The sequence below is a fragment of the Benincasa hispida genome, chromosome 10 (genome assembly GCF_009727055.1).
Source record: "Benincasa hispida cultivar B227 chromosome 10, ASM972705v1, whole genome shotgun sequence".
Classification (NCBI taxonomy): Eukaryota; Viridiplantae; Streptophyta; class Magnoliopsida; order Cucurbitales; family Cucurbitaceae; genus Benincasa; species Benincasa hispida.
Genome location: NC_052358.1, coordinates 19,016,414 through 19,155,521, shown reverse-complemented (window position 1 = coordinate 19,155,521; position 139,108 = coordinate 19,016,414). Strand labels below are relative to the sequence as shown.

Genomic DNA, 139,108 nt, shown 5'->3' with positions numbered 1-139,108 from the left:
TGAGCAGTGGTGGACGGAGGTCATGAAGAAGAAACTGACGCAGCGACTTTGGGCGGTGTCGGACAGGCTCACGAACGTGAGGAAGAAAAGGGTGTGGGGTTTGACTTTTTATAAAAAAAAAAAAAAACAATAATAATAATAATAATAAACAAAAAAGAAGTAAATATAATTACATTTAATTCCTTTCCATTTTATACTATTAAATTCCTTTCTGTTTCAAAAGAAAATTAATTCCTGCCATTAATTTTCTATTTGAATTTCAAATTGAATAATTTCACACCAACAATTAAATTCCCGCACTTATACTTGAAGTCAAAATTCCAAAAATGCCCTCCAACTAAATAACAATTACTGAAATTCCAAATAATAAAGTTACTGAAATTACATTATTACTAAAAAAATATGCGGGGCGTTACAAAAAAAATATGGATTTTGGCAATGTCTTTCAGGGGCTGTTTGATGGGTGGTGGGTTTGGGTAAGCCCACCCGTTATTTGATGGACGTTTTCCCTAAAACGGTTTACCTCCTCGTTTCATGCCCCAATCTTGCAGGTTTTAATTATTCTGCTTCTCTCTTCCTGTCACGTGTAAATAATCATAACTATCTCTCTCTTCTCATATTTCCCTTTTTTCGTTTGTTTCGTTTGTCTTTTTCGTTCGTCTCTTCATTTTCCTTCAACTAAATGGGTTGTATTCTCTTCACTCTTTGCTTTGATTTCTCCATATGTCTTTTTGTGTGTGTGTGTGTGTGTTTTTTTTTTTTTTTTTAAACAAAATTTCTTTGTATATCTATTCCTCTCAGACTTATTTGATTTCTTCTTAGATCGGTTACATACGAACGATTTTCTTGTAAATCTAACAATGTTTCAGTAGATTGAACCATTTTCTTGGTAGATCTAATTATTTTCTTTGAAGATTTTATAGTGGATCTAGATTTTCTTTTTTGTTCAGATCTAATTTTCTTTTTCGATTTCACATTTCAACGCCGAATATTTGTACGTTGTTCTCTTAATTTCGTTGTGCCATATTCTTCATTGAATGTTTGCTATTCTTTCTTGTATATTTGATTTTTCGATTCCAGAGTGTTTTGATTTATCTTGCTTGTTTGTGACTACCTAGGGTTTACTCCTATAATTTTTCTTCCTCTTATAATTACTGTCCATTGTTTCTTTATTGCATGTTTGATTTTCTTTCTTGCATGTTTGCTTTTTCGATTCCAGAGTGTTCTGATTTATCTTGCATGTTTGTGACTACCTAGGGTTTGCTCCTATAATTTTTTCTCTTCTTACAGTTACTATCCATTGTTGTTTCCCCTTACAATCCATCTCCGTTTTCTGCTGTTTTCCATACTTTTTTTTTTATCCAGATTTCCTCTTGTCGTTTCAATATCAAAGCATGTGTCATTCTCTTGCCGTTTTTCTTATGCTTTTCCATCAGAATTGGATGGGAGTTAATTCCTAGTAGGGGATGCTGACCGTATTATTGGAGCTTGGTGGGGGGACATTCCACCCCAATAACAGGTCTATTTTCTATTTGTTTCCGATGAAGGCCGAAGATGATTTGTTCCAAGTCTCATATTTGAGTATGATTTCTGTTTTAATTTTTTTTTTAATAATTTTTAGACTTAAAAAAGGACATGCATATCTGTTTTTGAATGTTTTTTATTTCCTTCGAATCTATTTTTCCTAATCTTTAGAGAATGTTTTCTGTTTTAGTTTTATTTCATTTCAATTTGTTTTTAATTCTAATTTCTGTATTTTTAAATTTCACTTCAATTTTAGAAATGTTGAAATTATTTATTTTCTTGGCTTGAAGTTGGATTTGTTCCAAAGAAATAGCTCTTCAAATCCTAAGGCCTCTAATCTGTATTATTACGTATTTCCATATGTGAGATAATATGTTGTATTTATGTCCATTTTTAGGTTAACCACCAAATTAATATTGACTATTTATTTTTTACTTGATTGTCTTTAATATGGGTGTATTTATTTTTCACCTCACTGTATTTAATATGGGTACTGTAATTACTCTTTGGATTTATTGAGGTTAGGTGTACTTAAGTTTTCCCAACCTTCTTCACCAACCAAGCTTATTGTATTCTCTATTTATATCCCATTCTGTCCTCATGTTTTTTTTTAGACTTCTCCACAAACTCCTTTGGTAAAGTGTGTTGGTAAGTCCCTATCCTTCCTTTTTAGTTCAACTTTCTCTTAAATCCGTTTTACTTTCTAGTATGTGTTGTCTAGCTGTTGCAATATACTTTGTTTTCTTCTTCCACCTCAAACTTCAAATTATTTCATCCATATTAGGTATGCTTCTTTCTCACCTTATAATCGAAGTAAAATCAGTCGCTAATAATTTTCTTGTTTTTGTTTTTGTTAGAACCGATTATTCTGCCCCTGTGTGGAGTGTCTCGACCTTCGCTTACTCCGAACATAAACAAAGGTATGAAGTCGTATATTTTATTACTACTTCCACCGTATTAATATATACTATTGTCTAACTACATTTCTTTTCTTCCATGTAGGGCCCAAACTAATCAAACATACCTTTTGATACTAGTTTGAGGTTCGTGAATTTTTAGTTCGGAATGCTCTTTGTTACTGTCTACTTTTTCTTGTACTTGTTGGGGAACAGACCTTTATGTATTATGGTTATGTATTTTTTGACTTGTATGTTGGACATTTTCCCACATTTTCTCACTTGTGAGAATATTGTACTACATTTTTTTTTCTTCAAGAAGATTATTATAACAAAAAATTATTATGAAAAATATTATTTTATATTGTTAAATTATGGGTTGTATCAATTTAAGTATTGATTTATCAAATGAATTAATTTAAATCATAAGTTTTGTTTGGATCAATAATACGTTTGATTTGGATCAACATAGTACCAAAATTATAGTTTGAACATTTTTCCATATTTTCTCACTATTTATTTTTCATCAACATTGTTTATTTTATTCATCTAAAAATAATTATGCTAAAAAAAGGGAAAAAGTCATAAATAAATTATTTGGCTCTTTTTTTAAAAAATTGATAAATAAATTATTTTCAATTCTAATTTAAAGAGTATTAATTAACACACTTATGCAAAGTTTAAAGTTTCAATTGATACAAATATCATTTTACGGTTTTGAATTACACAATAAAAAAATAAAAAATACTATGAGAACTAAATTTTTCCAAATTATTTATTATTAACCCACAATATTTACATTTTATTCATCTATTAGAAGAAGTCGTTCAATTATTGCAATTTATGATAAATTGATTTATAGTTTGATGTTTTTATTGATACCATATTCAAAGTTAATAGTTTTTTTAAATGTTTTTTTATATCCTTTTTAAGTATAAATTTTGAAATTAAACTACATGCATGGAATAATTTTAAATTATGCTTATAATACGTATGTCTCAACTTGTGTCCCTAGTACGTAGAGATAGTTATAATGTGTCAGCTAGAATATCTAATTGCACACTTTAGTTTTCTATAGGTAATAAAGGGTTGTATGAGGGGACCCTTATACTATAACCTGTGCATCCTAACTTCCACAAATACTGGTATTTACTATCCCTATTATGAAAATATAGGTAGATGAGAAAACACAAATTCTATGTTGTTTTCATTGGTCGTATCCCAGGGATCTATCTACCCTGGTATGAATGTCATGGACAAGTCAGTGGGTACAAGGAGGCATTATACAAGTCATATGAAACATTCAATGAAGCGGAGCACGTGTATAGGTCTTACAATACAAAGCACATTGGACAAATTAGTAACCAGGATGTACGACGATATAGTACAATTATTGCAACTGTAATAGACTTCATTTTTGGGATGATCGTAATGTATACTTGGCTTGAGATAATAGGATATGAATGATGTACTAGATTATCATGACTTGACATTTTCGGACAAGTTCAATAATTATTTTTAATTTTGTAAGTGTGTTTTAATTATTGTGTGCATGTGTTTTAATTATTTTTAATAATTGTTTTGGAGATTTGACTATTATTTTTCGGACAATATAGAAGAGAGAGAATAAAAAAATGGATTTTTTGATGGCTTATATTTATAATAATGTATTTTTCGTCTGAATAATCGGGCTGGACCGTAGACCGTGGCTGGGGTAGAATCGTAATTTTGTGTTTTGGTGGGGCGGCTTGTCCTCGTTTGGCCTTTGGGTTAGTTGACCCGTTCCATCGGTATTATTAAGTTATTAACATTGTTGAGGAATTTTAATTGGAATCTAAACTCAATATTTGGAATAAAGCACTAATATTCTTATCTGCAATTAAAGCTTCAATCTTTAATATTTTATTCAAATAACAAATTAATTCCTACGTCTAGATTTGTCTAGATTTGTCAAGTTATATCAACGTTTATCACAAACTTTTAATTTTATCGAATTGAACTTGAAACTTTCTTATCCGATAAATTTTCATTTGAAAGATCGCCAAAAGAAGTATTCTCGCATGTATTCGAAGAATTTTAAAACTGAAATGACATTTTAATTATACTTTTGTTAAAATTCATGAAACTTTCACAAATCTTTTCAATAGTTAATTTGCATATTAATCAAACTAAAATTTGCGTAATACTTGATATTATTGAAATTAGAGATCGAGTTTATAGAGATTTTGTATTACGTGATCATTTGGGTTGTGTTTGACTTGTTGGAATACAATACATTGCTAGGTCCTATGATATTAAGATCCTAGAAGCTTTGATAATCGTTGAAGGTATTTCTTGTATATCTTATTCATATACTCATTGGAAGATCTAAGTAGAATCTGATTGATTAAAGGTGATTAAACTTCTAAATAATAAGTTTACTGACCTTTCAAAGATTGAATTCTTCATTAAGATTTTTTATTATTATTATTATTATTATTATTATTATTATTATTAATCTTCACTAAGGATTGAGAGTTAAGGAGCTTTCACAGGTACTTGGACGTTGGAGAAATATCTTTTTGTCATATTGTTCGTGGCAATGGAAGATCACCAAACATACTTATTAGAAGTTGTTTCCACTTCGACTTACTATGATTTATCTCTCAAGATTTTATTATTTAAGTATGTCATTTTATTTATTTTTAAACAAAAATAGTGTGGTTAAACATTGGAATACTTAAGCCTATAATGTTAGGAATGACCCACAACTATCCAGGCTCATGAGCTAAAGCATATGTGCTTCAGAGAGATTTCTTCGTTTCATTGGAAGTTTAAGGATTGGAAAGAATGTATAAATATGATAGCTCTCCAAAGGACTAGTAAAAGTGAATGGAATGGTAGTTAAGGCTTTTCCCACTACACGTGGGTCATTATCGCTTACTGTCCGGCCAAAATGCGCTTGCACGAATAAATGAAATATATATATATATATATATATTTTTTTTTTAACTTTTAAACAACCATAGAATTGATTATGGATTTGGAATTTTAATGTGTAATAAGTTCAAATATGAACGTTTCTCATCTTTTTCTTCTGCAAAATCCTAAACAAATTTCCTCCAAATCGATCAAATTTCTTCATCTTCTTCCTCTAACTCTCTTTGATTTGTGACAATCTTTTTTTTTTTCATTGATTCCAACCATCCCTCCGACGAGTGAATGTTTGAGGTGTTAACTTTTTGGACCCTAATCTCAAATTAATTAATTTATTTACTGTTTTGATGATAACAAACATGTTTCGATTCACTAACAAATTTAGTGCTTTGAAGTGTCTATTGCATAGAGCACAAAATAAAAATTCTAATGCAATTTGAATCAGAGATCAACAGAAACGATATAGCCAAAACAAATTTAACGAAAAATATCTGAAGTGATGAAGTGGTGGCTTATTCATTAAAGTATACCCAATTGTAAGGTGACATGTGCAATGGAGGAGAGACACAAGACGAACTTTTGCTTTTTTTTTTTTTTTTTTTTTTAGGTTTTAAAAGAAAATGGTTAAAAAAATATATAAAGAAGAATACTTCTCGTCCATGAGTTTTCAAAAATATGTGTGTTTTTCTAATGTTTCAAATTGGTCATTTTAGTCTATGAGTTTTAAAGTATAGGTTTAAAAAATCCTTCAACTAATAAACCAATTGAAAGTAAACATAAAATTGAGTAAATAGATTATGTGGCAAGATGATTTGGATTTAAGAAAAATTAATTTTTGTCACATCTCTCTTCTTTCTCCCTCATCTCTCATTCTCTTTTACCCCCTCCAAATCTCGTCTTCTTTAGTTCCTCTTTCCCACTCTTTTCTCTCATTCTCTCTCATCCCCCTCCATCTCCCTTCTTCTTGGGTTCTCTTGACCACTTGGGAGATCGAACATATGAAAGTTCTCGAAGTTTAAGTATTGAAAGAAAGCTTATTATCTTCAAAGAACTTAAGTCTTCATGGATTGTATAGTCTATAATGTTGAGGTTGATGCACAAAATCTTGTGGGTCCTATAATTTGTAATTGTAATATAAAAATAATTTATTTATTTAATAAAATATGAGACATTTTATTCGACATTTAGTAGCATTGACCCACAAAACCAATAAACTAACATCACATGTTATCTTCTGTAGCATAAACATGTATGTAGAGACATATAAGTGGATCATGTTTAAGTAATAACCTAAATGGTTTGTAGTAGATGAATAAGGCTGAATACCTTATCCTAGTGATACTACGAATACGACCCGCTTTATAAATGTTACAATTGTGGTAAAATACGACCCGCTTTATAAATGTGAAGACATGTGAGTGAGGGTGTTCTATACAAAAAGGTTTGTTTAAGACCGAACCACGGAATGAATAGTCTCATTATATAACACCGTTAATAATAGAGACTTACATTTTATCAGGATGACCATAGGTGACATGATCTGAATCCTGAGTGAGTTGTGAACTCCTGTCTATGAAGGCGGTCCTTTGATTTGTATGGGTGAGAGTGGTCAGATCGTCGACTCAATAAGCCTACCATTTTGGAAATTCGTCTAATTGGGGAGTTGGGAACACGACTACACAAGATGAAATTCACCCATTCCTTAATGTCAGGGTAAGTAGATAAATTACTCTCTTAAGGATTGATTCCGGGGCTTGAACAATGTGGCGTCACATCATCTCTTGGCTCGAGAGGGGTTTGGTCATAGTTGGACTATGACTTATTATTCATTAGAGGGATCAGTGGTACTTAAGGAGTTAGATGTAACTACAGGGGAAAAAGGTAATTTTGCCCCAACTGCACTTACGAGTAATTTGTGAAGGGTCATCGCACTGTTGTCTGATTATATCCAGTGGACATAAAAATATATTTGTAGTGCAAAGAGTGTGTTGGGGATGATACCCTAAACTCTTGTGTCCTGTAGTTTATAAACACAGTTTTGTACAAATGCTTGTGATGTATAATATATGATATTTTCTTCACTACTTATCTTTGAACATTGAATGTTTTATTTGCTTTATCACAAACCAATAAACTAAAAATCCCTGGTTGTCATTACGTAACTTAAGCATGTATGTGGTGACATACAAGTGGATCATGTCTTAAGTGATAACCAAAATAGTCTGTAGTATATGGATATAGGAGGGAAACCTTATCCTCATAGCGCTACGGATGTGGCCTGCTTTGTAGAATAGTTACAATGTTGTGACTTGCTATAGATAGTATAATCCTGATCATTCAAGTGGGGACATGCAAGCGGGGGTGTCCTATACAAAGAGTTTGTATAAGACCTGACCACGAAGTCGTCTCGTTATATAACATCGTTCATGACAAAGACTTCACTTCACTAGAATGACCATAGGTAATATGACCTCAATCCTGAGTGAGTTGGGGATTTCGGCCTTTGAGGGCGGTCATTTGATTTTCATAGATGCGAGTGGCTAGGTCGCCGACTCAAACCTAGTACTTTGGGAATTCGTCTGATTTGGGAGCTGGGAACTCAGCTATACAAGATGGAATTCACTCATTCCCTGAAGCAAGGTAAGTAGATAGGTTGCTGCCTTAAGGGATGATCCCGGGGCTTGAACGATGTGGCGCCACACACCTTCTCATGGCTCGAGAAGTGTCCACACATAATAAGACTATATTGTATTGTTCATTAGAGAGATAAATGGTATTTAAGGAGTTAGATATAACTACAGAGACAAAACAGTAAATTGGCCTAGCTGTACTTACGAGCATCTGTGAAGGATTATCGTACTGTTGATTGGTTATATCCGATGGACACAAAAATATATCTGTGATAAGAAGAGTTCAGTTATCGGTCTTTAGTGGAATGCCTAACAGTTAATGGATGGTGGATCTTGTGGCTAAAGAGTTTAGTAAGCTATTCACATACCGTTGGAGCTTCGATCCATAGGTCCATAAGGCCCCCTTGGTAGCTCAATGGATTCAAGTTGAGAATTAGTTTTTAGGTCAGTTTGAAATGTTCAAATTGACAAGAGGGAGTTCGATTATATATGATATAATTGAACTGGTTAATTATATATGATATGATCGACTTTATGTATGAGATACATTAATTGGAGGAAAATGGATATAAATATGATTTTATATCTAGTGGAGGAGAAAATACTATGGTTTATATGTGATATTAAACTATGGGTTAATGAATATAATATGATTATATTTATTATTTTAATTGGACAATTATAGGATAATTGTGCTCGCCGTTTTCTCCGTAACCGTGTGATAGTGGGAAGTTTCATTCAGTTTTCGTAACCGAAGAATAAAATGAAAATCGTTTTCATTTTGCAAGATATCACATAATTTGCTCACACATAGTGTATACTGCCCATCGCTTAGCTAACCGAGAGATTATACGATAGTTCTAAGTTGCTACACGATAGTATTCGAGCATGCATCTCTCTAAACGATCGTCTACGTTTTACTAAACGACCGTCTAGCGCCCGAGCATTTACCAAACGATATCTATATGATTGCTGCTTATTTACTACACGATTATGTACTTCTTCTAACGTCAAGCATTGTCTATATAATAGACCTTGCCCTTCTCCCACTTGCTTGGTCACTGTATACGATCTTCATATCCTCCTCCCCTCTACCAAATTCCAACAGAGTCCACTATTTGGATTCTTTGATAATACAAAGGGTTCCAAGTGGTGGTGTCATCCCTATTTCTTTTGTTCGTGTGGAGGTCGTTCGTGAGTAGACGACCAGAGTCTTGGTGAACGATTGCTTGGATGTTCCAGCGAGAGCAAGAGCAGTAGTTCATTTGGAGAGAACGAGATTTCGGTGAAGAAAAATTCTTCAACTGGTACGTATTTTTGGTCTCTTGTTATTTATTATTCAAAGCATGTTGGTAATTAGTTATGCATATATGTTCTGTTTGAATGTAAATGTAGTAATTTTGTCACAATGTATTTGGAACGATCCGCTTCAACTCAGAGGTACTCTTGTATAAGAGTTCTTTCAGAATGTAGCTGTCAGTCTTTAATAGAGTGACTGGTCGTTAATAAATGTCGAGTAATTTAATTAAAGGAGTTTAATTAATTATTCAAGTACCATTGTAGTTCAATCTACAGATCTATAAGATCACATTTATAGCTCAACAGGGATCATTGAGAATAAATTTTGGATTAATTTGAATTGTTTAAATTAATTGAGGGAATTAATTATATGTGATATAATTAATTTAAATTAGTTATATGTGTGATATAATTAATATAGTTTATTTGATATATTATAAAATAAAGTTTAATAAGAGATAAATTAAATATTTGAATATGATTCAAATACTAATTATATGGATGAGATTCATATACTGATGTTTAGTATAAATGTGATTTATATTAAATACCATGCATTAATGAGAGAATTAAAAATTAAAAATTATGTGTTATATATGATATAGCATATAGTTATATACACATATAATAAGTTAGTTATTATATATATATATCAAATTAATTTTAAAGGGAGGGAAATAACTTCCCTCCTGTTAATTCTCTCCTTAATCGATTGTGGAAAAGGGAGTTGGGGGTTTTGACCTTTTTTTCTTCTCCCCAAGAGAGAACAGAACCTTCTGTAATTTTTACATAAAATCTTCCCTGAAACTTTTCCTCTCAATTTCTTCTCTCCCTCTTCCAAAAAGAAGCAGAGCCCACACCTCTAACCAATTCTCTTCCCTTACAAAGAATATAAAGGTCTCACATGTGCGGTGTCTTGGTTTTGGTACATTACAATTGCCCTTTATGATTTTTCATGTTTTGAAATTGATCAATGATAACTTTAGTATCTAACTTATCAAATAAATCATTTTCAATATAGGCTATAAGACAATCATTCATCTATTGATCTCCCATTCAATTACGCAATTGATTCTTCACAATATGCACAGTAGAAAATATTCTCTCTACAGTAGCTGTGGTGACAGATAAAATCAAGGCGAGTAATTTGTAAACTAATTGATAGACCTTGTATTTATTCGTCAGGACCATTTTTACTGCAAGATCACATATGTTTTTTAGCTCAACAAACTCGATATTTGAACACATGTCAATAATGTAATTTTGTAGCTGATCCTCAAGTATAGAGAGTTCAATAGCTACAAAGTCTCTTGGGTAAAATTGAGCAAGTTGACTAAGTTTTTTTTCCTATCAAAATAAACAAATGAATTACTCAGATTTAGACATGCCACATAGAGAAGTAATTCATTATTTGTTTAAGTAAAACGATTATTTAGCTCTTGAATTTACATATCAATGACGACATAGAAAACTTCAACATGACAATGATGTAGATTTGTAACTGGTTGAGATTTCCGCCTTTGTCTTCCTTAAATTAGAAATAGGTCATCCATTTTACGAACCTGAATATCATGACTATGACAGAAATAAAAAACCATACTCAACAACGAATGCCAATTAGACTCTCTTGTTTTTTGCAGTCTTTCTTTGCAAATTTTAACTAAATTCATTGCATTCACAATATCTTGATCTTTTCTTTGTAATGCTTGAGACAAGTCATTTGTGATTCTCAAGATAATTTTCATAAAATGTATATGAAAAACAAAGTCAAAAGATATAATTGAACTTATTAGAGTTTTTGCTTCATATTTTTATTCTGAATTTGATCCACCTTGCACAATTGTCTCAAGTACATGAATTATTGAAGAGAGCATTGTAATAAAACTCGTTAATGTGTAGTAATGTGATCCTCATCGAGTATCTCGTGCTCGTTTAATTATTATCTCCTGATTTAATCCTCGACCACTTAATATTTCACCATTATTTAAAGCTTAAAAAATTTCTATTATATGTTTTTCTTGTAGAATATCTCAATGTTTTGTTGATGCCCAAATTACATTCACCATATTTGTAACAATAAAAAAATAGACCAACAATTTATACATGATTTTTAGCAATAGCTATAAGAGCTAACTGAAGCTGGTGAGAAAAACAATGAATGTAAAAAGCACATTCATTTTCTTTTAAAATAAGTGTTTTCGATCCATTGAACTGACCTTGCATATTACTTGCTCCATCATATCCTTGTCCTCGTAAACTAGCAGTGCTTAACCCATGTTGAGAAAAAAAAAATCATCTATGGCTTTCTTAAGTGATAGAGAACTTGTATCATTGACATGTTTGATTCTAGCAAATCGTTCAATCACACGACCTTTATCCACATATCGCAATACAATTGACATTTGCTCCTTTGAAGATATATCTTTTGATTCCTCTCTCAAGATAGAAAACTATTTGTCACTCATATATTTTATAACCATATTAACAACTTATACTGCAATGGAAAACATTATATCTTTTTGAATATTGAGTGAAGTCAATTTCAAATTATTTGGGACATTTTTCAAAGTTACAGCTTCAATATCCTTATTATGGTTGCATAACCATTGTAAAAATTCAAGAAAATTACCTTGATTCTTCGAATCATCTATCTCATCATGTGCACAAAATGCAAGTCCTTGTTGTAATAAAAATCGAATACAATCAATTGATGCACCTAATCTAGTTCGATACTCAACTCGTGCTTGGTCAGACATTCTATTTAAAAAAGTCTCAATATGTTGTTTTTGTTTCAAACGAGCCTTAGATTTACCCAAAGACGTATTGCGTGCACTATTAGGACCACCAACATGAATATGCAATTTCTCTTTTTTCTTCCAATTAGAAAATCCTTCACCAACAAAAGAGTCACTATTTGACTCTTCACTTATTTTTTATTTGAATAGATAGAAACATAAATAAAATGTGGCATCCTTTGAAATGTTATATCTAAGCAATTAGAATATTCACTAAACCAAGCTGGGTTAAATCGTCTTGTCTTTGTACTAAATTTTTTAAGTGGAAAAGTATGATTTTGAGGCTGATAAGGACCTTTTAGTAAATATGCTCTACGAACTTGATCTCGATCATAATTTTGGTTCTTAGACCAGGATCTGTGAGTAGTTCTTTTAGATTAAATTATGTATAAGATCGATCAGAACCCAAACCATTTTCTTCTTTGAAGATGATATCTCTATTGTCTCTATTGTTGTTTTTCTTTTATAATATCTCTCCATAATAATTTTGAATTAACTTTACAAAAGTATTAATAATAAGAATACTACATTCTATTATATAGATTTAAAAGCATAAAAACTTAAAGTCTAAGAAAATTTTAAAACTTACTTGCCAAGTTCGTATATCCAAACGAATGACAACAAATAGTCCTCTAACTTGAACTCTGAAATTAATTTTAAAAACCTATACAGTTATGTCAATGTAAAAATAATATGGAAAGAGAAGAAAATATATAGAGAGTAATGTGAATAGAAAAATTATGTAAATAAATTAATGACACAATAAAAATATCTCCCCAAAATGAATTAGAGTTAACTCTACAAAGCATTCACAATAAAATATTAAAAACTATTATGTAGATGTAAAAATATAAGAACTAAAAAGTCAAGAATTTCAAACCTACATATCAATGATATGATATGTATAGCCTAATGAGTAACAAAGAAATTATCTTGTACAACTCTAAAACTAATATATAAAACAAAAATTACGTAGTAAAATAAAAGTAAACATTACCTATTCAAGAGAATGTTGTTGAGAATTGAGGTTAAAAATTTTCCTAAATTTTGAAGGAAAAAAACTTCCACAGAAGATAAAGAAATTGCACTGATTTTCTAATTTTTTGGAGATTGATTTGCAATTGCAACCTAAAAAGCTAAAACCTATTTTATATTTTAACTTCATATTTGGAATTAAAAAAAATCATACTTTTATTTCCATCGAGATAAACTTGACCCAGATCCCATACAACATCAGTTAACCCCTGAACCATTGAACCACAAAGGGGATTTGACAATAAATGCACATTTATTAATAATATTAGTTACTTAAAAATTTATATTAAAAATAAAAAAAAGTTATAATTTGAAGAGGACACGTGCCCTTGACCCCTTTGTGGCTTCGCCCTTATCTATCTCAACAAAGGTACGTCATACATAAACATATGGCACGTAAAATAAAAAGTCAACATTGAAAAATAGCAAGATAAATATAAAAAGTCAAATTTAAAAGTTGAAAAGGTAAGATAATGTGAGATTCAAAAAGTCAAATATAAGATTCTTTATATACATTATAAATTTTAAGGGAAATAGGATGTCCAAATTATGAACTCAAAGAATGAGGTAGATGTTGATGAGGGATATACATATTTGTTGTTTAAAATGAAATTATAATAAAGATAATGATAAAACTAACTTAAAAAATTGTATGAATTGGATAGCTAATTCATAGTTGATAATGGTTGTTTGTGATCTAAATTTATGAAATATGAAATTGAACTCGTTGATAGGTACATAGAATTATGAAATATATATATTTATCGTTTAAAATGAAATTCAAATTTAAAATTCGTATGAATGGGTTAGCAAAAATGTCTATCTAAATTATAAAATAAATTAATAAATGGCATGTGAAAGAAAAAACCAACATCCCAAAATGACAAGATAAATGTAAAAAGCCAAATTTAAAAATCGATAAGATAATGTGAGATTTGAAAAATCAAATCAAGATTTTGAAGATGCTTTATATTTGAACCTAATTTAGGTTGAAGATCCATAAAAAATAAAATAAAATAAGGAGTCCAAGTTGTGAATTTGAATAATTAATTATAGTGAAATTAAAGAAGAGAATTTTAGGATTAACAAAAGAAGGGGGTCACGTGCAAGAACAGTCGTGTTATTTAATCTTAAGATATCCGGTTTTTGCCGTATTTACAAATGAAACTATAATTAATGCTACACGATCTAATTTTCCAAAATATTCTGACCTAATTGGACAAAACCAAACCTATTCAGCCCAAAGGTCACTATGAAGACAACATGATCAAAATAAATTTGATAAAATTTATGATTTATTGAAATATCCATCGATTTCGATATTTTGAGATATATACATAGATATATCCATAAAATTGAAATGTCTCTATCGATATCACATCGATATTTTCATCCTTGGTTAGGACATACTTCAACTTCTAATTTGTCTCAAATTTAATAATCTATGACATCGTCGTCAATTTTAAAAATGACATGACAATCTGTGATAGATCACAACATCATTCAAGTTGCATTAGAAAGGCTTGTGCCCAATCAAAATTGATAATATACGGTCCTTTAAAAAAAGCCATAGAATCCACCAATTCGAAAGACAAATTTCAACGAATGTAAGGGAGTGTTCGACGCATATAGTTGAGTTGAATTGAATTGGTAATTATTATCTGGGAAGTTAGATTATCTATGGAGTTAGACTATCTGTGTTTGGGAGTTTGGTTAAGTTGAGTTGAAATGTCTGTTTGGGGTGCTGAGTTGATTTGAGTCCAAAAGTCTGTGTTTGGGGTGCTGAGTTAGTTGATTTGTGATGCAGTTTTTTTAAACGAAATTGATTTTATTTTGAATTTTCCATTTTTTTTAAAAAAAATTTACAATCACACACATATTTTCCTAAAATTTTAAAACTAAAAAATGCTTAAACACAACAAATTCCTACAAAGTAAACATATACTAAACACAAATCTTGAATTCAATTTTTGAACACTCAAATCCATAACATATATATATTTATTCTTAACCACCAAACATATTCCAAATAAATGAAAACTTTTCACAACTGCGTAACCTTCAATCATGAACAATGAAGAAGCTTAAAAATTGAACAACTTGTTTTTCCTTCCTGAAAAATGTAACATATTTTCACTATACAATTTAAACACTCAATTGCATAACAATTTTATCTACATCCCCAAAGATATGTCATATTCCAATCAAATGGATATTTTCTCTAATCTCTAACCTTCAATTTTTAATCCTCAATTAATTTTAACTCAAAATCATAAACGTTAATTAAAAAAGAAAAAAAACTAAACAAAACTAATTCTTATCTTGTTTTTTTGCCCATTTGTAAGATATGAATTGATATGAATTTCAATTTTCAAGGTTATTGATTTTTTTTTTTTTTGCAAACATTTTTTGTTCAAGCATTTTTTATGGTTAAATCTAATTTACCACTTACGAATGAAATAATAATGTCCACAAAAATTTCTATATGCATGTAAAATAATGCATAGTAATGAATAACTCTCAATACATCACAAATTATTTTCCAACAATTAAATAAATTTTGGATTATAAAAAGTAGACTCTAAACTTAAAAACTAATAAACCAACTAATTATTGGAGGAGTTGTGCAATTAGTTTGGGCCTTACAAGTAAGATAACAAACTATATTAGATTGGAATGAAGATAGATGCAAAAAAATTAAAATTAAAATTAAAATTAAAATCATACATACTACAACATACCTTCAAAGGTTCGAAATGACTTAGAACGAAATAGTACATTTAACGTAGACGAAATACTATTATTTATTTAACCAACGACTCTATAATATCTTTAACAGTTGTACAATGTATGAGTTGAACATGCACAAAAAATAGGGTTATTATTAAGACTTTATTGTTCCTTCCGGCTAGATATGTCAATTATGTTGTGAAGTGATGCAAATAGGATAAGATTCAATAATTCATGCACAAAATTAGCCCTAGTTGAGTACAATTTTCTTGAGAATGACCCCCAAGTATAAATCCAACTCAATTTCCAGTAAGTCCAGGGTCAAACGCAAGGGATTTAGTAAGAACTAATGTGAAATGACTAAATGAAATTTTTGCAGTGGACTCTTAAGTGATTAGATGTGGCATATATAAACTACACTAACTATAGCACATATGAAGGAAATAGGAGACTAGAGTAAACGTATGCGTTGGCAAGAAGAAGTATGCGTCAGAATGATATGCGTTGACTCATCAACTACAAATAGCAAGTCTTTGTTAAAACAGTGAATTAAAACAAGGTTTGGAGGAGCATCTACTAAACCGTGTATATGTGTGATGCGTTCAGGTTTTTTTCTTAACTTGATCTATTTTTAGCATCTCTCTATGTTTTGCCGCATACGTCTTATCTCTAAGATGCATGCTTATTGATAATCTAAACAAATGAACATGATGGCCAACTCTATCTCTAAAGTTACCCATTGCCCTTACTTAATAAGTTTCATGGTCACTTACTTTTTCAAGCAGTAAAATATTTCTATTTAAATCGATTGATCAAATGGATTCAAGCAACAAAATTTAAGTAAACATTAAGCAAGCTAAACTTCGTACACATGAAACTCATCAGATTAACATTTAGCTCATCCCAACCCACTATAGATTTAGTTGTTCATGGTAGATGAAAATAAGTAGGAGGATGCGCAGATGGATGAAATTATGATTAAATAAATAAATAATAAAATTTTATTTACAGAATCCCAGTTCAATCAAGTTAATAATGGAAGAAGATGAAATGTAAGGGATAAGGAAAAGTCAAGTCGTCAGGTTCAATGTCTTGATCCCTTTGGCTTGTTTTGATGCTTGATGTTTGTAACTAAGGTAGGGATATATAAGAAGTTGTCTCTCTCGAGCTCTATCTTCGGCAACACCTCCTTGATCACTGGTGGAAATGGCTATCATCACTCCCTTTCTCTCTTGCAAATGGCTGAGGATCTACTTCTAAGTATGTATAGTGAATTTCCTCTAACTATCTAACTGTGTAACTATGTATCCCCTTTCTTGGTCAGCAACATCAACTTGGCAACTTGGTTTTGACAACATTAAATTTCATACCCTACTTTGGCTACCTTTTGCTCTGATTGGATCAGGCATTGCTTGTCACATCTGCCATACTTGCAACTTATGATTTAACAATAAGTGCACTAGCGTAATGTATCTACTCTGCATTGGATGATGTTCGATGCATGACTCCATGCGTCAACTTCTCTGCAATACTTAGTGATTTTTTCTTAATTCCTGCATTATAAGATGTTAGTGGTACAATTTTATTCAAAGGAATACTTTTGTATGCGTTGAATGCATATATGCAATTTCATGTGCTTTTTTATTAGAAGGAATACATTTCTCATCATTTAATCCTAATTATTCCAACTTTAAGAGAACAATAACTTGTACTTTTATAAGTTATCACATCCCCAAATTTAGAATAATGTTTGTCCTCAAGTATTCCCACAATAGTACATTAGCACTACTCACTCGATTTTAATGCAACCAACTTAACCTCTCATCATGCCTTCTAACTTAGGAATTTTAGACCAACATATTGTAATGTAAGTTTGCTCCCTTCCTAAAGAAAAATATCCAAAATCTTCATGCAACAAGCACATTCCTCAAAATTCCCTTTGCTTTTCTAGACATTCTTATCTTTCAAAATTAGAAATGCGTTAAGAGGTTCATTCTTATAAAAGTCATTTTTTCAATCCTTTTGTTTTTAGTATTGTTTTATGCCTATCCATGCGTCGGTTCAAGTGACCTACTTTCGTTTTGGCTTGCCCCCATAAGTGTCATGCAGATAGCAAGATTCTCATTGCTGAAAAAGAACTATAAGAATACCTTAGAAAAATTTCAAAAACATGCTTGAGGTCAAACTTGAACGCATGGAAAATTAAAGACGCGTTTTAGTAGAGAAGTCCCTAAACTTATAATTCTAACTCTTATTGGTAGTATTATCATTAAGGTTACAAAGTTGAACGCAAGACAAAGAAGTAATACCAAAGGCAGAATAAAGGAATACACAAGTCAAACGAGTAGAGAAAAATGATGGTATTGCATTCATTACAGATAGAAGTTACATCAAATACATAATACGATGAATGCATACAAAAGTAGAAAAAACAAAAAGAAAGCCAACACCCTTAAATTTAGTTACGAGACGGTGCATCGTCCCTGCGTTCAGGAGCAGGGTCTTCATCAGCAAAGCGAAGAGATACGCGCATATGCGGCGGCACCGACAGAGGGGTAAACATCCCCATCAGGACTTGGTTGATGTATTTATTGGGGTTGATGCTCTAAACTCTCGTAGGGTCCTGTAGTTTGTAAACACTTGTATGAACAAACCTTGTGATGTAATAATATGACATATTTTCTTCACTGTTGTTTATGAAATATGAGATATTTTATTTGCATTTACCACAAACCAATAAACTAAGATCTCTGGTTGTCGTTTTAACTTAAGCATGTATATGGAGACATACAATTGGATCATGCCTTAAGTGATAACCTAAATCGTCTGTAGTATATGGATATAAGAGGGAAATCTTATCCTGGTGACACTATGGATACGGCATGCTTTGTAGATAGTTACAAGTGTTGTAATGTACTACAGATGGTCTGATCCTGATCATTCATGTGGAGACATGTGAGTGGGGGTGTCCTATACAAAGGAGTTTGTATAAGACTAGACCACAAAATGTTTAGTCTCATTATATAACATTGTTCATGACAGAGACTTTCATTTCACTAGGATGACCATAGGCAACATGACCTTAATCCTGAGTGAGTTGGGAACTCCTGCCTATGAAGGCGGTCCTTTGATTTGTGTGGGTACGAGTGGCTAGATTGCTGACTCAAACCTACCACTTTGGGGATTCGTCTGATTGGGGAGCTGAAAACTCAGCTACACAAGATGGAATTCACTCCTTCCCTGATGTAGGGGTAAGTATAGATTGCTCCCTTAAGGGCTGATTTTGGGGCTTGAACGATGTAGAGCCACATACCTTCTTAAGACCCGAGAGGTGTCCATTCATAGTAGAACTATGATGTATTGTTCATTAGAGGGATCAATGGTACTTAAGGAGTTAGATGTAACTATAGGGGCAAAATGGTAAATTGGCCCAACTGTACTTACGAGCGATCTGTGAAGGATTATCGTACTGTTGACTGGTTATATCCGATGGATACAAAAATATATCTATAGTGAGAAGAGTGCAGCTATCAGTCTTTAGTGGAGTGCCCGACAGTTAACGGATGGTGAATCTTGTGATTAAAGAGTTTAGTTAGTTATTTACGTACCGTTGAAGCTTCGAGCTACAAGTCCATAAGATCCCCTTGGTAGCTCAATGTATTCGAGTTGAGAATTAGTTTTTGGGTTAGTTTGAAGTATTCAAATTGACAAGAGGGAGTTTGATTATATATGATATGATTAAACTAGATCAGTTATATGTGATATAATTGATATGATGTATGAGATATATTAATTAGAGGAATTTGATATAACTATGATTTATATCAAGTAAAGAAAAAAAGGACTATGGTTTAAATGTTACATATGATGTGATATTAAAACTATAGGTTATAAATATAATATGATAAGTTAGTTATTATATTTATTTATAATTAAAACAATTATAAATAAATGTAGGCAGTTTTTCCTTTAACCGTGCGTGAAGTGGTAGGTTATATTCAGTTTTTATAATTGAAGGATAAAATGAAAAATGTTTTCATTTTGTAAAGAATCACTTCATTAAGTTCATGAGCAACCGTTTAGCTAACTAGAGACTGTACGAAAACTTTCTAATCGAGAGAGTAAACGATCGTGTAGGCGCTTTCGACTAAACAATCGTGTAAAGTTTGACTAAACGATCTTGTTTCTGTAAAATTCATAGTTCTGTAAATTTTGGGATTTGGGTCCGATCCCGTTTTCCACTCAAGAACCTTCAATTAGTATCAGAGCAGGTTTTTTTTTTGCCCAAAATTTCGGAATTATTTTTATAGATTTCTGGTGGGATTTTACATCATGTCAATCTATTCATGTGATGATTGTTTTTTTATGGATGTTTAAAATTGTTGGATAATTTCGGGATCGACACTTTGTTTAATTGCTTTGAATTTACATTTTGATTTGTAAGGGCGCATGTTTCGGGGCATTTAACTGTTATCGAGTATGTTTTTTTAAGTCCTTGAGTCATTTGTGGGTTTTTCAGTGTCGATATGGAGAAAACGAGACCAAATTCGGTGGAGAAATGATGGAGAACGATGCTGTACAGTGGAAACTGTATCACAGCATTGTAACATTTTGCCTTAACGTTGCAATGCTGCAATGAAGAACACTGTTATGTTCTTTTCATAGCGTTGCAACATTGGGCACAACGTTGCAATGCTCTGAGACGGAAAGAACAAACTAATTCTTGTCCGGTTCGGTTCATGACTCGTTTGGTTCGCTTTCGGTTAGGGTTGGTTTGAAGGCTGGATGGTTCGGTTCGAGCGGTTTAAGGCTTGATTCGCTTGTTTTGAACCGGTTTATTATTTATTTATGTAATAGTTAGATTAATTAAATTAATATAAGTGTTATATTAATTTAATTAATTGTTTAAGTGTCCAATCCCGGTCCAATAATTTTTTTGTTAATTATGCATTTGCTGTATGGTTTTTATTTAAATATATATGTCATATTGTATGTCATATAGTATTAAATCCCACCATAGGTTATGCATTTAATTTCATGCATCATTTATATTATAAGTTTTATAATATATATAATTGCATGATTTGATTAATATAACATGCTCATGCATCATATAGTATAAATGTTATAATAGATGCATGCATGCATTAATAACATATACATGCATCAATTTTATTAGAAGAGTTATAATATAGTGTATGGATGTATGTTTAAATGTATGTTATTATTTATTTCATTGATTTAGTATATAAATGTAATGAACGGAAATTGCATGAAGCATGTCACCACTTTAGAGTAATTTGTAATTGTTATATTATTACCTAAGTATGCTTTCACATGCAATGTATGGTTTTAATTAATTTCATTTTTTTTATAAAAATTATAATTAAATGAAATTAGAATTAAAATCTATAATTCAGAATTGCATGCAAGCCTTAGGTTAAAATCATCTTTTAAAACAAATTGTTTTAAAATATGATTCATATAGACCTAAGATCACTTTTCCAATGAGATTGAAAATTTAAGTTTAATCTTTTAATCGGTTTAATAGGATTAAATTGATTATTAATTAAAAGATTAAACTTGTAAAAAATATATATATAAGAAACCTTTTAGTTCTTTCTAGGCTGAGGTATTTAAGTTGACGGAAACGTAACATCCCTACCTAGGAACTTACCTGGAAAGGTGAATTAGATAGATTTGTTATAAGCATGTAATTATTAGTTAACATTTGTTAAAGTGTTTAATGAACTTGAATAAAAATTGTTTAACTATCCAAAGCAAATGTTGTTTTTGGGAAAATTAAACAATCACTTAGTTAAAATTAATAACCGGATTTTCCTAAGTTAATTAACTCTAGATGAAATGTTCAGTGGGAGAAAAATGGGGTATATGATACTTCATTTTATCCTCTTCACGTTTCTCCCTAAAAGTTCACACCGTGAGATCTATACTCAGCCTCGAGGCACCTTGAGTGTCCCCCTATGGATGACATTTATATAAATCAATATCAAGGTGAATGGAGAGAGTGTTTATAGTAAGTAGGAGCAGGACGTGTGACAACACATCCCTCAGTCTCTCTCATTAGTTTGAAGTAAAGTCTCATGCACGACCTTGTGGCACCTTGAGTGTCCCCCTATAGATGGAATTTTTGCATGACGCTTTATTCAAGCTCTATAAATGGATAAGGGTTACTTTAGTTTTTTCCCCACGGTTGACTCATTGGGGTAGAGCTCTAGAATCTAAAATGAGAGGTTACACTTACAAGAAATGTTAAGCAAGTTTAACTATTTCTGTACTGAACAATGGTGACTGATAGTTACAGTAACAAGGAGTTTTTCTATCTATTGGTTGAGATAGTCTCATTTTAGTGAAGGGGCACCTAATCACCTTACGGTGGCTTTTGTCTTGTCTCACTAAAGTATCATTGCAAAATCGATGTCACTTAGGGTACATTAGATTATCTTGAGCATCGATAACCTCTAATTTCTCCTAATAGAGGATTGTCCTCCCATTCCAGCTCCAAATGATGCTTGAAATGTTTGAGAAATATACAAGCGATGGACACATGCAAATGAGAAGGCTCGAGCATACATATGGGCAAGCCTTTCTGAAGTCTTGACCAAGTTTCATGAGCCATGCTCACTGGAAATAAATGTAAACGAGAGTTAAAAAGGAAAACCTTTTTTTTAGCAAACAATACTTTCTTACTGAGGTGTTGATCATGCCAACATTTGGTCTTTTTTTTTTTTTATAAATATTTACGTTCTCATAGGCGTTGAATCTTCATTCCTCCAATTCGTTCAACTGTAACTTTCGGGCATCGTTGGCTGTTGGAGTTGGTGCCCTAAATCTCATAGGGTCCTGTAGTTTGTAATTGTATTATACAAACATTTTATTTATTTAATAAAACATATGATGATTTATTTGGCATTTAGTTGCATTAAACCTATTAACCAATAAACTAACATCCAAGGTTATCTTGTAGCTTAAACATGTATGTAAAGACATATGGGTGGATCATGTTTAAGTGATAACATAAATGGTCTGTAGTATATGGATAAAGCTAGATACCTTATCCTGATGATAGTATGAGTACGACCCGCTTTGTAAATGTTATAGTTGTTGTAAAGTGCTACAAATGATTTGATCCTGATTACTCATGTGAAGACATGTGAGTGCGTAGGAGGGGGAGGGAGGGAGGTATTCTATACAAAGGAGTTTGTATAAGATCGGACCACGAAATGATTTGATCCTGATTACTCATGTGAAGACATGTGAGTGCGCAGGAGGGGGACTGAACTTGAAGTTTCTTTCAGGCTGCCTACGTACCCTTCATAATGATAGGGATCAAATTATAATGTAGTAAAAAGAATGTTTTTTTTATGCGCGACTAAACTGAAATTTCTCTAAGTTGTCTATGTACCCGTTATAATGACAGGGATCAAGTCGTAACGTAGTTCATACAAAGATTTTTTATTTTTTTTTTTGGAGGGGGCCGTTCACATTTTAAGCTCATGCGGGCCAGGAGCATCATGCAGTTTAGGCTCTTGCGATGAGGAGCTTCTTCATTTAAACTTCAGAAGCTCTTATTTCATCATGGTTTTGATCATCCTCTTCATTTGTAGGATTCGTCAATATGATGAGTTTTGGCTTCACTATCAAGGAGCCTTCTGTACTTATGTCAATAGAAAATTTCCTCTTAATGCGTGAAGGGACACGATTGTGAATCTTTTCGCCGTTGTTTTCTTCATGGAATGACGTCGCCTTCAAGATTTTCATCCTTCCTTTATGTTGATCGCTTATTGTCTTGAGACGATCAAAAGCAGATGCTAAATGTCGATCTTTCTTTGATGTGGATATACTTAGCCTTTTGAAGGCTGAAGTTCGAGTAGAAGTAGTTGTTGGACACTGGTCTTCTCCTCCTAATTTTAGTCATCAAGTTTTTGGTGCCTTTGTTGGGGACTTGGCAGCTAATTGTTTGTTGAGTTTGCCGTTTTTGTAGGCAACCTTTTTACCTTGGGAGTATTGTAGCTTGTGCGATCAAGTTGCAACCAATATTGAAGTGTAGGCGATGCATCGAAAGCCAGTATCGACCCCAAGATAGAAGGGTAATCAGTCGCATGAGCTGAAGGTAATTACATGTGCGTGGTGAACAACCTGCGCCTAACAATTGCCAGAAGTTCCAATGGTCAGGGCATCTTGACCTAAGCAGTTGAGAGCAATCTCCTGCATGAAAGACTCCTTGCGATGACCTCACTCCAATTTCTCTAAGGATGTCTTCTACTCTATCTTTACCTTTCTTTCTTAGTTTAGTTTATTTTTATTGTTAGTTTGGATATATGGTTGCTTCCTTGGTTATGGTGCGTTTGCTCCTTGTAGGTGCAGAAATAATTCTCCTCAGTGCGCAGTACAACAGAAGAATTCCCTCCATCTTTTAACGCATGGCTTCGATCGCACGAACTCCAAAGCATGGTCGCATGCGTTATTCTACTTAAGGTTCTTTTCTTGTTATATTTTATGCATTATCCTTTTGAAATTCTCCTTGTCTGATTGCGTTCCTTTGCGATGCATCTATGATGGTACATATAATTCACCGCAACCACTAACTAAGCATTACAAGGCTCTCCTTACTTTTAATAGCTTCTTCAAATTTTGAGAGTCTAAGTTTTATTATGTGCAAATCTTTGCTCAAACATTTGTTATCACATTCCTGTTGATTTTGTTTTTAGCTTTGTGGTGAGAACGCTGCCAACCTCTAAGTTTGGGGGTGGCAGCAATTTCGGAGAATTGTGTTCATTACATTGGGATCATTTTATATAAAAAAAAATCGGGAGTAACAACTCCACTGTCAGCGCAAGGGAAAACCCATGTTAATAAGAGTTAAATTGTGAAAGGCACTTATCCGAAGTTGGATGCCCGCATGACACCCATGGGGGCAAGCCAAAACGAAAATAAGTGGCCAAGATCAATGCATAGGCGCAACTCCTCTGTCTGGCGCAAAATCAAGCAAGACAAGAGTTGAGTTGAATATGGGACACAACCGAAGTTAGATGCCCACATGACACAATTGGGGGCAAGCCAAAACGAAAATAAGTGGCCAAGATCAATGCATAGGCGCAACTCCTCTGTCTGGCGCAAAATCAAGCAAGACAAGAGTTGAGTTGAATATGGGACACAACCGAAGTTAGATGCCCACATGACACAATTGGGGGCAAGCCAAAACGAAGAGCGTAACCAGGTTCAACGCCGCATTTTAATAAGAAATCGCAAAGCTTTGAATTATTTTGAACGAACGCATTCTCAAAAGTTGAACGCAAAGTTGTGGGGAATGAATAAAAAGCTTTTTAGCAAAGGCTTTTCGGATTTAAACTTAGAAAATATCTTTTTAAAGAAGCAGTCGAAGTGGAGGAGAGCGTTGCAACCATGGTCAGAGGTATGAGTAAATTATATTCTGAAAGGCTAGTCATCGCAAAGGAAAGCCAGAAGGTGAGTTAAGAATTTCTTGAGTGTAACGCATGATTGAGGACAAGCATGATTCTAAGTTTGGGGGTGTGATGACGAGCAGAAATGCACGTCATCTTAGGCCTTTTATTTACTATTATGAGGGTTGTTAAGTAAAATATGCGACGAATATGTTAGGAATTCATGAAAAAATGAGCTTGCGTTGATCGGCATTAAGAATCTCGGCTAACCCACTATTATGCGTTATTATGCATTCAATTGTATATCTTTGTAGCTAACGTAGGAAGCAGATGCATACGCGTAAGTCGGGCTATCGCAAAGATGATCGCATGCAGAAAATTTCTCCATCGCAGAAGCGAACGCATACGTTCGACGCATGGATGTTGTGGCCATCAACCGCATGCGTCCATCACATAGAAGTTGCAGTCGTTAAGCGAATGCGGTCATCGCATAGAAGTTGCAGTCATCAAGCGAATGTGGTCATCGCAGAAAGATTATGGCTACATGATGATAACCATAATAGAGGGATGAACGCAAGGTTGGTGGAATGCAACATGAACGCATACCTCGGAAGTATCAAAATATGGTGTTGACATTTCACCTACCACGCCGTTAGCAGCAGAGATTCAGAAAAGGACCATCGTGCCACGAATGTCAGAATCAGAGCAGGTTCATTAATGTTGTCAGCGATCCAGCTCTATAAATAGAATTTGTTGAGCATAATTTCATTTTATCCAAGTTTCTAACTTCGGGTGGATCCTTGTGATCCAGATGAACGCGTGAGAAGAAAGCTTGAGAGTTCTTCATCTCTTTCATCCATTCCGAGTGACGACCGGAGCCTTCGCTGGAGTTAAAGCTCGAGAGAGTCTGCTCCACCGCCCTTCCATGGCACCACTGGCAGCTTTGACACACATCTGCTAGAAGTAAAACATTGCTTCTAGCTAACCTTTTCCATTTCTCTTCTTTCCTTACATTGTATTGTATTACATTTTGGCTTAAGGAATTAATACATTTTGTGATCAATGCATTTCTATATTTTCTTCAATTCCATCTCCGTCTTCATTTACTTAGCATCCTTAACTTTCATTGCATCACTTAGTGAGACTGTTAAGAGTATCGCATACTTAATAATGCGACATAGAAATATGAAGCATGTAGCAAACCACCGGGAGGTGTGCATTGCATGAGTATTGTAAGAAAACCTTATTTGCTTAGTGTGAAGCTGTAGCAACGCTTGTCTATAAGCGAACGCAATGCTTGTCTATGAGTAAAGTCAGAAACAACCAACTGCCCAGGAGGGTAAATGGTTGGTCGCATTAAGCAATGTAAACAAGTGTTCACTAAAGATAGGAAGAATCTTACGCCAACCAGGCTTTTGTGGTTACCTTGTCTTATGTATGCGTCCATCACATCTTTAGAGCTATTGAGAGAGCTAAGTTAGAATCGGGTGTGTATAGCATCGAGGCTCGGGAGAGCTAGATTAAGATCGCATAAGCAAGAATGGAGACTTAGGAATAAGTTCCGTTTGCTATTACACATCACGTGCATCTGCGTCGGGTGTGTATAGCATGATCGCATTAGTTTGCATTGGCTGGGGTTGCCCTTGCGGTCAAGCTTAGGGTTGTAATGAAGACATCCTCACATTTTATCTATTTTTCCATGCGTTTAGTACACGTCAACAGTTGTCGTGTCTCTACCTCTCAATCCTGTTCTCACCGCTTAACCTGTTAGTTAGGAGTAAGAGTAGTTTGTAGCCTAAAACCCCCATCATTCTTTTATTTATCCGCCGCAAACACATCACCGCATATATTTAGCTACAAGTCCCTGAGTTCGACCTCAGATCACCCGAGAAACTTGCATTCTCGTTATACTTGGCAAGAGCGTAAGAAAACTTGTGACAGGAATGCATGGTCATTTCATATGAGATCAACGCATACATTTCATTCCAACGCATGAAAACCAACACATAACCTAAGACATGCATCGCATAATTGTGTCCTCCTAATTTTAGTTATCACGCGTGTTGCCAACTCCTCAAACGTACGAGGTTTTATCGCTTGTAAGATGTAGAGAAGTTCCAAATGCATGCCTTGAATGCGCATCTCCACTATAGATAATTCAGTGAGTCTATCTTTACGATCTAAACTCAATGCTCTCCATCGGTTGATGTAATCGATGACTATCTCCCCCTTCCTATGTTTGGTGTTCGTCAGCTCCATCGTGCTAACAGTGTGCCTTGTACTGTAGAAGTGGTTCAGAAACTCCCTTTCTAGTTGTTCCCAACTGTCAATCACTTTTGTCTTCAAATCAGTATACCAATCGAAAGCATTTCCTTTCAAGATACAGACGAACTGCTTGACTAGCTGGTCTCCTCTGGTTCCTGCATTTTTGCAGGTTTCAATGAAGTGTGCAACATGTTGTTTTGGATTGCCTTTTCCATCGAACTATTGGAACTTTGGAGGTTGATACCCTGCTGGCATTCTCAGGTTGTCGATTCTCTTGGTGTACGACTTTGAGTAAAGCAGGACTGTGATGGTCCTCCATATTGAGCCCTTATGGAGTTGTAATCATATCCTAGAGCTGTTGAATCGACAGGTTGTCGAACAAGGGATTTTCTCTAATGACGATCCTGCCTTTAGGAGATTCCATTAGCTGGTCCCAGATTTCCTCCGTGATGACAAAGCTTATGTAAGTGTTGCTTGCAACGGTAGCTTTGGATGCAGCTTTCTTTGGTTCCATTTGTAGATTTGTTGACTCGAATGACGAGAGAGAGATGAGAGGTAGAGATGTCCCACTGGACGTGCTAATTTGTTCGCACGAGATTTCAAGAGAAATTTATTTGGTGGAACTTGAACTTTGTAGTTGTATTAATTTTGTGGAAAGTGAGTACAATCTCTAATACATAATATTTTGATGCTTTCAAAATAAACTATAGTCTTTAAGCTGGTTAATCTTCTTAAATGATCGACCTTTGGGCTTAATGATCTTCTTGGATGATCGGCCTTTGAGCTTGTTTTCTTGGACGATCGGTCTTTGAGCTTGTTGTTCTTCTTAGATTATCGGCCTTTGGGTTTGATGATCTTCTTGGATGATCAACCTTTGGGTTTGATGATCTTCTCGGATGATTGACCTTTGGGCTTGTTGATCTTCTTGAACGATCAACTTTTAGGCTTGTTGATCTTCTTCGATGATCGGCCTTTAGGCTTGTTCATCTTCTTGGAGGATTAGTGTTCGCACGAGGCTTCCGGAGAAACTTATTTCGTGAAGTTGAACTTGAGGTTATGTTGACGTTGAGGTTGATTTGATGCGATGTGGTTCGATCTCTAGTACTTGATCCTCTGATTCTCTCTCAGTTAGGTGAATGTGCTTGACTTGAAGAAGAAAAACACCGTACTATAAGATTGTATCAATAGCAGGGAAAGCACAATGATCATCTAAGCATTCAAATTCACTAATTTTGGAAAAATATAAAGCATGTGTTTGTAGAAAAAGTGAGTTTCAAGACACACCTCTTGTAGAACTTCTTCAAAGCTCATTCACCAGCTGCAATCTTCTCCAAATTTTGTTGTAGACCACCTCAAGATCTTCCCCACTATTCTCTTGGTGCTCTAGATTGAGTTGTGGGACTCAAAACAAGCTTGAATCAAGGGATGAAGAAGAAAAACTCACTGCTGCAACCTTGTTGAAGAACCTTTCTTCAAACTAGTTTTTCTCTAAAAAACTCTATAGATTGTATGTCCGGTTTTCACTCCAATCTCTTCATTATATTGTAGATCAACATGCAAAGAGAAGAGTTGCATGAGTTGCAGCTCATGCTTGGAGAAGACAAAGGCAAGATTAATGCTTCATGTGTGAGCTACTTAGGTGATGGATAATGAAAAAATCCATTTTTCCATTTTGTGTTTTTGTTTTCCAATTCTCCAATTTTATTCTAAAAATAAAAATATTGATTTTAAACATCTATTTTGATTTAAAAAATGAAAATTTAATTATTTCATAAATTAATTATTAAATAAAATTTAATTAATTAAATATTAAATATTAAATTAATTTTTAACACATATCCATCCTTAATATATTTAAAAATCATATTTAAATATATAGATTCTCCTATTCCGTTTAATATAAAATTAAACATAATTATATCTCATATAATTACTAATTCCCTTAATTCTAATTTGAACGTTCAAATTAACTTATCACGCTTATCTAGAGCTAGTCTGTTACGAGCTAATAGGGGGACCTCGCGGACCTACAGATCATGGGCTCCAACGATCCGAGATTAATTGGCTAAACTCATTAGACCAAATTAATCTCCATTCGTTAACTAATGAGTCATTCCACTAAAGCTCATAGTTGCACTCCCCTCACTGTAGATATATTATGTCCACATGATTTAACCATAATCAGCAAATCGACCCTTCACAGGTTGTTCGTAATAACAGTTGGGTCAAATATTTGTTTTATCCTCGAGATTATGTCTTATTCCTCAAGTCCCTACTGATCCTCTAATGAACAACTGATTTGTGATCCAATCACCAAACCAAACTCTCTCAGCCTAGTGAGAGAGTAGGGCCCCTTATTCAAGACTTGGATTCAGTACTTGAGAGAACAACCTTTTTCCTCAAATTAATATCGATTTGAAAGTTAGAATCAGTATATTCAGTAAGGATCAGATCCTTAGGACCATACACAAGCATCTAATCTCTCGTTCTCCGTAGATACTTGAGAATGTTTTTAACAACAGTTCAATGGTTATGACAAGGATTGGACTAAAATCTGCTGACAATTCCTACGGCATAGCATATATCGAGATAAGTACACAGCATTGCATACATCAAACTCCCAACTGTAGATGCATATGGAATTCGATTCATCTTCTCAGCCTCTTGAGGTGTCTTAGAACTCTGCTCCTTAGACAAATGAATTCCATGCCTGAAAGGTAAAGATCCTTTCTTGGAATTTTGCATTTTATACCTAGACAACATCTTGTCTATACAAAATGCTTGAGATAATGCCAATGTTTTGTTCTTGCGATTCCGAACTATTTGGATTCCAAGAACATACTGTGCTTCTCCCAAATCTTTCATTTGGAATTGTAAAGCCAGCCATCTCTTAACATCAGTTAGATATTCTACCTTATTCCTAATGAATAGAATATCATCAACATACAATACCATAAAAGCGACAATTTTGTTAACGATCTTCTTGTATACACAGGGCTCATCAACATTTTGTTCAAAGCCATAAGATTTGATCGCAGCGTCAAATCTCATATTCTAGGATCTAGAAGCTTGTTTTAATCCATAAATGGATCGATTAAGCTTGCAAATTTTTTGCTCTTGACCCTGCTGTATAAACCCTTCTGGTTAAGACATATAGATACTCTCTTCAAGATAGAAATTCAGAAAAGCTGTCTTGACATCCATTTGCCATATTTCATAATCATAAAATGTGGCTATGGATAAAATTATTCTAATAGACTTTATCATAGCAACTGGAGAGAAGGTTTCTTCAAAATCTAACCCATCTCTTTGGGTAAACCCTTTTGCCATTAGTCTAGCTTTGTAGGTCTGTACCTTACTAGCTTGGTCTCATTTTCTCTTGTAGATCCATTTGCAACTGATGAGTTTTACCCTTCCGGTTGATCTATAAGATCCCAGACAAAATTGAAATACATAGATTCCATTTCAAGGTCCATGACTTTAATCCATTGGTCTTTGTCCAAATCGTTCATTGCTTGATTAAAAGATAATGGATCCTCTAAACCATTATCTGATATGATGACATGAGTTTCAGTTAAACCCATGTATCGGTCAGGCTGTTGCACAACCCTCCCACTACGACGAGGCATTCTCAACTCTTGAGAAGGATGTGAAGTATCAATTTCATCAACAACTCTCGTTGACGGAACTGCTCTATCAACAACTCTTGTTGAAGGACCTGCTCAATCAACAACTCTTATTGATACATTTCTCGTTTTTCTGGACATTTCTTCTATTACTAGGTTACTACGAGGTTGATGGTTCTTTATATAATCTTCCTCTAGGAAGGTGTCGTTTGCCGATATAAACACTTTATCTTCTTGAGGATCATAAAAGATATCACCTTTAGTTTCTTTTGGGTAGCCTACAAATAGGCATACTTTTGAATGGTGTTCCAGCTTTTTAGGATTCTGCATCAACACATGTGTTGGACAACCCCAAATCCTGAAGTGACGTAAATTTCCTTTACGTCCGATCCAGAGCTCGTAAGGCATTTCAGAAATGCTTTTCGAGGGAACTATGTCCAAAATATACACCGCAGTCTCAACTGCGTGTCCCCAAAAAGAATTGAGTAACTAAGCGTAGCTCATCATGGAATGAACTATGTCCGACAAGGTTCTATTTCTCCTTTCTGCCACGCCGTTCTGTTGAGGTGTGCTAAGGGCTGTGAGTTGAGACTAAATTCCATGTTCTATCAAATAGTTCTGGAATTCTATGTCTATATACTCACCACCTTGATCTTATCGAAGTGTTTTAATCTTTTACCTAATTGGTTCTCAACCTCAGCCTTATACTCTTTGAACTTTTCAAAAGTTTTAGACTTTTAGTGCATTAGGTAAATGTGTCCATACCTTGAATAATCATCTATAAAACTGATGAAATATTCAAACTCTCCTCTTGCTCTAACATTTAGAGGCCCACAATGAGTGAATCAGCTCTAGGGGTTCTTTGGCTCTAAGACCTTTTCCAGAAAAAAGATCTTTTTGTCAATTTACCCTCAAGACAAGACTCACATGTTGGTAATGAACTGTCTTCCAACTTATTTAGATGACCGTTCTTAACCAATCTCTCAATCCTGTTGAGATTTATATGACCCAGTCTTAAGTGCCAAAGATAGGCATTTGGAGAAATCTTCCTCTTCTTATGAGTCCCAACAGTTTTAAACATCTCTATATTCAACACTGCTTTGACCTCAGTTGGTTTTAATATGTATAAGTTATTTTCTAATTTTGCAAAGCAAATCTGTTTATTTCCTATTTTGATGAATACTTCACCATTTTCGAAATAAACTTTATAATTTTGTTTTAGCAAACAAGAGACAGATATTAGATTCCTTTTCATAGAAGGAATATAATATACATTTTTTAAATAGATGTACTTATCTCCTATAAATAACTTCATATCTCTCACTGCTTTGGTCGAAACAATCTCCCCGGTCCTTACCTTAAAAATTGTTTCACCATCTATCAACTGTCTCTAGGAACTTGTTTCCTATGAGATGGTACATACATGATTAGCAGCACCTGAACCAATTATCCAGATTTTATCGTTTTCCACTAAACATGCTTCAATAACAAGTAAATCATATTTATCTTGTTGTTCGAATTCAGCATCTGCATCTACATAATTCATAATTTTAGATGAGTTGGGAGATAGAGAACAGTCCTCTGTTAAAACTCTGTTGGTATAATTAACCACTAGTAATTTGTTTGTCGATTTAATTTTATTGTTATGTACATCGGAAGTGAGTATACTAGAATTCAACATGCTGATAAAATTCAAATAAATTCTAATTAGTAAATTGTAACTAAATCCAAAGTCAAGTTTTAGCAAAAAATAATAAAGTACCAAAAACCATTATTTATTTGCAACGATATTTTAGTGAGTCATAATATGCGCTACCGTGGGGCAGTCAGATACTCCTTCACTAAAACAAACAATTTTGCCCAAACACTATCCCTGGAATAACTCTTATTCTTATAGTCGTTTAGTTATCGTTTTTGGTCAAGATCTTTACTAACAACTTAGTAATTCTTGTAAGTGTGACCCGCCATTTTCAGATCTTATAGAACGGTATAAACTTGCCTCCAAACTAGAAGATAATATCTAAAACGGAACTATAAAACTCTATTTGTTTTATTGAAGCCTGGGTTGTTCCGAATCCTATGTTACAACCCTCCGTGGGGATAGCCATCGTTAAACGACTAGCAAAGGGCCGCTTAAAGCTAACCAGCAAGCGCAACATAGGAATCTCACGATTTAGACTAATGAAGGAAACCCTAAGATATATTGACACATATCCTTCACCCACTTACTATGAACTACTTCCTCCGTTTACCTTGATATTGACTCATACAAAACACTTTCCGTAGGGAGGTCACTCCCAGGGTGACACGAAGTGCCATATGAATCTCACGATATAAACTATATAGAGACGTAGCAGTTGAAATCTATTTATCGTATAATAGACTTATATTTTAACAACTTCCAGTTATTCACCGAAATCTAAATTTAAGCTAAAAAAATACTCTCCGTATTGAGGTCACTCCCAAGGTGACACGAAGTACCGCTTAAATCTGGATTGTGAACTCTTAGAGACGTGAGAGCTAAAAATAACATATCGTATATGTTACTAATCTCCCATTGAAGTTTTCTAATAACCCTATCATATAGAAGTTATTAAACTGCCACTGAAGTGTTCTATTTTCGGCTAATAAAATAACCCTCAGTCTATGTGGTTTATCCAAGTATAACTCTTATAATTGAATTTTAACCTATGATGTCTAGGTGATAAACCATTTTATTACCTCACATTACTCACGTATGCTCATAAAACCGTTTACCAACGCTCAATCATTCGGCCATAATCCCTAGGTAGAAGGTGTTCCGTAACCCGTCAACTTAAGTACCGCCAGCCTTAGACAGGATTATATACCGATTGAGTTTGTAACATTGGTTTTATAAGTTTTAATAATTAAAACAGGTGGTCAACCTACGTGAGCATGCAGCTGTTATTTATGGATTTTAAATGTTTAACCCAATTTTATAACAACTTATAAAACTTTAGACATGCTAAGCATCCACAACATACATGAGGTATTCAACATTTAATATAACATTTATATTAAATACGAGAAACCCTAACATGCATACTATATATTATAACAATTATAACATATTTTCAATGCATATAACATGCTTCCTATGGTGGGATTTTAAATCTAAATGGCATACTATATGCACATACAAGATTTATTTAATTATAACATACATCAAATGCATAAATAATTAAACACAGACTGATATGGTTTTAGTTTTGACAAAAAAAAAAAAGCAAACAAAACCTAATTATTACAAAACAGCTTCGGAACGCTCCAAAACGAACTCAAGTAGCTTGAACCGGACCCGCCAAGAACAATTTGAAGCTGAACCAAACCAGACCACAAGAAAACCGGTCGAACTGGCAACCCTTGCACATGTTCAATATCTCGCGAAGTCTCATCGTTTAGCACTGACGACCATCGTCTAGCATTTTTCCAGATCGTTTAGTAAATGCTTGATCGTTTAGCACACGCAAAAGGTAAACGATCTTTTAATGCCATCGCATAGCATTCAACGCATCGCCCAGCTGCAGCACAAAGGTATGCAATCGCGTAGAGCTATCGCATAGCAACTCAACGCATCACTTAGCTCCCGCATAGAGGTAAACGATCATGTAGTACTATCGCATAACAACTCAACGCATCGTTTAACTCTCGACCAAAGATAAACTATCGTAGTAAGCGATCGCTCAGGGTTATTGTATAGCTCTTCATAACTATTGCTTAGTTCTATCGTATAGAACCAAACGATTGCTTAACACCATCATCTAGCGTTGCATGTCATCGTTCAGTATCCGCCGTGTAGCTAAACGATCGCTTAGCTCCATCGTATAGAATATCATCGCATCGTTCAGCATCGTAGGTAAGCGATTTGTTTAGTTCCATCACATAGAAATTTCAACGCATCACTTAGCACTTCGTCTATATGATCGCTTAGCTCCGTATCTAAACGATCGCTCAGCGCTATCGCGTAGCACTTCATTGCATCGCTTAGAATACATCGTTGCTAAATGATCGCTTAGTACCATCCTATAGTAAATTCAACGCATAGTTTAGTTCTCATGCTAAAGCTAAACGATCGCTTAATGATATCGTATAGCAAATTGATCGCATCATTTAGCTCCCGCAGGTACACGATTGTCTAGCATTCAACATCACAACGACCAGCACCCATTACTGTACGATTTTCTAGCTTTTCTTCACATCGTGTAGTGTCTGGAGCTAGATGATCGTTTAGCAACTGGAACCTCGGCAACGATAAGAACAGAGGCTGATTTTCTGGAATTTCAATTCAACCTTTTCGTTTGTTTCTTCGATTTACATCTTAATTTCAACTCTAATGACTCCAAATAAATTACAGACTCTTGGGAACACATTAAAGCTCACCAAGCAAGAGCCAATTACAAATTTAAATGAGAAATTAAAGAGAATTAAACAACCAAAACTCATAAAACCATATAAGTGCACCAGTTTCATATTTCTCATATAAAACACCCACCAAACCAAAATTAAACCGAATTGAATGTTTATTTGATGCTCTGATATCAAATGTAGGATTGTATCAATAGCAGGGGAAGCACAAGAATCATCTAAACATTCAAATTCACTGATTTTGAAAAAATATAAAGCATGTGTTTGCAGAAAAAGTGAGTTTCAAGACATACCTCTTGTAGAATTTCTTCAAAGCTCCTTCACCAACTGCAATCTTCTCCAAGTCTTGTTATAGACCACCTCAAGATCTTCCCCACTATTCTCTTGGTGTTCTAGATTGAGTTGTGGGACTAAAAACAAGCTTGAATCAAGGGATGAAGAAGAAAAGCTCACAGCTGCAACCTTGTTGAAGAACCTTTCTTCAAACTAGTTTTTCTCTCAAAAACTCTATAGATTGTATGTCCCGTTTTCACTCCAATCTCTTCATTATATTGTAGATCAACATGCAAAGAGAAGAGTTGCATGAGTTGCAGCTCATGCTTGGAGAAGACAAAGGCAAGATAATACTTCATTGTGAACTACTTAGGTTGATGGATAGTGGAAAAAATCCATTTTTCTATTTTGTGTTTTTGTTTTCCAATTTTTTCAATTTTATCTAAAAATAAAAATTTGATTTTAAACATCTATTTTGATTTTTAAAAATGAAAATTAATTAATTTCATAAATTAATTATTAAATAAAACTTAATTAATTAAATATTAAATATTAAATTAATTTTAACACATATCCATCTTTATATTTAAATCATATTTAAATATATAGATTCTCTTATTCCGTTTAATTATAAAATTAAACTAATTATATCTCATATAATTACTAATTCCCTTAATTCTAATTTGAACGTTTCAAATTAACTTATCACTATATTCTAGAACTAGTCCGTTACGAGCTAATAAGGGACCTCGCAGACCTACAGATCATGAGCTCCAACGATTCGAGATTAATTGGCTGAACTCATTAGACCAAAATTAATCTCCATTCGTTAGCTAATGGTCATTCCACTAAAGCTCATAGTTGCACTCCCCTCACTGTAGATATATATGATGTCCATATAATTTAACCATAATCAGCAAGTCGACCCTTCACAGGTTGTTCGTAATAACAGTTGGGTCAAATATCTGTTTTACCCCGAGATTACGTCTTATTCCTCAAGTCCCTATTGATCCTCTAATGAACAATTGATTTGTGATCCAATCACCAAACCAAACTCTCTCAACATAGTGAGAGGGTGGGCCCCTGTTCAAGACCTGGATTCAGTACTTGAGAGAACAACCTTTCTCCTATCCCTAAATCGGGTAGGCGTGAACTCCGTCTTGCACCCTATGTCCCCAGCTATCTAATCCGGTCTGACCCCTGAAATGGGAGTCTTATTGAGCCGGCGCTATTGAGCCAACCCTCAACTATGCAAATCTAAGGCAAGTCCCGAATAAACAGGAGTTCATAGTTAGCTCAGGATTAAGATTGAGTTACCTAAGTCATCTAGGTGAAATAGTCAGTCTTAAACAGTAAACAACATTATAAAGTAAGAGTGATTTATTTCTTGGTCCTGATCTTATGCAAACTCATTGCATAGGACGCCACCACTTCTCATGTCATAACATGTACGAATTAGGATCATATCGTATGTAGCACTTTACAACTCTTTGTAACAACTACAGAGTAGGCTGCATCCAATTGTGTTACCAGAATAAGGTACCCAACTTCATTCATGTACCATAAATCATTTTGACTATTTACTCGAACCCGGTCCACTCTTATGTCCCCACATAAAGTTCAAGTACTTATACAATAGTCATGGGTCTTAGTTTATTGGATTTAGACTTTCATACAATTTATGAGATCAATAACAAGTATATTGATAATAAAAAATGTTTATCATTTTACAAACTGCAAGTTTTAAGATATAAAACCCAATAATACTCCCACTTGGACTAAAACTCCAGTGGATCAATATATACAAATATATTCATTTCCAATTATTAACTTGAATTGAAAATAGGCCATTAAAGCAAGGCCACATCAGCATTAGTTCTATGAAGTGTGCATTCTCTTTTTTTTTTTTTCTTTCTTTTTTCTTTTTTTAAAGCATGAGCTAGTTTGATTCCCTTAGTCCACATAAGATTGAAGTAAAAAGAAAAAAGGTTAATAAAAAAAAAACATGAACTATGAGGCTAGTTTTAATTATAAACCTAATTTTGAAAATCTAACCCTCCAAGATTGTTTCAAAACAACACTCTGAGGCTCTAATTATTAAGTTCATCGACAAAAAAGTTGTGTCTGCTTATGTATTGTTTATGTGAACAAATTTAAACACATATAGGAAATGAATTTAGAGTCGGAAAAAATCATAAACAAGAAAACTAAAAAATTAGGCTCAATTTGGTAATCATTTCGCTTTTAGTTTTTGTTTTTGAAAATTAAGTCTATTCCTCTCCATTGGTTACCGTGATTTGTATCTTTTCTAAGTACAATGGTTGAATTCTTAGCCAAATTTTAAAAACAAAAATAAATTTTTGTTTTTAAATTTTGACTTGGTTTTTTAAACCATTGGTAAAAGGTATATACAAATGAAAAAAAAAAATTACAGGTGGAAGTAGTGTTTGTAGACTTAATTTTCAAAAACAAAAACAAAAAACGAAATAATTATCAAAAGATGCCTTAAAGTTTGGAGCTTAAAAGAGAAAGATGACAACATGTACAGTTTATAGATGTCACACGTTTTTACTTTTTTTTCTTTGTAAGTGTTCAAATTTGTTCTCATAGTCAAATACAGTATTTTCGCCGATAAATTTTAGGTCAGATTTATGCAGTCATAATGTATCAATCAATGGGAATAAGAAAATTAACTGAGATTGAAGGTGTTTATCAAAGTATTTAATGGGAATCAAAGTGTGACCCCCTCTCTCGAATATTGTTTTGATGAGTTTAAGGGGAGATTTTGGTTTTGGAAGTTTTGTGAGATCTCATGGGATTTTAAAGTTTTGGTTTATATTTTGTTGTGAGAAAATTGGTGTATGAATTAGACAAATAGGAGAAAAAGAGAGAGCATATATATATATATAAAGGATATTTATATAATTTATTTTAAAATTGGTCTTTCTACATAAAAGAGCTTAAGAATATGTTAATGTCTTAAACATTCCATTTTTTAAAAAATATATATTGGCTTTCCTATTTTCACCAATATCAGTGGTTATTTACCATTAAGCCTTCATCCACTAGAGATTTGTGTATCCATGTACGATGGCTTATCCCTCTCCCTTCTCCACTCTTCTCTCTCATCCCTATCTCTTTCTTCATCTGCTTATCCATCAAATTTCTCCCATCCTTTCAAACCCACTTCTCTCTGTTCCCTTTTCATTCTCCTCTACCAATTTTTCTCTTCGCCTCGTTCATCACACACTCAATCTTCGTCGTTATTGTGCCGAAGAAAGTTGTAGAAATTGGATGATGCGGCCATCGCCGTCAAGGAGGAAATGGAGTCGGACAAGCTTGGCAAACGATGATGGGACTCATATGAAATTGGGGAAAATGGAGTCGTGGACACGCGACGGCTGTGTGATGGACAGTCAAACGACAGCAAGGGATTCACTTTTCCTCTTCTATTTTTTAACCCTAAAAATACATATATGTGATATACATACACGTTTATTTGATATAAACAATGATGGGTTTTTTTTTTTTATTTAGACTACTTGTCTCATATTATATACTGTGATATATATTTTTTATTTGAAATTTGATATATATACATGTCTATTTGATATAAATGATGGTGTTTTTTTTTTTATTTACACTACTTATTTTATTATATGCATTGTGGTATTTGGCATACTATTGAACGTTATATTGCTAATATAAGAAATATACTGGTAAATATATTTGATATATACTCATACAATTGGTTTCAAGGCAATTGGTTGGTTTTCCTGGCGGATTCATGGTTATTTTTAAATATATCTTAAAACATTGTATTAGATATTTGCAAATATCCTAACCAATATATAAAATATACGGGTATATATATTTGAAATGTACTCAAAATAGATGGTTGTACCATTCGAGAATTTTGCAAGTAATATGATTTTTTTTTTTTTATTTTCACGTATGAGATTTTATTCGTTATTCTGACGAATTTGTGGTTATTTTTAAATATACCATTAAACATTGTGTTAGATTTTTGCCAATATTCTAACCAATATATGAAATATACTAATATATCATAAATTTCATTAAAGTACTCAAAATTCAAATAAATCACAACTTAAAAATAGCTCCTTCACAATAGTAAAAAATTCCAATACATAATTAATTTTCAAATAAACATACCACATTTCAGAGCTCACAAATTTTGTTTGTTATTTTTAAAATAATTTGATCTAATTTGTAGTATATAATATGGGATATATAATTCCAAAATAACTAAATATACATGGATAGATATGAAAAATATACACAATATATAGCTTAATATAAATAAGACTAATTAATTCTACTATTGGATGAAGAAGAATTTATATATGACAAAATATGTGGAATATATATATTTGAAATAACTTGGGGAATATTTGAAATACTATTGTATATATTTGAAATGAGCCTTGTATACATACATACAAAAGGAAAAACGTATTTTTGAAATTAAAACCCTAAAATAAAATCATATTAAATACATTTTCTCCCTCAAATTGAGAAAGGAAAAAAATTATATTTAATGTATTTTATCTCTCCTGAAAATGGGAAAAAAAAACATATTAAATGTTGTCTCCTTTCCTAATAAATGTATTTTCTCTCTCCAACATTAAATGAACTTCCTAAATAGAAAAATATATACAAAAACGGATATAAATGAAAAAAAGGTATTGTCTAAAATTAACACTAAAGGCCTTCTTTGAAAAAATTCAAATTTAATGACATTTATAAAATATATGGTTGAAAGATGATTTTTTTTAATGTAAAAATCTCTTTAAAATTAGTTCATTTTCAAACTCGAGAAGATTTAAAAAAAACACTTGCTATACCAATTGTAAGAACATTTTAAAACCTTTTGAAATGAATATTAAAGGGACGTTTGGGGCAATGAGTTGGTTATTATAATCCTAGGTTATCATAGTTGGGTTATAATGGTTTGTGTTTAGGGTGTAGATTATTTTGGTTTGGGTTATAATAGTATGTGTTTAAGGTGTAAACTATTTTAATTTGAGAAGGAAATAGTAAACACTGTAGCAAATAATAAAAAATTGATGAATGTAAAATAGTAAAAACGATAGTAAATACAGTAGCAAATGAAAGTTTTGAAATATACAAAATAGTATTTATTGTAACAAGAGATGGTTATTATAGTATTAGGATAGTCCTTGTCCCAAACACATCCTAAGAATTTTGGTTGTAGGACTAAGAGTATTAGTACAATATTTAAAAGTCAATGATGTTTATGAAATGAATATTAGGAGTCTTGGTTTGTGTTCATATACTATGCTAATAGTAAAGACATTTTTAAGTTTAATGGTATATTTGAAACTTTTGAAATTTTAGAGATATTTCTATGTTAAAATATTAACGGTGTCCATCCAAAGTTAATGGTAAGAATATTTTTTAAAGTTTAAAGGGATTTTTGAAACTTTTGAAAATTCAATCATATTTTTATGCAAATTTAGCTTATTCCATATTAAAGTACATTTTTTTTAATCTAAAAAAATACATTTTTTTTTAAAATAATCCATGTTTAATTGGGCCTTTTTTCATTCTAAAAGCATCTTGGAAAAGAAATTGCAACCAAAATGAAATTTGAATTATATCGTTAAATTTAAGACAATCACTATTTTATTACTTAAAACATTACACGTATTGTAAAATTGAAGAGCACGACGAAAATACGAAGATGAATAAAGTATAGTATAATAATAAAATAATAAAATAAAATTAGAAAAGTAACTAAAATTTTGAAAATATAATAATATGAAAATTCAAAGTGGAATTTTGAAGTGGATTTTCTCACCAATGTGTGTATATTTTCAAGATTCATCAAATGTCGTTAATTATAGGCAAAGTGACAAGGAGGATGTAATCTTATACGAATATCCAAGCATGAATAACTACAACGCACATGGACAATATGAAGATTGATATATGACTTTTAGGACACTAAGCATTGGACATCTATTATTATAATATTTATAGTAACACATTTTATTTTAATTTAAGTATTAAAACTTTAAAAATATAAAAAGGCATTCTTAATGAGTAAATAAAAATAAAAATTTGAATAGGTATGGAAAAAAAGGCACACTCTTTATTTAATACCTTTTAATCCATTAAAAATATAAAATGATATTTTATTAATTATTTATATTTTAGGGTAATTGTTTCAGATGACATAACAGTTAGAAATATTTTCAAATATATCAAAATGTCATTTCTTTTATACTGATAGATGTCTATAAATATATAATGACATTTTGTTATATTTATAAATAAGTTAACTCATTTTCCTATATTTGATAACAATTCTATATTTTATTACAAAGAAAAATAAACAACATCAATGAAATTCTGATTCTGACTATAACTTATTTATAATAAACACATCAAAAAATTCTCATTTCCGATTCAATTATGATCGAATTAGATTTTGATTACGGGTGGATAAATGTGATTGTAGCAATAGCCTGCAAAACTAGTAACGAAACAAGCTTGGAACTCCAAGGTTTAAATCGGAACTCTTATAATTGGAAAAAAAAAAAACAAAGAAAATTTGGAACTCTTACTCCCGTATCTATATCTATAATCTATAAATTATATAAATATACAAATGAGGAAGAAATTTTTTTTAACAAGTTTATCCTTGTATACTTTCCCAATACCTAAATTAATCCTTCAATACTTTCTCTCATTTCAGCCTCACTCTCTCCATTCCATGTTTCTCTCTCTCTCAATCACTTCTCTCATTAACCACATTCTCTCTCCACCTCACCAAATTCCACTCTTATCTCTCTATATTGTGGGCTATTTTTTTTTTTTTTAATTACTTCTCTAATTAGCCACCTTTTTGCCACCTATTTACATTCCTCTCTCAAATTTATCTCTCACACCATTCACATTAACCCTTCCCTCTCTCTCCTAGCTCATGAATTCTTCTCTCTAAATTATTTAGTATAAATTGTTGGGATGTATGCTTTAAAGCTTTGTAATTATATATTATTTGAACCAATGGTTTATTAGTTTTATATGCAATAATTCATTATACAAAGATCCAAGATTATTTAGTGTGACTTAACATGTATGTGGAGACATACAAGTGGATCATGTTTAAGTGATAATCTAAATGGTATGTAGTATATGGATAAGGTTGGATGTCTTATCCTAGTAAAACTATCGATATGACTCGTTTTGTAGTTGTCACAATTCTTGTAAAGTGCTACAAATGATTTGATCTTGATCATTCACATGAAGATATGTGAGTCAGGGTATCCTACACAAAAAGTTTGTATAAGACCGGACAACGAAATGCATAGTCTCTATTTATAACGTTATTGTTAGAAGAGACTTACATTTCACCAAGATCACCATAGGTGACTTGACATGAATCTTGAGTGAGTTGTAAACCTGCCTACGAGGGCAGTTCTGGCCCAATTCGTCGGCTCAACATTTTGGGGATGTAAGAGTTAGGAACACAGTTACACGAGAAAGAATTCATTCATTCCCTATTGTTAGGGTAAATATATAAATTGCTCCCTTAAGAGTTGATTCTGGGACTTAAACAATAAGCGTTTCATCCTCTCCTGACTCGAGATGGGTTCAGTTAAATTTGGACTATGACTAGTTGTTCATTAAAGAGATCAGTGGTACTTAAGGAGTTAGTTGTAACTACAGGGTAAAACGGTAATTTTGACCCATCTGTACTTACTGTCAATTTGTAAAGAGTCAACGTACTATTGATTGGTTATATCCAATGAACATAGAAATATATCTATAGTGCGAATAGTACAACTGTTGTTCTTTAGTGGAATGATCGGTAGCTAATGAATCAAGTATCATTTGAGTTTCAATTTATAGATTCTTAAGGTCCCCTCGTTAACTCAATAAGGACTAAAGAGAATCAAATTAATCTTGGTTTAATTTGAATTGTTTAAATTAATTAAAGAAAATTAATTGTATAAGATGTAATTAAATGATGTATATGTTAGGGTTGATGCCCTAAAATCTCGTGTCCTGTAGTTTGTAAACAATATATATGAACACCAGTGATTTTAATATATGATATTTACTTCACATCTTGTTGTTTTGCTCGGTTATTTGTTTTATTTACTTTACCACAAACCAATAAACATAAAATCCCTAGTTATTTGTATGTGACTCAAGCATGTATGTGGTGACATACAAATGGATCATGTCTTGAGTGATAACCAAAATGGTCTATAGTATATGGATATAGGAAGGAAACCTTATCCTGATAATGCTACGGACGCGGCCACTTTGTGGAATAGTCACAAGTGTTGTGACTTGCCACAAATGGTCTGATCCTGATCATTCGTGTTAGGGACATGCGAGCGGGGGCGTCCTATACAAAGAGTTTGTATAAGACCTGACCACGAAGTGTTAATGTCTCGTTATATAACACTGTTCATGACAGAGACTTCACTTCACTAGGATGACCATAGGATACATTACCTCAATCCTTGAGTGAGTTGGAACTCCTACAATTGAGGGCGGTCCTTTTGATTTATGTATGGTGTGAGTTGGCCAAGGTTGCCGATTTAAACCTACCATTGGGGGATTTGTCTGATTTGGGAGTTGGGAACCTCAGCTACACAAGAATGAAATTCACTTCCTTCCTCGAGGCAGGGTAAGTAGAATAAATGGCTCTTCTTAAGTGCTGATTCCGGGTGCTGAACGATTTTGCGTTCACCCCACAACATTCTCTTTGGCCGATGGGTGTTCACACATAGTGACTTATGTTGTATTGTTCATTAGAGGAATTAGTGTACTTAAAGAGTGAGAGATAGTAACTATGGGGGCCAAAACGGTAAATTGGTCCAGCTGACTTACGAGCATCTGTGAAGGGTCATCGTACTATGATTGGTTATATCTAATGACACATAAATATATCTATGGTAAGAAAGAGTTCACAGCTGCTTGGTCTTTAGTGGAATCAACTAACAGTAACGATAGTGAATCTCGTGGCTAAAGAGTTTAGTCAGCGTATTCACGTACCGTTGGAGCTTTCGAGCCAGAGGTCCATTTAGGTCATCTGGGTTAGCTTAGATAAAGTCGAGAACCAGTATTTGGGTTAATTTGAAATGTTTCAAATTGACAGAGGAAGTTCAATTAATATTATGATTATAATTGGACTGGTTAATTATATATTTAATATAATGGGCTAAATATATGAGATACATTATTTTGGAGAAAAATTAGATTAATATGATTTATATCAAGTAGAGGAGAAAACACTATAGTATATATGTGATACAAACGTATAGGATATAAATATAAATATGATATATTTTATTTAATTAAATTAATTGATTAATTTATTTTTTGAATAATTAACCTATTAATCAACGTTCCGGACGTGGAAGTGGGGCTTACGGAAGGTTTATTGGTAATCGATGAGTTAAAGCTATGAAAAATTTGTTTCATATTTTTTTTTTCCCAGTCGTCATTCGTATCGCCCGCGGTCTAGAAAGAAAATCCATGAAAGAGCGATCGCGAGAGGCCTATACGATAGAAGCTCGTTTCATCTATAACGATCGGCCTAGTTCACGCGTTCTCTTAAAAGATCGTAATAAAACTTTCCTTAAACGATCGTTCAGTTTTTCCTCAAACGATTGTGTAAAAGCTCTACTATACGATTGAGCATTCCCTATACGATAGCAAGTTCATCTCCACTTGCTTATCGTCCTACACGACGGTCTTCTCTTTCGTCTCTAGCAAACTCACCTGAGCCCACTCTTTGGGTTTTTAACGCCGAGGATACCCGAGTTTCCCATATGGTGGTATCGTCCCCACGACATTGTTCATGTACGTTTAGATCGTGTTGTTGTAGTCGACAAACTCATCGGGTGCTAGTAGATCAGTGGGAAGTTTTCCTCTGCTGAGGGTTTAGACATACGAAGACAGTCTTCATCTGGTATGAATCCTTTCCTTGTGTTTTATTGTATTCTAAGCATGCTGATTATGAGTTAATTATGCATAACTGTTTGTATGGAATGTATATCGTTTATGTTCACTATGAAATTGGAGCGATCTAAGCCCGCTCATGGAACTCTCGGTATGAGATCCTTCAATTAGTATTAGAGTCAGGTTTTTTATACTCCGATTTCATTTGTTGTAATGAAATAACGTATATATTCATGGTGGGTGCATTTTATGTTGTTTTAAATGTTAATACTGTTGTGGATGTGCCGGATTAATGGATATTTTCGGGATGAATTGCCTCGGTTTGTTTAATTCCTTTTACATTTGCGGTTGTTTGTAAAGGCCCCTGCATTTTTTGGCATAAATAATCGTAATTGAGTCTATATTCAAAGTGTTTGGAGTTTTTAGTCGTTCATCAAAGTTATAGGCAAAGATTGCGGCTCTTCGAGGAAGAAGATGATCTAGGGTTGATAGCATCGTGTAGAAGACGTTCTATGCAATCACTGTCCATCGCATCGTGAAGATGAAGGACTATATGATCGTGTTTGAATGCATCAGTTGAACGATGGGGCATATGATCAAGAGTTGGTCGTATCGGGTTGACAATCGGGCATGCGATCGCTGAGTATTGTTTAATGCGCGCGCGAGCTAGACGGTTGTTTAGGTCAGCAAGCTTCATCGCTTAGCAATTGACTAAACGATCGCTTGGCATCGCAAGGTAAATCGTTTACCAAGTTACACGCATCGGTTAGACGATCAGATGCTTGCGTATCGTTTAAAGCGCACTAGATGATCATTTAGGTCAACAAGCTTCATCGCTTAGTAACTAAAGGTAAATCGTTTACCTGTCGTCGAGCTACACGATCGTTTGGACGATCAGGCTTCACAGCCTCGTCATCGTCTATGCGTAAATTTTCTATCGTCTAGTGCGCGCTGAATGATCGTCTACCTGCTGGAGTTTGCTACACGATGTCCTGGCGGTTCAAGACCTGGTTCGTCTGTAAACCGATTTGCTCGATGAAAAATGTAATAGATAGGGTTTTTCATTCTTTTTTTTTTTTTTTTTTTTTTTAAAGGCTCATCCTGGTCCATTAATCTATTTGTTTAATACATGCGATGTATGTTTTATATGTCATATGGTATGCACATATAGTAAATCCACCTTAGGTTATGCATTGATCATGCATCATCTCTTTATAGTAATTGTTATAATTTAGAGAAGCATGATCTTAATTATGTAAGAGCATGCTCATGCATCATATAATATAAGAGTTATATTTATGCATGCATAAAAAGCATTGGCATGCATCATCTTTATATTATAATTGTTATAATATAAGGGTGAATGATGGCATGTTTGCTTGGTTATTACGCGTTATATAAAAGTTATATAGTAATGACCGGATATTGCATGAAGCGTGACACATAGGTTACTTTATAATTGTTATAAACGCCTCGTTATACACAATGTTTTTTAGTTGTTTCTTTTTAAGAGTTAAAGAGAAATTAGAACTAAAAGAAATAAGAAAGACATGCATGTTAACTTGGGTTTTAATTCATGTTTTATAATGTTTAAAACCTGGATCACATAGACCTAAGATCACGACTCTAATATGATTAGCAACCCTATGGCTTTAATCTTTTAATCAGCTTGATAGGATTAAATTGGCTAATAAATTATTAAAGTGTAGCAAATCTATCTATAAAGGACCTTTTGTCTAAGGCGGATTCTGTCTAGGCTGGGGTATTTAAGTTGACAGAAACGTAACACCCCTACCTGGGAACTTACCTGAAAAGGTGAATTAGATAGATTTGATGCATGCATGCAAGTTAAGGACAGTTCATTAAAGTGTTCAAATGTGACTACTTGAACTTGTTTATATTTCATAAACAAACGTTGTTTATGATCAGGCTTTAAAAAGACCACTTAGACTAAAATCAATAGCCGGATTGTCTAGGTTAATGAATACCTAGGTAGAACATTCAGTGGAAGGTACTTGGGGCATAAGATGCTTCACTTAATCCTTTCACTTTTCTCCTAAAGTCCACACCGTGAGATCTATTCTCGGCCTCGCGGCACCTTTGGCGTATCCCCCAAACGGATGGCATTTGGGTAGGTCAATATCGAGGTGGATGGAGAGAATGTTCATAGTAAGTGGGAGCAGGAAATGCGACAGCATATCCCTCGATCTCCCTCGTTTGGTTGAATAAAGTACTGCGTATCGCCTCGAGGCACCCTGGGAGTGTCCCCCTAAAGGATGACAGTTTTAAACAGTTCTTTATTTGATCTCCTGTAAGAGGATAAGGTAACTTAGTCTCTTGTCCTAATCTATCTTTTCCCTACAGTAAGCGCATTAGGGCAGGACTCTGACACCGAAAACGAGGGGTTACACTTACACGGAATAGTTAAAGGTTAACGATTCTGGACCGAAAAATGGTGGCTGTTAGGTTCAGTTCCAAGAGTTGGTTTTGCCTAACAGTTGAGAATGTTTCATCCCAGTGAAAGGGCAACTGATCACCCCACTGGTGGCATTGGTCCTGACTTACTGGGCATCATTGCAAAATAGAAGTCTATAACTTAGGGTACTTGAAACTGTTTTGCAAAACTGATTAGTTTAAAAGTGGTTTAGCAAAATCTAATCAAGATTTGTTCAAATTTTCATCAACTTTTTCAAATGGCTATAGCCACCTTATCGTTGTTAAGCGCCCAAAAATTAACTGGCGACAATTTTTCAACATGGAAACATATGATCACGACGATCTTAATCATCGAGGATCTCATGTTCGCTCTCACGGAGGCTTGTCCTCCTATTCCAGCTCCCAATGCTGCTCGAAATGTTCGGAAGGCATACGAATGATGGACAAGGGCGAATGAGAAGGCCTGAGCCTATATCTTAGAAGGTCTTTCTGACGTCTTGGCCAAGAAGCATGAGCCTATGGTCTCAGCCCATGAGATCATAGAGTCCCTACGGGGGATGTTTGGACAACCATCTGAACAGCTTATACATGAGGCTCTTAAACACATATTCAACTCCAAAATGCAAGAAGGCACCTCTGTTTGTGAACATGTGCTAAACATGATGGTCCACTTCAATGTGGCAGAGTTGAATGGGTCTACTATCGATGAGGGTAGCTAAGTTAGCATAATCATGCATTCTTTGTCGGAGCTTCCTGCACTTTGTTAGCAATGTGATTCATAAAAAAGTGAAATATAACCTTACAACTCTCCTCAACGAGTTGCAGACATACCAATATTTACTGAAAAGTAAGGAGAGGACGAATGGTAAGGCAAATGTTGCCTCATCCTCAAGGACGTTCCATAGAGGTTCGACCTCAGAAACGAAGTCTGCACCTTCTACTTCTAACTCTACAAAGGGGAAGAAGAAGAATGGTGGTAAGGGAAAAGGGAAGGCACCTGCTAACCCACCGCTTGTCGCCCTGAGGAGGCGTCCACCAGTTGCTAAAGGAAAGTGTTTCCATTGCAACCAAGATGGACATTGGAAGAGGAACTGTCCTTGGTATCTGAAGAAGAAGAAAGTAGCCAAGGCTAAGGCTAAGGCGGATAAAGGTAAATGCGATTTACTAGTGCTCGAAACTTGTTTAGTGGAGAATGATGATTCTGCCTAGATAATTGATTCAGGCGCCACTAACCATGTTTGTTCTTCTTTTCAGGGGATTAGATTTTGCGGCAACTGTAGGCTGGTGAGATGATGATACGAGTGAACACCAGCCACGTCGTCTCAGCTGTGACAGTGGGAGAAATCCAGTTGACTTTACAAAATAGGTTTCTAATTTTAAATGATATATATATTGTTCCTGAACTAAAAAGGAACCTTATTTCTGTAAAGTGCTTATTGCAATATAAATACACTATTTCTTTTAATTTGAGTAAAACGTTTATTCATAAAGATGGTGTTTTTATTTGCACAGCAAATTTGGAATGGAATTTATATGTGCTAAGGCCGTTAGCCATTAATTCCCTCCATAATATTGAAATGTTCAGAACTGTCGTAACTCAATCAAAACGTCAATGAATTTCTCCAAAATAAAACGTCCAACTTTGGCATTTACGTTTAGGGCACATCAAGCTCAATAGGATTGAGAGATTGGTGAAGAATAGATTTCTAAGCGAGTTAGAAGAAAATTCTTTACTTGTGTGCGAATCTTGCCTTGAAGGTAAGATGACTAAACGACCTTTTACTGGAAAAGGTTTTAGAGCCAAGGAGCCTCTTGAGTTAGTACATTCTGACCTTTGTGGTCCTATGAATGTGCGAGCTCGAAGTGGCTATGAGTATTTTATCAGTTTTACTGATGATTACTTCAGGTACGGGTATGTTTATCTTTTGCAACGGAAGTCTGAATTTTTTGAAAAGTTAAAAGAGTTTAAGGTTGAAGTTGAAAACGCATTGGATAGACGGATTAAAACACTTCGATCAGATCGAGGTGGAGAGTTTTTGGACTCCGCATTCCACGACTATTTGATAGAACATGGAACTATTTCCTAACTCTCAGCGTCGGGTATACCTCAGCAGAATGGTGTAGCGGAGAGGAGAAATAGGACCTTGTTGGACATGGTTCGTTCGATGATGAGTTACGCTTCCTTACCGGACTTGTTTTGGGGTTTCGCAGTGAAGACTACGGTGTACATACTCAACTGTGTTCCCTTCAAGAGTGTTACAAGAACACCTCTGGAATTATGGAACGAGTGTAAAGCTAGTTTACGTCATTTTTTGCATTTAGGGTTGCCCTGCACATGTGCTTGAGGCTAATCCCAATAAGTTGGAATCACGGTCGAGGTTATGCCTCTTTGTAGGCTACCCAAAGGCACCCGAGGAGGTTGTTTTTATGATCCAATGGAAAATAGGGTGTTTGTTTCAACAAACACTACTTTCCTAGAAGAGGATCATATAAGGGAACACAGTCCATAGAGCAAAATCGTATTGCGTAAGCTTTCCAATGAAACTACTGAAACTTCAACAAGAGTTGTTGAAGAGCCTGCTACATCAACAAGAGTTGTTGATGGGAGTTCATCCAGTAGGTCGGTTCCACCTCAAGAGTTGAGGAACCTCAATGTAGTGGAAGGGTTGCGAACACACCCATTCGCTATCTGGGTTTCACGGAAATCCTTGCTATGGTAGCAGATGGTGACATTGAGGATCCGTTATCTTACAAAAAGGCAATGAAAGATGTTGACCGGGATGAATAGGTTAAGACCATGGATCTCGAGATGGAGTCGATGTACTTCAACTCAGTATAGGATCTTGTAGATCAGCCTGATGGGGTTCGCCCTATAGGTTGTAAATGGATCTACAAGCGCAAACGGGGTACTGATGGGAAGGTACAAACCTTCAAGGCTCGACTTGTGGCAAAGGGTTATACCAAGGTAAAGGGAGTCGACTATGAGGAGACTTTCTTGCCCGTTGCCATGTTAAAGTTGATCTGCATCCTCCTGTCCATTGCAACTTATTATAATCATAAGATCTGGCAAATGAACGTCAAGATGGCCTTTCAGAATGGCAATCTTGAGAAGACCATTTATATGGTGCAGCCCGAGGGATTCATAGCCCAAGGTCAAGAGCAAAAGGTTTGCAAACTAAATTGGTCCATTTATGGACTGAAACAGGCGTCTCGATCTTGGAACATACGATTTGATGTTGCGATCAAGTCGTATGGCTTTGACCAAAATGTTGATGAACCTTGTGTCTACAAGAAGATCATCAAAGCTTCAGTAGTTTTCTTAGTGTTGTATATAGACGATATCCTACTCATTGGGAATGATGTAGGTCTACTGACTGCAGTTAAGAACTGACTAGCGACCCAATTTCAAATGAAAGATTTGAGAGAGACTCAGTTTGTTCTAGGTATCCAGATCTTTCGGGATCATAAGAACAAAGTGCTAGCACTGTCTCAGGCATCGTAGATTGATAAGATGTTGCTTAAGTACTCGATGCAGGACTCCAAGAAGGGCCTACTGCCGTTCGGACATGGAGTCACTTTGTCTAAGGAAATGTGTCTTAAGATGCCTCAAGAGGTTGAGGAGATGAGAAGGGTCCCATATGCATCTGCCGTTGGAAGTTNGAGTCACTTTGTCTAAGGAAATGTGTCTTAAGATGCCTCAAGAGGTTGAGGAGATGAGAAGGGTCCCATATGCATCTGCCGTTGGAAGTTTGTTGTATGTGATGCTTTGTACTCGTCCGAACATCTGCTATGTTGTGGGCATAGTTCGTAGGTATCAGTCTAACTCAGGCCATGGTCACTAGACCACAATGAAGAACATCCTAAAGTATCTTCGGAGAATGAGGGACTACATGCTCGTATATGGTTCGAGGAATTTGATCCTTACAGGATACACGGATTCTGAATTTCAGACTGATAGGGACTCTCGTAAGTCCACATCAGGGTCAGTCTTTACTTTTAACGAATGAGTTGTAGTGTGGCGAAGCACTAAGCAAGGGTGCATCACCGACTCCACTATGGAGGTGGAGTACGTAGCGGCTTGCGAAGCTGCTAAGGAGGTCGTCTGGCGCAGGAAGTTCTTGACAGACCTGGAAGTTGTTCCAGATATGTCTAGGCCTATTACCCTCTATTATGATAAACCTACCATTTTGAGGATTCGTCTGATTTGGGAGTTGGGAACTCAACTGCACAAGATGGAATTCACTTCTTCCCCTAGGCAGTGGTAAGTAGATAAATGGCTCTCTTAAGGGCTAATTTCGAGGCTTGAACGATTTTGCGCTACACACCAACTCTTGACCCGAGAGGTGTTCACACATAGTTGAACTATGTTGTATTGTTCATTAGAGGAATCAATGGTACTTAAGGAAAGAGATGTAACTATAGGGGCAAAACGGTAAATTGGCTCAGCTATACTTACAAGCATCTGTGAAGGGTCATCGTAATCATGATTGATTATATCTGATGGACACAGAAATATATCTATGGTAAGAATAGTTCAGCTGTTGGTCTTTAGTGGAATCACTAACAGTTAACAGATGGTGAATCTCGTGGCTAAAGAGTTTAGTCAACTATTCACGTACCGTTGGAGCTTCGAGCCACAGGTCCATTAGGTCACCTGGGTAGCTGGATAAAGTCGAGAACCAGTGTTTGGGTTAATTGAAATGTTTCAAATTGACAAGAGGAAATTCAATTATATATGATATAATTGTTAAATGTATAGAATAATTATTTTTGAGGAAATTAGATATAATATGATTTATATCAAGTAGAAAAGAAAATACTATAGTAGATATACGATATCCAAACTATAGGATATAATATAATATGATTATATTTATTAATTAAATTAATTGATTAATATTTATATTTAATATAACCGATTAATCCACGTTCGGATGTGGGAAGTGGGGCTGTGAAGGTTATGGTAACCGACGGGTTAAAGCTATGAAAATCGTTTTCATCTATTTTTTATTAGTCTTGCATTCGTATCTCCGCGCCTAAAATGAACCGTGAAAGAGCGATCGCGAGAGCCTATACGACAGAAGCTCGTTCGTCTAAACGATAATCTAGTTCACGCGTTTTCTAAACGATCGTATACATCTTTCCTAAACGATCGTTCAGTTTTTCCTAAACGATCGTGTAGCTCTACTATACGATAAGCATTTCCGCTATACAATAGCAGAGTTCATCTCCCACTTACTTATCGCCTACACGACTTTTTCTCCTTCGTCATCTACCAAACTCATCAAAGCCCACTCTTTGGGTTTTTTTACGCCGAGGATACCCGGGTTTCTCTTGTGGTGGTGTCGTCCCTGCGGCATTGTTCGTGTACGTTTGGATCGTGTTGTTGCAGTCAACAGACTCACCGACTGCTGGTAGATCGGTTGGAAGCTTTCTGCTGCTGAGGGTTCAGACATACGAAGACAGTCTTCATCTGGTATGAACCTTTTCCTTGTGTTTTATTGTATTTTGAGTGCCGATTATGAGTTTAATATGCATAACTGTTTGTATGGAATGTATATCGTTTATGTTTCGGTCAATGTGAAATCGGAGCGATCTAAGCCCACTCATGAAACTCTCGGTATGAGATCCTTCAGTATATTGATACATTATATATTTCTATGAGAGACATAAGTAATTGAATATGATTCAAGTATTTACTACATGAATGAGATTCATATAAAAACTATATGTTAGATTTAATATGAATATGTTTCATATTAAATCTATGTAATTTATGAGAAAAATAAATATTTGAATATGATTCACATAGATATTAATTGTTAAAATTTATGTGAATATGTGATAGTATCGAAATTGTGCTATTTCTTTCTTATTAATTCTAGGTCGTTATTATGTTTAATGTGTTTATTTGATGATTTTTTAGGTAGAATCGATTGGTACGAGCTATTTGGTGTTAATTTGGAGCAATTATGAGCTAATTTGAGCAACCAGGCTTCAAAGGAACGTGAACGGACGAAAAAACCCCGAACGAAGTGTTGCGCAACGCTATAAGGCAGAAGCTATCTATTTTTGGGGAAATAGGGTAGCGTTGCAACGCTGAATGTAGCATTGCAACGCTACGAACATTATGACGCGCGTAAGGCAGCGTTGCGACGCTGCGACCAACCCTTATATATATGTCACTTCCCTTTATGTCATAAAGATTCACCCACCTTCGGCCTTCAGCCGAATTTCCCCTCTCTTTTTCTCTTCCACTTTGTATTTTGGATGTTTCTTTAGTAATTTATCGAGTAATTCCAGATTATAGCTTCTCATCCTCCACGGGAAGGTAAGATTTTGGTTTCTTAGCTTAGGGATTTGAAGGAACTCAATGTAATTTTGTGAGATTTCAATTTATTGATATATGCAACTTGTCTATGGGTTTTAATCCGAATTTATATTTATGAATTGCATGATTTTAATTGTTGATTTCAATTTTTTGATGTATACAACTTGTCTATGGGTTTTAATTTGAATTTATATTTGTGAATTGCATGATTTTAATTGTTGTGTGATTTAAATGCTTTGTGATTACCTTGTAATATTTGACACATATTTATAAGTTAATCCCATTGGAAGCAATAGGTTAGTTGGGTAAAAAAGACAGCTCCTAGCAACCTAGAGAAAAACCATATTGATTGTTTAATTAGACTTTGAAAGTTAAACATTCATCTTAGCGTAATCCTTAGAACTTAATGCGATTTGTTAATTTGTATGAAGTGAATTCGTTTTCTGTGCATTTTGATTAATTAGATAATTAGGACCATTGGTTGGGATTTCAATCAATTGAGCTAAGCATAAGCAAGTGTTCTATATGTAAGTCTCTATTATGAATGGTGTTATATAATGAGATTACACATTTCGTGGTCCGATCTTATACAAACTCCTTTGTATAGAGTATCCCGCTCGCATGTCCAATACATGAATGATCAGGATCAGATCATTTGTAGCATTTTACAACAATTGTAACTACAAAGCGGCCATACTCGTAGTGTCACCAGGATAAGGAACCCAGCTTATCCATCTACTACAGACTATTTAGGTTATCACTTAAACATGATCCATTTGTATGTCTCCACATACATATTTAAGTTACAACGATAGCCTTGGATGTTAGTCTATTGGTTTGTGGTTAATGCAACTAAAATATCACATATTTTATAGACAGAGTGAATAAAATATCATAAATTATTAATCACATAAGAGTTTGTTCGTACAATGTTTATAAACTATAGAACCCTACGAGATTTAGGGCATCAACCCCAACAAATTAAGTATGACAAGATTTTCGAATCAATATTCGACGTCCAAATATTAAGTTGCAAATTTTGATGATGAGGTAAGTGGCCTTCCTCACGAGCTTACTTAGTTGACTTCCTTGGTTGGCCACTTGGTGAAAAGGAAAACGCAACAAGTAGAGGTGTGCAGAAGTTGCCTACTCGAGGGGCATCCTATGCATGCATGCCCGAGGTTACAGTGGATGCTAACACTATATGGATTCGTCGAGGAGGGGTATTATGGTTCTTGGGACTACGAGCTTCACCATTCTTGGTGAGGGGAGTCCTTTGACCATGGATACTCAGGATGGCAACAGAGATTTGGCAACTAAGATTCCTCACAGCACCACACTAGTTGACTCATGCTCAGTCTTCAGGATCAGGTATGTCTTTAGAGGCTTTGGTTATGGAGATTGCTGACAGAGCTTTTAAGTTTGAGTAGGACAATCTCCATAGGCAGTAAGAGTTTGAGCGCATTTAGCAGGAGAGTCTTCACCCTAAGGTAGAGGCTAGAACTGACTTGCAAGGTCTGAGTGACCTTGTTGCTCAATTTACAACTTCAGTTGGGAGGCCAGATGAGCCGTTGTCAGACCATTCCTTCGATTTTCCAGAGGCCTAGAGGTATGAGATAGTCCATGTCGACACGCTGGAGGAACAGGAACCACTTCCTGGAGATTCGTGTCCAGGTATGACATTGAAGTTTTCAATTTATGAACTTGCTAATGGTACTTTTCAGTCTCAGCAGAATCTTCAAGCTCGACTGCAAGGATTGATCACTCATGTTGCCCAGCTAACCGAGGCCACGTAGGGACTGGAGAGTACAATAGAGCAGCGCATCGTCCGTACTTCGGAGGTCGGGTTCCTTGAAAAATGTTACTACTCTAGTGATGATGAGGATGTCACTCCATGCTCGCCAGTTTGTGAGATTAAGGAGAATGTTAAGCCTAAATCTGACGAGATCTAAGTGATAGAGTTAGAGATCAAAAGACCTCGCCCTATTCTGACTCTTGGTATTTCGTATATATTTGAGTTTTGTTCCCTTAGTTCTCACGAGTCTGTTGAATCTTCTATTTGTTTCAACTCTTTTGGGTCATTTGATTCTTTTGATTCTTTCTTTTTATCTTTTTTACTATATTCTAAAAAACTAAAATTCGACCTGTCTGGTTCTCTTCGGAAGATGAGAAACCTTATAGCCTTACCAGGATATATTGACTCATTTAAGAAAGGACTAAAGAAATACGAGATTTTTTTTGTACCTTGATAGAGGACAAGTCACGTCGAGCAATCGATAAAAATTTTCCCTTCCTGGAGGGAGTTAGGTGATAAAATTTATTGCTTTTCTTTACTGCTTTCTAATTTAACTTCTTGTTTTTCTTTTATAGGTTCTTTCCCTCTAACCTAAAGAAGAAGATCAATTTAAGGCAACCCTCTTACCACCATCCCATGTGCAAAAACGTCATCAGGGGAGGTTTTTTGTTCCCTTGACTATTTTATTTTATTAAGCTTTATTTGAAAATATATTAGGGACAAGATATTATTTTAAGTTGGGGGTGGGGTATGTGGTGGTTGTTGGGGTCCTTGAGCGTTGTGCTCGGACGATGTTTGTGTGCTTAATTTGTTTTCTTGCTTCTTGCTTGGTTTGTTATGATGAAGTAGTTGATGACATACCCTTTTTATGGTTACCTTTATATGAAACTATGTTTAAAGAGCATGATCATGATTTTTAGCCCATTTAAAAAAAAATTCTTCTCTCATGCATCTTTAAGTTCCTTGTCAACAAAATTAGGACTTGCTTGCTTGAGTCGTATTATGGGCTTATATTTTTGTTGTGACCTGAAAGGCCTAGGTGATATGCGTTAAGTGATTGAAAGCTCAATCTAGTAATGCATGTCAAAGTTTTTGCCAAACTCTTGTTTTGTATTGTAAAAACCAAGTGTAGAGTATGTAAAAGCAGTTTGTAAAAGGTAGAGTGTATTGTAAAGTAAAAATAAGTGTGTATGTTATTTTTTAAGGGGACTACTCCTCTTTCTTAGGTTATGATTAACCTGGGGTGACTATGACACCCATAGTTTCTCTTTGAGCTAAAGTACCCCGAGGAATGAGTAAGTTTCGACACCTTGTTAGGAGACATTGCTCGTAGTTGGATGACTCACATGATACCCGGTGGGTAAGCCAAAACGAAAGTGATGCATTTAAATAAGGTTTCCTTTTAATTGTTAAAAAAATAATAATAAAATAGAAGAAGATAAAATAAAAGTTTGGTTTCCTTAAGTATGCCATTACAAAGTTCAGTCTAGGAAGCTTGGCTCTTGAACCTTCGAGTCAGTGTAGGAAAAAACAAATTGAGGGCCCTATAAAACCATTTTGGTTTTACGAGCTTAATTAGTAGGGCTTTTGACTCACTCGTGCATGAAACGTTTATAATCATTTTTTTAAAACGTGCTTCATTGATTGATTGTAATTTGATCATATTTTTTATTGTAAATTTCATTCTTATAGACTGTTGAGACTAGAGTAACGACCTGTGTGATGGAGCAAGCATAATTTTCTATGTGAATGTGTGATTCTATCTTGCTCGAGGATGATCAAGAATTAAGTTGAGGGTATTTGATAGAACCGAAAAAGTGCTATTTTTCTCTTCTTAATTATAGGTCATTACTATGTTTAATGTGTTTATTTGATGATTTTGTAGGTATTGAGCATCTTGAAGGTAGAATTGGTTGTTACGAGCTATTTGGGGTTAATTTGGAGCAATTAGGAGCTAATTTGAGCAACCAGGCTTCAAAGGGATGTGAACGGACGAAAACATCCCCAGACGAAGCGTTGCAACGCTATAAAGCAGAAGTTGTCTATTTTGGGCAAAACAAGGTAGCGTTGCAACGCTACGAACATTATGACGAATGTGCGCGCAAGGCAGCGTTGCAACGCTGTGACCAACCCCTATATATATCTCTCTTCCCTTTAAGTTAGAAAGATTCGCCCACCTTCAGCCTCCAACTGAATTTCCCCTCTCTTTTCTCTTCCACTTTGTATTTTGGGTATTTCTTCGTAATTTATCGAGTAGTGCCGAATTTTAGCTTCTCATCGCCCATGGGAATGTAAGATTTTGGTTTCTTAGCTTAGGGATTTGGAGGAACTCGATGTAATTTTCTGAGATTTCAATTTATTGATATATACAACTTGTCTAGAATCCGAATTTATATTTATGAATTGCATGATTTTAATTGTTGATTGACACCCAATAATTTTGTTGTGTGATTCAAATGCTTTGTGACTACCTTGTAATATTTTATACATATTTATACGTTAATCCAATTGGAAGCAATAGGTTAGTTAGGCAAAAATGACAGCTCCTAACAACCTAGAGAAAAACCATATTGATTGTTTAATTAGACGTTGGAAGTTAAACACTCATCTTAGCGTAATCCCTAGAACTTAATGCGATTTGTTAATTTGTATGGAGCGGATTCGTTTTCTGTGCATTTTGATTAATTAGATAACTAGGACTATTGGTTGGGATTCCAATCAATTGGGTTAAGCATAAACAATAAGTTTAAGTCATAAATTGGGTCAACGATCTAAATTACATTGGGTAAATCTATTCCTCTAAGCTAAGATATCTCAGTTAATTGTGCTTCTATCTTTTATTTTCTTGCACTTTATTTTACGCAATTTCAATTATCAATCCAAACCAACCCCCCCCCCCCTTTCAATTTATCACTTTAACTGAAAACGAGCTTCGATGAACTAATCTTCTACGCTTCCCTCAGGTTCGACCCCAGACTTGCCACTTGTACTACCAGTTAGTATAAGTAGTTAGTTCGGTGATTTATAAATATTATTAGCGTAGGCGCGGGTTTACGGACGAGGTAAACCTACCAATATGATTCATATTAAGTCTATATAGTTTGATATTTGAATGTTATTCAAAAATTAATTTATATGAATATGATTCATATAAAACTATATGTTATGTTATATGTGATATAATATAAATTATAGGTTATATGTTATATGTGATATAACACAGTTTAATATTTTTATAGTTATATAGTTTAATAATTTGAGTTATATATATATATACACAAACACATATATATACATATATAATCAAATTATTTGAATTTGAATTTTGAATTAATGGGGAGGGAGTTATGACTCCTTCAACCTCTTAACTCTTCATCTCACGTACGAGAAATAGGAGAGAGAGAAATAGGTTCTCTCAACTTATTTTTCTTCCTTTAGATTCTCTCTGTGTTCAAGTGGAAATTCTCCCATAACTCTCAATCTCTCATACTCCTTCCCTATTGCCAAAATTGAGTACAAGCCCGCAACTTTGCACGAATCTCATCCCTGAGAATAACGGAGAGGATCTCTTGGTGGTTTCCTCTCCTGTATGATGTTTATGGGTGCCAGTTTCGTGAGTTTGAGAAAAGCTAATATGTTATGGAGAGGAAGCGAGAAGACGATTTATCTTCAAGGGTATGTGATGCTCCTATATGTATTAATCATAGTAGACGACATACTGTTAGAATATGTTTATCGTACGTTTTCGTTGCTCTGTATGTTTGGTTGTTCTGTAAAACGAAATTAGAAACAATAGCATCCAATTGCTTCTGTTGCGAGGTATTCAGATTTCCTTCATAAATATCTCCTCATATTTCCCATTTCATGCTCACATCTCCTCCTTAAGGGGAAAAAACCATAGTTATGGCAAAAGTAGTTTTGAAAACCTTCCATTTAAAAAATAGTGAAATAATCATCATTATTGGATTAAAGGGAAGATTAGGAGGAATGGTGGTGAAAGATACATAAAGCTGAAAAAATATCTTCAAATTGATGATTTGCGTTTTATTTTCTTGCGAAATTGAAACATATGTTATCTAGATGGCTTAGAGAAGATATGTTTTTTTTTTTTTTAATAAAACATTGATAGTATAAACGATATATTTTTTTTAAATATAAATATCGATAAATAGTAAATATAATTTTTTGTTTCATTATTATCATTTATTTTATTTTCTTTGCATTTATCGGTTCTCTCAATGCTACCTTCAAGATTTTACATTTCTCTATCTTGAAATACTACATCTCAATTCTTCTAAAGAACACAATAGTTTTAATAATAAAAATATTTATTATAAAAATTATAGTTAAATTTAAGTTTTCCCCCTTTTATTCTTATTGATCTTCTTCATTGTTTTTATACTTTTCTCTATTTGTTGAGCTAAAGTTCTCAATTAGTGTAGTATATCACTAACCATTGCAATTTTAAAAGCTGTATTTAATTTATTTTTAAAAAGTTACATTATACACAAACCATAAATTTGTTTTAATATATATTAAAGCATAACAAAAATAAATCATGCTTAAATCTCTCTCATTCCATTTTTTATCAATAGTTAGTTGAATTTAATAACTAATTTACTAGAGTCATTTCTCAATTATATTTTTAAAAAATCATACATAAATTTAAAAAAGGAAAAAAAATCAAGTATAGCAAAAAAAATCAAGTATAGCACATGTGGAAAAAGGGGAAAAAAACTAATTAAATGAAAAAAAAGGTGAAATACTTCACATCCGTACTCGCATACTCATCTTTAACATAAACATAATTTAAAAAAAAACCAGTAATAACATTTTTTTAATCATAATTACATTTTTAAACTATTAAAATCATGTCACCTTTCTTTTTAAGTTACGAAACGATAAATATAATATAGTTTAGTTTTTTAAATTAAGGGGACACTATTTAAATTTTAAAAACTTTTCTCACACTTATTAATTAAAAACTACTAATAAATACTTTTTATATTCTTAAATATAATTATGATTATTTATAATTAAGAAAGAAAAAAAAAAGTAAAATGATAGAATATGAATCATTTTTTTAACACTTATTAAATTGTCTTTATTGTTTAAAGTAGTTTGCATAACCGTTCACATGAGATTTCAATAGAAATTTATTTCGTGGAACTTGAACTATGTATTTATATTAATTTTATGGAAAGTGAGCAATTTTTCTTGGATGATCGGCCTTTTGGGCTTATTGATCTTCTTGGACGATCGGCCGACTTGATGATCTTCTTAAACGATCGACCTTTGGGCCTAATGATCTTTTTTGGACGATCGGCTTTTGGGCATGATGATCTTCTTGGACGATCGGCTTTTGGGCCTGATGATCTTCTTGGACGATTGGTCTTTGGGTCTGATCATCTTGAATGTGCTTGACTTAAAAGAAGAAAAACATCGAACTTTCTTGAAATAGAAGTCTTTAAAGAGTATTTGTGTCTTCAAGGGTCTTCTGTCTTCTAGTATTGCACCTTCATGAGTTTTTGGAGTCTACCTGGCCTTTGGGCCCAATTAGTTGGATTTGGGTTTGATTTGACACATGACCTTTTTTTTTTTTGCTACTTTAATCTTATATGATTCAACGGTCAATTTGGGACACATGGCGACTTCTAATTAGTCCAAAATTCAATTATTTAGAATTTTGTCATTAATTTAGTAAATAATGTGACAATTTGTTATTGGTCCAAAATTTCTCGTTCAACAATAACAATAAAAAAATTCAGATATTTTTTTTCAGAAAACACACAAATTAAAAAAAAAAAAAAAAAAAGTTCTTAATACACTAGCAACATTAATTAAAATTTATTTATGAGCATTTGTTGGGACTTAAATACATTTATAATCATTTATGAATAAATGAAAAATAAAAAGATATAATATCAACAATCTTTTATTCTACTCATTCTAAAGAAACTAATCATACTTCATATAACTTAACATATAGGATTTGATGTAAAAGTTTGTAATTATTAATTTCCTACTACTGATATAATATATTATAAAAGTTTAATTTTAAAAAGGAAAAAATCAAGTGCAACACATGTGAAAAAAGGGGGGAAAATACTAATTAAATTAAAAAAGGGTGAAAAACTGTACACACATACACTAAATATAATATAGTTCAGTTTTTTAAATTAAAAGGACACTATTTAATTTTAAAAACCCTTATCACACTTATTAATTAAAAACTACTAATAAGTACTTTTTGTATTCTTAAATACAATTATGATCCATAAAGGAAGAAAAAAAGTAAAATGATAGGATACGAATCATTTTATATATATATATTTATTAGATTATCTTTATTGTTTAAAGTAGTTGCATAACAATAAAAAAAATAAAAAAAAATAAAAAAAAAAAGAAAGAAGTTCTTTATACACTAACAACATTAATTAAAAATTATTTATGAGCATTTTATAAGACTTAGATACATTTATAATCATGAATCGAAAAATAAAATGGTATAATAAGAACAATCTTTTATTGTATTTATTTTAAAGAAACTAATGATGCTTCACAAAATTTAATATATAGAGTTTGACATAAAAATTCGTAACTCCTGATTTCATACTACTATTAGAAAATATTCATTTTTCATATATTGGATTACAAGAACATCGTTTTTTTTTTCTTTTTTTTTTAACAATTTTAAGGTATTTCTCATTTCTATTATTATTTTTCTTGGTTATTTTATAATTAATACTTTTAAAAAATAGCAAATGAGACCTCTCCACCGAAGAGATTGACAACTAAAAAAAGGTAGGTTTTCCATTACAAATGTATAAAATAATAATAAAAATAATAATATTAACGTGTGTAAAGAAGTTTTTTTTTTTTTTTTTTTTTTTTTTTTTTTTTTTTTAATATTGTGATTAGGAAAACAATTTAGGAAAATGTAGTGGTTCTGAAACTATTTAGAAATCTATGGTTGTTTTGGAGTTTTCGAGGCGAGGATTTTGTTTAAAATATTTTGTCAAGGGTTCAACGCTCGACCTGTCGAAAATTAAAGAAGAGATCGAGGGTTTGACCCTCGACCTAAATGAAATTGAGAAGAGGACGAGGGTTCAACCCTAGACTTATCGAAAATTAAATAAGAGGTTAAGTGTATAAGAGAAAATTTGAAGAAGAGGTCGAGGGTTCAACCCTTGACCTTTGGGAAATTAAAGAAGAAACCTTCGACCTAAAGGAAATTAAAGAATCATTTAGTAATTATACACGATCGCACATCGTTTAGTAGTTTAGTAGATTATTGTTTAGTAAAATTACTATCCGATCGTTTAGTAATTCTTTATTAACGTAACAATAGGTGCAAACTTTCAGAAAGAACAAGTGAACGATAAACAACTTCTTTATTAGACGATAGGAATCAAACAAGATTAATCGGTCGCTTAGAGACGCTAAACGATCGTTTACAATCTCTCCACGATCGCTCAGTATGACTAAACGATTGATTACTAAATCCTCAGCGATCGGCCACAAACTCTTACACGATCGCTTAACTATTACTATTACACGGTCGCCTTCTCATAACCTATACAATCACATACCTTTTTCTATACGATCGCATACTAAGTGCTACACGATTGCTGAGTTTTACTATACGATCGCCTAGTGGAAGTAGACGACGAGCAGCACGCTACGATGGCCTCTCCGCGACAGCGTCTTTCGAACTCCCACTCTCGAGAGCTCTCTTTCCTCGCTACACGATATCCCACAAACTTCTACACAATCGCTTAGCTATTATAATTAGACGATCGCCTTCTCAAAACCTATACAATTGCCTACCTTTTACTATACAATCGTGTACCAAGTGCTACATGATTGCTAAGTTTTATTACACGATCGCCTAGTGGAAGTACACGATGAACGACATGATGTGATGGCCTCTCGAGAGCTCTCTTTCCTCACTACACGATCGCCCATAAACTCCTACAAAATCGCTTAGCTATTACAATTAGACGATCGCCTTCTCGAAACCTATACGATCGCATACCTTTTACTATACGATCGTGTACCAAGTGCTACACGATTGCTAAGTTTTACTATACGATCGCCTAATGGAAGTACACGATGAGTGACACACTGCGATGGCCTCTCGAAAGCTCTCTTTTCTCACTACACGATTGCCCGCAAAATCCTACACGATCGCTTAGCTATTACAATTAGACGATCGCCTTCTCAAAACCTAAATGATTGCATACTTTTTACTATACAATCGTGTACCAAAGTGCTACACGATTATTAAGCTTTCCTACACGATCGCCTAGTGGAAGTACACGATGAGCGGCACACTACGATGGCCTCTCGAGAGCTCTCTTTCCTCACTACACGATCGGCCACAAACTCCTACACAATCGCTTAGCTATTACAATTAGACGATCGTCTTCTTAAAACCTATACGATCGCCTACATTTTACTATACGATCATGTACCAAATGCTACACAAATCGCTAAGCTTTACTACATGATCGCCTAGTGGAAGTACACGATGAGCGGCATTCTGCGATGGCCTCTCGATAGCTCTCTTTCCTCACTACACGATCGTCCAGAAACTCCCAAGTGATCGCATAGCTAAGAATCCGAATCTCAGCAGCGCGCGTCAGAGTGATTTGAATCATCGACCTCTTTTAAAACGAATCTAAATCTCTGCAGTGTGTCAGCGTCTCGTCCCATCCCATCTATATTATTTTCCTAACGCCGAACCAAAACTCGACCTTTAAGCTTATAACCCCCACTCTCTCTTCTCATTTTCTCACTGTTTTCGTTATCTCATTCTCACTGCCTTCAGCCTCTCATTTTCTCCTCACTGCCTTCGTTCTCTCATTCTCACTGCCTTCAACTTCTCATTTTCTCGCATTTTCTCATTGCCTTCAGCAAATCTTTTTATTCTTCTACATTCGTCCATTAAATTGTGAGGTTTGTACCTTTATTATACAAAATTTCAATTTTTAAAACAATTATACATTTTGTTCCTATTATCATACTATTATATATATATATATATATTAGTTCTTGTTGTTGTTTGGGAAACAAAGAACAATAAAGGTAAGTTCAATTTGTGAGTTTACTATTTATTTATTACTAGTTTTATTATATTTAGTAGATCTATCATGTTGAATTCAATAATATTTACATATTAATGTTAGTAGTTCTTTCTCTATTAGTGTTAATCTTAGTAATTGTTATTAGTGTCAATCTTATGGTCGGGATGTTATACCAACATACTAATCTTATTTATATTTTGTTTGTATTTAAGTATAGTTTATTATTATGTTTCTTATGACAACATTCGTCCATTAAATTTTGAGGTTTGTACCTTTAATATTTTTAGTTTAATAAAAAATTATCATGATTTTTTTATATAAATTTCTTATGATATTTGAAAAGTTTAATTTGTTGTCATGGTTAAAAATGGTTATAAAAAGTTTAATTTATTGCTATGTTTAAAAAGTTGATGTTCATAAAACTTAAAAAGTCGATGTTTATAAATTAAAAAGTTTGATAGTTTTAGTTTGATGCAAAATTATTGTGTTTTTTTAATATACTTCTTATCATATTTTATTTTATTTTATTTTGTACTAAATTTAAAAAAATAGTTTAAAAAAGTTTACTCATTATAATGTTTAAAAAGTTGATGTTTATAGTTTAAAAACTTTAATATTTTTAGTTTAATATAAAATTATTGTGATTTTTTTAATATACTTCTTATAAAAAGTATAATACAAAATTATTGTGATTTTTTAAAAAAGTTTAATATTTTTAGTTTAATACAAAGTTTAATATTTTTTTACCCACAAACTTCTTATATTTCCTATATATATTTCTTATTATGGTTTGAACAATTTATTGAAATGGTTAGGATGTCACTTAGGGTAAATATGAGAAGAATTCAGTTAGAAATAATATATAGACATTCTAACCTAAAACCATCAAGATCAATAAGGTTTATGTCACTCCCTATTTCAAATGCACAAGCTATGAACTTGATGTTTTCAATCGCAATGCCACTGTCGAATTTAATGCATTTGTATGTAAATGTAAATAGGATAGGGGTGGATATAAACTTGAATACATCATTTAGTCAGTTTGAAGATCCAACTGAATGTATTGATCCTAATCCGGAGTCAGTTGCATCGCCATATGATAATAAAGATATAGTGGCTAATAAACTGTATAGAGATTTCGGAACTGAAACGGACGATGAATGACGCTCGGTTAGCTATACGACCAACTGGTTATGCATACTTTGCCCAATTTCTATACGAATGGTCAAAACACATGGTAGACGATGAGTCCTCTCATATGTTTTCACATTGGTGAGTGACATTTTCCTGACAGGGTGATGAGACAATTCGATTTTCAGCAGGATGTCTCATCGCCTTGTAATACTGAACCCTCATGATATCAACTTAAAACTATAAATTGATCCAAAAAAATTGCACATTTGATGGTGCGATGACATTATCGTGCAAGGTTTATTGCAGTGGGGGTTTCTATTGAACAGTTTAACAATGATGTCACTCAATACTATATTCATTGGTATAATAATATCACAAGGCGCTACGTCACTCGTCCGTGAGCAGCTGCGGGTCATCTGGTAAATGAATGAATATTATCTAATTATTTTTAATTCAAAATTATTTTAAATATTATATAATTGTTTAATAATTCACAAAGATCGAACAACAGTAGATTTCGTGATATTGCGAATGATCCGAACCAGATTCTTGCTATATGTAGTGACAACCAAATCTATATGGAGGAGATATATTATATGTACGATATACCTATTGTTCCTCCACCAGTTCCCAGACGTAGAGGATCTGTACGGGAAGAGGATGAGTTTGATAAGGTTGCCCATAATGTGGAAGAGTTACACCTGAGATGCAGACTCTCAAACTGATTATGTTAGTTCGATGATGATGATGTTAGCATTTGGTTCAGGACATTATGACTCAGAGACGGGTCCTTCGTCTTCATACGTGCATGGACATGGTCGGGGTCGTGGACAGCATAATGAATAGTTATATCATGAAACGCCTGCAGAGGTACCATAAAGAAGAACCAAAGCAACATCAAGAAGAACCAGAGCAACCTTAAGTTCGAAATTGACGACGACAACCAGCTCGAAATCGACAACGTCCATCTTGTGGGACACATTGATTTTTATATAAATGAGATATTTTAATTATTTTTATTTTTATTTTTATGAGATATTAGTTTTTTTTTTAATTTGTTATTTTTAGAGCTTAAATAAAATAATGAAATAATAAAATATTTTTAGAAATTGTTTTCATAAAATGGAAAAAAAAACAAAGATCGAATGTTGAAAATTCGACATGGGTAGGTTGAATTTTCAACACTCGACGTATTGGAAAATTATTAAAAAAAAAAAGGAAAGATCGAATGTTGAAAATTCGATCCAGGTTGGTTGAATTTCTAATCTTCGACCTATTAAAAAAACAATAATATTTTTGTAAATAATTTCAAAACTACTGTATTTTTATAAATTGTTTTCAAAACTACCTATTTTAATCTTCCTCGTGTGTAAAACTAGTTTAACAAAAATGGAAAAAAAAGGAAAAAAAGCAAAGAGGAGGTGGAATGTTTTTAAAGATTTTATTAATCCAAATTCCAAAGAACCTGCGCAGTCACTGATGACTGATTTAAAAACGTTGAAAAATCTTTCCCAGAACATGGTGTACATCAGTTGGACAGATGTTGAGTGGAGAAGACGAGTATTAATTTGTTAATTGCTGCAGCCATTTTTGAACTCCAAAGAGGAAGAAGAAGAAACATCAGAGATCGACAATGACTATGACGGTCGCTGCAAGAGTAATCGCAACAGCTCGATCAGTGGTTCGATCGAGCAGGCTTCCTCTTCTATCTCAATCTTCTTCGCAGAAATCTCACTCCCACACTCTTCTCATTCGTCAGGTAATCATTTCACCCTCCCTATTTATTTTTTAAACTAGTTATTTGGATTCGGAAATCGAGTTCCTGGATGTGGAGTTTATGCCAATATGCTTGAATGTTTGAGGGTTTTCAGGAGTTTGTACTTGTTCCTCAAGATAGTTGTTTGTTTTTCGATTGTGGAGAAGGATCCTTTTTTGTGGTTTGCTGGATGAGTGATTTGATATGTGATGTTCTCGGTGGTGCGGAGAGGGACCCAAATGATGTTTGATCTTTTTGTCGAGGTTACATCTTTGGCTTTCTATTTGCAACATTTTTTATAGTTGGGATAACTTTCTTTAATGGGGACTTTGTGGGGTTACTTTTTTTTTGTTTGTTTTGTTCTGTATCTCCTTAGATCTTTTAAACTTGTTGCTTCTATTCAAGAAAAAAATATCAAGAAAATTATGCTTGGATGTCAGATGAGCTCGGAGGCGCAGAGCATTGCTACTCGTCTTCACAGTTCTGGATTGTTACGAAGCCAAGGCCTCATTGGAGGGAAGTGGATTGATGCTTATGATGGGAAGACCATTAAGGTATGGCCGAAAGGATTTTACGTTTTCTGATGCTCCCAATGAAGAGAGGGTTTAGTTTTCAATAAGTCGAGTGATGACCTTTTTTGCTCTTTGCTATAAAATTTATCCTGGATCCCTTGAACTTTTGTTTTTTTCCTTTATTATTTTATTGGTTTGAGAGAGAATTTGTATATTTTGTGCGTTATGTTAGAAATGGGCCGATTAGTTTTTTCTATACAGAGGTGTGGGTAACCATTACTTTCACATTTGTTAAATTTTGTTCCCTTATATTTGCTCACAATTGAGCTTGCAGACTATGGAAAAAAGAATTCTTCTTTGTGTTATTGCAGGTTCACAATCCAGCTAATGGTGAAGTTATAACCAATGTTCCGCTCATGGGTAAAAAGGAGACTGATGATGCTATTTCTTCAGCTTATGATGCTTTTAAGTGTAAGTTTCTAAGATTAGTCCCGACAAAAGCTTATATGTTTAGGCGATTAGTTACAACGTCAGGTTGAAGTGTTGAACTAGGATGTCGTTTCTGCATCACTATATTATTGATGCTGTATTCCGCTACCTTTTTTTGTGGTGCAAACTCTACAAACTTTTTGGTTACTATGGCTCAAACACTATTTTTGCCAATTCGAAGTGTTTTTCTGTGACTTTCATGGCTTTGGTTGTGGCTTACCTCCTGCGTTTTTTGTCATTTAATTTGTTTATCGGCAGCTGTTTCTTGTAAAAAAGATTTACTTGCTAACTTCAGCTAACTGCCATATTTTGCCTTGAAGCTTGGAGCAAGCTTACTGCAGCTGATCGGAGTAATCGCTTACGCAAATGGTATCAAACATTTATATTTATTATTTTCTAAATTTGTTTATTTATTATCATTATTATTACTTCTCCTTTTATCTCCAGTTGGATGGTAAGAGAAAATGAATTATTTTCATCCATTATTTGGATTTCTTTTTACCTCATCCTTTTAAGATATTAGTATGAGAGTAACAAGTCTTTTTATGCCAAGATAAATTCATGGAAATTTAGGCATGCAAAAGGTAGCAGAGGCATTAAAATTGAGCACTTTTGATACTGAACCATTTCAACATCCAGTGTTGCCTAGTTCCTTTGAATAGTATTGCATTGGTTACCTGTCATACTTAGGATGTTTCTTCATTCTCCTGTATTTTGAAGGTATGAGCTCCTAATGGCCCACAAAGAAGAGATTGGACAGCTGATAACCTTAGAGCAAGGCAAACCCTTAAAGGAAGCTGTGGGTGAGGTATAGTATAATTCACTTTAGCAGTCATCAGGGTTTGATCTGTTATCTGTAAGATACCTCATTAGGGATATTAGCATGTTATCAGTGAGGAGCATAAGAGTAATTAGATAGGGAGTTAGGTAGTGTATCTTGTTTAAATAGGAGGGTGAGGGAGGGAGGGTAGACAATTGTTGGGTGTTCTAGTGCTTGGGTTAGCATACTCAAGAGGGAGGTTTCAAGTGTCTTTATACTTGGGTTATCTTGTGGTTATTCCTTTATATTTCAATATATTCTAGATCTTAATTCTAGCTAGGAGGTATCCGAACATTATTATTTTGTTCTTTTTTAACATACACTTTCCAACTAATTATGCAGACTAACTATGGAGCTAGCTTTATTGAGTTCTTTTCCGAGGAAGCAAAACGAGTATATGGTGACATAATCCAGCCAACTATAGCTGATCGTCGAATTTTGGTCTTGAAGCAGGTCAATTGACAGTTTTATGCTATTTGTTTGTTTGTTTGTTTTGAAGAATTACACGAATGCCATATGCGTCAGTATGTGTGCACTTGAGGAAACTATTCAAATTTAATCATCCAACCTACACAATTTCACTGAAATTTTAATATGCGGATTCATGGAATATTTATATATTGTACCCAAGCATTAGTATCCAGGTCTGTTATGAGCTTAAGTGCACAAGATGCTAAGCGACCAGGTAATAAATTTATGTAATTCTATCTGGTGGTTCCTCAAGACGTTGCTGTGTTATTGTTGAAATTGAACTGACCATGTAATGCTTAGGTTTGAGAAACTGGATCTGAAGGGAGTCACCCTTTCATCTCACTGCACCCTTTTTCTCTTACTCTTGTAATGTTGTACATGCTGCATTTTGTTTGTTAGAGAGCGTAAGGAGGATTTGCTAAATTTAGATTTTGGGAATTTGGGAAGTTTTACGCTATTGGAAATTCTGCATACTTTATATCGATATTCATGTTTATTCTCATGCAAAATATTGAAACCGTTTACAATGTTCTGTACCATAGTGTTTCATAAACATTTTCTTCTGCAGCCAGTTGGAGTTGTTGGTGTTATTACCCCTTGGAACTTTCCGTTGGCTATGATTACACGGAAGGTTGGTCCCTTTCATCAGCATTTGTGTTTAATTGTTTACCGTGCTGTACATTTTACTTTAATGAGAACATGACCTTTCCAATTAATATAAGCTGCTATTGAAGAAACCTTGTTTTCTGTTACCCTTGCGTTTCAGGTTGGGCCTGCTCTTGCATGTGGTTGTACAGTGGTCATAAAACCCTCTGAGCTTACCCCCTTGACAGCTTTAGCAGCAGCTGATCTCTCACTTCAAGCTGGAATACCCCCAGTAATTACCTATGAGAATGCCGTGCTTTTAATTAACTTTGAAAATTTTTGTTTCCGAAGATTTTTGTTTTTCTGAAAGTTATCTTTGTACATATATATTGCCAACATCAATAGAATTGGACTTTGTTCTTGTTTTTCTGATAGTCTAGGTATTTGCTTGCTTTTTGCTTGAATTGCTTTTTGTAGGTTATGTTCGTCATTAACTGCTAATGAAAAGCAAGAAGATTTGTAGGCCATTAGTTAGTCATGAATGACTTCGCTTAGTTCTCTTTGTTTTACATATTTGTTCAGCCTTATCTGAAAGCATCTTTGTTAATCTGCCTTGTGTTATCGGAACATTGTAATTGCATTTATCTCTGTAATCCTCAGTTTGCAGCTGAGTGTTGGGTGCCCTTTTCAGTTCCTCATATATGAGTAATGGTTTAAATTTTTAATGTGTAGGGTGTTGTGAATGTGGTTATGGGAGATGCTCCTGCTATTGGGGATGCTATACTTGCAAGTTCTCAGGTTCCTTTTAATCATTAATAGAATGATTATTTTTGCAGTATGGTGCTGCTGCTTTAATCTTACTGGTCTATCTAATGTATGCAGGTAAGAAAGATCACTTTTACTGGCTCAACAGCAGTTGGAAAAAAGTTGATGGCAGGTGCTGCTGGAACTGTTAAAAGGGTAACTCACAATTCAGAATATTAAAGCATTTTTTCAGGATAGAGTTTTGAAAAACCTAATGTGGCTTATGGTACCTTTTTCTCTTCTCTAGGTGTCCTTTGAACTTGGTGGTAATGCCCCTTGCATAATATTTGATGATGCAGATGTGGATGTTGCAGTAAAAGGAGCTGTAAGTGAAATTATTAATTCTTAATGTTATATGTGTGAATACTTATTTTTTTTTTCCTTCCAGCATTTGGAACTCAATGTAGATTTATGGTAAAATATTGATGCAGCCAAGTGGGGAGAGAAACAAACTTTGAGAAAATCCTTCAGTTGTCTCATTAAAGGATACGGCTTGGTAACCTATTAGAAAATACAACCAGTCCTTAAACAAAGAACTTAAACACCGGATCATAACTTGAAACATCCTAAGTAAAACTTAATAGAAACTTATGGAAGCTGAAGCACTACATTAAATATTGTGGACGGGGTCTGACATTTTTTTTTTGTAATAATAATTTGTGCAGTAAACAAAAAAAAACTGCAATTGTAGTGCTTACAAATATGGATCTGTAGTTTGTAGCTTTTTAGAGGTAAACGAATGCCTAGACAGGATTATGGCTTAGAAACAATCCTGGTCATGCATGGTTAATGTAATTAGCACTTACCATTATGATTCTCTCTCTAATTACTTTCTCACATACTACCTAGTGATGTGTGTTGTCTATTCAACCATAACTCTTCCTGAAGAAAACTGGGGATGCAGCCTGTTTTTTTTGAGGAACGTGCTTTGATTTTTCATCTTTCAGAGCTTATAATTCATTTAATCTGAAATTACTCTTCTATTTGTCCTTATAAGTACGTTCTACTTGCAGTTTTGATAGTGTTAGTTCGTCTTTTCTGTTTGTTTGGTAAACTCAAGAAAGTTTAACTATTTTCTAGAAGTGTAATGTAATCTTGCTTTACAGAATTCAGCAGGATCATTACTATTTTTATTATAAGTACAGGCATCTTTGGAAAATTAAGTAATGAAACCTTATTTCATCTTTCAGATTGCAGCAAAGTTCCGGAATAGTGGACAGACTTGTGTTTGTGCCAATAGAATTCTTGTTCAAGAAGGTATTGACAGATGTATACTTTAGTTCTGAAAGTTGCTTCTTCTGCTCATTCAATAAACGGCTTACTGGTATTAATACTTTTTGCTTAGAGAATCTTCTGAATGCTTTTGATAGTAATAGCAGTGATAGACTTGGGTTTTTCTTTGTTGTTTGCTCTTTATGCTCTTTGTATAAATCTCTTGTACTTTGGAGCATTAGTCTCTTCCTATATTGCAATAATAAAGAGACCCGTATCCTTTTCAAAAAAAAGTAATAGCAGTGAAATCTCATGTTTAATAGCTGACTTTAATATCTTGAATTGGATTAACGACTATGGACATTCACTTGTCCATTTAGGTTTTGTTTAAGTTCTAAGAAATGATTGTATAATAGACGAACTAATTCTAAAGAGTTGAAAGCTACTGATGTAAAACCCTATTACTGGAATGCCAATGGGTTAGGCTGTTAGGGTGATGTGGTCAAAGTGAAATCTTTGAAATTCATTTTACCATTTTATTTGGGTAGTGTTTCTTCATTTTCGAATCTCGTAAGTAGTACTTTATGTGGAAACTGGAATTGATGGAGAAATTGAAGTGCTTTAATGAGAAGTGTAGAGACTATAAAGAGATGCTAAATTTGGTTGTAAAGCAGCTTCTTGTTGCTTGCTAAATATTTTTGCAATTGCAACTGCCCCCGATTTGTGATTTACACCTGTTGATGTTTTTTTTTTTTTTTTTGTAACTTTAACAATTTTCCTTGGATGGATTCTTGTATTCCCTCCCATCATTTTGTATCCTTATTTTAGCCAAAAATAGACATACTTTTTAATCCTGAAAAAAAAAAAAAAAAACAAACCATGTAAACCTTTAGGAAGGACAAGGAACAGATGATGGTCACATTGGGGGAAACCATGTAATGCTATATGTTGTAATATCACTTTCTTATTTGATTTTTTATTTCGTTCAAGGAGATGAGTATCTTTTTTCGGATAGTACACTAGTTTCATTTGATCCTAAATCAATTCTTGAATTCATTTAATACTATTAGCTTTGACTGGATGAATCACGTTCTTTTCTTTCAATTTGAACTAAACTCTAGCTTTCAGGAATATACGAGAAATTTACAAATGCTTTCTCAAAAGCCGTGCAAAATCTGCAAGTTGGTGATGGGTTTGGTGAAGGTGTAGCTCAGGTAGTTGCTATGCCTTTAATCCATTATTCAGTTGTGATTGATAGTCTTTTCTTTATAAAATTATCTTCCAAGGTAATTTAATTTTATTGAGTGCCAATGTTATGTTTGCTCTCCTTTAATCTTCCACATTTTATTATCCCTTCCGACTGTGCATAATCTTTCATATCAAATGTCATGTCATCAACCTTCCGAATATTAAACCAAGATCAATGGATACAAGCAACTAAGGTTCTTTTTTGGAAAAGTTAGTTAAAAAAAACCGGGATTTTGTAGTTATTTGTTAATGTTTTTTTTATTGGACATATGAATATTAGCCTTTGGAGTTAGTTTGCTTTGTTGCTTATTTTCGGATTTCCTATCTGAATATTAATGCCCTCCCTTTTACATTAGTTTGAATTGGATAGTTTGTTTGTTTGTTTATTTGGTTTTTTTTTTTTTTTTTAATTTTTTTTTTTTATTGGCCATCAGTTTGGGAATATGTCTCCTCTTTTCTTCTGTTCTCTGAATTTGCTCTTAAATGATATCGTATGTTTTTTTTTTTTTTTTAATCTGAAAAATAGAATGACGGTTGTTCTAACAAGGACATTATGTTATAGTTACTTTACAATAAACTTATCATTAGTTGAACTTGAGGTTTCTTTAGAACACTTCTAAGATCCGTAATTTAATTCTCACTTCATTTGTTCAGGGTCCTTTAATTAATGAAGCTGCCGTGCAGAAGGTTTGTTTTGTTTCCATCAAGTTTCCATAAAATCTGCAGTCTTGCGTCATTTAATTTGAGCAGTTTCCGTATTTATTGATGCATGTGGGCTTTTCTGTGATAGGTTGAGAAATTTCTTCAAGATGCCACCACAAAGGTTTGTTTCTGACCTAGTATTTTAGAATTATTAAGTACTCTCATGGCAATGATTCAAAGAGGCTATGGCTTATTACTTAAATGGTGTTTGGTCTTGCTATCACCAGTCAGTTCCAAAAGTTAAATAATAATAATTTCTGGAATTTTAAATCATGCAATGTACGTGGATGTCTAGCTTTCCTGAAGGAAGTATGCTTATTGATTTGTGATTTGCTAATTGCATTTACAGAGGACTTTATATATAAATATATATATATATATATATATATATATATATCAAAGTTTGAATGTGGAATAAACTTTTTTTAGACAAGTTTACCCTTGAGTATATTGATAATGCCTACTTTAACCTTAAAAGTAAAATCCACACACTAATTAAAAATCATATGGAAGATGTAAAAAGGAGTTACACACACAAATTAGTTCATTTCTCTCTCTTCTCTATCTCACGCTGGAGTGATCTTTTTCATTTTTTTTCTTTTTTTAAGGAATAGGGCTTTTAGTTTTTGAAGAAAAAAGTTAATTAAAACCCTCCCACTACTTAAGTCCACTCAAAAGACATTAAAACTCACACACTCATGTTATTAGTTTTAGAAAAAAGATTTTCTCACAATAAAGTTAGTTATGACTGACAATATTTAAGATCCAAAAGTGTAATATACAATAGGCTTCAATTTATTTTCTTAAATAGAAATTTTAAAAAATGGTATAATTTTAATAAGCTTTAAGTATTAGATCTATTATACTCAAGAAAAAGAAAAAAAAAGAAAAAACTAACAAATGGATCAAAATAAATCCAACTAAAAAAAGCGTTAGCTATGAAAAATTTAAAAAAATTGCGTATTATGATACATAAATATTTTGTTATTTTTAAAACTATGAACGATAATATTTAATACGTACTCATTTTTTTAAAATATAATTTAATATTTGATAAATAAAATTGAAATAGACGTGCAAGGCACGTGGTAAAAGCTAGTGTGTGTGTGTAATATATATATACACTCACCCATCAACTTAAGCTTTTGGGTCAACTGGTGATGTAACGTGATATTAGAGTAGGTGATCCAGGAGGTCCTGCGTTCAATCCGCAACACTGTTATTTCCTCTCAATCAATATTGATTTCTGCTTGTTGAGTCTTTTACATATTTCAAATCCACAATTGAGAGGGAATGTTAGATGATATAATATTAAATTTACCTTCACCCATCATCTTAAGCTTTTGGATCAATCGGTAATTTAACAATAATTATTATTTTTAATGTAATTCGTGGGCTTTGGTTCTTCTTTTTTAGGGATCTTTGGTCTTAGGATTAATAGAGCAAATGTTTTGTGTTTGGCATTGGTTGTGATCATGAGAACTTGAGAAGTTGGGTGGTGAGTTCATATATCTCGGTTTTTAGTTTCCCCATTGTTATCTTGGTTGTATGAGATAGTTAAAGAGTTGTCTTATTGTTTCCCTGCTATTTATCCATTCACAGACATTTTACCATTTGTTACTATGGATACTGGTTTTGTCAGATGAGTTTTGCAAGTTATGGGCCTAATGCCTTAGTGCATCTCTTTGTATCTGAAAAGGTTGTTGTATGGTAAAATTTCTGATTGAGTTTGTTTTTAAACTTCCGGCTGCATTATCATGCTAAGGGCATGAAGTTGAGGTCATTTTTCATAGTCAATTGCTGCCAATCTGGCAGGGAAAATGTATCGTAATTCTAATCAATTGGATAAAAGATTCTTTTTATAGGGGAGGCAGATCCATGTTGATTTTGTCGCTGCTTTATTTAACTAGCTTTAATCAACAGTACCTAGGTTCATTACTTGTAGGATTGACAGATGGACTGGAAACTTTCTTTTGAAAACTATTGCATGCATTTTTTTAGCATTATGAAGGCTGGTGACTGCTGGAATAGAGTTTCATTTACCATCTCTTGTAATGGCAAACGAGTTTATGAATATTTGTCACCTGTTTCATTCATTGAAGAGGTGGCCTTCTCATTTGAGGCTTTCTTTTCTTGTTGATGCTTTGTTATAATAATTTTTAGCCTTGAACCAATCCTCTTTTTTGATGTTTCTTAAGCCCTATATAATAATTGTTTGATTTTTGGTTATTTGCTTTTGGACATTAAGCTTACAAACACTACTCCCACCAATGGGTTTCTTTGTTATTTATATACCTTTTAGTAACGTTCTCAAAATCTAAGCCAAGTTTTGAAATCTAAAAAAAAAAATAGTTTTAAAAAATTTGTTATTGTTTTTGGAATTTGGCTAAGGATTTAAATGCTTCATTTGGAAAGATGAAAACTATTATAAGAAAGTTGTGAGAAAAGAACCATAATTTTCGAGAAACCTAAATCTAAAAACTAAATAGTTATCAGACTTAGTTATTGATAAAAAATTCTATATTTACCTTCAACTTTTCATTCTTATCTACGATACCTTGAATAACTGACATGCTAAATATTGAGATACATATGCTTATGAAGGGTAGAAGGGTCCTTGGAAGATATTGAAGTGTTGCTAGAGTTAATCTCGTTTAGGCTTTTGTCACCTTGAATTTTTGTTGTCAATTTGGTTTTATTAGGTTACATTGGTGTCTTCCTGTAAGGTTCTGTTTGTAGTCCTTTTGTTGGATTTTTATTAATAATATTATTTTTTTTAAAAAAAATCTTTTAATGTCTTTGTACATCCATACAATGGAAGCTTGGCTTCTCATTAAAAAAAAATAAAAATGGAAAGCTTTCCAAAATTTAGGGGGTGTTTAAGTTTACCCATCTATTTCCAATTTATGCCACCAATAAATCTATTTCCAATTTATGCCACCAATAAATCATTTGAAGTTCACTCAGTTCTCTTTCCCTCTCTCTCCTTCCTACTTTTCTTTTGAAGGGAGCCAAAGTTCTTCTTGGTGGTAAAAGACACAGACTTGGGATGACATTTTTTGAGCCAACAGTTCTTGCTGACGTAAATAGTGACATGCTTGTATCCAGGTATCAATGTTGCGTTACCTCTCCTTAATAATCTTCAGAACTTGGTTTAATTAATTATTGACATGCACGTGGATGCCTTGTATTTCGAGGTTTTTAATGTCGTTCATATTTTGGAGCAATTTTTGTTGCAATGACAATATTCTCTCTTTGTTATAAGATCTTAAATTAGAAATTTCTTTGATCCTAGAGACTTCTCTTGATTGTCTTCTTTGGATCATCTTGACTGGAATTGTATTAGGATGGAATGAGGAATACCATTAGGGTATTAAAGGTATATTAATAATTGATTAGAGAAGTGGTTATGGTAATTTGTTATGAGTGAGTTAGGGGAAAAGGGTGAAGGTAGACATTGGTTTAGTTGGTTTAGGCTTGAGTGATCTCAAGAGAGGGGGTCGAATTACCTCAATTGCATAGTTTATCATGTAGTTTTATTGTCTTTTATAATTTTGTATATTTGGTTCTATCACATCTCAACCAACCTAGAGACTAACATCTTGGAATGATATTTATTTGTTGCTATCTGAGGGTGGGTCAAAGAAATCCCTTTCATTAGAAAAGAGAAAGGAAGCAAAAGAGGGAAAAGTACAAAGTACCCGGTCAATAACTTGTTAACAATTTTTTAATCAGTTTGACTTGGATATGGAAAGATTCCTTTTGTCACTTAATGCATGTAATGTTCTTGTGACATATGCAAGATTTCTAAAAAGCATGACACCTATACTTGGTTAGGCACTGGGCTCTCCTTCGATCCGATGCCCAATTGTGCTTCATGGCTTTATATCTTTGAACTGGCTCTATTTTACATCAGGGAGGAAGTATTTGGTCCCGTGGCACCCTTGCTGCCATTCAAAACAGAGGAGGAAGCAATTGCTCTCGCTAATGACACCAATGCAGGTTCTGCCCTAGCCATGATATTCTACCTCATTTATCACCATTGATAAATTGTTTTTCTTAGTATTTTTTAGGCGATTAATTCACTAAATTTTAATTAATCTCTGATGTCTTATAGGATTAGCTGCTTACATATTCACAAACAATATTCAACGTTCATGGAGAGTGACTGAAGCTCTTGAATATGGAATGGTTGGTGTTAATGAAGGTCTAATTTCTACAGAGGTAAGGCATCCTGCCATCTTTTAATTCTGATATAATTGAAGATTATGGTGAAGTGAATCTACACCAAAGCTTTGTTCTAATATTTCTCTTGTTTATTTTCATTCAAAGCCTCAACGGTCCCAAGAAGTAGCCGTTAATATATGCCATAAACTTTTACTTCTTCATAACTATTCGTTTTTCAAATATCTCCTCATAATGGTCTGCTTAGCTTGGAATAACCTAAATATGATAAGCAGTCCTTCATTAGTGATTAGCAAACTTTATATTTGTTGGAGAATGATAACTTGCTATCCATCTTTCAAAAGAATATGGAAGTTGGAGCCCGCCTGGTCACTAGAATGTCTCCTTCCCAGTTCCTGAGGAGAAAGGTGGTATGGAATTTGGTAGTCATTGCCAAAAGAATTTGATTTTGTTCTCTAAATGGCTATGGCACTTTCCTTTTGAGTTGGAGCTCCTTGTGATATATAGTGGGTGGTCCAAAGTAAATATGGCCTTTCTTTTTCTTGGTGTGGGTGGATTTTGAGCCACCTAGGTTTCGGGATTGGTAGACGTTCATGGAAGATTATTTTGAGTTTAATTAACCTTATGGATAATACGTCCCGTTTTATTGTAGGTGATGGTCCCTCCCTTGAATTTTGGAAAGAACGGGGATGGGTTTCTCTTACTTCCACCTCCTTCCTAAGTACGCTCTTTGCTGTTTGTGACAGTAAGGGGCATTAGTTGGCAGTTAGATGCAAATTTTCTTCTCAATAGTGGATTATCCACCTGAAGAGCAGCGAAAGCTTAACAACTTGGACAGTAGACACACACACTATTAATCGATCTCACTCTTGTTGTATCAGCTTTGTGCAAGAGGGGATGAATGCCGTGGTAATTAAAAAATGAATATATGAAATACTTGTGATTTTGTAGTTTTTCTCTAGTTCCCCTAAAATTTTAGGATTGAAAGATTATATATAAACAGTTACCATGTGAAGTTTTGTCCTTAAGAAATTTGGCTTGTTCCCCTCGATGCTTGGCTGAGGAAATTGGATGGTGGTTCTAGGGACGCACTGTCAACTTACATGTCCAAGGTATTTTGGAGTCCTATTATCCAAAGGAGGTTAAAATTTTTTCTTGTGGAGCTTCGCTTTTGGTGGTCTAGTACTCAGTTTAAGGTTCAAATAAGATTTCCTTATATAGATATCTTTTTTATAAGAAACTATTTCATTGCTGGGATGAAATACCCAAAAGACTACAAAAAGGATTTCATAGGAAATACAACAGAAAATACTAGTAATGTTTCCAATTTACAATAAGGAAAGAAAAACTACGACTTGTAATGGCCTGTAAATCTTTACACCAAAAGAATGCATTAAAAATAGATGAATCTAAGACATCCTCAGAGGATTCGGGTTTCCTTCGTTATATTTTAATTATAGCTTTTGTTTATGTTGTTCTCATGATTGGCAAGGCATTTTTGGTAACATATGCTTTAAGCATGTTTGATCAGAACCTTATCTTCCTCACTTCTATTCAATATTTCTCATTTACCATGTTTATGAGGCCACTCTCTTAAAGTGAGTGGCTTTTACATGCACTCCTGTCGGTTAGTAAGAACTAAGAACTAAGAAAGGAGAATATTTCAAAACAAGCGAAGGGTGGAGATACAATACATTAGAACACTGTTTCTGTATCCTCATCTTGGTCGTACTTGCACAGTTTCTTCTGTAAATGAAGTTTCTATGGTTCTACCACGTGGAGGGAATTTTTCTTACTCCTCCAGATTTTTATGTTATGCCTTGTAAATTTCATTTATCAGTGAAATAGTTTCATATCTAAAAACTTCTCCTACTTCTTACCAACCCAAAAAAGAAAAAGAAAATCTTAAAGAACTTCTCTAATAAACAAATGTGAAAATTCTATGGGGACGTCTAGTTGTGTACTGCCTAAATTTCGTTCAGTTGATATTATATTTGCCTACTATGCCTTTTATACTCAAAAGTTTGAATGTTATTGGTGAACATTAATTTTCTTGTAAAACACGAGCATAGTGCGATTCAGGCATGTATCCTCAACTAAGAGCTTTGAATTCCTCCTAACCCCTTATGTTGGGCTCAAACATTATTTCACTCTTAGGGGACGATAAATTCTTGATATAATTTGTTTTACTTTCTAGACTGGTCGTCGTCCAATTCTTCTAATATAACACAAAATTGAGCATGGGCGGCCCTTGGGAACTATATTTGCAGCACAATCTTCAATTTTCACCATAGTCCCTAGTAAATGAAAAATGGCTTTTCACATCCCCTGATATCTTTCTTATTGCAGGTGGCTCCATTTGGTGGCGTTAAACAGTCGGGCCTTGGAAGGGAAGGGTCAAAATATGGGATGGACGAATATCTTGAGGTATTACTCAACCCTTTTGATGCACTTTAGAAGGCCAATTCTTTACCAAGTTTCAACTTTCTTGCACAATGTTTTTGTACCATCTCCAAGCTTCTTTGGGTCGTTTAGTTTGTTTAACTCCTTTAATGTCTTTTTAAGAACTTAAAAACACATTTCTTTTTGGGCGAACCAAAATATTTACAAATATAATAAAATGTCACTATCTATTAGTGATAGACACTGATAGACTACTATCATCTATCACTGATAGGTAGTGATATTTTGCTATATTTGAAAATATTTTCAGTAATTTTATCATTTAAAAGGATTTTTTTCGACTTAAAAACTAATTATTTAGAAAAACTATAGGAAGTAGCATTAAAAAAAATTAATCTTTCCACCCATAGAACTCTTTCTAGCCAATTACTTTTAATGGATCATAATCTTTCCACCAATAGAACTCTTTCTATCCAATTGCTTTCAATGGCTCATACCAATGCATCTTGACCATGATTGATACTGAGACCAAAACAAAAATGTAGCTTCTTCTAAGAAAGTATTCAAATGATCGTTTTTTTTTCTCGGTGGAATCTTGGCTAGAACGAATGTCATGACTTTTATTTTGTACATATTCCTAAATATTATGTTTGTAATTTTTCCAAATACTATGAAGGTATTTTTTTTTTCCCATTTTCCTTATTTCAATCTCCATTTTAATCTAATCAAATGACGAAAATTTTCAAATTTCTTATTTCAATATCCATTCAAATCTGATCTAATCCGATTGAAGAAATAAAAAAGGCTTGAATGAATACTGAAATAGGATTTAGGGAAAGATTACGTAAAAGTAATAGTTCAGTCTTCATCCTGTGAAGTCCTAAAAAATTGTTGGTTTAGATCCTTCATTAAAGGAAGTTAAATTTTTATTTTGGTCTCAGTATTGATCTGACCGAGATGTATTGGGATAAACCATTAGAATAATCGACAGAGTGTTATTTGTTAAAGATGATAATTTTTTATACGATTTCTGACTATTTATCAATTGTTTAAGTACTTAGAAAGTCGTTTTAAACGTTAGTTTTAAATGTATCAATCAAACCTTTGCAGCTGAAATATGTTTGCTTGGGGAATATGGACCGCCCCTGATGAGCAAGGAACCTATCTGTCAGGGAATAATGGGCTTGGGCTTCTTCTTGGGCCCAGTGACCAAAATAAAAACATGGAGGCCCATAAGTCAAAATTCGTTTCCGTTTTTTCCCCTTCATTGTAAAAGAATAATAATGCAAGCTCGTTTGAGGAAATAAATAATATTTTGATGTTATTGAGTGTTTCCTCCTCACTTTTCATTTTATTACTTTGAACATTGACCAAGTTTACCAAGCAACCTTAAAATACAGAAAGTTAAGTGGAAAAAATGAACCATCACTTGGACCAACTCAATTTAAGAAATATTCTCGAAACTAGATCTCTCGACGAGCTTTTTGCAATACGCTCGAAGAAGATAGATTCTCGAGTTTCATTGCTGGTCCGTTACCCCGACCTTGAACTCAACAGTAGTTTCTTAACACTTAAGTAATGAGAAAAATGGGGTTGGGGGAAGCTGTTGAATAGCTTGATGGATAAAGGTATTATTTAGTTAAGACTTGAGACTTTGAAATGTCTTGGACAAGTAAATTGTATACTCTACTGAGGGTAATTAGGACCTAAAAATATTCTTAGAACAAAGATTTTGATGATTAATAAGGCCGTACATGACAAATCTAGAGAAGCTGGATAAAAAGCTATAGGTCTTAAAGGTTCAAATTCGAAGGAATATATTCATTTTAAAAGAGTATGAGAATAATTCTCCTGAAAAAGATGCTTAAAATTCAAGCAAAAATGTTCTCCACACTAAACGAACCCACTTTTTTTTTTTTTTTCCCCTCTTTTTCTTCTAGGGAGGTTTATGGTATTTTGAAGAATTTAATAGGCTAAAAGGTGAAAGCCTAACTTTGCTTGAATATGTTTCAAAATTTGGATATTTGCATTAGTTTCATTGTATTATTATTATTATTATTAGGGCAAATTGCATATTCCCACTCCTAAAATATGGTGGTAGTTGCAATTATACCTTCAAACTTTCAATCGTAAAAATTGATCTCTCAAACTTACATAATTGTATAAATTATAACAGTTGTATAAGTTTGAGGGCTCAAGTTTTATCATTTGGGGTCTAATTTTAACTCTGATATAAGTTTCAAGGTTCAATTTTTACAATTGAAAGTTTAGCACTGTAATTGTAACTACTACTACCATACTTTATGGGTAATCTTTGCAATTTGCCCTTACTGAACATGAGTTCAATTTGATTGAAAATGCTCCTTTTTATTTCTCTCTCTCTTTTTTTTTTTTCTTTTAAATTTATTATTATCATTATTTTTTAAATATTGAACATGGGTGAAGATGTGCTTGTCAAAAAATAGAGTGATGAACCAAAAGAAGAAACAATTAAAAGAAGAAGAGGGCCAGGGAGTGTTCATTGAAATTTTATTCTTTTAATAACCATTATTTTAAACTGGAGTGAGCTGTATTTTATTAAGGATGGGAATAAAGATTCACATCAATTTAAAAGCATAGAGATAACTCACAGGACTTGAGCTTTTAACGAAAGATAGCAGATTTACGAGGAAAGACCAACATTTTAATTTTGTAAGGAATATTTGGAATAGCACCAAAGATAAATTCATGCAAACAATTTCATTTCACATCATAGGTTAAACAATCCATCAATCCATTTAATGAAATATATTGAATTCATGGCTATATATTTGAATTTAATCACTAAGATTACACCCCAAAAACTATTTTGGTCAAACAATCCTTAACAAGTGGAGAATATTGCATATCATGAAAATTCAAAAAAAAAAAAAAAAAAGGCTTAAATTGATTAAATATGGAGGACACTATAGAGCCCTCAATGCGTTCATACATAAGCATTGGTAAAGGAATATCTTCTTTTGATTGTCAAAGAAGGAAGCATGGATTCCCTATTCTAGTTTATTTCAATGGTTTCTTTCCATTTTTTTTTTGCTCATTAAATTTCATTAACAATCCATTTTAAAGCATTAAGAGAAATAAACGTCAAAGAAACAAACGAAAAGATGTGAAAAATTAACATTCTTTTTACAATTATGGTTGTTTGACCTCGGCTAGCTTCAATTGATTTGTTGCTTTCAATTTTTTTTAAAGTTAAACAACTCTTTTAACTTTTAGGTCCGTGTCTATGTTGGTTTCAGAACTTTTAAAAGTGTCTAATAAGTTCAGAACTTTCGATTCTATATCCAATAATTTTCATGAATTTTCAAAATTGTGTTTAATAAATCTTTGAACCATTAATATATATANATTTTAAAGTCATTTTATAGGGTAAATTGTAAAATCATCCCTAAAGTATTGTGGTTGTTGTAATTACACTCTCAAACTTTCAATTGTAAAAATTGAGCTCTCAAACTTATGTAAGTGTTAAAAATTAGACCCTTAAACTTACATAGGTTTAAAAATTAAACCCTCAAACTTATATATAAGTAAAATTGGGCCTCCAAAGTTGTAAATTTGTACAAATTTGACCCTCCCAAATAGGAAATCTTGGGCCTATTTGATAATGTTTTCGTTTCTTGTTTGCTTTTCCTATTTTTCATTTTTTTAAAAACTGACTTGTTTGATAACTTTTCTCGTTTCTTGTTTCTAAAATTTGATAAACGTTTCTTAAAATATGACTGAAATTTGATAAACTACAAAAAGTAGTTTCTCCTTATTTTATTTTTATTTTATTTCAATATAATAAAAAAAATCGGGGTTGGCGAGTTGGTAGATAGGTCCACCACAGGTGATGTGAGGTTTCACAGACCAGGGTTTTGAATCTTACGTACGAAAATTCATTTATTTTCATTATTTTCTACATTAATTTTTCTATTTTATTTTTCTTTATATTATTTTTTTATATTCATATGTTACTTTAATTTTGAATTTCAAATTTTCAATATATATATATTTAAATAATTTGCAGATCTTTTAGAAATCAAATTGAAAATCTTGGGGTCTTACTGGACATAAAATATATTAAATAAATTAGTTAGTTTAAAAAAAAATCTGGATTTCTCAAGAACCTATTAGACATAAAATTGAAATATCGAAACCTTATTAGACATTTTTAAAGGTTAGAGACTTCTTATACACAAAACGAGAGATTTGAAGACTCATTAGGCACTTTTTAAACTTAAAGGATCAAATATAAAAAAAAAGGAAGATAATTACAATGGGTAATACTTTTAGAGTTAATAATTAAGTATATAACAATATTGTTAAAGAATTGCAAATATAACACATAGACTCTATCGTTGATAGATTCTCATAAGCTATATAGTCTATCACTGCTAAATTTCAAGATCTGGATCTAAATTTTACTATATTTACAATTTTTTTTGTATTGTGTTATATCTGTTGATACTGAATGCCATATTTATAAAACCCTAGACAAGCGTAAAAGCTCAAGTTCTAAACTAGTAATTTAACCACTTTTTTTTTTTTGCCTTGTGTGTGCAAAAAAATGCATGCAAATTGTGAGAAGGACACAATGTCATTATCTTTTAGAACCCCCATTAAAGTGGATGAATTGAAGGGAGATAAAATTTTTGATTCCCAACAAGAAAACTTTAGAACATATAGTAGAAAAAGAAAAGCAAATGAAAGTAGGTCCATGATTATGTGTATGTATGTGCTTGTTGATGGGCCTTCCATGGCTGATAAAAAGCTTAAAGAAATAGACCCCCTTTTAATGTTTTAGAAGCCTCAATGTATATTTTTTTGTTCTCTCATCTCCCACATGAACCAAACTCAAAGTGAAGCTTAAAAGATAAATGGAATTTGTTCTCTCATTCATATATATTTGCACTTTGCTTTTGTTTTTTTGGAGCTTTCAATCTCATCCATCCAAATATGACCCCAAGAATCTGTTCTTTCTTCTTCCTTTCTCAATTTCTACTTCTACAATATTGAATCTTCAAACCCCTTTTGAATTTTAGTTCATAGTATAAACTAATGTAAGTGTTAATGTTAACAAACTTACCCAAATTCCACGAGAAAAAAAAAGTAATTGAATTTAGGTTAGTTTGTAAATTTGGTCCATGTGGTTTGGAGAATATTAGAATTTAGTCCTTATTATTTGACAAAATCTCGTATCTAGTTTGATAAAATCCCCATAAATAGTCTCTATCGACTATTTATGAGGGTTTATCAAATCATAAAGATTAAATTTTAACTTTCTCAAAACCATAGGAACGAAGTTTATAGTTTAACCTTTGTTATGAAATTGACAAATAAAGAAAACAAGAAAATATAAACAGTAAAGATTGACACAAGGATTATTTACTTGGTTCACTAATTATTGTTGAGATAGCGAGACCTCATGTTTGATCATTTGGGAGTGTCAAGTAACATATTTAAAGTATTTCAACAACTTTAAATTTTGTCAACTCAAACTTTTGAGAGGAACAGTAATTTAACATGACACGAGAGATTGTTACTAAAATTCATCGATTTAACCTCAACTGTGACGAAAAGTTAAGACAATGACAATTCGTATTTTTTAGAATATAGTATGTGTGTGTGTATATATATATATATATATGGTTTTGTTTTTGGTTCAAAATGATGATGGGAAAGTGCTTTTGTGAGGGGTGGGACTGGAAAATGGTGATGAGATTATGGGTTTCAACTTTCAGTGATGGTAAATAGTTAACCTAAAAAGTGAGTCGTGGCACGAAAAAACACAAACACCAAAAGCATTAATCATATGGGGAAGTGCTTATTAAAATTATGATATATAAATTATATATATAAAAAAATACTTTACTATATTTGGGATATTGTTTTCTTTTCAATTCATTTAATTGTCTAACTACAATTTATCACGTGATTTTTTTTCTTTTTTCTTTTTAAATATAATTTTAAGTTTATTCTATTGTATAATTGAAGGGGATCCCAAAAAAAAAAAAAAAACAACGACGAGGAACAAACAAATAGGTGTTTGGAGCACTAAATTGAGTTATGAATTAGTTTGAGTCGTTGGGGGCACGAAGTTGGTTGTTATAGTCCTAGGTTATTATAGTTGGATTATAATAGTTTGTGTTTGAGGTGTAGATTATTTTAGTTGGGTTATAACAGTATGTGTTTGGGGTGTATATTATTTTAGTTTGAGAAGGAAACAATAAACACTGTAGTAAAAAAAAAAGTAAAATAGTAAAAACTGTAACAAATAGTAAATACTATAGTAAATGGATGTTTTAAAATAATGTTGATGACTGTAACTAATTTGGAATTTTGAAATAGTATTTACTGTAGCAAGAGGTGGTTATTATAATTTTAAGATAATCCTTGCTCTAAACACCCCCTTTGGAGTTAATATGTTGGAGTTAGGAAATATGTATTTAGACGATAGAGTTGTAAGATAGAGTTTTCGATAAACGTACATAAAATAGAGAAAGAGGGAAAGATTAAGATTTTTCGATATATGTGTACACTTCAATAGTGTTTACTATTGAAATTGAGTTATTTAACACCAACTTATGAAGTTGGTAGACCAAACACCCCTTTAATATATGTGTGGCGATGAAAGTATTTTGAATCCCGTCATGCACGTTCTTTTTTTCCTTTAACAAATTTGGAGTTAGAGAAGGACACTTGTTGGTAGTACACATAATATTTATTACTTTTATTCATCATTCTTGCATTTTTTTTTCATACTATAGTAGTAGTATAAAATTTTTCCCATAGAAAAATAGATCGTCTATATTGAAAAATGTAATAAATATCTTGTTAAAGAGATTATGTTTAATTTTTTTTCAACTCGATAAATAAGACACATTACATTTTTTTTAATATAGACCTTGAATTATGTATGGATTCACTATTTATTAATTTGGATGTTTAAATATTTGTGATGAAATAAATGAAGCTATGGTGTATCTATATCCAAGTTTTTTTTTTCTTTCCTTTTTTGCTAAGTGATTTATAAAAGGAATGGATAGTTTTATTTGGGGAATGTTAAGTTAGGGATCTAACAAATTCTGAAATTTCTTAGAACCAAAATGAAAAAATAAAAATACAAAAGCTTGAATATCAAGATAGAATATACATTTAGTTTTTTTTTTCTTTTAATTTTTTTAATATAATGTACTATTTTGTACTCACATACTTTGTCTTCGGTTAAATTACATGCTTAGTTTACGAACTTTTATGTTTAATAAATCTTTGACCTTTAGAAAATGTTTTGAATAGTGATTTTAAATTTAAAGATATCTAAACTTTATCTTAAAAAGAATTTCTAATAAATTCTTTACTTCTTAATTTTGTCTATAATTAGATATTTTATAAATTCACAAAGTGAAATGCCAAGAATTCTATTAGACAAAATGTGAAAATTCATAAATTCATTTAACATTGGATGACTAATTTAATTACACACAATAATAATAAAAGTTTAGATTTAACATAAAATTTTGATCATAGTTTCCATTCTTCTTAAAATTTTATATGATGAATAGTTATCTTCAATACAAAATTCACAAAGTTATGATGATGAAACTTTATATTAATTTCTTGTTACATTAAAGTTAACTTCCCATTAAAGTAAACCCCATTTTCTATTGACAAAGACTGTCAATAAAAGCCAAATTTAAACACAATTAAAACTTAATTAAAACTTAAAAGGCATTCTTTACCTCGTTCTAGAAGATTGTTAATTCAAACGTTCACCACATGTAACATTCTAAGAAATAAAATAGAATAAAACATGCCCCATTGACAAAATTTAACATTATAAAAAATCAAAATAAAAATATAGATGAGTCCAAGGTGAGTTTAGTCCGACGGTAATTGATATATACTCTCTCTTTTAAAGTCAGAGATTCAGTCGTTTATCCTTACACTTGTTGTACTCGCGGTATTAAATTTTCATTCATCAATATGTCCACATTTTCATTAGGTTCAATATCGACATGATATGATGAATCAATTTTTTCATTATATCGTAAAAAAATCTAATGGAATATGAAAAATAACAAACAAAATGCAACTAATGTGATTATAATATAGATAATAAACATTTTAATTTGTTTAGAAATAAAAAAAATATTTATTTATTAATTAATTTAAATATGTTTTTGGTTTTTTTGTTATTTTTAGAAATATTTATGAACAATCGACATTTTCATAAAACTAAGATCTCAACTGGTCTATCTCAAGTCCAATAATTATGAGAGAAGTTTCAGATTGGATCACATAAAATTGAGATCTTGATATTTTCATCGATATCAACTTTTTCTTTTGAACAAGACACAAGAGGAAAGAGATCAAAGAGCACTATGACATCTCAACAAGGTTGACACATCCTAAGGATCCTCATCATACTCCCACGCCAAAAGATGATACAATGTTCGATATTTTAATCCTTGCTTGTATTAAAATTACACAATATTAAATTTTCCTTCACCTATGAGCTTAAACTTTTAGGTCAATCGGTGATTTTAAATAGTACCAGAGCAAGTTGTCCAGGAGGTCTTATTAAATTTATCGTCACTTAGGAGTTTAAGCTTTTGGGTTAATAGGTGATTTTGAAAGTCTGTATTAAAACCATAATAATAAAGAAATCGAAATGAAATGAAATTCAAATGAGAGAGAAAGAGAAGATTCCTTTTGCAAAGTAAAGATTGAAAAAAAAAAAAATAATAACAAAGTAATTTTGATAGTCTCTCTTGTTATTTCTCTTGTAAGAAAAAAATAAAAGAAATAAAAGAAATAAAAAGGCACCTTATTCCTGTCTCTCCCTATTTCCTATCTTGCATTTGTTCTTGAATCTCTTCAGAGTATTCCCACAGAGAGAGATCTCTCAGCCTCAGCCTTCTCAGAGAGAATTAGACACCAAAAACCAAAGAGAGAAAAAATTATTCAGAATGTTCCATGCCACCAAGAAACCTTCCTCTATGACTTCTCATGACAGGCCAATGTGTGTCCAAGGCGATTCCGGTCTTGTCCTCACCACCGACCCCAAACCCCGTCTCCGTTGGACCGTCGAGCTCCACGAGCGCTTCGTCGATGCCGTCACTCAACTCGGAGGCCCTGATAGTACACACACTTTTTCTTCTTCTTCTTCTTTCTTCATCCTCTTTCTCGTCCTCTTAGGACTCATATTTTTATCCCATGTTTCTTTAAACAGAAGCCACCCCCAAGACCATCATGAGGGTCATGGGCGTCAAGGGTCTCACTCTCTACCATCTCAAAAGTCACCTCCAGGTTAACTCATCGATTTAAACTTTTGAATTTTAACCCTATTACGTTAATTTCTTGATAATTATTTGTTGGGTTTTGCCCTAATTTAAATACGATTTAAAATATATATTTACATACTATAACTCATCGAATTAAGTTTTTGGATTTAGTGGTAATTTAACATCCTTTTCGAGTTTAGAAATTCAGACTTGGAAAGCAACCCCATAAGGAATTCAATGATCAATCAATAAAAGATGGTATAAGAGGTGAATTTCAAACATAATTCTCTTCTATTTTCCAACCTTTTCAATCATAATCTTAAGGAATTAAAAACATTGCTTTAGAAATTATTATTTTTCTTTGTGATTATGATATTAATTAATTATTCTTGCAGCTTCAGCCTTGGAACTTCAGAGAAACAGTGGATCTTCTTCCAGTTTAATGGACCGTAGTATGAACGAGTATGTCCATTTATTATTTATCATCAAATATTCCAAGTTTTTCTTTTCCTTTTTTCAAAGATTTATGGGGTTTTTTTTTTCTACTTTATTTTTGACTTTATTTTTATTTTTTATTTTTGGTTGGAGAAGGCTGTTGGGGTTTAGAGGGAACACTTTATTTTGTGTGTTTCTTGTATGACAAGTGCTGTCTCATAATTTTAATTTAACACATTTAACAGCTTATTGAAAAAAAAAGGTCTTTTATACAAAATAAATAAATAAAATAATATATATATTTTTCTGCTAGAATGCAAATGATGGAGGTCCAGAGACGACTGCATGAACAAATTGAGGTTAGTACATTATTATTTCTCTTCAAGAATTTAATTCACGATTGTGTAATTTTAGATTAAATTATTGATCGATCCAAAAAAATTTAATAAATATTGATTTTTTTTTCTTTTAAAGTTAGGACAAATTTAAAATTTTGATGTTAGATATATGATTGAATAATCGACTTTTTAAATGGTTAATGGATAGCACGAAACGACTGTTATTAGACCAAAATGATTTTTTTTAAATTTTATTTTTAATTTGGGGTTCTTTGGCCCTCATTCTTAGGGTAAGGTTCAATTTTAATTTTTGATTCATGAGCCAAACACGTGGGCTATTGATGTGGAAAAAGAAAAAAAAATGTAATAATTATATATAGCTGAAGATATGAATTTAGGTTAATATATATAAGAGGTATATATGAACTTAGGTTCATGTTATTGTTAAATAAATCGAGGTTAAAATATTATTTAGGTTTTTGTATATTGAAATTTGTTTAATCTTCGTTCATGTGTTTAATTTCAAATAACTAAATTTATTCTTTGTATTTAAAATAAATATTTAACATAATTTTTAATATTAGTTTATTGTTAATTTTTTTTTTAAAAAATCTTAATGCTCTATAAAAATTGAAAAAAAATATTTTATTTATAGAAATTATTATAATTAATTAATCAATTTTTTTAAAAAAAAATAACTTCAAATACGAGATTAATTTGGATATTTGAAAGTATAGAAATTTAAAAATTAGAATGATATTTTAAGTAGAGAGATGCATTTTTATTTTAACCAATAATCAGTAACACCATTGAAAAGTTTATGGTAAATTTCATCATTTTTTTTTGTTTAAAATTCTTACGTTAGAAACTTCACAACAATATGTTAACATTTTACATGAATAGAAATGTACTCTTAATTCTTAATCTATATCATGCATAGTAATTTCAACGTGTTTTTGGATTGATTTTTTTTTTTCTAAATGTTTTTAAATAATTTAAAAAATATTTTAATAAATGATATTTATATTAAAGGATGAAATTAATTATTAATTTGTAGGTACAAAGACACCTTCAATTAAGAATTGAGGCTCAAGGCAAATACATGCAAAGTATATTAGAGAAAGCTTGCCAAACCCTCGCCGGTGAAAACATGGCCGCCGCCAGCGCCGCCGCTGGACCTTTCAAAACCACTTCCAACAATATGGGAACAACCACCAATCTTGTCTCCGACGCCGCCATCAAAGACTTCATTTCACCTCCCCCACCTCACCACGCCTTCCCTCCTTTTCAAGACATGAACAGCCTATTTAACTCCGAACCGCCACCGCCTCCGCCGCCTCTCATTGACTGCCTCAAGAAGCCCAGCCCCTTCATCTCCGGCGCCGGTAAGACCCCCATTTTCTGGCCGGACGATCTCCGACTCCAAGACTTAGGAACCCCTTCAGCCACCTTAGCACCAGCGCCACCTTCCATCGGCGGCCCACCCGACTTGGACCCCCTACAATTGGAAATGTATGAATCTAAACCACCACCGCCACCGTCACTACTTGCCGTTGGCAACAACACGATGAATGAGAAGAAGTTCGACGTGACGTTAAAGCTCGAGAGGCCGTCACCACCGCGGTCGGGGCATTCCGACGAAAGGGTGAATAATAATGGTATGCCTAGTAATAGCAACCCTACAATGTCACAGCCACAGGGAAGAAATTCTTCATTTGGTTAATTAATTGATGTGTTATATGTGTAATAATTAGTGACTTGAATTTGAATGTAATTAACTAAATATAGATTAGGGGTTAGATCTTAACATAAATGCTTATACTGACTATTGTGTTTGGAAGGAACAAAGAATAATAATAAAAAAAAAAGACAACTAATAAGTGAAGAGTTTAGCTCTCTTGATCTTGAGTTGATATGTTGTATATTTTCCATCCATTTTGTTATGAGAAATTGTATGTTACATACAATGACATAATAATACAAAAAAAATGGGTCCATCTTCCCGACATCAAATTTTAGGTTCTGTTTAGTAGAGAATTTGAAAATAGAAATTTGAAAACAAGGAATTAAATGAAAACAAAGTTGTATTTCGTGTTTTCAAATATGTATTTGGTAGTAGCATTCAAAAATTGTATTCTAATTTAAACAATTGCAAACTGGTTGTAGTTATCCACTAAATATTAGTCAATAATAAATTATTATTAATTTATTTATGAACATGTTTTATGTTGAAAACATTGTATAATAATTGTTTTGTAATATTATATAATTTATAGAAAAAAAATGAAATTCTTGTCCCTATGGTTTGGAATAAGTTAAAATTTAGGTCTTATGGTTTATAATTAGAATTTACCCCTATGGTTTGATAAAAGTTTCATAGTTAATAGTCCTTATAGTAGGGACTATTTGAGTTGATTTAACAAACCATAGAGACTATATATGAAATTAATTTTTAAGTTTTAACTTTATCCAAATCATATGACAATACTTAGAGTTTAACCTAATTTAATATATTATTCATTACATAATGTATATTTAATTTTTTTTAAAAATTAAATTGAGTTTATAACATGAAATATTATATTTTCAAATGTTTATATCCATATTTAATATAATTATGTATTTAAAATTTTAAAATTCAAATTTTGGATACAAAGAAAATATAAAAATGTTGTTTTCAAAATTTACACCATTTAGATCACATAATTAGAAAATAGTTTTTAGAAACAGAATGCGGGTTGTCTATCAAATATATATTCACTAAACTCAGTGAATCTGAAAACATAAAACAAAATCTAGATTGTGAATCAAACAAACCATTAATTTCTTTTTTTTCAAATGTATTCTAGAAGGCTTTTTAAGAACATATCAATAAATTAGTCCCATACATCGAGTTGTTTAATGCCGTAAATAAACGCAAACACAATTATCTGTGGGTAAACTAAATAAGAAGAAGGGGGTTGTTGAACGTAAGAGAGAGATTAGGTTAGATAAAAAAATGAAAACAATTACAATACTACGATTTCATTTCTTGTCCATCATAAAAAAAAAATATTTAAAAATTATGTAAAGTCATTATAAAATGAAATAATATATATTTAATAATGTTGGTGTTCAGATCTCACCTGCATTGGGTTTTGTTGTAGGTTTCTGGTGACTTTGACCTCTAACCTGCTTCTCCCTAATTTGGTCTTGAGATGCTTCAAGCTTATTTGTGTAAGAGATCCTTGTACCAGTGTGGTGTCGAGTCTACTGCACTCCAATGCCTAAGTACAAGATGCATAGGTAGACAGAAAGCTAAAAGAGGAATGAAAAAGCAGAGGCAGGCACTGATATGGCCGAGGAAGGTAATTTTTCTTCTTCCTTTTCTTTTCAATATATTGATTGCTTTCTTCTTCTTTTTTAATACATGTTGTACAGAATGAATGAATGGTATTTGTACATCAAATGGGTATAGAAAACGACAAAGGGGAGGAATTTATTATCAATAATTTTTGTCCTTTAGGTGTGCAAGTGAAAGAGTAGGCAACCGTTGTACTAGAATTGCTTGAGGAGAGAGAGATGCCACGGTGGTTGCCACGTCAGCTCCACATTGGCTGGTTCCACCTGCTGTTGAAGCCAATGTGTCATCCTTGTCATCCCCTCTCAAGCGAAAGGTTAACTATGTTAGGCCGAGCTTGCTTCGAAAATATGAAAAGGTGTGAATTAGAAGAGCTTTGGTGAGGCAATCAGCAAGCTGCTCTATGGAAGGAACATACCGCACATGGAGTTGGTCACTTAGGACAAGATCTCGAATGAAATGCACATCAATTTCGATGTGCTTAGTCCGAGCATGGAAGACAGGATTGGGGGCCAATGCACCTGCACCCATATTATCGCACCAAAGAACAGGGATGCCGGTTGGGGAGAAGCCAATTTCAATGAGAAGGTTGCACACCCATATGATCTCAGTGGCAACATGAGCAAGGGCTCTGCACTCTGATTCTGTGCTTGAGCGTGCCACAGTTGCTTGTTTCTTAGAGGACCAAGATATGAGGGTGGAACCAAGGTAAATGCGGTAGGCTGCTGTGGACTTTCGATCATCAAGGCTTGAGGCTCAATCAGCATTAGAATAATGCTGAGATGTTAAGGTGTGGATCAGAATTGATGGTTAGACCAAGTTGAGTTGTTCCAGTTAGGTAGCGAAGAACTCGTTTGATAGCTGACCAATGCACATTAGTGGGGGCTTGGAGAAATTGGCTTAACTTGTTGACAATGAAGGCTATGTATGGTCGGGTATTGGTAAGGTACTGAAGAGCACCAACTGTGCTTCGATAGAGAAAAGGGTCAGGAAGGGGTTTGCCTATATTGAGTGACAATAGAGTCCCAGAAGCAGCAAGGGTTGGACAAGGCTTCACATGTTGAAGGTTTAGCTTGGCTAACAGATCAGTGATGTACTGAGCCTGATGGAGGTGAAGACCAAATGACGTATAATGTATTTGAATACCAAGGAATTTATTGAGTATGTCGAGGTCTTTAAGGGAGAATTGTTTATTGAAGAATGATACAAGATAATCAATGTGAGCCGGATCACTACCTACAAGAATCAGATCATCCACATAGACAAGGAGCATGGTAATTGTCGATGAGGTGCGCATATAGTATAGAGAAGTGTCAAGTGAACTTACTTTGAAGCCGGTTCGACAGAGGAAGCCTTTGAGTTCATCATTCCAAGCTCGATGAGCTTTTTAAGGCCGTAGATAGCTCGATTGTGCTTACAAACATAGTGAGGGTGAGTTGTACTTTCAAAACTAGGAGGTTGAGACATGTAGACAGTCTTCTTTAGTGTTCCATTGAGGAAGGCATTGTTAAAGTCTATTTGACGAAGTGGCCAACGATTTGATACTGCCAGCGTGAGGACAATTCCGATAGTAGAGGCCTTGACAACAGGGTTGAAAGTGTCGAAGTAATCAAATCTAAGGTGCTGGTGAAAGGCCTTGGCAACAAGGCATGCTTTGTACCGCTGAATAGACCCTTGTACATCACGTTTTAAACGGTAAACCCATTTGCATCCAACAACAGTGGTAGCAGAGGTATGTGGGACTAATGTCCAAGTGTTTGTGCGCTGCAGGGCTGCAAGTTCTTCAACCATCGCTGCTCTCCATTGTGGAACTGACAGGGCTTGAGAGACAGTGCACGGTTCAGTTTGAGTAAGGTCAGTGACAAGCTCAGCAGTCCAGGCCTTTGGCTTAAAGACACCAGCCTTCCCTCTAGTGATCATAGGGTGATTGCCTATTAAGGGCTGAGTAGGAGGTGGTAAGTGTTGTAATGGGGACGGTGGGGAAGGATTTGTTGGAGATGAGTCTGTAGGAGGACTAGGAGAATAATGTAAAGACCGAGGTGATAATATTGGGGGAGAGCTTGAATGAGGTAAGCAAGGACTGAAGTGTGGAGTAGTTGAAGTCAACAAAGGATCAGGGTAGTTATGTGAGGTCTGAGATGGACAAGGAGAGTTGGTGATAGGTGAATGATAGGATGAGGGAAAATTTATAGAAGGCTGGGTAAACCAAGTAGTGATTGGGGGAGCTAGGGTGGAAGGGCTTGGGGACTGGTCATTTGCAAAGCCAGTTTGAAAGGGAAAGTCTTCTTCATTGAATATCACATGATGGGAGATGATAACTTTCCCATCATCAGTGAGATAGCGGTAGCCTTTGTGCATTGGTGAGGGACCAAGATACACACATTTTTTGTTGTGGAAGTCAAATTTGTGAGACTGATAGGGTCGGAGATGAGGGTAGTAGGCGCAACAAAAAACTCTGATGGATGACAGGTCCAATTGGCTACCAAGTAGTGCTTCCATTGGGCTGATGTCCTGAAGAATAGAAGAAGGAAAGGCATTAATAAGTAAGACAGTAGTTTGAAAAGTATACCACCATAGATGTAGGGGCTTCCTAGCTTGAGCAAAGAGAGTTAAGCCCGTCTCAACAATGTGCCGGTGTTTATGCTCAGCACGACCATTTTGAGCTGATGTATAGGGACAAGACATTCATATTTGAATTCCCAGCTGATTGCACATGTGAGCAACGGGTTTATATTCACCTCCTCCATCCATTTGTAAAGTCCTAAGGGTTTTATTGAACTGAGTGTGAACAAGAGCTTGAAAGTTCTAGAAAGCAGCAGTAGTATCACTCTTTTGTTTTAGAGGGTAGAGCCAACTGAACCTACTAAAGTCATCCACAAATATTACATAATATCTATATCCATCTGCTAATAATATTGGGGCCGATCCCTAAAGATCAGTATGAACCAAGTCAAACGGTTGCTTAGCACGAGATAGAGAATCAGAGAATGGCAAATTGTGTGACTTCCCAAATTGACAGGCTTCACAAAAAAACTTTTCATTAACAACATTTTTTCAGATTACATCCACTAATCAGTTTAGACAAAATTTTAGGGGATGGATAGCCTAATCGCCTGTGGAAAAGTGACTTGGAGACAGTTGTGCTAGTTGCAAAGGCAGAGTTTGAAGAAGGCTGATTGGACCAAGTTGTCAAGCGAGCACCTAAAGATCCTGATGTAGAGGGTGCATTATTTATCAGCTGGTTGACAGTGTCCAATTGGTAGAGTCCATCTTTAAGCCGGCTGGTCAGAAGTGCCACTCCCGAGTCCTTGTCCTTAACCACACAGAAATCAACATGAAATTCAACCACAATATTATTATCATTGGCTAATTTGGATACACTGACTAGATTTTTGGCAATATCAGGCACATATAGTATGTTTAGTAAGGAGAGGATACCATTCTTAGTATGTAGATTGGAGTGTCCAGACCGAGATATAGTGAGAGAAGTACCATTGCCAACAACAACTTTATCAGTACCTGTGTAGCTGGGAGAGGATTGGAGGAAGGTGGGGCTGCTGGTTACATGAGTTGAAGCGCCGCTATCAACATACCAGTTGGGGTCAGTTACCGTTTCAGGGGAGGCAGCTGTCGAGTGAGCAAGTAAAGCAGACGTAGGCTATTCTTGATGTCTGTTTGATGGAAGCTGTGTGGATTCAGCTCGAGTGTGTGTCTATCGAAGGTTGTTGAACTCCTTATTATACCTGAAGTAGAAAATGTCAGGAGTGTGGCTTATTTTTCCACAAGTTTGGCAAGTAGGCCTGGTTGTAGAGGCACTGCTCCATCGGCCACGCCCTCTGTTTCTTCCTCCTCCACCCCTGTAGTTTGAGGACTAGTTGTTCCCATATGGATTTCGATAGGGATTTGATGAAGTGTTAGGACTATTCTACACGACATTGACTGAGGGTGAACTGAAAAAGATGGACACGTTTGTCATTCCAGTAATACCAGTTTTGATGGCAAGTTGATACTCAAGTCTCTTCTCATAGGACAAAAAATCAGATTGAAGATCAGACCACTGAGTTGTCTCTTTGCTTTGCACTGCTACAACAACCGGATTATACTCTTCATCAAGACCAGCCAACACTTGGGATATGAGATTAGGAGGAGACACTGGTGAACCTGCAAGAGCAAGACCATCAGCATACTTTTTCATTGATATTAGGTACTCACTCATCTTTAAGGCGCCCTTACGAGTTTGTTGGAACATCCTCTTAAGGTAATCAGTTTCAGCCCTTGACTGAACTCCAACAATTCTTTGACAGCTTCCCATAGTTCCCTGGCAGTTTGGTGTCCCATTACCTGTGTGGCAATCTCTTGGTTCATCGAATTATAGAGCCAACCTAGGATTAATTGGTCGACAACTATCCAGGCTTCATAAGCTGGATTGGGTTGTAGTTCAGCCTCTGTTCAGGTTGCAGGGCTTGGATCAACACTCGAGCTTTCACCAGAATGCTCATTCGTTTGTCTGATGATGAATCGACTGGGGTAGGGGTTTTCTTCGGTTAGGAAACCTTCCAATTGATAGCTTCTGAGTATCGGCCAGACTAAATTTTGCCAGAGGAGAAAATTAGACCTATCCATTTTTATGGATGTCACCTGGTTTAGTAATTGGTTTAAGGGTGGACCTGTGATATTTCCATTATTGATGATTCCAGGAATGGCAGGCAATGAGGTAGCTGGTGGGTTTGCCATTTTTAGATCATTTTTAGCTTGTTAAAAGCTGAAGGTCTCTGATACCAAGACAAAAAGCTAAAAGAGGAATGAAGAAGCAGAGGCAGGTACTGATATGGCTGAGGAAGGTAATTTTTCTTCTTCCTTTTCTTTTCAATATATTGATTGCTTTCTTCTTCTTTTTCAATACATATTGTACAGAATGAATGAATGGTATTTGTACATTAAATAAGTATAGAAAACGACAAAGGGGAGGAATCTGTTATCAACAATTTTTGTCCTTTTGGTGTGCAGGTGAAGGAGCAGGTGACCGTTGTACCAGAATTGGTTGGGGAGAGAGAGACGCCACGGTGGCTGCTACGTCAGCTCCACGTTGGCTGGTTCCACCTGCTGTTGAAGCCAATGTGTCATCCTTGTCATGGGTTAATTCAATTAAGTACAAAAGAAGTAAAATCAGATCTCTCCTTTAGAAATTACTTAATTAATCTCCACATTTTGGAGTCAAATAGGATTATTATAAGTTTGTCCTTTGATACATTCCTATGGTTACGTGTGACAACAGGAATATGATGGACGTTTCTAGCACTCGAGGTTGCAAGGTGTCAGTCCAGATCCAGCTTGATTATTTCGTTTATATTCACTAGCTTGATTGGTCAACCCAAACTTTGAGGCATTGCCATTTACTTTTTGGGACATGCGTTTCCTATACCTCCTCTCGATACTATGTGGATTTAGGCCCACTTGTGAGTTTTAGGTCTTACTTTGGACAATCTTAACAAATAACATGTCAAACATTATCATTCAATGACATGTCAAATATTAATATTAGATGATATAATATTAAATTAACTTTCATCAATCAATTTAAATTTTAAATCAATCAATGATTCAACATGGATATCAAAATTATATTTTTCTGTTCAATTAATATTAATTTTCCTATGGTGAATTAACATAAAGAAAAAGAGGTTGAATCGAATATTCTAATACTATATATATATATATATTGAGATAAAACACAAAAAGAGTAAAGGGAAATGAAAAACAAAAACAACGCACTTCAAGGAATACAAAAATCGAGGAAGGTTCTTTGTTTGTAGTTAAGTTAGTGTGTTGTGGTTTGCATTAAAAGTTGCAGACACACATCACAAGATTCTTTTTAGGGAAAAATAAGTTTTTTTTTTTCCCCTTTTTTCTACATTTTGATTTTAGTTTTTATTTCTCGTTAAATTTTAAAACACTACCATTTAATCTAAAATTTTGATATTGATTTTAGTTTAGTTTTAAAAATATTACAATTTTAAATTTTATTTTAATTTAGTTTCTAAATTTTTTATTCACATTTTTAATCTTTATTTTTTCACTATATATTCACTTCATTCAATTAAAAAACTTAAAAATATATATAATTAATTAAGTTTCACTATTTTTTATGTCATTATTAAAATTAGTTCTAAAATTTTACTTAATAATTATTTAAAATTAATTAATAAATATTAACGCCAAAATTGAAAGTGAATATCTAGTAAAAAAATCAAGATTAAAAATATAAATCTTGAAATCTAAGAACCAAATTTGAAATAAAACTCAAAATTTTTAAGGATTAAAACATTTTAAAACTCAAGAGTTAAACTGAAATCAAACTAAAAATTTAAAAAACTAAAATATAACATTTTAAAATTTAGATACCACTGACCCTATTTGTAATATAACATATTGAGTTATAATGATTTTACCTTTCAACTTCTAGAATAATACAAAATTTCAGTGCATTATTCCAAATTGTAATTATTTATGTGCATTTCTATTAGAATCACATAGAAAATATTAAAAATATTTTAAAAAATAAATAAGAAGAAGTATGATTAGATAATAGGGTACAATGAAAAAAAATAGTATTATCTATTATGCATTTAAATATTTTTTAGACTTTATAGAGAAATATATATATCAATTATAGTTGAGTTATAACTCAATTTTCTAGATAAGATAAATTTTATTTTCATGGCTCACGTTAAGTAGGACAAATTGCAAAAACCACTCCTAAAATATGGAGGTAGTTGCAATTACACTCTCAAACTTTTAATAGAAAAAATTAGGCTTCTAAACTTCTATAAATATTAAAACTGGACCTTCAAGCTTACAATAGTTATAGAAATTAGACCCACAAATGAGAAAAATTGAACTCTTAAACTTATTCAAATGTTACAATTTATACAATTATGTAAGTTTGAAGGTTCCCTTCGACCCAATTTTAATATTTATATATAATTTTAAGGGTTCAATTTTTAAAATGGAAAGTTTAAGGGTATAATTGTAATTACAATCATATTTTAAGAGTGATTTTTGCAATTTTTCATGTATATTTCTTTATTCATTACTCTCTCCTCCTTTCAATTCTCATGTTTTTATTCACTTTTTAGTTTTCCACAAAATTTCTCTTTTCCTATGGCATCTAAAAAGCCATTTTCTATGACAAAACATGAGTTCTCACCTTCTCTCTCCCTCTAGAGTCCTAGTGTTGTTGGGCCTTGGGAATGTGTCCAAATTAATGGACCAAAACCCATAGTTTAGAGTTTATTAAGATAATTAATTAATCCTCCAATATATTAATTAATTTTTAAGAATTCTCAATTAGGATGACAAATTAAGACTTCTCAATTAGGATGACACCTCTTTAGCATTTTCGTTATATTTCTAAATACTCCAAATACCTTAATGTAATTATATTATTAAGAACCCTTAAGATATTATTAATTGTTATTTTCAATTGTTAATTAGTTTGCTTCCTTATGTGGCATGTGTAATTGTGTAGCAACTCAAACTTCACCTGGCTGCACAATTTTTTTTCTTTTAATGTTTGATAATTTAATTTGTTCTTGCCTAATATAGCATAAGCTAATTCTTTATGATTCATTATTGGACTTCCCAAAGGTTCTAGAAAACAATTTATATCATCTCATTCCTTTATTGGTGTGAATATACATTAGCATGCACATGCAAGACATAAATACTTTTCACCCGCTCATTTTTATTATGATTGAAAGGATAACGTCAAAGGGAGTTTAGCTTAATGGTAATCGTCACACATTTTCTTTCTTTAAAATCGACAGTTTGATTTATGTTCTAGATTATTTTGGATTAAGAGTCATCGAGCTCAAGAAAGCGGAACGTTGGAGATAAAATCGGAAGAATAATAGTTACCTTTCACAGAGACCCACGGTTTTAACCTCTATGGTCGGCCCGAATTGACATCTCAAAGTTCTTTTCGAATTAGGAATATTAAGAATCACCCCTCTATAAATAAGATATCATAGCTCCACACAAGGTAAATTCTCCTCTTACTTCTAGATTGATCTGATTTTTTGCTAAATACTGACTTAAGTATCAAAGGTTTTATGTGGCATACACCATATTGGTGCTTCTTCTTATTTATTTTGCAAGTAGTCTTCCTTCTCGGAAATTATAAATTTACTGTTGAAGGCATGTGAAGGTCAGGTGAGTCTTTCTATCCAAACTTTGTCATCAACAATTTCAATCCCTACAATTATTGTATACTCAACGAAAAATTATGAAATTATCATTAATGTACAAAACTTTTTGTGAAAATAGATGCCTTTTTTCGAAACCAACATCATAGTGTCGATCTGTTATTGTTTATAAAATCCCAACTGACATCTAAAGCTAAAATTGTTCTAGTGAATGTTGGCTATATGTGGTCGTCATTAATGCCAAAAAAAAGTGTAAGATTTTCATTTAGACCATCTTGCACTGGAGCTTCAACACTTTGGATAAGTATCAAGCTCTTAATCCCTTTCTATATCTTAATCCTAATTGACGTGTTTTATGCAGGAAACATTCTGTCATGGTAGATCAGATGTTCATTGATATTGTAGATACTCTTCGTCGATTTGGTATCGTCACAATGAAATGGTTATTGTTGCCCCTTCCTTAATCATTGAACTCTCTTGTCGATTATCTGATCATACATCTCACCATGAGCACTAAATCTAAAATCCTTTCGATCAATCTCATATAACTGCCTCGTTATGGTGCATATGGTTGGAGAGAAACAAAATAAGCTTTCAAAATATCGAGAAGTCATCTAACCATTTGTAGGTTTGGCAAGGGGATGGGACAAGATCGGGGATGTACTCCCCATCCTCGTTCTTATAGAGATTTTTATCTCCGTCTTCGTCCCATTCCCCGTTTTGAGGAGTCGGGATCGGAGAATTCCATGGAAATTTTTTTTGTCTTTTTTTGTCTTCTTATTTTTTTTTTTATTTAAAATCAATATATTTTTATTTTATATTTATATTGAAATGGACTTTTAGGTAACAAAGTTGATATTATTATTGTTTTATTTATTAAAATTAATAATAAAAAATATTTTAACATTTCTTTATTTTAAAATTTAATAAAAAGTTAAAACTAATTATATTATGAAATGAAATTAAAAAAAGTTAAAAAAAAAAACAAAAACAGCAGTTAGCTACTGTTTTATATATGTGTGGTGTTAAATATATATATATATATATATTTAAAAATATCCAAGGGGAAATACTCTCTCCATTCCTGCCCCATCCTCGGTTTAGGAACCTGTTTTGGGTCCTCGGTTTGACCCCCCTGGTCAAATTGAGAATTCCCACTCCCGGGGACCCAACTTCGTTTGGAATTTTGCCAATCCTAACCATTTGTAGAATGGGATCATCTAATTTGCCACTATCAGGAGCATAGAATTTGTCAATTTTTTGAAATTATGATGCCTCTACCATAGCACTAAATTGGAAGGCCTTTCTCTAGGCTTTATCAATTGTTCTTTTGTCTTTGAACTCTCCTCTAGCTCTCTGTGGACATATTGACCTTTTATCCTTGATTTTGATGAATGCATCGCTAGTAATTTCGAGGTATGATAAGGATGGTATGGATGTGTCAACCTACTTGCGATATCTTGGAATTTGATCTCTCCTTCCTCCCGTACAATTATTCAAAAAAGAATATAGCAAACTACGATTGAACGATTAAATAGGATGCACAAATATGGATGTAGCCTATACTACACCAAAGCCTTTTTCAAATGAATGATAATAATTATAAACAAGTAAATGTAACGATTAAGACATGAGTAATCCTTTTCAAATTCTCACATCCACAACATTGGAATCCAAAATTAATCAACAAAAAATAATGCAAATGAGAGAGCTAGAGAGAGAGATTAAAAGGTAGAGATTTGAAAATAAATGAAGGTATAATTGCTTCCTTAATTTGGACAAACAAACATCACTCTATTACACATGTAAATGTGCCTAAAAAAAACCCATTACATGGAATCCCCTTATAGTAAGCTTTAATTTAAATATTATGATTGGTCAGCTCTCTCTCAACATGCAAAAATAAAATCTCTCTCTCTCTCTCTGCATAATATTTTGGAGATTGATGATTTTTACTTGGTGTAAAATTGAATTGTTGTCGGTAAATTTATAATGTACAGTAAACGTAAGTAATAATTTTTGGAAATTGAATTTGTGTTTTTTACGTTACTGTAATAAGGAAGAGTGTTGTTGGAGATTATGATTATCATCTTGCATATTGGGAAGACTACACAGAGACAAAATCTCCTCTAAACTTCCATTCATGGAGTCTCGAAACTTATCGAACGACTTCATGTACTCGTCAATGCACTCGGGCTTCATTAACGACTTTGTTTCCCCCATTATATTCAGCTGAGGGAAGTCCTCGAGCTCTAATGGCGGATAGTATGGATGTTGATACTGAAGATTCTCATGGTCGATGAAATTGCTCGGAATCTACAAAATATGCATATGAGAAATATATCTTAGATAAAATTATGTATATGATAATCGGCATGAGTATAATTTAACTGATTAAGATATATATCTTTAACTAACTAAAATGTTAGATATTCGAATTTTTCACTGTATGTAATCAAAATGGTTGGTTGGTTTATTGATATTATTGTTTTTGCTTCAAACTTGCATTTATTTATTACTTATTTTCTTTTTGTTCCATGACAGAGTTTAAAATGTTCATGATATTATGAAACTCTATTTAACTAAGGTCTCGTTTCATAATTATTTAATTTTTTTAATTTTAGTATTTGAAAAATAAATTGATAGAAACACCTATTTCTATCCATGTTTTGTTATCCGCTTTCTATTAATATATTTATAAAAAAAAAAAAAAAAAGAATCTTGAAAAATATTTATAAAAAATTCAAAAAAAAATCTTTAAGAATTCAAGTATTTCTTTTTTAGATAGATGAAAATCATAATAGAGAAATCGAGATAAAATAAGTATAAATATAAAAAACTGAAAACTAAAAACAATTATCAGAGAGTAAGATAATTTCATTTGTGGTTTTAATGGTTTTGTGAATTTATAAAAAAGTTTTTCACCAATCTAAGAGGTTTAAAAGTTCTAGTCCAAGTAGTTTGAAAGAACAAACAATTTGGAAATTTAAGATCATAAACATAAACTTAATTATATACTAAATAGTTGGGGTATGATTTTTTCCAACATAGGGGTCTCACACATCCAATCTAACTACCAATTGAGCACACATTTTCTCAAAGGTTAAAAATAAACAAATAAAGAAGTAACTTTTAAATGCTTTTTAGGGTCAATAAGTTATTAGTGTTGTTAATATATTTAATTATATAGTAATATATATTAGAAAAACTTTAGAGGAAAATGAGGGAAGAAAAGATGAGTAGAAGGGTTTGGTCAAAAGAGGGTAATATGGAGGATAGTGAAAAGAGAGACATTTTTGAGTCAATCTAAGAGATAAAAATTAAGATTTGGAGAAGCTTTTGAAAAAGATATTATGTGAGTATAGTCATTTCCATTTACTTCAAACTTTTTTTTTAAAGAAAAAAAAAACTTTAAAGATAAAAAGACAACTCAAAGGGCTTGTGAATGTGGGCCATTCTTTTTTTTTAAACAAAATAATAAAATTAACTAGATCGGTAGATGCACCGAGTCATCTCAACTAGGTTAACACAACCTTAACTCTCTCATCATTCATCGAGTCAGCTCAACTCGGTGAGTCATATTCAAAATTATATATATGCAATGTGCTCTCTCTTAGTGTGCATGAATGTGACCACCATGCATGATTAGTATAACATTTAATATCTTGATTATAGTAATAATTATAATTAGTTTTGATTTTTTTAAAAAAAAAAGGAAAAGAAAAAAGAGTAAATTAGACTACTTTAGACTATGTATAATAACGGCTAAATTCTTATTAAAAAAAATACATAAATAATAACGGCTAAATGATTCAAAATGTTCTAAATGTGATGTTGATTTCGATTTTTTAACCTTTTAACTTTTTAATTTTTTATTCTAATCTCAATCTTAATTTTTTAATTTGTCTTTTAACCCTTGTAGTTTGTTTCGTTTTTAGTTTTACTCTTTTATATTCTAAAAATTTAAATTCTATCAAGATATAGTTTTCTAAAACACAAATAAATAAAAACAAGAGATTCAAAGTAAAATAAGTTAACTCTAAAAACATTTAAAATTGAAATTAATTACATAGATAGGAGTGCATAGTAATATAATTAGCCAGTTGTTATTGTTAATCACAAATGCTTAATGAAGTTCATCAAATAACTGGGAGAGGGAACTTGGTAATGATTGTCTCAGAAAAATTCTTTAAAATAAAACATTTTCACTTTAGATAAGTTTTTGAAATAAAGTTGATTTACTCATGAACTTTCTATTTAAGTTCACTTGAAAAAACTGAATTCTTTTTTGTTTATATATCTCAAATATTGAAAGGAAAATTAAAATTTAGGATTAAAATGTCATTTTGGTCTTTATATTTTGAAGTTTGTTTAATTTTGATCCATATATTTTCAATTGTTTAATTTTAGTACCGTACAATGCTAGTTTATTGTTGATTGGTTTAACAACTTTTTGTTATATATAGGGTTCTTATTATAAATTTTGAAAATATATCACATATTCTATTTTCTTACATGAAAATTATTGTTATTATTAAATCAATTTCGGTAAATTTCATTTTGAGAAACTAAGTTTAAGATTTATTGAAAATATGTGAACTAAAATTTGACAATGGAAAGTATATGAACTAAAACTGAACGAACTTCATAGTATAGAGACCAAAATGAATATTTTAACCTAAAAATTATAAACTCAAAAGGATTAATGAAAAATTAATCTATAAGAATTTTAAAAAATAATGGTTTCATACACCAAAATTCAAATGAATAAAACCCTTCCAAAATATTTTAAAACCCTAACAAACAAGTTACCTTACTTGAACACGATAAAAATGAAAATTATATAAAATAAAATAAAATAAAATAAGGATTGAAGATGATATACGGTTTAAAATGTACGTGTGAAATGTGCATGCATGAAACTATAAATAATACTGAATAATAAATCTTAAAAAGAAAACAATTAACTGTTTAATTTCATAGTATTATATGAACTATATAATTGATAAAAGTTTAGAAGTACCTGCATAAAGTTTGAAGGGCAGTCCATGTGAATTGGATACAGATTATTAGCTGAACTATTGGCTTCATTATCGGAGGCCACTGGCACCGGAAAGTCGTCGGCGACATTCCCTTGTGTGAGATCGGAGGACGAGTTTTCAGAGCTGAAGATTTTAGGGTTACATTCATAAAGGAAGTGATCAAAACTATCACCATCTTCATTGCTTTCTATCCCTCCTCTCGAACTTTCTGGCGCACCACCGTCGTCAACCTGCATATCTTGCTCGTCCGCCATTTGCCACACCGGTGCTTTGTTGTCGACTCCATTTGCCTTTTCCCCGATGGATTTCGGTACTATAGTTGCCTTCTTGAATACACGACATAATGCATAGGAGTCCTGCATCAACGTGAAAATATTAGATTTTTGCATAAGCAATCTTATTTAGGTTTACGTTTAGGGATAAGTTCAGATGTGTTAACTTAGTTAATATATTCAGATGCACCTCCTGATCCCTTTTTATTCTCTAGTATCTTGTTAAAAAAAAGTGATAATTTTGGATAATTTTGAGTGTTGTGTTAATATTTGAACTGACTTATACATGAAGGAAGTGTATAAACATTGAATTTCTATCCTAAATTTAAGCTTAATCATTGTTTAGAGAGATTATTCAAAAAGAGAGGGTTGTTTTTCAACTAATTGGTAGGTTTTTCAATGATGAAAGGTAGAAATTTGAGAGAAACAAGTTTTAACAAAAAGGAAAGGGATATATATAGTTATGTAGGGTAAAGGGTTAAAGCCTAAGAAAAGAAATAGAAATTAAGTACACACATCTATCTAAAGTTATGACCAAAGAGTCTTTCATAAACCCTTCTTGATGTTTGTTCTTTTTCTTTTTGGTTTAGTTCAAGATGGGGGAAAAAAAGAACCAAAAAGGAAAGCACTTAGAGATATTTCTTCTTCCTTTTCTTTAGGGTTCTTTTTTTTTTTTTTTTTCCCCTTCTATCTCTTTTTTCCCTTTTTAGGTAGTGTGAGGTTGATTGTTCTTCATTCTTCTTCCTTCCACACACTTTTATTATTTACAATGGAAAAGAAAAAAAAGCACTTAGAGATATTTCTTCTTCCTTTTTTTTAGGGTCTTTTTTTTTTTTTTTTTTCCCCTTCTATCTCTTTTTTCCCTTTTTAGGTAGTGTGAGGTTGATTGTTCTTCATTCTTCTTCCTTCCACACACTTTTATTATTTACAATGGAAAAGAAAAAAAAGAAAATCAAACCCTAATCCAAAACTGAAGATGAAAAAGAAAAAACCTTCGTCGAAGGAGATGATGATGTTGCTGTGGCGAGTTGAGAATGGAGAAGACGATATTCATGCATAACCCAATTGGTTCTAACCCCATGAGGAGCTCTTCCTTTGTAATACACCAAAGTCTTCTTCATCCCAACCGCTCGTTTCTGCGACTGAACCACCCGGTCTTTCCCGGTGGCCTTCCAATATCCGCCCTTCGTTGCCCGATTCGTTCTCGACCCATTCGGGTACTTCCGATCCCGAGGGCTATAGAAGTACCACTCCATATCTTTGCTCGGCAAAAACGACTTATCTAAAAAAACTAAAATCATTCAGAAAAAAAAAAAAGAAGCATGAACAAAACGAAGACGAAGAAAGAAACATTACCAGGTAATTCCCAGGGTTCGCACTTATAAAGATCGATCTCGGGAATGATCTCGAGCTCGATGGAGCGGCCATTGATCTTTCTATCCAAATAGTAAGCAACAAGCTCTTCATCTGTTGGGTGAAAGCGAAACCCTGGAGGGAGGGTCATGGGCGCCATTGAAATAATAATAATAATAATAATAGAAGCTCTCAAAATTTGAATTTTTGTTGTAACTCTAAAGAGAGAGAGAGAAAGAAGAAGACATGAAGAGGACTGAATTGTACTAGATTGAACTATATAAGGAAGGAGTTTGTGAGGCCAAAAAATAATAATAATAATAATAATAATAATAATATGGAACTGAAAAGTAAGATTATATTACAGAGTGGAGATTGCTTTTTATTTTATTTATTATTCTTATATATATATATATATAATCTGACAGCTGAAGGGATTATATGGCTTTGTTCTTTGGGTGATTTGATCAGCTAAGTGAAACCACTTTTGTCATGTGATTCTCTTAAGTTTTTGTTTTTATTTAAACCCTTTTTGTCATTTTTAGCAAACAGATTTTATAATTCCCTTTTTAGTCAGTCAAAAAAAAATTATCATGTTATAATTTTGTTCTAAATTAACTTTCACTAAGAATAAAAAAAATATATATTATGTTTCTATAGTTAGTTGGATAATGATTTCGTTTCTAAGATTAGGTTAGTTTACCTATAATATTTGTCAGACAAAAAATAAAACCATTATAAACCCATAATTCTACCACTTAAAGCTTCAATATATTTTTTTTTTCATAACATAATTTGTATTTTCTTTTTTCTAAAAAAAAATTACAAGCTGTGGGTTGAACTCGTGACCTGCAAGAGATCTAACATCATTTGTATTTTCAATGTGCTAAAGAGATTTAAAAATTTAACAAAAGGTAAATTTTAATCTTTTGATCTTTTAACAGTTTAACTTGTATGTTAATTAATACCTAGAAAATAATAATAAGAATAATAATCATAATAATAATAATAAGTGGGTAAGAATTTGAACTCAAAGTATTTTATTCTAATCCTATATTAAATCAAGGTTGGCAATTGAAGGGTATATGTGTAAATTTGTATGATAGAGAGAGAGATGGTCTTTACGGCTTTAAAGGAAGATTCTATGAGTAAAATAGGAAGGGGCATAGTGTGAAAACGAGGCATGCATGCATACATGTATATGTATACATTTTTATAATAATAATAATAATATATAATATATAGATTAAAATATTATTTTACTTTCTGATATTTCGGGACTTGTTCGATTTGTGTTCCGACTCTCAAATGTCTAATTAGTCTATAAATTTTCAATAAGGGCAGTTTGCTAATATAACAATTAGATCAAAGATATTAGCAAATATAGTACAATGCAAAAAAAAAAAAAGTGTAAATATACAAAATTTAAATCCAGCTCTTAAAGTCTAGTTGTGATAAACCTTATCACTAGCTAATAAGAGTCAATCAACAATAGATCCTATCGTTAAAAATTTTTGCTGTATTTTCAATTATTTAAACATGTTGTAAGACACGCCCATTGTAATTACCCTTTCACTAACTCTTAAATTCAGTCCTCAGCTACTACTTCACTGTAATCTTTGAAAACATATTCATATATTATATTTTATTGTAGGAAAATTCTCATTATTATTCAACCAATTTCAATAAAAATTAATTAAAAAGACTAAGACTAGGATTGAATATTTAAAAGTATAGGGATTAAAATTGAATAAATCCCAAAGTACAAGGACTAAAAAGATAATTTAAACTAATATACAATACATTTATATTATATAGCTATAGAGAGAGAGAGAGAGAGGATATATGATTAAGAAGCTTCGTCTGCAGAAAGCTTTTGTCTGCCCACAAACTAACAAAAATAATACAAACGCATCGAAAGCCTCAACTTGGGACCAAAAAACAACTCAAACCGACCAACTCCATTACAAGCAATTCTCCTATTCTGTTCATATTCCAAAATCATTTAAATTTTAATTTTTTAATACTACTCTAATACATACTCTTTACAATACCTACTCTCTTTGGTCACATTATGAATTTTTCTATACAAAAAAGTTCGTTAGACAACCCACGTCATTTTTAGTTTAACAATATGTAAGTATACAGATCTACATCTTTGATCTCAAGGAAAGAAAGTCGGTACCTTAACCATAAGAAAATTTTTAATACTATGGAAGTATCTTACTCTTTCGCTCTCTTAATTCACAATTTGACACATCATTAAGTGATATTTTGTTTTAGATTAAACCACAAATAATATCCATGAACTTTGCCTTTTGTTTCGAGAACACTTCTATTCATTCAAAAGTTACAATATAATAGCTCTTGATATTTCATAAATGTTTCAATGTTGTTCTTGGAGAGGAAATCCCTTCAAATACTCATCCCAAGTGTATTAGTGGTTTGGGACGATGAGACAATGTTCGAGTCCCATTGCCACACCATTCTAAACTCCAATTTTCATCCAACAATCTATTGAATTTCTACTCCAATGATAGTTTTGAAATGTTTATATGAAAGAAGTAATATTATTACTTTTGTGAAAGAATAAGGGTTTTTTTCTTTACACAAAAGGTAAAGTTCATTGGATATTTTTATAATTCAACTGTTATTTTAACTATTTAATAGATATCACATTATTCTTGAATAATACATTATTATGGCAAACAATGAATTGAGGTTATATAGAAATTTTTCTTTGTTTATCTCCATAGTACTAAAAAAATTGTCAACATTTATCTATGTATTGTATGTTGCAAGTAGTACTCATATTACCATAGTATAGAAAATTTCTCACTTACCTAGAATTTAATATCCTATAAGTTTTCTTGACACTCAAATATTGTAGGGTCAAGTAAGTTATCTTGTGAGATTAGTCGAGATGTAAATAAACTCGAACCATCGCAGTTAGAAAAATCATCACGAGAGAGAGAGAGAGTAGCAATATTAAAGACCAACTTTTTTGGATGTACAATAGGGACCCCCAACAATCTACCTGTCACACTCTTACACTGTTTGCTTTTGCTTTCTCCACCATCCATTTTTTTTTCTTCTTTCTTTTCTTTTGCAATCCAAAACCAAAACCCTTCCTACTTCTTCCTATTCCTATGCCCTTGTCCTAGCTTTGTTTTGCTTTGCCCTTTTTCTTTTTCTCTCTGTTTCTGTTTTTTTTTTCCACCCATTATTTAATCCCCCAGCCTCCCACTTTAACTTTCCTTTCCTTCCCTTAAAATATCATTTTCATTTCGACAAAGATCCACTCCCCACTTTAATGATTACTGCGCACAATCTTTGACTGGTTTTTCTCTCTCTATCTCTATCTAAGAAATGATACCCAGAAATGACAGTTTTCATTGCACTGAGTTGAATGAAAGAAGAAGAAGAAGAAATAATATATGGATGATGAGTTGAATATAAGTACAGTTACGCATGCTTTCATATCCATGTTATTGTACCTTTTTGGTGTTGTCATTTTGAATATAACTACCATACAATGACGAAAGAGAAATACTTATTAGGTGTATCTTGAACTGTACCTATCTTTTAACAGCTCATTCGAACTATACAATAAATAAATATTTAAAAGTATTTAAGAGGAGAGAAGTTCGTTACCAGACGAACTATGGTTGGATAACTGAGTGGACAATAAAAGATAGGTATAGTCAAAGATATACCTAAATAAAGACAGACCAAAAATAAATAAATAAATAAGCGGGGCTTGTTTTTGGACAAGGATTTTTGAAAATTTTAAATCTTGGAACTCTAATCATATAATATCATGAGACTCACATTTGCAATAAAGGGGTTCTCCTCTTTTTCATAATAGTTATCTATCATGAAAAACATGTTTCAATATCCCTTTTTTATCATTTAAAATTATTTTGTCACTGTTTATGTTCTGTAAAATGATCATGAATTCTTGAAAAGATAGGCTTGTCTACGTAGTATTTCAATGATATATAATTGGGAAATGGACTATGCATATATAAATACAACATTTTTCCAAAAACGTACATATTTTGATGATTGAATGTCAAAGTTCTCATTATAATTCATATAGTTCAAATATCTTCACCCCACTTCTTTTCCAACCTTTGTACAGAAAGAAAACAACAATCACAAGATAAATGTTTAAAAATTGTGAGACTCGGAAGGAGAGGGTAGAGGGCAGAGGCTATTAATTTAACAATAAAAGTGATGCTCCAACTACAGGTAAGATAGAGAAAAAACAGAGTATATTCAACTACAAGTTACTACCTTTAGTTTATATCACTTTATAGTTTTTACACCTCAAAAGCATCATCATCATACACTTACTTCTGCAAAACCAATTATTTGATATATAGAAAGAGAAAGAGAAAGAAGAGAGAGAGAGATTACCAACTTCACTCTTAGCTCTTTTGCCGAAAGACCCTTTTATTCCTTTTTATCTCGGGCCTTGCCTTGGCTTATGTTTTGGTCGAGTGAACCTGAAATGATACTTTAATCTGATGAAGGATGATATCAGCCAAAGTTTAAAAAAGAGATTCCAAACTCATCCATTTCACCAATCGAAGTATTAATATTTACACAGAGGCATCAGAAGAAAAAAAATGTTTTGACTCTTCCTTGAAGTGTGTGTGTTTGTGTATATTATTTGACCAAACTTAGCCTATTAATGGGTGTGAATAAGAAGTATAAAAGGTGGGTTTTTTTGTTGTGTTATTTTAGTGTTATCTCTTCTTTAATTTAAAGCAGGACACTTCACATTCATAAACAGAAACATGTGATGATGTGTGCTGTCCAGTCAAGGAAGTCGAGTTTTTATTCTACAGTTCAAGGTTTTTCAATTGAATATTCACTTAATGTAGCTAAAGATGATTATGTTCCCATCTACTTTTTAACATGTTGAGTGTAACATGCCAGGGTCGATATCATCATCATCATCATCAGTTCTAACATGTAGATAATTATAATGAAATGAGAAGAAAATAGCAGGGCACATAATATCTAAACTCGAGAATACTTACTAATATCATGTGAAATTATCTTGCCTAATCATAAATTAAAACCACAGTTGTACAATCTAAAAGAACAGATCTTGTTCAAGTAAGATCGTAATGGCATGTGAAATTTTAATAGTAAGGTCATAATTATCATAGAGTAAATTTCATTATATGATGCATTTAACAAGATATTGGATATTGATGGAGAAATGTTGTAATGAATAGAGTGTCTAAAGTGATGCAACCTTTCAGACAATCTGAAGTAAAAATAAATAAACAAAGGGAAAGTAAAAGCAAAGCGAGGGGCTAAAGCTTAGGTTGAAGAGGAGTGAGTTGGGGAAGGAGCATGCTCAGATTCTCCATCAGCTGATCCGATTTAATCATTTTAATGTGCCTGGCAACACAAAAGACAAATGTTCTGATTCTTCCTTTATTTTGGCATTGTTTTTTTAACTCATCTCAGATTTTAATTGTAGCTTTCATGTGAGTTCTCCTCACTCTTCATGGGGACAATGTGTGGGGCTTGCTGATTATACCTTTCCCTTTTCTTTTTCTTCTTCTTCTTTCTTTCTTTTTTCTTTTCTTCTTTTCTTCTTTTCTTTTTTCTTTTAATATGATCAGTTTTAGGGATATATTCACATTCTTCATCTTCGTATTTTATGATATCGCTTATTTTCAAAGAGCAAGGCTAATTCTATAATTTCAATCTAAAGAAGCTCATTAGTCTGTGTTTTATGAGAGGTTAGTCAAAAAGTTTCTGTTTCTATCACTATGGAAGACTATTTAGTACAACTATCCCACAACTTCTTGATAAATGGCTGGCCCATCTTCTTACACCTACTAATTCGATGTAAACAGTGTGTTCTTTTCTTCATCTTCTTTTCTGATGCATATTCATTTTAATCATTTGAAACTAACATTTGAAAAAGAGGAGGAAAAAAGTTGGCAGTCCTGGTTGGAAATGGCTAACATACCATTTAGGAGTTTCAAGGTCCTTATCTTAGTCAATGGCCCTCTAATACCCCACCATTTAAATTGTCTTTCCAAGAAAAATCAATGCTAATCAACCAAAAGGGGCACAGTAACATGTCTGGAAAAAAAACATTGTGTTAAATCAAATGCATGGCACACTTACAGAGAGTTTAAATTTTTGGATGACCAGCTGTCGGCATTTTAGTAGAGACATTGCTACCATGTTGGCAAAGTGCTATAACTAAAATATATATATAAGAAACCTGATATACAAACATACAAATGAACCTATACTTGAAATAGTATCGATATTAATACAGTTGATAACTCTATTTAATATGATTGACAAACAGGGGAAGGGAAATATCCCTAACCCCAACCAAATTCCACTGGGTACATGCATTCAAGAACCAGGGTATATACTTTTTCATTATTTTGCTCACAGGGTAGTATACCACCATATACTACGAACTATCAAAATTCCAGTCCAAACTGAGAATGCCAAAGGATAAGAAAAGGACTACACCAGCTTAAGTCCCTGTTAGCACCGAATATACTAGCATCATCTAAAACTTTCTGTGTAGATTGGAAGATGTCAATAGTTGCGTAACATATACCTCACAAAATAAATATACACATCCTACCATTAAGTAGAGGGAGAGAAAGAGAGAGAGATCACTGATGAAATAAGGGGAAAATTCCCCATTGGTGAAGAAACCCCTCTCCAGTTGTGACTTCTAGGACCAGCAAGACAAGTACAGCCAGCATTGCTGCTCTCCCATTCCAGGTTTCAGCACTTTTCGTCCAACCCCATTCCCACACAGTTACAGGTGGCGGTAGCTGTCTACGTTGTGAATCGTATGCTGCTAACAACTCTTCCACGCTACCAAGGGGAACCAAGGGCTGAAAAGGGGAAAAGGAGAGAAGTATTAATAATTAATCATAAAAGAAACAAGCTTCTCACTGCTGATAACTAAAATAAAAGGTTCCAATACAATAAGATTAAAAAAAACAAATATAAACAAGGGATAAGAAACATATTTTCTCTATACTAAATTAGCTTCATACAGAAAAGAAATATGATTAGTACATAGTCTGACAGATATGTCAAACGTAGAATAACAGCCAGTAGTGCATTTCTTTCACCCAAAGATATCCCTTTCCAAATCCATTGATACAGTTCTTTTGTGAAGGGTTTTTATGCTTTAATGAAAATGGAATAAATCTGACAATGAGTTTAGTAACCCACTCGAGTATGAACTACAAATTTCTCAAACTAAATACCAGGAGATGGAATCTGAATCATTCATTAAGGTAGATGGACAATTAACCATGATGCAGTACGTATGTAGTATAATACCAAAAGGGCAGGCTGCAGCAATCTAGTACCAATCCAGACTTTACAATGCATAATGTGAAGGAAAGAGAAAACAAAGCGATGAATTCCACATTTGAAACGACCAACTACAAAAACTTTGACTAAACTAAGAAAATAAAATAAATGATGCAGTCATTGACAGTGAGATTCATGTGGTCCATTGGCATCCTTCCGGTCCAGAATTGAGTTTCAAAGGATCCGGGTGCACCACAAAAGTGCCCACCATCGTTCACACACCTAAACAGCTAAATATGCAGGATTATATCTAGTTGCTCAAGTTAGGACCTTCCAACTAATTGCCTAGATTAGATCTCATCTGTATATACAATTTGTAGTTTATATCTTAAATTTAGTATCCATAAAATATTGGAACATAGAGACCTGGATCGATTTTGTACAATCTTTTAATCGTGTTTCACTTCAATAGCTTCTATAATGCAATAGTGTTGCTTTTCTCCTTTTTTTTTTACAAGAAACATATAATTTCATTGATGATATGAAATTACAAAAGCGCAACAAGTGCGGTGTGGGATTACATAATTTCATTAGTTGCCTTTTTTTAGTTAGTGTCGGTCTCTAGTATATTTATATTTCAATATAGTTACAACACTAACTATATATAAATAAAATTCCATTCTATTATTCTACTTTTTCAATGAAAGTTCATTTTCTTACCAAAAATTAATAATGATACCTAATTGCATTGCATCTAGGAAGCACAGATACTTCTAATTGTGCAGAGAATCGGTATCAAATAAGGATACGATACGGATATGTCCAGATACGTGGCAGATACGTGTCTGATACGTGATTTGAAGTATCTGATTTATTTATTTTTATTTTAAATTTTCAGATACGCGTATCTGCTTCCAAATACGTGAAGGGGATACGTGGGTCAATTTTTTGTTTCAAATTTAAGCTCAACCATTTAAAAAGCCCAACCTACAACCCATTTTATTTTAGTGCATGTTTAGGAGTGATTTTAAAATTATCAAAAATCACTTTTTTCATTTTTAAAATCACTCGAAAACACAATTTTAATTACTCAAAATTAATTTAATTTTCAATTTTACACTTTTAAATGCAATTTTCATATCATCAAAATTAGTTTTGAAAAATTAAACATGTTTCACGGTGATTTTGAAAATGACAAAAGTGATTTCAACCATTTTAAAATTACTTCCAAACATAAAAGCCACTTAAATTGAGCAATCCAAAACAAATAAATTAAAAATGTTAAAACATAAAAAATTAAAAAAAAAAAATCCGAAACGTAATTAAATCTTCATTCTTCCATTTCTCTCTCACTATTTAAATCATGATTCACACCTTCTTCATCCTCAACTTCATTATTCAATCTTCATCTTCTACTTCTTTTCCTACCGTCTACTCTAGTCACTCAACAATCACTCGACGTTACTGGATTTTTTTTTAAAGTTTTCACTCTCTTCTTGAATCTATTATAATCTAACTTAAAATATGTATTATAGCAATTAATTAGAACAATTATATATATATATATATAATACGTATCTTCAACGTATCCGTATCTTAGTTTTTTAGAAATTAACGTATCGCCGTATCGTATCGTATGCGTATCATGTATCCGTATCTGTGTCTGTGCTTTTTAGCATTGCATAGAGTGGTGCATTTTCATTGGCGTACAATTATATATAATTTATAAAATAGTTACAGAACTAACTAATATGATGGTATGTGCATTTAACAATCTAAACTAAGGTCTTGGTTGTAAAAATAATATTCCCTCATTCCATAAATATCAACATGAATTTATCTATTGAGATTTTAGAAATATAGGTTAAGCTTATTTCCATGTAAATGGTGATATAGTACCTGCCGAGCTTCAAGATTTGAGACAGCCATGGCCCCCACATACGGAAGACTCTCAATTACGGCATCAGCCAAATCTGTTATGAAAGTAGGCTCACATCCTAACGCAGGAACACGTCCCCATTTTTCTATCCCAGATTTTAAAGCCAGTTCTTTATATTCCACGTCAATTTCTTCCAAAGTTTCGATGTGCTCACTTACAAAGCTGCCAATGAAGCATTGCATAAAATTTTAATGAATTGAATATGAAATTTATTTTTAAACTAAATAATCTGAATGCAGCCAATATGCAAAAAGTATCATCAAATCATATGTAGGAACTTACTGGTTCTTGATAGATATTGAGTTTTACTCAATCACGTTATGAATAATTATTGAAACACATTGCCAATGATACATGTCAAATAATTACAGTCAAATCATTTTTTTTTATAAGAAACAATTTCGTTGATGTGTGAACTGTGTCAAATTATTAAAACATCATTGCAATTAGATTGTTTATGTAATTCTTGACAGGAAAAAAAAAAAGTTTTGTACAAGATGAGTGGTACAAGATATTCATACCAAATAGAAAGCAAACTAATCCTAATCCTAATTAATAAAAGAAACTAATCCTAATCCTAATAGACCAAGGAAACCAATCCTAATCAAATATAGTCTACTGAATAACATCCAATGATTTTAAGTACTAAATTTGTAAAGAATCAAAGCAAATGTTACTTGAGAATCAAATTTCATTGTTTATTATAATTTCCGTTATAACAAATCATTGGTCACAAAAGTGTTGAATGTTGAAAGACACATACCTAATGGGTACAGCCAACAAGCTTTTAACTCCTTTTTGGCCAAGCTCTATTATTGTCTCATCTGTGTAAGGTTTTAACCACTCCACCGGCCCAACTCTACTCTGTAGAACAAGTCAGAAAACCCACTTAAGATTGTAGTTTGTACACGATAAAAAAAAATAATAATAACCCTACTAGTTGTAGGTTGATGAACTACAAAGCGCAAAATATTTTCCTATCCGCCAGAACTAAAAGCTTCAGCCTTCAGAATGTGATTTTTCCTCTGAGAGGATAAAAACTTTTTACCGAAACTATCAGGAGTAGAAAATTCAAAATGCCATGGCGTCAAATATTCCAAATGTTACAAAATAGTGTTCCATTTCAAGATCATTTTTTTTAAAAAAAGCTACAGTTACAAACTTACAAAAGACATTAAAGAGAATACCAAGTAGAAGGTAAAAATCTAACTAGAACCCACGCTTCACTCCAATCTCAACATATTGAAAACTCTTGATCCCATTCCAAAATTTGACTTGCATTCATCTAGAGAATCTTACGCTTCCCTTTAAGAGTAAAACCACACAGAATCTTGCCCTTCCCTTTAAAACTGTAATATTAATTCTCCAACAAACCTTGACCCATTAGGATAATAATGACGCCTATTATTAGCAGTTTGGATTTTCTCAGCCTGTATCATGGCTCATTGATCAGTCCTCGCCTGCCTTATTTTAGGTAAAAGCAACCTAGCGGAGGGTTAGTATTGTGAGAGGTTCATGCTAAAGGATGAAAATAACTTCAAGGTCAAATATAATTGGCTAAATCTCTCAATATACATACATACATAGGTACATATATATATTATAATTGGCTACGTCGATCGTAAAAGGTCCAATTTCTATTATGAGTATAGCATCTTGAGAACATTGGATCAAGCAAAAAAGTGTTTGCATACTAGTCAAATTCTACTCTTTCACCTTCTTCCTCACTCTCTCTCCCTCCTCTCGTCCCTTTCATTCCTCACTCCTCAGATCTTTCCCTCCTACCATCAGCCATTCTTAATTTTTTTTTTTTTTTTTTTACAAGAAACATCCGAAAGACTTCACTCCTCCATAAAAAGAAAAGAAAAGAAAAGAAAAAACTTGAAGAGAACCTAAAGGGCCGGGGAACCAGGAGCCCCCTCCCCAAAATAGGGATTACAAGAGGACATTTCAATCTAGGTTGATAGACTGGCGTAATTACAAAAAACAAAATGTGTTGGCTACTCAAATTAGGAACAGTAAACTGTACAAGATCACAAAAATGCTCAAAACAATTAAACTTATCTGAAAATACTCCATTCTTTGTCCCCCTTTCATTTTCCTCAGCTTATCTTCTTTTTTCTTTTCTTTTCTTTTTTAATTTTTATTTTATTTTATTATTATTATTATTTTTTTTACATTTTATGTTCCTCAGCCTATCTCTCCATGTCTCTCCATTTTCCCTCTATATATCTCTCCTTTCTTTTGCACTTCTACATCCTGAGCCAACAAGTTGTGAATACTAGATCTTTTCTGGTGCCAGTATGTTCCATGGAAGGAGAGACAAGACTAGCTAATAAAATAATTGCCGCACCAAGTTGCACACATAATCCTAAAAGATACTATATCTTTTCTATTTTTCCCTTCTCCATCACGAGCCAATAAGTTCTGAAGCATGTATGGTCCATTAAACATGAGATATTAGTTAGCTATGAAAATATTTGCCTCACTAAGTTCAACACATAGTCCAAGAGGGGTAAAGAACAATAAGGCAAAAAATACAAACAATTGAATGTATATATTGAACGTTTTGAAAAGAAAGAAAAAATATGTAATTTAAAAATTGCATTTTAAAATTTTTACAGAAGAGATGGCCATATGCCAAAGATATCCAAAATATTTCAAAGGACCTTCCAGAAGCAATTTACATGATCGACGATAAAGCATTCTGTGATACCAGTCAAAGTACAGCTCACTCGCTCCCCCCAGGTTGATATGAAATGATTGAAAGGCACATACCTGATAAGCAAGGGTGTAGCTATTTGTTATCCTTCTCTTTTCTAATTCTTCCATGATCAAATCCACACATTCCTCCATCTCTGCTTTGTACGGGTCACCAGCTTCTTCCACATATGCAAGGGGGACACCATGTGCACTAAAAAATATCATTACCTGTTATGTACATATTTAAGTTACACTTTAATGCCAAGGCATGAATGGTAACACTTATGAACCAGAAAGTTCAATTGGCATTTGGCTATAATCAACAACATTTTGTGAACAATATATGTTCGAGCATGGAAACATATACCTGCTCTGGAAAGTCAAAACTTTTTAATTCCTTCTCAATCAAATCTGCCATGGCCTTTATATATCCTTCACGCTGGTACCAGGAAGGTATTACCGTATGTTGCATGTTAACAAGATATTCATCCTCCCTAACAAAAAGAAGATTTTATAGTTATTTAAACCAACCCAGGATGTCAGAATATTATATGAACATGCCAGATCTTGTCTTTACCGGAAGATACCCTCCAAGAGCCGTAGGCTTGAACCACTAGTGGATATTGAAAATTGGGGATAAAGAGGAAGAACGACAAGCTTTGATATCCTGTCTTTTTTTATCTACAAGGAAAAAGAAAAGATTTGGAGGATGCATCAATAAACAAATACAATTATTTTGTAAATGTACCAAATTTCGGAGTTTGTAAGCTCCATAAGATGCAGCTGTTCCTCTTATAACAGAATGGAGACTTACAATACAAGGCTAAGAAAGTTGGAATTAAATATGAAGGGGGGGACCAAAAAAAACAAAAATTTCTGACAGCCTACAAAAGAGAACAATGAGAGAGTATGACCGCGACAATTTATGTTGCCTTAATGTGTTTTTTATGTCAAAAAAAGCTAATAATAATATATATATATATACATGTTTTTCATGCAATACCATTTTTTCTTGAAACAAGAGACAAACTTTTAATTGATATAGAGTAAACCCTGAATATATATTCAGGGTTTACTCTATATCAATTATTCAGGGTTTACTCTATATCAATTAAAAGTTTGTCTCTTAGCTAGAAACTTATAGGTTTAGTAAACTATAAGGCCTGTTGGATTTTAGCCCCCCCGCCCCCCGCAAAAAAACTGACTAACTAACTAACTAAATCTTCCCATTTTCTTTCCTTATTTACAAAAATTCTTTAATTCCTTTCCGACCATAATTTTTTACATATATTTTTCCAAACAATTTTCAGCTGCCTCTCCCTCCCAAAAGACTCCATCCTTCCATTTTCTGTAAATTGCTCGTAACCAAACTGGAAAAAACCTATCCAGCATTTAGGAGGTAAAGAGTTATATGGCAGTATTTGTACTAAGATCTCAATGGGACGAAGTGAGGTTTTGCCATTTTGGTTTTTTCCCTTAGTTACTTTACTACACACAAGCATTGAAAAACAAATTCTCCTTGTATAGCTTCTGCCTCTACAAAGAGCTTCCCTCATAATTACAAGGCCCAAAATACCACGCCTAAAAAATTGGTATTGGAGCTAAGGACTTGGGTCTCTAAATTATCATTCAAAATAATGGGTGGGTGTGATGGAGAAAAACCTATTTCCAGTACTAGGAATTCAAGCTGAGTTAACTTAGCCAAAGTATCTGGCGGAACCCGATATTCGAATTTCATGCTTGAATGAGCAACAAAAGCCTGCCTACAGTTTGAACTATTTCTCAAGCTACATGCAGTAACATATTTTGCCACAACTGAAACAGTGGAAACAAGAAGACGTTCAAAAAACACCACCTGATTTCATACATATATAAAAAAAAAAATGTCTACCTGTTCAATTGCTTCTTCAGTGAACGGATGCCAGTAACGCATACCAACATACACTTCAGTTGGAACATCTTTTTTCCATAAGGCCTTCTTCAACTCTTCAGCCTGAACAATGCAGATATACAGATTACAACAAAAATAATTGAACAAGAAGATGCCAAAACCGTGTGAACTTTATTAAATTGCATGTTCTCTATCTCAAAAAAAATAATAAAAATAAAATAAAATAAACCAAAATTGCATGTTCCCACATCACTGAGAGGTTCAATAACCATTAAGCTGAACAAACATTTTTTTACCAACTCTTACTCCTCTAAAACGTTGATAATCAACCAGGTTTCTTAGATTGTATAAACAAAATTCATAAATTTCAAGAAGCACCGTATCTAACTTGAATTCCTATGTGCTCTCACACGGAGAATTCAGAAGGGGAAAAAATGTTACTTTGTCACAGATCTTTTAAGTTTTGGCAAACATGAAGTTGTAAATTATAAAAGGAAACAAAAAAATAAGTGTGCTCTTTCTTTATGATAAGTTTCTGATTAAAAACACTTATGCCGCTCTCTGATGTGGGAAGGAATTATTCTGAAAAGGATGAAATTTTTCTGTGGACAGCAGCTTATGACAGCATCAATGCCATGGATAAAGTTCAAAAGAGGAATTCTTCTCCTCAGATTTCCCCTCATATTTGTGCGGTGTAAAAGAAATAATGTATCACTTTCCCACCAGCCTCTTCACTGTAATTTTGTTGACAGAGTGCGGAACCATTTTAGCAATATCTTTGGACTGCAATGAAGTAAACCTCAGGCTCTACACATATGGTTGTCCGAATGTCTCAATGGTTGGTGTTTGAAAGACAGGGCAAAGATGCTGTGGGTCAATGTCTTTGATGTAAGGAAAATTAAGGAAATAATGTTCAATATTGACTAATGCCATGGTTAATCCTTTTTAGTTTCTTATTTGGATCTTAATTCTTTTTAGTTTTCTTTTAGGATTTTATTCTCTATATATAAGAGTGGAGTCCCCTCTTATGTAGTCTTTCCACTTTGAATTATCTCCTTCCAACTACTAAGGCTACATCACAAATCATACATTAAACACACCTACTGATCCTTTGGTTTCTTGCTTGGTTCTTTGTATTCACCTTTATTATCAAAGTACTCATCTCTTGTACTAATTTTATTGATTAATAAAGGCTGTTTCCTTTTTTTTAAAAAAAAAAAAAAAATCATGCATTGAACAAGTCATTCTTAGAGGAATACTAAGAATGCAAACAGTATTCTTAGTATTTCTCTAATCTTTTCTCATAATCTCAATTGTCAAAGAACCATTGTTGTGTACATGCTCAGACACACATGAAATATTAAAATAAACAACAGCGACAACAACAACAACAAGAATTTCTTGCCTGTGCATCAGTTATCTTTCGCAAAGGAGAACCACCACCAATTGAGGCATAGCCTTCTCTACTCTTGGGTGATCTTAGAACAGAAATCAAGTGTGCCAACGGTCTTTGGAGGAAACGGAACAATCGTGGCAACCGTATTATATCCTATTAAAGAGAGTAAATTATAGTTAAAATTGTGTATATCCAATTTTCAGAGAAGACCTAGAAGTTATAACAATACAAGACAAAGTAATAATCCATGCAAATTAAGTACACATTTATTCCATTGTATAGCACTTTGCGGAACCGTCAAAATAAAACCTAGTATATGTCGCATTCAAATTCCATGAACTGCTAAACGCATTCAAGAATTTCATTCGTCGAGCAGTTCTTTTTACTTGTCAAAATCCAATGGGCATTGAAGATATTTATTAATTAAAAAAGAAAGATGAAATTTGAAGATTGATAATGATGATATCAAATCTGTTCATTCATGAATACCCATAAATATGCCAAGTCACAATTACAAAATCCGGCCAATCATCGATTACCTGTATTTCAAAATTATTGAATTTCCATTGACATGAAAACCGTATGTCAAACACTCCACTATTGAGATCAAATTATCATCTGAGACTCAAAAAGGACACTTAGGATGCGAAGTTGGAAAAAGTGAAGAAGAACATGTGAGGTAGATCTTCATTGTCAGAAACTTTTAACATAATTGATGAAAGGCAAGTAGATAAAACAAACTTCTTAAAGTTTCACCTCATCTACTAAAGAAGATTAAATAATTCAAACTTCATATTAATAAATACAAAAAGGCGAAATAAATTTGTTAGGGCATGATACCGGGTCAGCAAAGAGGTTAAACAAGAAAGGTTGCACATCATCGAGAGTCTCTGGACCTCCAAGGTTCAGCAACAACACCCCAACCTTTTCGTCTCCGATTAAAGGTGCAGCCGAAGTATTTTGAGTGTTTGAAGCAACCAATGCTCTCAGAGGCAGAAAATACTTGTTGATTGATTGCTTAGAGAATATGGATTGTGAATCAGGCCATTCTGAAGAGTATTTGGAAACTACGTGACTTTTTGTAGGACAAGCATCCATATGAAGCCTGAAGGTGCGATGCATTCTTTTAGAGGAACCCATGACTCTGGAAGTTGGCCTGCGCAGGGGAAAAAATACAAATTCTCACTGCTATACTGAATCAATTCATGTGAAACCATGTAGTGAATAGTTCTTCAATCCTAACAATACACTGATATACAAAGATGATATAAAGCTCTTATAAATGAAAATCTCGCATAACAAATTATAGACTATTTTTCGTTTTATGAGAAATCGAGCTTTTGTTGAGAAAAAATAAATGAATTACAGGCGAATACAAGAAAACAAACCATCAAAAAGGAGCAATGAAAGCTAGACTCCAATCCAACACAATAAGACCTAGCTGACAATTACAAAAGATCATAGCAATCCCTAAAGAGGCATTAAAATCTAGCAACATCGCAAAACTCTTCCCAAAGAAAAAGGCCCCAACTCGGTGCCTCTGAAATTGTACTTGAGGTTTCTTGGCGTACTTTAGCATTCATAGTAGCTATTATTTTTGTCCCCATCCAACAATGGCAATGGCATCACATCTCACACATAGACAATTTCAGTCAACAGCACCAGTAGGGTCAAAGGAAGGAAGATCATAACAACCATCGCAGACCTTAGAGAAGTGCGTGAAATTTCTTCTTTGCACAAACTATTTTAAACTTGATCCCCTTAAGCATAGAGAGAGCGAGAAAGTTCCAGGAAGAAAATTGTGAGAAACAATCTTGAGGCAGAATATGTGGTTTTACCGAGATATCCTGTTGAAGGTTAAGGAAAGACACCACAGGGAAATTTAAGAAGTATAATCAGGAAGAAGACAGTGAATGTGGATGCAACTAAGTTCTAGAACCAGGTGATCTGAACACATAGGTAGCCCGTCCAGCATAGCTTATTCCTGACTACTAACTTGCTAATAATACCAATCAATTGGGAGGCAGATCTTCACTAGTTTTCTTTTGAGGGAGGGAGTTTTTCACCCCTCCGCCTCCAGGTAGTACTCCTTTTGTGATTAATCAATACATTTTCTTTGTTTCTTATCCCAAAAAAAAGAACAAAAAGAAAAAGCTGATAATATCAATTAGTTGTTTGCTCCCCATGGCATAAGAATGCAATATTTAAAACCAGCATATGTTAACCCATGGAAAATGGTTCATGAGTATGTCCCATCATGAATAATTCAAACAGAAAGAGACAATACAGAGTACTTAACTTCATCCAATGATTTTCGACGAACTGAGAAACTAATGTTAAAACAAGACTAACAAGGGGTAATAGAAGACATATTACCCCAGAAGAGGTAGAAACTCTCGGCAAGGATATACATAAGATATATTTCCACCTGGGAGTTTTTCATTCTATTTGCCTTAAGAATTAACTAACTATGGGTACATCAGTTTCCCTAGATCATAACTGAAGTGCAAGGGATGATAAGTTGGGGAAAGGCAACCAAACGCATTTTGGGACATTGCCTGACAATCTCCTTCCCAAGAACCACTCTACACTACCTCTTGGTCGAGCTACTTCACGGCTCTGATGCCACCTGTAACCTGATCATGTAAGCCCATTCTTGCCCATTACAAAGAAGAGGGCAATCTCAGACCTGTGTGAATCAGAAACCCTACTGTTGGGATGTAGCCGGAATTTGACCAGCTCACTTTGGCTTTCAAGCAACACGAGTGGACTGAAATCAAAAACCTTCACTGTCAATAAAACACCATGAATGCTAATTCCAATAACCCCAGATTACATTTGCCAAAAAAATGCATCTGCTAAGTAAATAAGTCCTCAACTCCCTAAGAATCTGAATAACAATGAGGGACAAATAGGATTTCCTACTACGAATAAGCGCTTTTAAAGTACAAAAGAAGACAATCCGTGCAAACAACTTCAGTATTTCACAAAACATTATTTAATGAAATCCCATAAAATAAAAACAGCTACAGCACAAACAGATAGCTTACAATGGGAGCTTGCAGTTCTGAGAAGCGGAGGTGAGACATGGACTACGAAATGCAGAAGACGAAGCCGGAGAAGGTGAAGCCTGAATTGCAGAGTCCATAGCTTAACAACTACCCCAGAAACACTAATCCCCAAAGCTCTTCAAACCCAGAACACAATCAACCAGAAAAAACCCAATAGTTAGGTAGCAGAAAAATAACAATCGAAATAATGGGCAGAACAGAGATAACAGGAAAGAAAATGATTACTTGGGTAATTAACAAATCGATAGAAATGTTGAGAAATTGAAGTGTCAGTCAAATCAAGATGGTGTAGAAGCTTCTTCCCATCAATAGCTTCCTGTTCTGTATAGAATCGTTAATATATGCAGCGTACGATAGGACGAATGGCCGTATGAAGAAGAGAGAGAAGAACTGAGAATGGACCAGCCAACGCCACTTCTAATTCAGCGCTTTATCCAATTGGGTTCCGAAAAAAATTACCACCCATCATTTTTCCCCCATCTTTTTGATAAAATGTTGTGATTGTAAACAAATTTTCTGGGCTAATTTTCCCTGGAAACAAACAGATCGCATATGTTATTTTCAAGGATGTGTCCCACTCATTAAAACCATTCTGCAACAGCGACAATTCTGGATAGAATCGGAGTCCATTGGCTGGGATTTCTTTCCGTTCTCAATTTTTATATTACAATTATTGTTCTATGTTTATTATGCGTGTTTTCAGTTGACTGGTAAAACACCAGTGATTTTTAGTTTTGACGGATAAACCTTCAATATCAATGTGGTAATCAATCCTTTAATTCAAGATTAGAATGATGTAACATCTGAGTTTCGTCTACACTATTCCACAAAATATCTCCTTCTTTCCCCTTTGTTGAGAGTTGAAACATTGTCTTTCTTATGCATAATGCTTAAAACAGAAAATATCCTGATGGAAAATATTTTTTTTTTTTTTAATTTCAATGAAAGGAAAAGATTTTCGTGATTAAAACAATTAAAATTGCATGAAGGAGAGATCTGTACATGGGTACGATGTTTGTCGCATAAGCTGATACTTAAGCAAGATGTACAATGTTTGTCACATAGGTTGATACTTAAGTAAGTAGATATAACGTGTAGCAACTAGAGAGTTTGAGTAATATAATAGAATACTCCCTTTAGAATTTTCGAGTTGTTTAAGTTTATCACTTATTGGGCTAGGGCGTCTGAGGGGCATGTCTTGTTTGACATTTTACTAAGGCTGGTCTTAGCTAAGGTCGAAACCGAGCACAACAACTTGGGCTAAGCCAAAACCAACCTCTTCTTCTAGGCACATTTGGTCATAAGTTGTTACCTTTGATTCGAATCATGCTATCTTCTCAACCTTGTTGCTCACGTTCTTGCTAGATGTCGTTTATGCCTTTTGGTCCAAAATCACCCATAACAAAAACTTATATTGTTATTATTATTATTTAGTTCAACATTAATACTAGGTGGAGTCCAAATCCTTACTTTTCACTACTACAGAAATTAGATTACTTGACATTGTTCTAATATCAAGTAAAGGGTATACCTGACGCTTATAAAAACGTCGATTATTCTACTACCAAGATAGTGTGATAACTTGACTCCGAAAAAACGTCAAGACAAATGTTTCTCGATACAATTTTCGTGTCAAGAAAGATAATACACTTGACATTGATGGTATGTCAAGTTTATTGATTCTTAACATTAATTACATATCATATATGATAAGTCTTGATGTTTTTTATTTGTCAAGTATATGTATTTTTTTTTTCCAAATTAAATACCCTAATTGATATTCTCATTTTTTGTCTTGTATTCCAACAATACAATTACATCAACTAAATAAACATTATACATTTAAGATCTATCAACTCATTATATTCACTAAAATTTTCATATGTTCAACTATGACCTTTCATATGAACACTCCTCACAAATTACAACAATATTTCTCTTTCACATGTACATACACAAAATAAAATCTCAACTATTGCTTTTATATACAAACTCAACTTTCACCAAACACAAAAGTGACAAATTGTTTAATAAATAACCTCTCAATAAAATACATTATTTAATCTATACATTGAGTTTTGAAGTCTAAAGATTGAGAATTAAAGATCAGACAAGCCATGTTTAAGCAAGTCAACCTACAAAATAGAATAAATGGTAATAACATCAAATTTCAAAGTATAGAAATAAGTGCTAAGATACAACAATGACAAAAAGCCATGCACGAGGAAAAATGTACATGATTGGCTTACTTTATGCAATGGAAAAATATCATATTTGAAACTTAAAAAATATCTACAACTTAAAGTTAGGGACTTACTAAGATTTCATTCATTCTCTTTTAACCATATCCAACCTTAGGAGGAACAATTACCTTTGACTGCAAAACAAAGAAAGGTGGGAGAGATTTGAGAAAATATAATAAAGTGGAAGAAGATTATCAACAAATCAAATATATGCTAAAATTTAAAATAGAAGAATGCAGATACCTTTCCCCCAACTTTCACAATAAAAAATAGAGAATATTGGAAGCCCAATCTTATACTACAACAAATATGACTTATTATAGCTCTTGGACATAGCCTTTTTAAAAATAGGCTATAGAAACTCTTAAAAAAAGAAAAAAAATGTTAAAAATCAAATTTTAGGGGTGCACTCAAAATTTCGTAGTTATCTGCCCAAACACGCAAAATTTTGGAGGTCACGCGTTTCACCACTTCTTCAAACACACAAAACTCATATTTCCTTTTTCTCTATTTCTCTTCTTTCCTTTCTTCGTCTCTCCACACAAAATCCCAATCTTCTTTCTCTCAAATCTAACATTTATTTTCTCAAATTTTCAGCACTTGAAACTCATATCATTTTCATTCCTCTCTTCATCATTCTCAACTTCGCACAATGCTCTAAAATGTGCGCCCGCATTCCACCGTCGACGACTGATTTTCCATCATCTCCGTCGGTTGTAACAACTTTGGTGAATGTGATTTTCCTCTCTTTACTCATCCTTAGATCCATTTTCATTTCCTTTTTTTTATTTGATTTTGGATTTTCCTTTTTACGTTTTCCATTGCCAATTGATTACCATTTGTGTTTGGTTGTTGTTCGATTATAGTTTCTACACTTGAAGGAAATTGAGCTAGCTAAATGGAATGTAATTATGTATTGGGTTTTGTTTCCTCTGATGGTTGATGATTCTGTAACTCTAGTCTAAAAATTTTATGTTATAACTCGATTCTCGATCTATCCAAAACTCAATCCTCGATCCCCACTGTCAATAACTCGTCCACACTGTGAAGAACTCGATCCTCGATCCGGTCCAAAACTCGATACTTGATCCCCATTGTGAAGAACTCAATATGTTCTAGAACTCGATCCTCGATCGAACTCAATCCAAGTCTTGATCCGGTCCTCGATCTGGTCCAGAATTCTCCCATTGTGAAGAACTCGATCTGCTGCAAAACAAAACCCACTCGATGCTCGCCCAATTCAAACAGGAGAGACTTTTAAAGCGAGTAATACATACAAATGCTCAAATTTCAGTTTAAAACATCTTTTAGAACATTTTGAATTATGGCTTTCTTATTCTTTTGATAACAATTTCTTTTTTTCTCTCTTGTTCTACACTATTTCTCTTCTCACCTTCAATTGTTTCTTGTTCTATTATTACCATGAATATTATTTGTAGGTTCGTGGCTATAGACAAGATTGGAATCCTTTTGTCAATGAAACGCAAGTGGAAAAGTATTATTTTAGCATGTTTATCATGCCTATTTTTTGCTTTTTTTTTTCTTAATGGGTAAACAAGTTACATTTTAGTCTATTATTGATTTTAGAATTGTAAAACATCTCCATATTTTACATATTGTTTGAATTTTTTTTAACATATTTATTCATTGTGACTTTGTTTCTATTTTATTACTATTTTCATATGTTTAGATTTCATGACCATTGCTTGTATTTGACAATTATGTACTTTTTATATAGTTTTGACATTCAATTGTGATTTTGGGAACCAATTTGATGTTAATTCACTTTTTATGTAGGTAGATGAAGATCCAGGATGGAAGCTCAATTCCATGATGCTACAATCCTCAAAACTTGATGAATTTTGTATTTTGTGAGCCTTGTACGGTTGAAAATTACATTTGATGTATTTTTTATATTATTGGATAATTTTTTTAGTTTCTAATGTAAATTGATTACTAAATTTCAATAATGAAAGGAAATCATTGTATTTAATACATAGATTGTGAATTATTCCATATGTTAAAACAAGTGTGTAATGTAAATGGACATAATTTCAATGTTGTTTGTTATAACATAAGATTAAAACTATATATATGATATAATAGCCTTAAAAAAACGTTATTATATGTCAAATAAAACATTAAGAAAATGCTATTATATAATAAAGATAGCATTGAGAGCAAGCTATTCTATGTTAAATATAGCTTTAATGACTAATGCTATTGAATATTTTCATAGCCATGTATACATACTATATCTTCATACTCTATTATACCATCCATTATAGTTGTACAAAAAGGCTATAAAAAGTCTCTGACTTTTAATAACGTGGGTTGTCATGACCTTCAAAAAAGACTATTAAAGTCTTTTATAGCATTTTTTTGTTAGCTATTGTATCAATTATTCTTCAAAAATTCATTCACCAAAATAACCAAAAAAATAACCAATTAACTCTAAAAAGATTACCCAAAGTGTGGCTTGATTCAAATGCCACTTCAAAACTACAACAAAGTAATCCAACCTACGAAAAGTTCAATAATAATGGTTACAACAGATTCTAATAACTATGTAACAATTCCAAAAGAGTTTCAAGACCTTAATACCTATCAAAACGTCCAAACATAGTTAACATTGCTGGATAGTTGCTCCAATCCCTTGAAATCTTTGAATTAAACATCAAAAATTGAAAATAACTCAATTATTAGACAAATACTTCAATGGGTAACAAAGAACTATTAACACTAACCTCCAAACTTACCAAAACCTTGCCAAGATCGCTCTCAAACCTATTGGATAGCAACTCAACTCCTTCCAACACTTCAAAATAAATCTCATCATCAAATATTCAAAAAGTAAATCATTACAGAAGATGCTACATTATAGCCCAAATCACAAATTCATACCAATACATCCAAAACACTTATCCGAAGTGTTTGCTCAAATCGACCCTTCACTCGAGCCTTGACCAACTTGCCTGAAAAGAAAAACAAAAGAGGAACAAGAACACTTGTAAAACTATGCCACAGGAAGAGGATAGAGAAGTGATGAGAAGATATCTTTTCTTTAAGATGGATTTTCATGAATATGATAAATCCTCCTAAAGTGTTTTAGAAAGCATTAGAGCAATGAAATTACGACAATAGAACAAGGGCAACGTGGCGACAGTAGAACTGACCACAAGAAGAGGACTATGGAGGACTAGGCTATGGAGAACTGAACATAGGGGCAGCCCGATTTACAGCATCAACAATCAATATAATCATCCTTGAAAAATACTTATAATTTTAAATATTTACCAAAAACATCGAAAATTGATCCTTAATGTTGCTGGACAACGACTCCAAAGGCTCCAAACCTTCAATCAAAAACTAAAATCACAGTGGATACAACCAAATGAGGGCAAGAGTTGATGGGTAACAAAGATTTTCAAGGAACCCACAAAACTTACACAAAAAAGAAAAAAAAAAATCTTTACCCAAATCTAAGGTATCAGCAAATAAGCGACAACTACTAGACGAGTTAAACACCAGTTTGATGATGGCTCAGTCATCTACAAGTGCGAAATGGCGGGACTGACAGAGTTGGAAAAAAAGAGAAAAAAATTGGCGATCAGCCGTCTGGGCGACGACTGAGCGCAACTGGTGAGAACGACGGTGGATTTGCAGGGCTGATAAACTCTGGTGGCTGATGCGTAGGGCAAGCGACACAAAACGAGCGATTGAGTCTCGATGGTTTGTCGAATGGTGCTGGCGTCTGACGGCTTGAACGACTGTGGGTGGCACGGACTAGAGCGGCGGTGAACCTCGTCGTGCGTGCGGCTGCGATCCAGCGTGAACAGAGGTTGGCTGTACGGCTGTTAGCAGTGGGGAAAGGGAGAGTCAACTGGGCTAGTGGGGTGCTGCGAAGAGAGGGTTTTAGAAGGGGAATTTGCGAAAGAGAGAACGAGGAATGAGGGAAAGTTTTTTTTACTATGGCACATTTAAACCTTTTACTTATTTAAAATAATAAGTTAATTATTTTTTTATATTTTATTTGATAATTTTGGTATGAGAAAAACCAAATTTGAGAGGAAAATGAAAATGGGGAGGGAAGAAAACAAAAAATAAAGATTAAAAAATATTATTTTTTATATTTTGCTTGACACGAAAAATATGTCAAGAAAGAGCTTCTTATACTTGACACGAAAACGTGTTAAGCAAGACCTTATATTACTTGACACGAAAAACGTTTCAAGTAATGGTTCGCGTGAAAAATATCTGAAACATTCTGTCAATCTCCGTTTTTTATCCTTTTACTTGACATTCTCTTTTCTAAAAGGTAATTATTGGACGGTTTTTTCTAAAGAAACGTCAAGTAATTAAACTACAGGTGTCAAATAATGTAGATTTTGTAGTAGTATTTTTAGGATAGTAAATAATGTTATTTTTTTAGTGATATTCCATTAACGAGTATGAATGGTTACTAGATTACTATATTATATTCTCAAATAAAATGATGATGGACAAAATGGCAATCACATCAAGAAATATATTTTCCTTTATATAGTGTAGTTGATTAACAATATTTTAGCATGTTAAATTTTTATCAAATAATTCTTACCCATGGTTTGCAGTCAAACACTTGTCTTAATGGTTTGACTATAAATTAGTAGTTAATTGTTTCTTAAACTTTTAGTTTTCGTGGTATAATAAATTATCCTATTTTAAGTGTTTAGACTAATAAATTTGTAATTGTTGTCGTAATATATCATTTTTTAAATTGTCATATTTTTCAAATTTGGAGTTATGAGTTTTAGTGTCATAATAGACTTACTTCTTCCTATCTATTATGATATATTTATAGGTATAATTTACTCAAATCATCCCTAATAGGATTTTGGAGTTGCATTAAACCTTCTCATTGGGCCCATTTTGGATCTAGGGTGACCCTTTAGGTTGGGAGTTGCATTAAACCTTCTCATCGGGCCCATTTTGGATCTAGGGTGACCCTTTAGGTTGGGTTATGCTCCAAGGCTTAACCTAACCTCCTCTCGTATGCCCTGTTTTAGTCCTATGTTTTTTTTTTCTTTTAAATGTTGTCATTTTCTTGGCTTTTTCTTTATATTCTCCTTTGATGTCGATTATGCACTTCAGTTCAAAATCACCTGTAACAATATCTGTTAGTTATAAAATGTTATTACATATTTATTAAGCTGTTAATTATTTAAAATATCAAATAAGTCATTGACATATTAAACACGGTTGGAATTTCATAAACTCATTGTAGGCCCATTCTAAAGTTGAAATTCAACAATACCTTATAAAATTCAATTATTCTTTTGTTAGTTTTAAAGTTCAGACACCTATTAGACATCATAGATGCAAGGGAACTGAACTCTCATTTTACATTATTTTTTATAGTATGTTTGGCTCACCAACATGAGTTGAGTTGAGTTGGTATTGTTGGGATGTGTGCCCGAAAGCCTCGTGGTTATATGTTATTTAAAATAATGGTTGACTATTTTTTATATGCAATAATCCATTAAGGAAAGATCCAAAGTTATTTTATGTAACTTAAACATGTATGTGGTTGACATACATATAGATCATGTTTAAGTAATAACCTAAATGATTTGTAGTATATGGGTAAGGTTGGGTGTCTTATTTTGGTAACACTATGGATACAAGCCATTTTGTAATTATTACAATAGTTACAAAGTGTTACAAACGATTTGATCTTAATCGTTCATGTGGAAACATGCTAGTGGAGGAATCCTATACAAAGAGTTTGTATAACACTGTTGATTGAAGAGATTAACATTTCATAAGACGACCGTAGGTAATTCGACCTCAATCTTGAATGAGTTATGAACTCCTGTCTATGAGGACAGTTCTTTGATATGTATGGGTGAGAATGACTAGATTCGTCGACTAAATAAGTTTACCATTTTGGGGATTTATCCGAGTAAGAAGTTGGGAAAATAGCTATACAAAATGAAATTCACTCATTCTCATCTTTAAGGTAAGTAGATGAATTGCTCCCTTAAATGCTAACTCCGTATCTTAAATAATGTGGCCCCTTCCTCTCATTGGCCCAATAGGGTTTTATTTATGATAGGACCACAAAAGAGGATTTGTGAGACTTAATGAGCTAAATGTAATTACAGTGGTAAAATGATAATTTGACCAAATTGTAAATACAAGTGATTCTTGAAGCATCGACTTATCGTTGATTGATCATATCCATTGACATATAAAATATCTACAGTACAAAGAGTGCAACTGTGGATCTTTAGTGGAATGATCTGCAGTTAATGAATATTGATTAATTCAATCAAAGAGTTTAAGTAATTGATATCGTATCATTGAAGCTTATGATTTGTAGGTCCGTATGGTCCTCTTGCTAGCTCACTAAAGGCAAAAACAAGAATCAATTAATTTTGGATTAATTTGTATCATTCAAATTAATTAAGGGGATTAATTGTATAAGATACAATTAATATAATGTATATGGATACATTATAATATGAAGTTTGATTCAAAATTATACTTTATTATATGAGAGAGAAATATTTGAATAAGATTCAAATATTATTTATATAAATATGATTCATATTAAAACTATAAGTTAAAATACTATGAATGTTATTCATATTAAACTATGGGGTTGTTCAGGGTACTGAGATGATATAGGATGTCAGGAGTTATGATGTTTGGGGAGTTCTAATATCTGGAAAGTTCTGATGTGTATGTTTGAGGTACAGAGTTATGTTGTCTGAATTCATATGTCTGTGTTTGGGTGTGCAAAGTTGTTATGTCTGAGTTTATATATCTGCATTTGGATGTGCAGAGTTTATATGTTAGTGCTATCTGGTTAGCTTTTTGTACTCTAAATTAATTTGCCTGTATGAACACCATTTTTTTAATCTTATAATTCAATTATTGTATCCATCCTATTTGGAATAAGACATTGATTGCATTTTTTTTTTTATTCTTTCCAATCTCAAGATATGGTATACAGTTCAATTTTGTATTATTCATTCCAAACTTCTCGTTAAAGAAAGCCAAATGATTTTACAAAATAGTGTTAGTTTAGACCGGATATGAAATTCATTAAATTCATTCCCCTCTATAGATTTTATATAATTTGACGGCCTTATACATTGCCATTTTAGAACTTGCTTAAAAAAATTGCATCCAAATCTAAGGACCACATGCCACGGGTCGTTTGTACATGTTGCAAAAAAATCAACAAATATATGATACCTATACAATAAGGGACTAGGGGAAGTTACAAAAAATAACAACAAAGCAACTTGCAAACACCGAGAGCGTTATTAGTTAGTTTTGCCCAACAAACACAAGCAATACCTTCTTCTTAATGGTGGTGGAATGGCTAGAAAACCATATGTTCATTGAATATCATTCACTAACAGATCTATGAGGGTCAACTGATCATCTTCCTTTAAACCCTCTACTTGGTAGATCTGTTCGATGACCCCCTGACGTCTTTTAAGCTCCAATTCATATTTCTCTTTCTACCATTGGACAAGTTTCTCCATTTTACTTTCCTGCACGTCCATTGTCGTGCATACAATGTCAAGAATTTCAGATTTAGAAGGGAGTCTTCTTGTGTTTTGTTCCTCTCGTATCGTTACTTGATCCAGTATGCCTACAAATGGGTGTATCTGAGAAAATATCATCCATGCCATCAATTATCGATATGTTCATGTTAGGTATACTTTCTTGTTGCTCATTAACCTATGATCCCAATCGAATATCCTCCAAATGTTCATCTGTTGTAGATGATTGATCGTACAGGGTTTCACTGCCTTCACCAGTGGCCTTATCTTTTCCAAAGACGATTGAAAGCTCACCATAGTGGTGGAATGGTCTATGTCTCGAACCGTTCGGGTTGGGATGGGACTACAAACAGGAACATATATTATGTTAGAACATAATATTATATTATAAAGAGTTCACTATTGTAAGATAATAATATTTTAATGTGTTTTCTTACCCGAACCCATACATCGAACCTCTTTTTCTACTTCCACACATTTGACTCGTCATTCCAACCAAATCCGTTGCATGCATTACTTAATATCTCAGTGATTGCATAATATTGTTGCTTTAAAAATCTAACCTTGCACTCTATTGTTGATAGCCCGATAGAATAGCTAGGAATCTTTTCGTTAAGTGGAAGTTGTAGCTGTTGTAGATAGCCATGCTTGAATGTTCCATCATCAGCTTGCCAACCCATTTCCACCAATTTCAATAGTGACTCCACTAACCGTGCATCTTCAACCTTTGTCCAAATGTGTTTTTTTATTTTCTCACATCCTGCCATTTAGCTACATACATACATACGTATAACTTAATAAAATAAACTGGGCATAGTTAGATAAACAAACTTTGAAGTACGAATAGTGTAAAACATTCCATTATTCACATGAACCAATTAACACAACCTAAATTAAGATAATTCAATACAGTAGATTGTTTGAACCGAAAGATAACATAA

The 139,108-nt window shown here is 33.2% G+C and overlaps 5 protein-coding genes and 1 long non-coding RNA gene across 15 annotated transcripts; 3 read left to right on the top strand and 3 right to left on the bottom strand.

Annotated features, from left to right (window-relative positions):
* The first annotated feature begins 68,015 nt into the window (after positions 1 to 68,015).
* On the top strand, positions 68,016 to 83,083 carry LOC120088315 (succinate-semialdehyde dehydrogenase, mitochondrial). The gene is made up of 20 exons (XM_039045529.1): positions 68,016 to 68,313; positions 68,751 to 68,864; positions 69,194 to 69,293; positions 69,632 to 69,680; positions 70,032 to 70,119; positions 70,474 to 70,584; positions 71,171 to 71,233; positions 71,369 to 71,479; positions 71,920 to 71,985; positions 72,070 to 72,147; positions 72,239 to 72,316; positions 73,182 to 73,248; positions 74,332 to 74,417; positions 75,106 to 75,138; positions 75,242 to 75,274; positions 78,161 to 78,261; positions 79,070 to 79,155; positions 79,271 to 79,377; positions 81,688 to 81,765; positions 82,852 to 83,083. Exons 1-20 carry the CDS (start codon positions 68,188 to 68,190, stop codon positions 82,888 to 82,890), a joined length of 1,614 nt encoding a protein of 537 aa, XP_038901457.1. The 5' UTR covers positions 68,016 to 68,187; the 3' UTR covers positions 82,891 to 83,083.
* Positions 83,084 to 90,591: 7,508 nt separating this feature from the next.
* On the top strand, positions 90,592 to 93,718 carry LOC120087620 (myb family transcription factor IPN2-like). Its single transcript, XM_039044450.1, has 6 exons — positions 90,592 to 90,903; positions 90,995 to 91,071; positions 91,247 to 91,313; positions 91,442 to 91,508; positions 91,795 to 91,840; positions 92,877 to 93,718. The coding sequence occupies exons 1-6, from the start codon at positions 90,732 to 90,734 to the stop codon at positions 93,540 to 93,542; spliced, it is 1,095 nt and encodes a 364-aa protein (XP_038900378.1). The 5' UTR covers positions 90,592 to 90,731; the 3' UTR covers positions 93,543 to 93,718.
* A 1,132-nt stretch (positions 93,719 to 94,850) lies between these two features.
* LOC120088030 lies at positions 94,851 to 100,631 on the top strand. Its single transcript, XM_039045054.1, has 3 exons — positions 94,851 to 95,166; positions 100,167 to 100,319; positions 100,435 to 100,631. Exons 1-3 carry the CDS (start codon positions 95,017 to 95,019, stop codon positions 100,453 to 100,455), a joined length of 324 nt encoding a protein of 107 aa, XP_038900982.1. The 5' UTR covers positions 94,851 to 95,016; the 3' UTR covers positions 100,456 to 100,631.
* Positions 100,632 to 105,141: 4,510 nt separating this feature from the next.
* On the bottom strand, positions 105,142 to 110,241 carry LOC120089189 (NAC domain-containing protein 96). The gene is made up of 4 exons (XM_039046601.1): positions 110,034 to 110,241; positions 109,670 to 109,959; positions 108,387 to 108,761; positions 105,142 to 105,679 (listed from the first exon to the last, which is right to left on the bottom strand). Exons 1-4 carry the CDS (start codon positions 110,188 to 110,190, stop codon positions 105,410 to 105,412), a joined length of 1,092 nt encoding a protein of 363 aa, XP_038902529.1. The 5' UTR covers positions 110,191 to 110,241; the 3' UTR covers positions 105,142 to 105,409.
* Positions 110,242 to 116,298: 6,057 nt separating this feature from the next.
* Positions 116,299 to 128,891, bottom strand: LOC120088220 (ferrochelatase-2, chloroplastic). Of its 2 annotated transcripts, none has more exons than XM_039045362.1 (11): positions 128,588 to 128,891; positions 128,342 to 128,478; positions 126,132 to 126,447; positions 125,301 to 125,444; positions 123,896 to 123,997; positions 122,582 to 122,685; positions 122,372 to 122,498; positions 122,080 to 122,232; positions 120,065 to 120,165; positions 119,262 to 119,463; positions 116,299 to 116,932 (listed from the first exon to the last, which is right to left on the bottom strand). In XM_039045362.1, the coding sequence occupies exons 2-11, from the start codon at positions 128,437 to 128,439 to the stop codon at positions 116,705 to 116,707; spliced, it is 1,575 nt and encodes a 524-aa protein (XP_038901290.1). In that variant the 5' UTR covers positions 128,440 to 128,478; positions 128,588 to 128,891; the 3' UTR covers positions 116,299 to 116,704. The 2 variants fall into 2 exon arrangements, with proteins under 2 accessions (XP_038901290.1, XP_038901291.1); XM_039045363.1 differs by lacking the exon at positions 128,588 to 128,891 and adding an exon at positions 127,886 to 128,061 and having other exon boundaries at positions 128,342 to 128,483.
* Positions 128,892 to 130,263: 1,372 nt separating this feature from the next.
* LOC120088221 lies at positions 130,264 to 134,555 on the bottom strand. 9 transcript variants are annotated; one of them, XR_005484879.1, is made up of 6 exons: positions 134,082 to 134,555; positions 133,903 to 133,961; positions 133,210 to 133,580; positions 133,073 to 133,127; positions 130,680 to 131,811; positions 130,264 to 130,497 (listed from the first exon to the last, which is right to left on the bottom strand). It is a non-coding gene; the product is annotated as an uncharacterized LOC120088221 (long non-coding RNA). The 9 variants fall into 9 exon arrangements; XR_005484880.1 differs by having other exon boundaries at positions 130,680 to 131,808; XR_005484881.1 differs by having other exon boundaries at positions 130,680 to 130,739.
* Between the last annotated feature and the right edge of the window lie 4,553 nt (positions 134,556 to 139,108).

Bases quoted from the DNA above. Each gene is read 5' to 3' on its own strand.
- LOC120088315 (XM_039045529.1), top strand. From the start codon at position 68,188: ATGACTATGACGGTCGCTGCAAGAGTAATCGCAACAGCTCGATCAGTG. The intron at 69,681-70,031 runs GTATCAAACATT...TGTATTTTGAAG, and splicing joins AGTAATCGCTTACGCAAATG to GTATGAGCTCCTAATGGCCC. The intron at 71,480-71,919 runs GTAATTACCTAT...TTTAATGTGTAG, and splicing joins TTCAAGCTGGAATACCCCCA to GGTGTTGTGAATGTGGTTAT.
- LOC120087620 (XM_039044450.1), top strand. From the start codon at position 90,732: ATGTTCCATGCCACCAAGAAACCTTCCTCTATGACTTCTCATGACAGG. The intron at 91,314-91,441 runs GTGAATTTCAAA...TTATTCTTGCAG, and splicing joins AATAAAAGATGGTATAAGAG to CTTCAGCCTTGGAACTTCAG. The intron at 91,841-92,876 runs GTTAGTACATTA...ATTAATTTGTAG, and splicing joins GACTGCATGAACAAATTGAG to GTACAAAGACACCTTCAATT.
- LOC120088030 (XM_039045054.1), top strand. From the start codon at position 95,017: ATGCTTCAAGCTTATTTGTGTAAGAGATCCTTGTACCAGTGTGGTGTC. The intron at 95,167-100,166 runs GTAATTTTTCTT...TTTGGTGTGCAG, and splicing joins CACTGATATGGCCGAGGAAG to GTGAAGGAGCAGGTGACCGT. The intron at 100,320-100,434 runs GTAAAATCAGAT...GTGTGACAACAG, and splicing joins TTCAATTAAGTACAAAAGAA to GAATATGATGGACGTTTCTA.
- LOC120089189 (XM_039046601.1), bottom strand. From the start codon at position 110,190: ATGGCGCCCATGACCCTCCCTCCAGGGTTTCGCTTTCACCCAACAGAT. The intron at 109,960-110,033 runs GTAATGTTTCTT...TAGTTTTTTTAG, and splicing joins CGAACCCTGGGAATTACCTG to ATAAGTCGTTTTTGCCGAGC. The intron at 108,762-109,669 runs GTTTTTTCTTTT...ACGTTGATGCAG, and splicing joins CATCATCTCCTTCGACGAAG to GACTCCTATGCATTATGTCG.
- LOC120088220 (XM_039045362.1), bottom strand. From the start codon at position 128,439: ATGGACTCTGCAATTCAGGCTTCACCTTCTCCGGCTTCGTCTTCTGCA. The intron at 120,166-122,079 runs GTATGTGCCTTT...CTTGTTCTACAG, and splicing joins GCTACACCCTTGCTTATCAG to AGTAGAGTTGGGCCGGTGGA. The intron at 116,933-119,261 runs GTACTATATCAC...TCCCCTTTTCAG, and splicing joins CAAATCTTGAAGCTCGGCAG to CCCTTGGTTCCCCTTGGTAG.